This window comes from Hyperolius riggenbachi, chromosome 4, assembly GCF_040937935.1.
Source record: "Hyperolius riggenbachi isolate aHypRig1 chromosome 4, aHypRig1.pri, whole genome shotgun sequence".
NCBI lineage: Eukaryota > Metazoa > Chordata > Amphibia > Anura > Hyperoliidae > Hyperolius > Hyperolius riggenbachi.
Window position 1 is genome coordinate 251,382,451 of NC_090649.1, and position 144,179 is coordinate 251,526,629.

The 144,179-nt window shown below is 42.9% G+C and overlaps 4 protein-coding genes across 8 annotated transcripts in view; 1 reads left to right on the top strand and 3 right to left on the bottom strand.

The window, feature by feature from the left end:
• Window positions 1–2,331: 2,331 nt before the first annotated feature.
• CGA (glycoprotein hormones, alpha polypeptide) lies at window positions 2,332–48,025 on the bottom strand. 3 transcript variants are annotated; one of them, XM_068231126.1, is made up of 7 exons: window positions 47,756–48,025; window positions 39,479–39,537; window positions 30,350–30,507; window positions 21,853–21,964; window positions 9,214–9,320; window positions 7,823–8,010; window positions 2,332–2,441 (listed from the first exon to the last, which is right to left on the bottom strand). In XM_068231126.1, exons 5-7 carry the CDS (start codon window positions 9,311–9,313, stop codon window positions 2,364–2,366), a joined length of 366 nt encoding a protein of 121 aa, XP_068087227.1. In that variant the 5' UTR covers window positions 9,314–9,320; window positions 21,853–21,964; window positions 30,350–30,507; window positions 39,479–39,537; window positions 47,756–48,025; the 3' UTR covers window positions 2,332–2,363. The 3 variants fall into 3 exon arrangements, with proteins under 3 accessions (XP_068087227.1, XP_068087224.1, XP_068087226.1); XM_068231123.1 differs by lacking the exon at window positions 30,350–30,507; XM_068231125.1 differs by lacking the exon at window positions 30,350–30,507 and having other exon boundaries at window positions 47,752–48,025.
• On the top strand, window positions 30,117–100,526 carry ZNF292 (zinc finger protein 292). Of its 2 annotated transcripts, none has more exons than XM_068231122.1 (8): window positions 30,117–32,501; window positions 67,175–67,329; window positions 71,432–71,510; window positions 73,956–74,091; window positions 80,589–80,791; window positions 83,123–83,259; window positions 83,664–83,805; window positions 92,228–100,526. In XM_068231122.1, exons 1-8 carry the CDS (start codon window positions 32,427–32,429, stop codon window positions 99,260–99,262), a joined length of 7,962 nt encoding a protein of 2,653 aa, XP_068087223.1. In that variant the 5' UTR covers window positions 30,117–32,426; the 3' UTR covers window positions 99,263–100,526. The 2 variants fall into 2 exon arrangements, with proteins under 2 accessions (XP_068087223.1, XP_068087222.1); XM_068231121.1 differs by lacking the exon at window positions 30,117–32,501 and adding an exon at window positions 48,022–48,300.
• Window positions 100,527–118,839: 18,313 nt separating this feature from the next.
• Window positions 118,840–120,555, bottom strand: LOC137504768 (piggyBac transposable element-derived protein 4-like). The gene has a single exon (XM_068233354.1). It carries the CDS (start codon window positions 120,553–120,555, stop codon window positions 118,840–118,842), a length of 1,716 nt encoding a protein of 571 aa, XP_068089455.1.
• Window positions 120,556–126,659: 6,104 nt separating this feature from the next.
• Window positions 126,660–144,179, bottom strand: part of GJB7 (gap junction protein beta 7) — a 23,334-nt gene continuing 5,814 nt past the window's right edge. For both annotated transcript variants that reach the window (XM_068231127.1, XM_068231128.1), the window contains exon 2: window positions 126,660–130,876. In XM_068231127.1, the coding sequence (XP_068087228.1) occupies window positions 130,110–130,876 (767 nt within the window). In that variant the 3' untranslated portion in view covers window positions 126,660–130,109. The remainder of the gene's footprint in view (window positions 130,877–144,179) is intronic.

Consider the following 144,179-nt stretch of genomic DNA (forward strand, 5'->3'; position numbering starts at 1 on the left):
AATTAAATAACCAATAATTTTGCCACAGATCACTACCAAACCTTTCTTTGTCACTATTGTTGCCCCTTGCACCAGCAACTTCATTTCTTATGATATCTGGTTGGGTCTCTGCTCTTGGGTATTAAGCCACTCCCCTTCAATTTCATTTGCACTACACATAGCTTCTGTTCCTGTTCATAAAACTCATCCATTTTTAAAGAGACTCTGTAACCTTAAAAAACATCCCCTGGGGTTACTCACCTGGGGGAAGCCTCCGGATCCTAATGAGGCTTCCCACGCCGTCCTCTGTCCCACGGGGGTCTCGCTGCAGCCCTCCTAACAGCCGGCGACAGACCCGACTGTAAATTCAATATTTACCTTTGCTGGCTCCAGCGGGGGCGCTGTGGCTGCTTTCGGCTCCGAACTACACGGAAATACCCGATCTCAGTCGGGTCCGCTCTACTGCGCAGGCGCCGGAAACTTGCGCCTGCGCAGTAGAGCAGACCCGACGGCGATCGGGTATTTCCTCCTACTTCGGAGCTGACAGCCGTCAGAGCGCCTGCGCAGGAGCCGGGAAGGTAAATATTGACGTCATCTTTCACAGGGGGCCGCAGCGAGACCCCTGAGGGATGGAGGACGGCGTGGGAAGCCTCATTAGGATCCGGAGGCTTCCCCCACCCGAGGTGAGTACCCCCCAGGGGACGTTTTTAACGTTACAGATCCTCTTTAAAATACATAATTTGTTGGATAAAGCTCTTTCTGCATATGGAACTTTCTGTCAGTTGATATCTCCAAACTATTTTAGAAAACTCAAAATATCCAATAGAAATCCAAGCAAAAAGGTCACCAAGATATCTGGCTCAAGTACTCCTTTTGGCAATTTCACTAAATTGTGTAATTATATTTGGCAGCCTGTATATTTATTTGTCCTAATGATGTCTATGTTGCTGTTTCTACCAGCCCAATTAGTTCTTGTCTTCAAGCTTACACCTGCATAGTCTCTGTGGTGACATAGAGGGTCAACTGCCCATTTAATAATTTTTTAACTTTCATTTTTTGCTTTTAGTGGATTGTTTTGCTTTAAAGTGGACCTGAACTCTTGTACAACACACAATGAAGTCTTTAATACACAAAAAGTTGCTGAAGAAATTAAGGTCTCTGTGTTTGTTTAGGCAGATAAACCTGTCTAATTAGTTCTTATCAGCAACAGTGAACAGATTGTAGAACTCTGCTGATGCAGATCTCTATGTAGGAAATGCTGTGGCTTAACCCTTTTAGTGCTTTTGCAGAAGTGAAACCTAGTAAAACTTCAGGGTTGTTTTTTTTTACGATTTTCATAAATTGTAATGAAGATTTTTTTCCATAAAGGTTATCATGCTGTGGTTAATATTTCAGAGCAGAGAGGAAGTTCTGAGTTTAGTTCCATTTCCACTGCAGGTATGCTGAAACACATGCATGGCAATGGAATAGTTTCCACTGCGTGCATGTTATGCGGAGCGATCCGAGAATCTGCAGCATGCTGCAGATTCTCGCATGGCCGCATCTGCCCGCAGCCGCATCCCATCTCTGCAATTGACTTCCGCATTGGGAGATGCAGAAGTGACGCGGGCGCCGGTGAAAGTGATGCGTGGCTGCATCGCATCACTTTCACCAATGGAAAATGGCCCTTAGGAATAATGCAGTCTCTTTTTTTGGAGTTAGAATCATTAGAGTATTCATTTCACTTGCAATCCAAACTAAAACTTAGAAGTATGATGCAGTTGTGATGAAAAGTGTCAAGAAGTAGTTTTTTGAGTCCCTGCAAATGATTTAAATTTTAGATGCACCTTTACATTATCCAGCTACAAAACAGAGAACTAAATTGTATGCAATTCTTCCTTGAAGAAGGATGAACTAGTAGCATATTTGTTACCTTGTCCAGAGTTGGGCTTTCAATAATTTGAAGCTCAACTAACAATAATAAACGTATCTGAGTTTTTAAACATAAATTTACAATGAGCTTTGCCTTTCTTAAATATAAGCTAAATATTTCACAGGACCTTCAAGCTCAAAGTTTCATCTGACACTGCCTTACAGACAAAACACTAATTTTGTTAGATTTATAAACTTCCTTGATATTATTTCATTTATATAGCAATTCTTGATAAAATACAAGTTAAAACAACAGTGACACATTAATATTAAACAAAAAATATATAGAAAGCTGTAAATCAAATGTTAATTCTAACCAACAAAGGCAAACACATTTTTTTTAAAGTAGTGATAGTTATTGTAATGAGGGGGGAGGCTGCTGATGTTTAGACACTTTCAGTTATTAGTAGTTAGACATCAATAAAAAGGCAGGAGAGCTGCTTAAAATTGTATTTTCATATAATGTATGACAATTATGATTTATGGTACAGGCATGTACTGCAGTGACATGCTGTGTGATTTTCAATCTTCACAGTATCCATTAATGTAACCTGGAAAAACAAATAAAAAACGAATTAAATATGTAAAACTATATACAGTATATTTGTGATAAAGTGCAGACATTTATTAAAACAGGTCTCTAAACTTTAAGATGGCTTTTAACCTACATTTACTATTGGAAAATCATTCTTCAGTTACAACGGTTAAAGAGAATCTGTACTCTAAAATTCTTACAATAAAAAGCATACCATTCTATTCCTTATGTTCTCCTGGGCCCCTCTGTGCTGTTTCTGCCACTCCCTGCTGCAATCCTGGCTTGTAATTGCCATTGTTATGCAGTGTTTACAAACAAAAAACATGGCTTCTAACCAGAGTGAGAACAGCTCACTCTGCGACTCATGCAGAGCTTGGAGAGGGTGTGTATAGCTTCTGCCAATGACAAGCAGTGCTGCACATTCCACACATTCCAGCCTGAGCCCGACAGAGCCAACAGAGGAAAGAAGATAAGATTTATTACAGAGACAGTGCAACTAGAAAAGGCTGCAGTATGCCAGAGCACATTAGAACAGGCATGGGAACTTATAGGATAGAAGAAATAAGGCTCAAAATTTTGTTACAGAGTCTCTTTAAAGAGTGTATTGTTTTTCCAGCTTACCACAATGTGTCACTGGTTATTCACAAGTTTCAGTGTTTGTTTGCATTCTTTTGTTGGGTCTGTAGTCACGGATAACACTATGTAACAGATTATCTCAGCACAAGAGGAAATGAGGAAAGGAGGGCGGGCCAGAGCTGAAAATTTGATTTCTTAATGTTTTTTTGTGTGCAAAGCTGTCCACTAATGATCCAGCATTTTTGTCCAATCTTACTAAATCTATGTAGTAGAAGAGTAAACCGAGTGAATTTACTGAATGGATACTTTAGGTAGTCCCTTATGTTACATAGAAATGGTAAGATTGGACAGAAAAGGCTGGATAATTAGTGGGCAACTTTAGTTATTTACTATGCTCTCATAGAAAATAAAGTAAATTAACTGACTACAGTGCCACTCTGACAGAGAAAAAATCCTTCCCAGACAATTATACACATTGTAAGAATCTTCCAAAACTGCACTGCAGCAAGTGTACTTCTGTCTGTTGCCTTCTAGGTGTCGTGCACTGATAATTGTCGCAGGCCCAGATGAAGAATGGAGGGGGAAGCAGAAACTGGGATGTCTACAAAGAATCAACTAAAAAAAAGTGGTCTAAAACGCTGACATAATGTTCAATAAAAATGTGTTTTTCATACTTTTTATTACTCATACAGTTATCATATTTGCTTTTGTGCACACGTAATATTGTCTGCCTACAAATTACAATTTCCAAAGTGTAGTTTATCTTGCCCTGAATTTTTTTAAAACATTTTTTATATGATTTCACTTGAAATATCTGCCATTTACACATCCATGTGCCATTGCTACAATAAATGGTTACACATGTATTACATTTACAGGGGTTCTTATCCTTTTTGAGCTAGTCTGCCACATACCTCACTTCCACAGCTTTCCGATCACTGTGTAGACTCAAAAACACTGTAAACTGTTTTCATCTGTGTTGGTAAAGTACGAGACAGAGATAACCTAGTACTATATGGGTCTACTTTAAATGAAGACATGGCAGAATCACCTGGTCATTCATGCAAAGTAGATAAGCAATGGAGATATCCCCAACGTTAACAAAAAATTTCCAGGCGGGTGAATATTTTTAACTTAGCGCAATTGCTGTATGCCTGTTATGGGAACGTGATGTTTGGTTAGTAACTTTATGTGTATTTACAACCCTTTTAATGTTTTTTTTTTTTTTTTTTTTTTTTTACATATACCATGACATAGTATGTGCTTTGTTTGTTCTCATATGGACAATATTATTTCATGGAAATTAACCACTTCGGGACCCGGGAACAGTATATTTATGCCCCTCCAAACTCCATGCCTGCGAAGTAGATATACGTATCCCCGCCGTCGTCTTCCAAAACTGCTCATGCGAGCGCTCCTACGCTTGTTCACGTCACCGACCACTTGCCCGGAGACAATGAAGGGGAACACATTTCCCATTCATTAACCACTTGCTGACCGCCCACAGCCAATTGGCGGCGGCGGCAAAGTGGCACCCCCAGGACCGCGTAACGCCAATTGGCGGCGGAACCAGGGGGACTAATTATCCGGGGATCGCATCCGCCGGCATTAGGCTCTGCCCACCCGCCGGCTGTTTAGAAGCACCGGCGGGTTGTTAACCCCTCGATCGCCGCATTGAAAGTGTATAATACACTTTGTAATGTATACAAAGTGTATTATACACCTGCCCTGGTGGTCCCAGTGATCGAGGGACCACCGGGGCAGGTTGCAGCCCCCCTAGTAAGCACACATAAACACTGATCCTGCCACCCCTGCCCCCTGATCGCCCACAGCACCCCTCAGACCCCCACCTGATCATCCCCTCAGACCACAGTTTGCACCCAATCACCCCCCTAATCACCCATCAATCACCCCGTCACTATCTGTCCATGCTACATTTTAGATCAGGTCCTAAACTGCCCCCTTTGCGGCTCCTGATCACCCCCCACGCCCTCAGATCCTCCCCAGACCCCCCCCCCCGTGTACTGTATACATCTATTCTCCCCTGTAATCATCCACTGATCACCTGTCAATCACCCCGTCACTGCCACCCATCAGATCAGACCCTAACCTGCCCCTTGCGGACACCTGATCACCCGCCCACACCCTCAGATCGCCCGCAGACCCGCCCTCAGATAACCTTCCAAGTGCATTGTTTACATCTGTTTTTCCCCTTTAATCACCCATCATTCACCCCCTGTCACTGCTATCCATCACATCAGACCCTAATCTGCCCCTTGCAGGCACCCAAACACCCACCCACACCCTCAGATTGCCCTCAGTCCCCCCCCCGCCTTATCACCTCCTCAGTGCATTATTTACATTATTTCTCCCCTCCAATCACCCATCAATCATCCCCTGTCACTGCTACCCATCAGATCAGACCCTAATCTGCCCCCTGCGGGTACCCAATTACCCGCCCACACCCTCAAATTGCCCGCAGACCCCTCCTGATCACCTCCCCAGTGCATTACTTGCATATATTCCCCCCTCTAATCACACCCTGGGGACTACCTGTAATTTAAAAAGAAATGTCAATAAAAAAAATACATAAATAGTTACCTTAGGGACTGAACTTTTTTTTAATATGTATGTCAAGAGAGTATATTACTGTTATTTTTTAAATTAGGGGCTTGTAAATAGTGATGGACACAAAACTGAAAAAATGCACCTTTATTTCCAAATAAAATATTGGCACCACACATTGTGATAGGGGCATCATTGAAATGGTGTAATAACCAGTACAAATGGGCAAATAAAATATGTGGAGTTTAACCACCTTACGACCACCTAACCCCAATCGGTGGACGCAAAGTGGCTCTCCCAGGACCGCCTAACACCGAAAGGCGTCAAGTCCTGGGGGAGGAGATTGCAGAGGATTGCGCACGCTAATGCGTGCACATCCCAGCTGAGTTACGTAAACAACCTGCCAGCCGTGATCGCGTGAAGAAAGAACCCAGAAAATGCTTGTACAACGCTGTGATCTAGTGCAGTGCTGTACGAGGGACAGCTCTGTCACTGAGCTGTCCCCAGGAGAGGCTCACAAATGATCGTCTCTCAAAGGCTAATGCCTATGAGAGGCGATCACAGGGATTGGCTGTCGGGGGAGGGATAAAATGAAGAGAAAATATGCTTTTTTATTAACAAAATAGAAAATTAATTTTTAAAAAAGCAGATCACAGCAGCAATCACATGCCACCAGCAAAATGTTCAGTTGGTGGCAACAAAAGGGTGGCAGATTAATTTGTGTGCTAAGTTGTATGGCTCTGCAGTGAGCTGTTAAAGCTGCAGAGCAAAGAATTGTAAAAAATCGCCTGATCACTAGGAGGGTGTAAGCCTGTGGTCCTTAAGTGGTTAATTATGGTAGCATGTATTATTTAAAAACTATAATGGCCGAAAACAGAGAAATAATTATTTTTTTCAAAAAAAAAATTCTAATTTACATTTAGAATAAAATAATTCTTGGCATAATGTACCATCCACAGAAAGCGTAATTGGTGGCAAAAAAACAAACAAACCAAGATATAGTTCATTTAATTGTAATTAGTAGTGATAAAGTTATTGGTGAATGAATGGAAGGAGCGCTAAAAGGTGAAACTTGCTCTGGTTGCTCAAGGGTTACAACCCTCTTAGTGGTGAAGTGGTTAATCTGCATACAGTGAAATATAAGACCAACAATCAACTTTTTGATCTTGCCAAGTAATCACTCCAGTAGGGTCTGTTCTTTAGATGGTTTGGGACAATTACTTCTAAAGAAGATTTTATTTGTTTCAATATTTTGTTTACAGTACATATCCGTCTATAATACACAATATGAATAGGGCACTCAAATGGTCTTAAAACATATATTATAAAAAATAAACTGGTAAAATAACACTTAGAGATGGAGAGTGAGAAGCCCACCTGTCTACTGTGATATATGTGTTACCTGAAGAAATGGAAGCCTCTATGGCCAGCAGTGGCCTCTTGCTTGTTTAGCACCAACTCATCCCTGTACTGGTGTTGACTTGGAGCATGCAACTTTCACAGCAGTAAGACTATCTACTTGGAATGACAAGCGAGTGAGGCTTCATGATGCTGCAGGTCACCAATGCCATCAATTGAGTTCAGGGTTCCATCTCTTCATCAAGATGGCTGTCAGTTGACTGGAGGAGGAGGAAATTTCCGAGTGTAGGGTTGGAAATAACGCACCACATACATAATGTTTTGGTTGAGGGCCCATATGCAATCCACTTATTCTCCTACGTTTTCTCCTAGGTGATATTTTCAGACCTTCTTAATAAAATGCCTTTTAAACCACCAGCAAGCAAGAAAATGCTCAAAATAATTTTCATAGTACTTTTTGGTACTAATTGCAAAGTGCTGAAAAGTTATTTTAAAAAAATAAAGTTGAGAAATGTTCTAATAGGAGAAAACGCAAGAGAAAAAAGTTAATTGCATATGGGCCCAGGAATTGAATCCTGGCTGAAGCTGGTACCTATTGAGTAAGGAGTTTTGGGCAAGACTCTCTAACACTGCAAGGTGGCCTATTGAACACGTCCTTAGTTACTACAGCAACCAAGCACTTTGAGTCTAAAAGGAAAAAATCAATATACGAATGTTAGCATTATTATTATACATTTACTTTTGTGCATGTGCAGCATTTGAAAACTTATTTGTTGAAAATTATATAAAAAAATCCCATAATGAATAAATGGATCTGAAATGAATAGTATATGTCTCTTTATTGTAAAAACACCATTAGAGGTTGGCGAGAGGGATCACTCAGTCTGTAATACTTACTCTGTATTGTGTCTTTGCCACACAGCACTTAGCTTCAGATGTAATGTTCTTTGGCACCAACATTGTCTTCTTTGATCTCATCGGTGTAGGGTATGCCCTAGAAAAGCAGCATCCACTGCATTGGTATATTGAACCTATCCCCATCTTAGAAAACATTGCGTTTTCCTTTAGCTTGCAGCCAAAGCAACCTGTTTAAAATATATACATATAAAAAAACAACATTAAAGTGGACCCAAATTAAAAATACAAGATTTCAGAAATAAAATCTATTTCCTAAATTATAATAATAAATAGCAGCCATTTTTCAGCTGCATGATGACAAATATAAAATATTTTACATTTATTGGAGGAACCCCTCCCTTCCTTTCATATTGCCGGGACAGAATCCGGCAAACTGGTGGAGTAGATGGTGTCTGGCAATGGAGGAATTGCTAATGGCTGCCCCCTCTAACCCTAGTTATGAAAAGAGAAGGGTGAAAAGCATGCACTGAAATGCTCATAGGCCTGAAGGAGTGTTTATTTATCTTTGTATGTGTCAGAGTGGTGCAACTAAATATTTTGAATTAAAAACATCTTTGGTTTGGATCCGCTTTAACTGGTGGTCATGGATGCAAAACTTACCTACACACAAATTAAAAAACAAGCAAACAGAAAAAATAGTTCAGCATTGCCCTTTTATATGTATCACTTCCTACTGCTGTGCTCTGCAGGTAGTGGAGTGTGCAATCCCCTCCCCCTCCCAGGTCCGATCACTGTCTTCAGGCTATAATCTATCTAGTTCCAATGTTCCCAATTACCACAGCGTGGCACTCCACAAATAAGTGATGTCAGGGAGACTGAAGTAAAAAAGGCACCCATCACACTTGTAAATAGTCCAAAACAACAAACAAGGTCTGGATCCCAAACAGTAAGGAGAATCCCTTATGCTTTAAAACCATGTACTTTAGAAAGGGCTACCTGGCCTGAAACACTGTGTTATCCAGGTAAAGTACAATACATTTTGTCTAATAAAGCATGCGATGAGGGATTCTCATTGCAAATTGAGGTCCAGACCTTATTTTTGTGTTGGGAAGCAATGTTTGATCCCTCTGTTCAAGTGCATCTTGAACCTTAAAAACTGCTTAGACGCGTTTATCTTGTTAATGTTGTTGTTATTTATTTATTGCTATGGGGTTAGAGGTTTTATTATTTTTATTTTGTCTCAAGGAGCAGAAAATCTAGAATCAACACAAGTGGTCCTCCTAGACCATCTCTATACGGGCAGAGGGGATAGATGGTACAGCTGGCAGTGTATAGCTGTGTGCCACGAGAGGTCAGGTTTAAAATGTAATTTAGTTTGGAATCATTTAGAATTGGAGTTAAAAATCTTACTGACTAGATAACATCCTTACCTGACTCAGAATAATGTTCATCAGGAAAGGAATAAAAGACATGAATACAGACTGACAGTAAGACCAGAGCGAGAGCTAAGAATTTTCCATAGCAATTCATAGTGTTTCTGAAATAAAAGACAAACAATGGTTATAACACTGCAGTACATAAACAAGAGATACATTAATTGTTCAAAAATAAAATAATTTCATGAACAGTGCCTGGAATATGTGATGATGTATTCAAAATGATGCTGCTCTTCACACAATCCCGCTCTTATCATAATGTCCCTAAGTGAGCAAAGACGGTTCTCTACAATTAGCATAGGAAGCGTACTGACTTCCCCATTATTTGTTTACAATTGTTAGACTGGCTTATTCCATGATAATGTCATCCTTGCCATACCTAATGAGGAACAACAATATATGTCACAAAAGACATAATAATCTCAAAAAATATTGATTTGCTAAGGAGTCAAAATATACAGTATATGCTTTGCTGGTTTTGTAAATGCATATTGCCAACTACAGGAGCATACTAATGTATGTACTGTATTCACCATCATGCAACTGGAAAGAAACATTGCTGTTCAGTGATAATATAGACCTGTTTCTTTCTGTGCCTATGATATTGGATGTTTGGGGACCACTGTTACATAATTTAAGTATAACTAAACAGGCAAGGCAGGGCCAAGGGGAGCAACATTGTGATTATGTATATATACACAAAATACATATATTCTGTCTTCCTGCAGTTATTTTATAATTAATTGTTACTTGAATTATTTAACATTGTTACAAAAACACTGCTGGATTTTAAATTTAAAGCAGAATTAAAAGCAGGAAAGTGTATAGATTTAATATATCAACTGCTGTATACCGATCAAGCAGGACATAAATCCAATGACAGGTGACGGGAAAAACATGGATGATCTCATTACAATTGGAACTGTCAAAGGGTACATACTAGGCTGCAAGTGAACAATTCGTTTTTAAAGGTCATGTGTCGAAAGCAGGAAAAATGGTCATGAATTAGAATCTAAAAGGTGGCCACTAACGATCCAATTTCTGTCAAAAAAAATCAGTCGAGCAATCAGATAATTCTGATCGGAAGAAAAATCGTTCATTATACCACCGATGAACCAATCTATTCTTCCTATCACAATCAACTAGAAAATTCAAATTTTGGTTTGACCAAAATCCATTCGGACGACTATTTTTATAATCGTTCCTCATCGATTGTGCCCATCAATAGAGATTATTTACAGCCAATCTCAAACAATGTTTCGCTAGAAATTGGACCGTTAGTAGCCACCTTAAGCGGCCTTCACCAGAGCCAAAATGTGATGGACAGACAATTTGGTTAGAGGATATGCAAATTGGCAGTACTGGTAGAATGTTCCCAGAATGCAGTAGTGGTTAGTATCTAACCTGGAAAAGTCTGAACCCATGATTTTCCCACGCCATTTATCAAGCCCTCTTAGTCTCCATGACATTTCTATTGCTATTTACAATACGTCCATTCTGTTTTAGAACATACACTATAAAGCAAGTAGCGAAGCACGTCCTAAAATTCCACTTTATTTATCCATCTTAAAATACCGCAAAGAGAAAGTAGCCCCAATCAACCAAGTCATCAATTCACAATGCAGGCAATGGCAATGGCAGAGGAGGGAGTACAGAGAAGTCAACAGCTGTTTCATGCAACAGCGTTTCGTCAGGACATCTGCCCCCTCCACTCCTCAGCCTTATATACAGTAGGGAAAAGCCGCCTACTCTAATTTCCTACCAAACCATACATAAAATACAATCTATTAGCTTGTTTTTAAGATGGATTAACAAAATGGAATTTTTAGAAAGTGCTCCTCAATTTTCTTGGTATTGTGATGAGTAGGTGTCTACTCATCTATTGCTATTAACAACATTTCCATCCGTCTAGTCCTTCAAGCCTCCTGCCTGGGTGCCACCCTCGACTCATCACTCTCCTTCAACCCCACATCCAGAACATTTCCGGGTCCTGCCAATTTTATCTCCACAACATTCCCAAAATTCACCCGTACCTAACCTCTGCAACCACCAAATGCCTGGTCCATTCTCTGGTTATCCGGACTACTGCAAAGCCCTCGCTGGAATTCCTGACTCCCAATATGAATGCAGCTACCAGGCTCGTTCAGTTCTCCCACAGCTCCTCTTCAGCTGTGCCTCTTCACAAGTCCCTTCATTGGCTCCATGCCAACCTCAGAATTAAATGTACACTGCTCCGCCATGCATACAAATCCATCCAGAATACCTTCCCTTCATACATCTTTGATCGCATTCAAAGACACTCTGCAATCTGCTCTCTTTGTACCACAAAAACTCTACAGATGCCACCCCTTGCATCACTTGCAAGGTTCTAGGACTTTTCTAAAGCAGCCGCCACTCTGTGGAGCTCCCTCCCTCCATCAGGCTTGCTCCCACCTTTCACTCATTCACGCAGGCCTTAAAAACCTGTTCACCATTGTTTAACTGCTTTCTTCATAGCTCTAACTCCTTCACTTGGACTAACAACCCACCTCCTTATGTGTCCCTTTCTCCTACCCCTTAGATTGTAAGCCTATTTGCTAGGTCCCTAATCCCCCCTGTGCTCTTCTCCCCCAGCATATGAACTCAGTGATGTAACAATGTAGGGATAAATAAAGCAGATGAGTCACTATTTTCTGTACCCTTGTTGAACACTATAATATCCCTGTGTAACATTGTTTAATGTTGTAATGTCTCCTATATCTGTTGTCTGGTTTAATGTATGTTAGTCATTAGTATTCTTTAAAAAGAAGGTAGCGCTTACACAACCCTCCTAAAAAGACTACATGACACATAAAATTGTGACTACAATCATAAGTCCCAGTTCTAATGAATTTCTCCGTGACACATAGGCAGTAACTACAATCATAAGTCCCAGTCTTACGGAAGTGAGAGCTGAAAAAAGGGCACGGAAGTGAGAGCTGAATTACGTCCACCCATGGGGTAGCCGAGCGGCGTCCTGATCTGAGGCAGTGGAGGTAGCGCACACGAACACCGGACACAGAGGTAACATACACAGGCAGCCGGAGCCCAACTTAACGGGGAAGAGCCCGTATAAAAACCTCTATGCCCTATGAATCAAGTCTTCATACTGTGAGTGCAATAGTATTTTAAAGTAAAATAAAGTTTTTACAGTTTTACACTAGAGAGAGCTTTCTCCGTTTTGAGGATATATCTTGTGAAGCAAGAAGGTGTATACATAAGGATTGCATCTGAGTCCGGGCAGAAGGTTCTGTGGAGTTGGGGGACGGCCCTAAGTGTCCCGATGCGTTATTAGGCCTTTCCTGGGTCTTACAATTTGGTGAGTCTGTTTCCATATGGTGTGGTGGTGGAACACAAGTTGAAAACGCAGCAGACGGCATATCTTGTACACAGAATCACGGAGAAATTCATTAGAACTGGGACTTATGATTGTAGTCACAATTTTATGTTTCATATAGTCTTTTTATGAGGGTTGTGTAAGCGCTACCTTCTTTTTAAAGAATTTGGTATTTGTTTTAGAAGGAGCAGCTCCAGATAAATGTACAGGATTTTTTTGGTGGTACCTAGATTGTGGCGCTTTTCTCTATTGTGATATAAGTTAGTCATTAGTATGTTGATTGAGGCATACCGGAATTAGCACTTTCTACATGTAAAACATAGATCTGCCAAATAAGACAGTATCAACTTGTCCCAGCTGACTATAAACATGGCTCAAGTGAAAAGTCAATAGTCAATATTACAGTATAATGGAGTCCTGACCCGGAAGCTTTTACAGGGTCATCACCATTTTTAACCACTTCACCACTGAGGGAATTTTCACCTTGTGGACCATAGCAATTTTTACCTTTCAGCGCTCCTCCTGTTCATTCACCAATAACTTTATCACTACTAATCACAACAAAAAGATGTATATCTTGTTCTTTTTCGCCACCAATCAAGCTTTCTTTGGTTAGTATGTTTTGCTAAGAATTCTTTTATGCTAAATGTATTTTAATGGGAATAAAAATGAAAAAAAATCATGTCTCAGTTTTTAGCCATTATAGTTTTAAAATAATACATGCTACTGTAATTCAAGCCCACCTATTTTATTTGCCCATTTGTCACGATTACAATGTTTAAAACATTTCCCTAGTACAAAGTATTACAAAAATAGTTTATTTGGAAATAGAGGTGTGTTTTTTTTCCAGTTTTGCATCCCTCACTAATTACAAGCCCCTATTTGAATAAATAACAGTATTATACCCTCAAGACGTACAGTACATATTAAAAAGTTTAGTCCCTATGTTAACTATTTATGTATTTTTTTAATATATATGTATGCAAATGTTTTATTTTGGTAACTATGGGTGAGTGGGGGAGGTAAAGGGTTAATTTTAATAAGGTATATGTATGGATTTTTATGTAAAAAGTGTATGTAGGTGTAATTTTACTATTTGGCCACAAGAGGTGTACCCACTATATCTTACTGTGCATACTGTTTGTATACAAACAGGAAGTAATGCATGTAAATAGAACTTTCATTTTATCAATGACCACTGCATTTCATTGATGCCGGTGGTCATTGATCACTGGCAGTTAAAGTGATGAATGGGAACTGTGTTCCCATTCACTGATCGGTGTACTAATACACAGCAATGGAGAGGGGCGGGGGGTTGGGCACACGCTGTACATTGAAATCAATAGACTAGTATCGACGTCCCTGGAACAGGAACAGTCTTCCCGCAAGGTGCAGATATACTGCAGCAAACGTGGCTAGTGGTTAATATGGAGAACGGAGAATTCCATTAATTACAGTGGACAAACAAGACACGGGAGAGGAGAAGGGGGTTGATGAGAAGACTACACAGGAAGCAAGTATAATGTGTGTATGTTTCTTTTGACTTAAAGAGGAACTTTAGCGAAAAGGGGAAAAAATAAATAAATATAGGATAGGCTTAAAGGGACATACTGGTTGCTTAAGCAGTTGGAAACAGCTATTATTTTCCATAATGAAACAAAGTTTACAGACAGGAAACTGTCAAGACCTAGGTCCTGACACCACACTGTGGGAGAGGTTTCGCCACATTATCAGCCATACAGACCCACCTGATGATCTATTCAAAAAAAGGTAAAGATTTCTCATGGGAAAGGGGGCATCAGCTACTGATTGGGATAAAGTTCAGGCAGGGGACATACTTGTCTTTGAGTTTTCTGCGTGCGTTTTTCTGCATACATTTTCTGCACATCAAGAGGTTTATTCACTAAAGCGTGATAACTGCTATCACAGCAGTTATCACGCGTTCTGTCGCACACGGAGCTTTGCGTGCGCAAAGCATTACTCCGCGTGATAAATGAAGGTTTGCGCGTGATCATGCGCTTGTTTCACACGCGTGATCACACGCAAACTTTCGTTTATCACCAGGGCCGGTTCTAGCTAAAATGGGGCCCCGAGGCAAAAGTATTCTGGGGCCTCCGACACCAATACCCCAACACCCCCCCGCCCGCGGCTGCTCCTGCCAGCCAGACCCCCCCCCCCTCGCTTCTCCACCGCGCTGCCCCACTGCAGTGTAATAAAGTAAGTGGGAGAGAGACACACTCACCTCCTGAACGATCCAGGTGAAACGGCTCCCGTCTGTCTGCCCTGTAGTGATTGTCCATCCCTTCCTGCTAATCTGTTTGGGCTCTAGTGCCTGCACGAAGTAGCAGGAAGTGAAGGACAATCACTACAGGGCAGCAGACAGAAGGGAGCTGTACCGCCTGGATCGCTCGGGAGGTGAGTGTGTCTCTCTCCCACTGCAGTGGGGCAGCGCACGGGGGTGAAGCAAGCGAGTGGGGGAGATCTGGCTGGCGGCAGTCGCAGGGAGTGCGCAGGGGTATCCCGGCATATGAACCATATGCTTTGAGGCAAAGGGGGACACTTGGGGGCCCCTATGGATGCGTGGAACTACAGGCAATTGCCCTCTTTGCCTCTATGGAAGCATCGGCCCTGTTGATCACACTGAGTAATGCTTTGCGCGTGCAAAGCGTCGCGCGCGGCAGATTACGTGATAACTGCTGTGATAGCAGTTATCAAGCTTTTAGTGAATCATCCTCCAAGAGTGTTTCTATGAAGAAAATGTGCATGTTTTTTCACAGCAGCTAATGTAATTGATACAAAAAACTGACAAAACGTGCAGAATCATGATGCAGAATGTCAGGTTTTTTTCTGCGCATGAAAAACACATAAGTGTGAACTAGCATGAGTTTCAGTTTTTCTCTGCAGAAAACGTGTATGAAAACAGTCAAGTGTGTTCCCTGCCTCAATCCTTGGTTATAGTGCCTCTTATGTAGCTAGACTTTTTAACAGTTTAACTGTTTTTAACTGTTGCAGCTGTGATTCTATACATAATAACTGACCAAACTTAACAGTATACAGTGTCTGTATTTTACAATATATTGATATGTTGCTAATTTTATCAACATTAATATAGGCTACTGTATGTTTTTGTTTTTTTTTAAATATGACTCCTATAAACCCAACCTCTGGTTCCTTGATTGTAATGTAGTGTAGGGACAACTCAGAGAAAACCATCATGAGAAGGTTAGCCAACCAAAGCAAAATACTAAAGTTTTTTGTGAACTGAGATTTCCCACTTTGAACAATACCAGCAACTCTTTTATTGCTGCCTGGAAAAAAAATAATCTATTATGTGTATGAGTTTCAGTGTGCACAAAGTTAACATGATTATGCATTATTTGACTGAGCCACACTCTGTAAGCACTTCCTTCAAGTCAGTCTATTTCATGTTGCTAAGGGAAGGAGTGTAGTTTTCTATGTGACTGCCATGTGAAGTGGTAAAGGAAAATAATAAGGGACAAAGATATTAGCTAAAACATTTCACCACGTCCAACTGGTAGTCACCCAAAACAAGCACAGAAGACAGAAAATGCCAGCAGAGACATCAGACTGTCAGCCAAAAATAGCTTCAGATGTCAAATGTCTAAGTTTTCATAAGGCTTTAGGCCTCATTCACACTTGTGCGCTTCTGTCTCCTTTTTTCAGCACATCAATGTTACAGATACATGTTGTTGAAAAAAAGCGGACAGAAGCACACTGGTGTGAATGAGCCCTTAGAATGTAGTGTTCCTCTGATATTTGTTTTCAGAACTTACTCTAAAACTTCATGATACTTGGTCCATGCATCATCTGCATTATATCTGCAGTCACTTAAATGGGACACTTATAGATAGCTAGTGCTTACTAATAAAGTTATAGAGTATTTTTTCTTATATTATTTAGGGGTAAAGGTTTCACAGAACTATTTTATACCTACATTGCTTAGAAACCCAGTGAGTTTAGTAATAGGTTTATACTGGTGTTAAACACTGACATTTCCCAGGGAAAATAACAGGGAACACAGACACAAATTACAGTGTTTACAATTATATTTGCATAGTCTTCCAGATATTTCCTGGACCTACACTGAGACAACATGGTAAATTCCACTATAGGACATTAACATACTGACACCACACTAAAGTCAGTTTAATGTGTAATAACATAATACACCATGCGTTTATTTATTTTTTTTAGCGAGGCTCTCCTTCACTAGTGTGGTTCTAGCCTAATGCAGATAAAAAAATAAGCTAGTTGGAAATATTACAAACTTCCAGTCTGTCAAAAATTCTTTGGATATTTATCATGAGAAAGGGTTGGGTGCCACCTAGTGTATGAAAAAAGTATAGGATTCACTTGTATGTTTCACTGAGAAGGATAAAGAAAAAGAAACCACTTCCTAGTCATAAAACTTAAATATAGACAAATTCTGAAGAATGCTCTGCAAAGTGAGAATCCAGCTATTAACGTGATGTTTTGTAGAGAAATTAAGAAATCGATCATTGCTGACTTCTCTATAAAATAATAACTTTCCTCTTTTCCTCAAAGCTTTTTTGTTTTACTAGTCTACAGAAAGCATGTAGTCACAGATCTACTTTACCCCACGCATGGAGTTACTGGAGGAAGCGTTAGTCTGGCCACACACAATACAATAAAATGTTCACATTTCCTGCTTTTTGTCTATATTTTTCTATCTGCTGTGGTGCAATAGTAATTGTGTGACTGCACTCTCCGTTAGTAGCTTCAAATCGACGTGCCCGGCCAGCGACCCAGCAGCACTCTGGATCAGTCAGCAATACAGTAAAGGAGAAGCCGGCACCATCTATTTCTTCTGCTCTTTTATTGCTTTAAAGCATAAATATATTCCAGCAACAAGTGCGACGTTTCAAGGCTACACGCCTCTTTATCAAGCTTAGCTGGGTATGACAATAACATAGCAAACATGCCAAGTATTTATACACATCATGGATGGCAGCAGCCAATAGCATTCAAACATACTCACACCAATCATAGTAGTCCTAAAGTCACGGACCTGATGGGAAACTTCACTGCTGCTCGCCTGATAGAACATAGTATCCTGGACCTCCCATCTGGTGTGTCCGTCATGGCCAACGGCTCGAAACCTCCTTTGTCCGCCCCTTGATGCACGGGAGCCACCTCCTCCGCATACTGCGGACCTGATGGGAGCCCTGCATGACGTCACGCTCCTATGCCAAAGACGTCCCCACTGTTTCCGCCTCTGCACGCTACGGCGGCGCCATCCGGCGCCGCCCATTGCGTGACGTCATGCAGGGCTCCCATCAGGTCCGCAGTATGCGGAGGAGGTGGCTCCCGTGCATCAAGGGGCGGACAAAGGAGGTTTCGAGCCGTTGGCCATGACGGACACACCAGATGGGAGGTCCAGGATACTATGTCCTATCAGGCGAGCAGCAATGAAGTTTCCCATCAGGTCCGTGACTTTAGGACTACTATGATTGGTGTGAGTATGTTTGAATGCTATTGGCTGCTGCCATCCATGATGTGTATAAATACTTGGCATGTTTGCTATGTTATTGTCATACCCAGCTAAGCTTGATAAAGAGGCGTGTAGCCTTGAAACGTCGCACTTGTTGCTGGAATATATTTATGCTTTAAAGCAATAAAAGAGCAAAAGAAATAGATGGTGCCGGCTTCTCCTTTACTCTATCTGCTGTGGTGGAAACTTCTGATCAATTTTTCACAAAATGTAATGGTATAAGAAATACTGTAAATTTCTTGATTTATAGACGCCAGAGTTTTCAATCACATACAGTGGCTTGTAAAAGTATTCGGCCCCCTTGAAGTTTTCCACATTTTGTCATATTACTGCCACAAACATGAATCAATTTTATTGAAATTCCACGCAAAAGACCAATACAAAGTGGTGAACATGTGAGAAGTGGATTGAAAATCATACATGATTCCAAACATTTTTTACAAATCAATAACTGCAAAGTGGGGTGTGCGTAATTATTCAGCCCCCTGAGTCAATACTTTGTAGAACCACCTTTTGCTGCAATTACAGCTGCCAGTCTTTTAGGGTATATCTCTACCAGCTTTGCACATCTAGAGACTGAAATCCTTGCCCATTCTTCTTTGCAAAACAACTCAAGCTCAGTCAGATTAGATGGACAGCGTTTGTGAACAGCAGTTTTCACGATCTTGCCACAGATTCTCGATTGGATTTAGATCTGGATGGATCTTTGACTGAGCCATTCTAACACATAGATATGTTTTGTTTTAAACCATTCCATTGTTGCTCTGGCTTTAGGTTTAGGGTCGTTGTCCTGCTGGAAAGTGAACCCCCGCCCCAGTCTCAAGTCTTTTGCAAACTCCAAGCAGGGACGGATCAAGACCAAGTTGCGCCTGGGGCAAGGTCAGGTTTTGGCGCCTAAAGGTCAGGTTTTGGCGCCTAAACTGCCATTCATTTTGCCGCCTTTTTAAGAATTCAACAAACTGCGCCTGGGGGCAAGATACCCGCTTGCCTCCCCCCCCCCCCCCTAGATCAGTCCCTGACTCCAAGAGGTTTTCTTTCAAGATTGCCCTGTATTTGGCTCCATACATCTTCCCATCAACTCTGACCAGCTTCCCTGTTTCTGCTGAAGAGAAGCACCCCCAAAGCATGATGCTGCCACCACCATATTTGACAATGGGGATGGTGTGTTCTTAATGATGAGCAGTGTTAGTTTACCGCCACACATAGCGTTTTGCATTTTGGCCAAAAAGTTCCATTTTGGTCTCATCTGACCAGAGCACCTTCTTCCACGTGTTTGCTGTGTCCCCCACATGGCTTGTGGCAAACTGAAAATGGGATTTCCTATGCTTTTCTGTTCACAATTGCTTTCTTCTTGCCACTCTTCCATTAAGGCCAACTTTGTGCAGTGCACGACTAATAGTTATCCTATGGACAGATTCCCCCACCTGAGCTGTAGATCTCTGCAGCTCATGCAGAGTCACCATGGGCCTCTTGACTGCATTTCTGATCAGCGCTTTTCTTGTTCGGCCTGTGAGTTTAGGTGGACGGCCTTGTCTTGATAGGTTTACAGTTGTGCCATACTCCTTCCATTTCTGAATGATCGCTTGAACAGTGCTCCGTGGTATGTTCAAGGCTTTGGAAATCTTTTTGTAGCCTAAGCCTGCTTTAAATTTCTCAATAACTTTATCCCTGACCTGTCTGGTGTGTTCTTTGGACTTCATGGTGTTGTTTCAAGATTCTCTTATACAACCTCTGAGGCCGTCACAGAACAGCTGTATTTGTACTGACATTAGATTACCCACAGGTGCACTCTATTTAGTCATTAGCACTCATCAGGCAATGTCTATGGGCAACTGACTGCACTCAGACCACAGGGGGCAGAATAATTACGCACACTCCAATTTGCAGTTATTGATTTGTAAAAAATGTTTGGAATCTTGTATGATTTTTGTTCCACTTATCACGTGTACACCACTTTGTATTGGTCTTTCACGTGCAATTCCAATAAAATTGATGCATGTTTGTGGCAGTTATGTGACAAAATGTGGAAAACTTCAAGGGGGCTGAATACTTTTGCCAGCCACTGTAATTGGGGAAAAAGTAAACATGGGTGTGACATATTGGTTAGTTTTTCAAGTTATCAATAGTAATTAAATAAAACAAAAAATGTATTGTGTGTAAATATATTTGCTACAGGAAGATTATCTGTGGAAGTAAGGACTACAGTCATTTGGTAAGTGATTTGTCTTTGGTGTGCCTGACTGGGGTGGAGGTGTGATGAAGGTTTAACTGGAGAAGTGGTTGGTAGTGTCTTCTGCCCACTAAAAAGTGTCCATGCCCCTTATTCAATTCACTTTTTCTCCTAAGTTTTCTCCTATTAGATCATTTTTCATCTTCTGTTTAAAATAAACTTTTGAGCACTCTGCAATTGAGAAAGTACCAAAAAAATAGGTGAATAAATACTGACAAAATTATTTTGAGTAATTTCTTGTTTGCTGGTGGTAGGAAAAGGCATTTTATTGAAGTGTGATTATATCACCTAGGGGAAAACTCAAGAGATAAAGTGAATTGAATAAGGGCCCATCTCTCTCATTGGTAGATATGTTACAAAGATGTTTGGAGATCACATTTATCTGCATTCTCCATATTCAGGGCCCATTCGCACTTGAGCGATTAGCGCTTTTTAAAGCATAGAAAGTATATGGCAGTGATCTCACTGCCACGATTGGCGGCAATCGTGGGCGATTTGCAATTAGCGCCAATTACAAAACACGTGACATACAGCATTTTACTGCGATTCTGGAGCGATCGCGGTACAGTGCTTAATAAAGCGCTGATCGCAATCGCTCTGAATCGCAGAAGTGTGAGCAGTGATTTTACCACACTGATTGCCCTAAAATCACCCGCGCAAAACTGTTTTGCGATTTATAGTGTCAATGGACACACAGCTCTTAACTTTAGAAGACAACAGTAAAAATGTCATTATATTTTGAATAGAAGGCAAACAAAAGGAATGGATGGAGTTGTCTTTCTGAAAATAATTCTCCCATTGCATTTGTTTACAAAAGTATCCCTCAGTGGAACTAAATGTTAAACTGTTATATTTGATCTTTGTTTTTCAGTTATTTTTTTGATTTTTTTGTGTGTGAAACCAACAGATGGATAGTTAATCAAAGATACTACCTGAACTAAAGAGAACAACTTATCATATTTATTATGTAGCTAAACATAATAATATGCCATATAAGTAGGCAGCTGTGAAAATGTACTGTGCACATTGCAGTCAACAAATAAACTACATCTCCTTGTACAAAATATATTTTTCAGATGATCTGTCTAAAAATTATCACCTTTGATATAATCAAATCTTCTTTAGTGCCTTATCCACAACTGACTTTACCTGATGAGCTTTTTGTCTGTTGACCATCCAAGCCAATTTATGTCATGTCACAGTGAAGCTGCATCACTGCTCCATAACTAGTATTCCACTTGGGGCTTGGAGGGGGACATTTTCTGAGGCAATGTGCAACTGATTCATTCAATCCTAAAATTAATCTGGTCCATAAAGTACAGTTTCATTATAGGCCTGCTTAAAACAATTAAAAGGTAACTCCAATTACAACAAAACTAAAGATAATACTGTAGTGAAAGATTCCACAACTTAATTCAACATACCCTTCAATGATGACACTAAAATTGGGATAATTTTTGAAGCCCAACAATTTAGTATGCATTCTACAAAAAAGCATAGGACAGTGACTATTACCTTTATCCTATGGAAGAGACGATGACAGAGCGATATGATGTTCTCTTGATGCCCGGCTGAGCGTCTCTGGTAGTTACCAACTTTTCACTTTGTCCTTTTATAACACCCACATCTGTAATACAGGATTTAGCAGCTAAGTCAGGGATCAACTCTGCGTCTGCTGGCTACAGAGAAGCTCTTGATGTAATTACTTTTCTATCCACTTAATCGTCCTATGTTTTTTAAAATTAATTTTAGATGTACCTCTTGCCGTATTACCGGTGTCAAGTTATCATAAATGAGCCAAAACCCTGATCTAATTTCTGATTTTATAGCTGACCGCCTGCATATTTAAATGCTTCTCTTCCTGGAAACTTTTTCACTTTTGATGGGTTTAGAGGATCTCTATTTAAAGTGGAATATAACCCAGTATTTCTTCTTTGCTCTAAAAGATTATTTACAGATTATTTACAGCATATAATATACGAACATAATGTGTTTTTTTTTAGTAAAACAGCATTTAAAGGGTTACATCACAGGACTGACTTTTTCTCCTGCTGGGGCTGTGGCATCCGAACTGGTGATTAGCTTATCTTCTGTATGCATTCTTTACTTGATACAATTAAGTAAACATTATCTAGCTGTGCAGAAACTTATGCTAATGAGTCCTGGAGTGAAACACAGGTCAGAAATCACTGATGGCTGCATTTAAAACAGAATTACAACAGTTATGAATAAAATGCACCAGCAGCTTTCAAAGTAAATAAACTGAACTTTGGGAAGTTATAATTTATAAATGAATTATAATACTTGTGCACAAAAGCAAATATGATAATTGTATGGGTTATAAAAAGTAGGAAAACACATTTTTGTTGAATATTGTGTCAGAGTTTTAAACCGCTTTAAGCACTTGCCTCGAAAAACACAATTTTGTATGAGACATAGATCTGTGCTATCATAGAAACAGTAACTGTGATAGAATCTGCTAGGAGAATTAGAAATTACTACTCTCATCCGTTTCTGATCTTAACAATTATACTTAGAAGAAATAGAGTTTACAGGTGCCTTATGGGCAATTAAGGCCTTACACCGGCGGCTGGTCAGATGTTAACTACCATTTTGTTATGTCCACCACCGCTATTCACCCTTCTAACTTTTGATCTCCGCATTCATCCAGGATGCAGAGCTATACCACCACAAGTGTCCTCAATGCTTTTTATGGCTCGCTGAGTCCAACTGTACAGTGAGCCATTCTGTGTCGGGGGAGACCCCTAACTGTTCCTGTCTGGCACTTTTTGAAAGTACAAGCGAAGAAAGAGTGATTTAACTGGCTGCAGATTAGGAATTTGAAATCTGTGTTTCTTTACAGCACATGTTGATTTTTGACTGACACAGGCTTATATTTTGAGCGCAATAGCTTGGCCATTTGGCCCTAGAGACATTTTAAGAATTGGGGAGAACACCCTAAGACTTTATTGCGATCCACGGTGTGTGTGCTACTGAATGGCAGTGAATCGCTACTCTGCACATTGTATAATCTATCTGTGATTGTTTTTTATTGGTTGTGAAAAGGAAGTTTTTTGTTCTAGAACTTTTTTTATGGCAGTGTGGACCCAGCCTTTGCCTGGAGAGTAGATTTCCTTTTTTTTTTTCCCTAAACTCGCTTTTTTGTTTTTTAACATAAAATAAAGGATACTACACAGCAAACAAACCATACATTCATACCTCGCTGGTGCATGTTAGAATGTAAATAAAGCAAATTACTATGACCTACCTCCGTCTCCCTGCCGGTTGACCCGCCTCTGCTATCTCCTAGCTCACCAACTTAAAAAATATCAACATCTCAGCCACCCAATCCTAAAGTGTTGGCGGTGAAGCAAGTGGGCACTTACCATTTTAACAATTTCCTGCATACTGGCTTTAAAATCTCATTTGCAGAGGTTTATGTCTAGATATTTAATGGATTATTCAACCCATGAAAATTTACAGTATTCTTTTATTCTCTCCACAGCGCCCTGTGTACACCCCCGGCCCAGAACAACAATAAGGGTTTTCCTTTCATTCATTTTTACTATTGCAGAATGTGGTAAAGTTTTTTTTTATAATACTCTCCTGATTGATTCTAGAAATTATAATATTATTGGTGTAAGCTAATAATTTTATGCCTTCTCCCACAATATCAAGGCCTTGACATTTGGATCATCCTGAAAAGTTTTGTTAAGTGCCTTTAGGTAAAGATTAAATGAGAGGGGGAAGTGGTCATCCTTGTCTAATCCCCTTACTCATAATAAAATCCTTAGAAATGTGGACATTAACCTTGACACTTGCCATTTGAGTCGCAAAACCTCTTATTCTGTTAAAGAAGGAATTGCCAACATCATACTTGGCTAGAAACAAGTTTCCCAATTGCGGATCAAATGCTTTTTCCACATCTAAAGTAACAAGAATTGCCTCTTCTAAATTGTTGTGGCAACTGTGAAAAAAAAAGTTTATAGCCAAGAAGATATTATCTTGAATGAGTCTTTTTTTTTTATCTCGTTGTTTATCCAGGATGGATTTCATAACACTATCCATTTTTGTTGCTAAAATTATGGAATAGGTTTTTACATCCATGTTAATTAAACTGTGCGGTAATGGGAGCATTCTTGAAGGTCCTTCCCTTCTTCAGTAATACTGTGATAACTGCTGTGTTTGTATCTTTTGAAGAAGAAAAAATTCACTGTCTTCCCTTGCATTAACCAATGTACAAAAGTGGGGCTCAATCATTTTCTGGAAGATTCAATAGACATCCATTCTAAATCCACTAAGCCCACGTCTTTTACCCTTTGTAGAGCAGGGGACTACTTTCTCAAATTCTGTTCCACAAAATGGAAATCCAATTGTTTCTTCATCATTCATATATGGTAAACTAGGAGCCTTCAGATAACCAATAAGAGATGCCCGTGGGGGGGGAGGTGTATAACAGAAGTTACCTACTTTATCCTCAATTTTACCAATAAGGCTAGAATCTGTTTCCCTCTTTAATGATTCTGCCAGTATCTTCCCTGACCTCACCTAATTGCACTTGTTACTTGGAGCCTGCTTAGTCGTTTGTACTCTTTGATACACTTCTTATTTAATAGAATATTGAGATCAGATCCATTTTCATTAAAAGCCATCAACACTTCTAGAGATGGTTTTGCTTTGTGGCATGTACATTTTTTAAGGCTTAATAGGATTTAACCCACATCTTCTAGCTATCCCTTTCCAAAATCACAAATCAATTCCAAATCTATGAAGCTGCCAGCAGATCGGGGCTGTCTTCCTTTGCAAAGAACTATTACCTGCTCACGTCCACCTCCTGCCTCTGCTTCCTCCTGGGCAGCAAAGGGATGAGGCAGGCAGGTACAAACATGGATGGTGTTCCCTACCAGGCTCTTAGCCAGGAACTGGGATCATCCTTAATCAAAACTGTCTGCTTCAATCAATTGCTATCTTGATATAATACTCTACTCCTCTATATGTATAAAAAAGTCATAAATGCAGACATCAAACCAACAAACGTTGATTCCGGTGAGATCTTTAATGGATTATTGCAAGCTTTCAAAACTAAGTGTACACAGTTACAGTTAGTAATTAAAGGTATTACCGGAATCAACGTTTGTTGGTTTGATGTCTGCATTTCTGCACCTCGACTAACACCAGACCACACTTCACTTGCTTCACCAAAAAAAAGTCATACAAATTAAAAATGGTGAATAAAATGTAAATAATTGCAGTGTGCATGCAAATTTAATGCAAACTGTATGTAGCTTATAAATGGACTAACCAAAACTAAGAGGAAGTGCTTTTGATTGCCTAAATTCACAGTGGCAAACAATTCGCCATAAATGTGCATGCAAGTCGGAATTATTTCCATCTTATTGACAATCTCCAATATTCACAATGATTTACAGTAATATTTTCATATTACTAATAATTTTACTAATTTAATATTATCCTTTATTATTATTGGAAATATTGATGTGCACCATGTTCCCCCTTTGCGTCTCCCTTAGTGTCTCCATACTGGGTAGGGATGGTCAATGAGATACAAATAATTCTAAGTTGATGCAGGATAATGCAAACTTTGTAAGAAAATAAATGCAACTTAAAAATGGACCAATGAAATTCTGCTGGGATGGGATTCAATTTATCGATTTTCAAGTTGCATACATTTGTATAAAAAATTTGCATAATCCTGCATCAACTTAGAATTATTAGCACTGCCCACTTTATCATCAGGCTCAACACCTTACACTGCTGGCAAACAGAGCTCAAGGTAACCTTTGCTATTTAATATAGGAACACTTTGGGGCCTTTCACACTGGGGCGGTGCGGTATTGCAGCTCACCCCAGGGCAATGAAAGGCTATGGGGACTTTCATACAGACGGGGTGTGATACGATGGAAGTGTCGTTTTCGCCGCATCCCCGTCTCAAGGGCTAATCTAGGTCACTGCGCTGTTCTATGGCGACGTATGGTGGGCCAGTCATGTAAGTCTATGGCGACACATGTGGCCGCCACAAGTTTAATGCATCACGCATGCGCAGAAGGGTATTTTAGCAATACGCTTCCGCGCATGTGAATGTCACTTCTTGCTTTACCTGTTGCCAGATGGGGATTATTGTGTATTAATTAATTTCCCGGACCGCACTGCTGACGCCAATCCGCAGTCTGAAACTGACCTAAGTAGGGTCATGGTGCACAGTGAAATTTCTACCCGGGTGAAACACCACTTTAATGGCATCTTAGTAGAAAATCCAACATGGCGAGAGTTATACATCCTACAGACACTAGATGGTAGTGGGACCGAGAGGTGAAGGAAAACAGAAGTCTCTACTGTCCTGAGAAAAGAAGCATTTAGCTAAGATAATCCTGAACTGATCTTTCTAACCCAAGCAAAGCTGATTGAGGAGGTGGCTATAGACATTGTTTCTCCAATCCAGCTGTAAAAAGCTAAATTAGGAGATAATTGCTTGATATCTGCTGGTAGCTTTTGTGATAATCACACATATCCCAATTATTTTTCAGATTTGATTTGCTCTTCAGATCAATCAAATTTCCCAGTGACTGTAGAGTGAGGGCACAGACTGGCCACAGTTTGTATGGCTTGGCCTTCACAGTTCTTTGTGAATGTAAGTAAACAATAGATTTACAAAGATTAAGCATTAGATTCAATAAAAAAAAAATTTATCTACTGAAAATATACTCAAACCTATTAAAAAATCTATACTCAATCAATTTTAATTGGTGAACATTATGAAATCAATATAATTGTACATTGATCAATAACATAATTGCATATAAATCATTTTATAAACTGTATCAATAAAAAAATCAATTGATAAAGGCAGGTCTTAATCTAATTGATATGGCTGGAGTCCAGGGGCCGCGGGCAAAGCACTACGTGAGTGACAGCTGCATTCGCTTTTTACCACATCAGGAGGAGATACTAGAGGTGCCCAAATATTATAAAATTCCATAAGAACCATTTAAAATAAGGAAAGTGGTGATACCTTACAGATGACTGCTTGAAGATTTTCAATTTATTTTTATTGAATATAAGCACAAAAATCAGACACCATGGTTCACGGTAGACACTGCTTCTTCAGTTCAATAAAAATGCATCTCCACATAGAGCAGTATACAGCATTAGCGCTCATGCAGCATACTGCTCTCTTTGAAGGCACATTTTTATTGACCTGAAGAAGTAGAGTCTACCACGAAATGCGTTGTTTTTGTGCTTCTATCAAATAAAAGTGATTAAAATGCTGCAAGCAGCCTTCTAATTTATTTTAAACAGCTCTTAGTGTATTTTATGATTTTTGGGCACCTCTAGATTCTGATTCTACTGATCTCTCCAGTTGGGGGTTTGATTTTTCATGTTCTTTTGCATAAAATATTTTACTTGGGCAGAGCGGCTGCCATCTGTGTTTAACCGAGTGAGGGCCGTCATTCCCCACATGTGCAACCTTCCTCCAAGAGCATTCCTACATCAACAGTTATAATTCAATTATTCAATGCTATGTATGCACTACACAAGATTGGCCTCCCATCTTTTTTGTGTTTTTTTGTTTTTCTTTTGAGCATCCAGCTCACTTGTACAACAGCAGGCAATATAAAACTGGTGCTGACAGATCACAACTCTACTGAGATCTGATATGATATTGATTAGTGCAAGGCATCAAACAGGTAAACAATCCATATCAAGTACATATCAATGATTTACCTAAACTAATAATGTATGCCCAGTTTATGTTTGGTTTATCTGACAGATCAAATCTGAAGCAAAATGTGGCTTTGTGTTAGAAAATAAAATTACATATAATTATAACAGGGCTGCTTGGCTGCAGTCTTCTTAGGATGCACACAATGCACACATCTGGGGTCAATATATTTGTTGTGCATGTTAAAGGGGAACTGAAGTGAGAGACGTATGGGGGATGACATTTAATTTTAAACAATACCAGTTACCTTAAATATAACCTACTACCTTGTGCTTCACACAACCAATTACTGAAATAACATTGATCTCTGAGGTTTTTGTTATTTCAATACCAGTTACCTGCCTGTTCTGGTGATCCTCTGCTTCTAATACTTTAGCCATAGATCCTGGACAAGCATGCAGATAAGATGTTTTAGAAAAACATCTCACAAGATTAGCTGCATGCTTGTTTCAAGTGTGATTCAGAAACTACTGCAACCATATTGATCAGCATATGTAAAAAGATATATTGATCAGCATGGTTGCCAGGCAACTGGTATTGTTTAAAAGGAAATACATATGGCAACCTCTATATACTTCTTGCTTCAGGTTCTCTTTAAGCTATGATTGTCTGGTCATACTAAATATAAGGGAAATAACACAGCCTTAAGGACTTGGACACCATCCTTGATCTGCTGCAGTGTGGCAGAAACATATATTTATGTAATGTACATTAAAACTAACATGTCCGAAGTTATGAAAGCAGTTATGCTGAGAACTAGTGAAAGCAGGAGGAGCCTTTCCTCTCCACTGCTGCATGTCACCACAGGAGTGTTTCAGCTCTTATGAACACTGCCATAGTCTTAGCTGAAGCACAGCGTACATGTGCAGCAGAGAATTACACTGTGCTAGCTAGCTACTGTCACAAAGGAAATACGTGTGCTGCTAGTCTGCATTACAAATGACCCAGAAGAATGCATGAAAACAGACACATATCATGTCTCTTGAAAATCCAATGGATTTCCATGCATTGATGTCCATTGGCAGACGAGTAAATTAGCTATAACCCTTTGAGAGCCATGCTACATTAAACTAAGTTTTACCAGTGTTAGTTGTGTCATGTTCACACATAAATAAAACAAAACATGTATACACAATTAACTTAAGAGGACACCAATGATTCACAACCTCACTGCCTTGATTTAAGGGACAACTGTAGTGAGAGGGATATGGAGGCTGCCATATTAAGCAATACCAGTTATCTGGCTGTCTTGCTGATCCTCTGCTTCCAATACGTTTAGCCATAGCCCCTGAACAAACATGCAGATCAGGTGTTCCTGACATTATTGTCAGATCTTACAAGATTAGCTGCATGCTTGTTTCTGGTGTTATTCAGACACTGCTGCAGCCAAATAGATTGCAGGGCTGCCAGGCAACTGGTATTGTTTAAAAGGAAATAAATAAAGGTGTCCTTTAAAAATGTTCCATGTATAATAATTATTAAGGTAAGAGTTATTATGGTCAATGCTGATAGAAACAAAAGCATTACCATTGATGCTGGTCATATCTAACGTGCATTAAACTTCAAATGTAAAGTATAACCATTCCAGCCCAAGACCTGACCCCATTATGTTTCCACTGACAGTTCAGCAATGAAAGTAAGGATGTGACAAGTTCTTATGGCCAAAGTAAAATGTTAGATTTAATGTAGGTTTATGTGTATTTGTGACCATGTGCTCACTTGTGTCTTGCACAAAACCTGCAGCCTGCCCCTGTCAGCCATTATGAAATGATCAACTAGCCCTAAATGAATGATCGCTTTATCCAACAGCATTCAGTTGTTCTCCCATATATAAACAATACTATTTCAGAGTAGCACAAGGCAATGCAATCATCTTGCTATCTGTATGGACCAGTACTTTCCTTGTGCACCAGATAAGTCAAACATGTTTATCCATTTTGTAGTGCAGCCCCTCCTTTGTGTTCCTCCTTCTCTACTGTAAAGTCACTCCTCCCCTTCCAGCTCAGCTCTTTCACTTCATTACTCCCTCTCTGCCTACTCTGTAGTCCCACCGTCTCTGCTCTCCAGCCTAAAAATAACTCCTTCACAAATAGTGTTTTCACCTTCTAGCCATTTTCCTGGGCACTGCAAAGCAAGCTTGTGAAGAGCTGACACTGTAATATGGAAATGCAGCACTGCACTCTTTTGACCAACTCAAACTCATTCAGTGTTTCACTGCACTCTTTCATCATATTTCTTAGTCTTTCCCTTGGTTGTATTCTCCCCATTTACCCTTTTTTTCTGCCCTGCAGGTCATCCTTCCTTTTCTGTGTGGATTGAAACAACTGAAGACCAGCAATGTGTGGCCCCACCTTCCTGTGACACGGTATCAGGAGATCAGGAAACAGAAGAGGACAGACCAGCGTGCTTCATACGTTTCATGCCTGCTCCTAGGAAGTAATTGGAGAGGAGGGAAAAGTATGGATTTTTTACATACATCCAGCAATAATGGACAATCTGTTAACATTTCACTACCATCAGACTGATGAGAGGCAACTCTGGATGCTGCGATTCCTCTGGCTTGGAAATTACAAAAAAATATACCAAGGATAAATTAAACCAATTACACAGAAAAAATACTGGCTTAGCACAAGGACATCTGTGGAGGAAACGTTCAAGGAAAGGAAAATGTTGGAAAAACAGAATATTTCTGCACTGCCTGCATCACACTGCTGTTAAGGGAAGGTATGCTGCCCTGTGCAGTTGTTTATGTGGAAGGAAATGTCTGCCTGGAAACAGATGATTGCTAAGCCACACTGTGAATAATGGACTTGCAGCACATGGCATCTGTGGCCTACCTCAACAAGACGCACCAAAGGGCAGGCTCCTGTCCCACAAAGTGCAGAAAGAAAACACACCTTGGAAATGGATGAGGCGAAAAAAACAATTACAAAACAGCATTTTACGAAAAGCTATTTTTGTGCTGTCAGATGGTGCCCCTCCAGTGTACAGCATGTGTGAGAACAGCTAAACACTCTTCATGGACGCTGCACTATATGCAAAGAGCAAAAGCTTATCTCAGCGTTTTAATAGACACACAAGCAGCTTCTGAAGCAAGCTAAGAAGAAGGAACAAGCGCAGCTACCTCAGAACTATTCCACACAGGCTTTAGTTTAATCACTACTACTACTACTGTACAGGTTCAACTTGATGGGATTTTATTTACATCTAAACAGCTTCTAAAGTCACTAGAAGAATAGAGATGCACCAAAAGGAATGTTGATAGTATTGCAAAAGAAAGCGGCCAGTTGTACCATGACATATTCTAAGCACGTAAATGTAAAATGCAGATCTTCACAGAGCTGACCTTTGCAACATCAGAATACTCCTGGACAGTATGGCCTACGCTCCATAAAGATATTACCAGCCAATGGTTTTGTTGGACCCTTGAAGATCCACTTCTTAACTGTTGTAGTTAGAGGAGGGCTACCGCTAAAAACATGTTGGGAATATAACTGGTAACTTCCTGAATGAATAACATGAAAACCTCCCCACACTCTGGAGACTCAGTTCTACAACTCATGCCTCCATCTCTTCATGTAACTTCCACCTTAATGCAAGGTTCCCGCAAGGTTTCTGCCATGAAGTGGAAATAAACCTTGCACTACAGCAACACTCTGGCCCATAATACACATGGAAGAGTGGTGCTTAAGTAAAAATTGAAAGTCCTCATATTTAGCTATGTCACACTGTAACATAAAATATGATTAAAATGCAGGATTTCCTTTTCACAGTCTTGACTAAATTGGTGGTTGACAGGAAGTGCCTTCTCCCGTATGCAGCATAGCCTAAAGAAAGAGGAAGTACTTCACAGTGGGAAAGCTATGTGCTTGAAGCCTTGAGCTAGGACTTTCTTTGAGACCTTCATATTGGAAAAAATCTGTGATTACAAAATCTTTTCAGGATGCAGATTTAAAGCACTTCTTTTTTCTTCACCTTAGGTTGATACAGAATTACGTACAATTTCAAGCAAACCAACCCTTTGCTAAATCCGATTTTTATTTGCACCGTAGTATGATGCAGCTGAAGATGACGATTTTGTGTTCACTTCAGTTGCTTTGCATTTTTAAAGGAATAACAACTGATATTAACTGATAGGATTGGATGATTAGTGAAATGGAAGATATTTATCCAGGCCCCACAGTTCTATCTGGATAAGAGTGAATAGTAGGAATGATATCTCTAGTAATGACAAGCAACTCTTCCATCTTGACTCCAGCCTATGGGATTTTTGTGTGAAATTACAGCCAGCCCACTCTCTTCCATACAAGGAAAACAGACTCCATGGTGAACTACAAAATATCCGCCAATGAGATTGATATGCACAATAGCTTATGGAGATGATCCAGAGACACACGAAAGGACAGAAAAGCCAACGCCACATGTGAGTAACACATCTTGTACAGTCTTTAGTTTATGTGTGTAAAATATTACTGTAATAGTGACTTGGGGGATTTGTGGATGATTCTGTGAATTTACTTCAACTCTTACATGAATTGGGGTAATCTATTTTGAATTTTAAAAAAAAGTTTATCCATTTAGTGCATAATATTACCGTAAACACCTTTTTAATGGCTTTACTTATGTCCTTCGCAATCATGCATTAATAGTATTGACAAAATATTTGAGGCCTTGGCCTATTGGCAGGCGTTTCTTGTAGACACGGCTAGCCCACCCTCACTATATATGAGGGGATAAGGCCCATTAATAGGGAGGTGTTTTTTACACTCCTTGGTAGTGCTCTCAGGTATTTCTAATTTACTTTTTTTTAGGCCTGGAACCCACTAGCAGCGCTTTTCTGAGCGTTTAGTGATTTGAAAAGCTCTTGCTAATGTAATGTTATGGGTTTGATCCCACTAGAGCGATGCGATTTTATAAAAATCCCACATAGCATTGCATTAGCAAGAGATTTTTCAAATCACTAGCACTTAGAAAAAGCTTCTAGTGGGTTTCAGCCCTTACTGGGCCCTACAGCATCTAAAAAACTAACCCATTTGCCAGGGACTAGATAAACACACTGAAGCAGTTCTGTTTACAATTCACAAAATCACCTAGACTGATGCAATATTGGGTCCGATCCAATAAACTTTTTCTCCTACGTTTTCTCTGAAATAATATTTTCACATCTTATCAATAAAATGCCTTTTATGCCAGCAGCAACAAAGCAAATAATTCTGACAGTACTTTTTCACCTACTTTTTGGCACCTTTCCAAATGCAGTGCTGAAAATGTATTTTAAACAGAAGATAAAAAAGTATTTCCTGGGACAAAACTTAGGAGAAAAAGTGACTTGGATTGGGCCCATTATTAATCCTGGCACATACGGTGAAAAGGTAGCCATACATCTAGCGATGATGGGCAGATTCAACCAAGAGACAAATCTCTCTGTTATGGTGGCCATACATGGTACAATTTTTTCATACAATCTTACCATTTCTATGTAATATAAGGGAACTGCCTAAATTATCCTTTCAGTATATTCACTTAATTTACCCTTATACTACATAGAAATGGCAAAGGAAAAGATGCACGTAGGGTGGCACTAGATGCTCTGATTGGCAGCTCCAAGGGGGTAGCAGGGGTTATACGCCGTGCCTCCGGAGTAACCAGGTACAATTGTAGCAAAGGAAGGCAAACAGAGTCCGGGCACCAGCTAGCAAAGGTCATGCATAAACTCCTTTATTCCTTCCCCAAGATCCCTGACAGAAATTTGCAAGGCCTAACAGCCGTTTCACAGATAAATCTGCTTCTTCAGAGGCAACAAATATGTTGTTGCCTCTGAAGAAGCAGATTTATCTGTGAAACGGCTGTTAGGCCTTGCAAATTTCTGTCAGGGATCTTGGGGAAGGAATAAAGGAGTTTATGCATGACCTTTGCTAGCTGGTGCCCGGACTCTGTTTGCCTTCCTTTGCTACTACATAGAAATGGTAAGATTGTATGAAAAAAATTGTACCATGTATGGCCACCATTAATCAAATCTGATTAGATAGAGATCTGTCAGCTGCCCATACACCGCAGGCCGATTCCCAATCAATTTCAGCATGAAATCTCTCGGGAATCGGCCGAGCATGCCGCATTCGACGCCTCGTTGCTGTTCCCCAATGTATAAATGTATGTGCATTTACACATTACCACATAAGTATGGGCCAGAGGTGCTGCAGCAATGCCACCTGAATTCTCCCGGCATTACACCTCAATAACACCGCTGCCACAGCTGGACAAATCCTGGTATCCAATCAGTTATGCATCAAAGTATGCTACAGCGCTGGTGATAAGGGGTGTCAGAAGCACAAGCATAATTCACTTCAGAAATCCCTCTGTAGAGCTGTCACAATGCTTCTGACAACCCTGATCACCAGCGCTGTGGCATACTTTGATGCATTTATACATTACCATACTGTGTCCGTCTTCAGTGCCTGTCCATCTTCAAATTGGCCATTTTTCCCTATACACTTCAGTCATCGTGGCACGCATGTGTATGCTATACCGGCATGCTATGCGTCAGCAGCGTGTATGGGAAAAGCAGTGGATTCGGAAGAGGATGGGCACCGCGACACAGGACAGGTAATATATAAATGCACATACATAAACATGCACATACATTTATACATACATAAATAGCACCAGCAGTTTTGTCACTCGTCCTGATATTGCTCGCTGTTACCATCACGCACCCGACCGACCACGATGGCCCGACATCTTGCAGCATGTGCAATCAAATAATGCGAGCAATTGTGGCATGAAATTGGTTGCATTGTCGATCGGGCATGCACTTTGTTTGCAGCACCGATTTTCATCCAATTCGATTATAATAATCGGAATTGGATGGTCGACCGGCCGCCAAGTCGCCTGGTGTATGGCCACCTTAAATGAAAACTTACAATAGAGAGACGGAAAACACCAGAGAATTGTGACACCTTGAGGCCACTCTATGTAAATAATGTAGTACAAACGGATCAAATGAGTATAGCACACATGGTTATTAAGGTGCCCATGGCATACATGATTATTAAGGTATTATTAAGGTGCCCATACATCTAGCGATGATGGGCAGATCGACCAAGAGACAGATCTCTCTGATCGAATCTGCTCAGTGAAAGATCTGTTGGCTGCCCATACACCACAGGCCTATTTCCTTTCGTTTTTAGCATGAATTTTTTCAGGAATCAGCTTAGTGATGTCACCCACACGCCCCACGTGCTATGCGCCGGCAGCCACGTGCAGTGCTAATGCAGAATCTGGGGGGCTGGACATGCCCGGTGGCAGTGGACAGGGAAGATATTCTAATGCACGGGGGCACATGAACCTTTGGGGAGACAGTGGCAGGGGGTTCCATCCCGTTCATCACTTCTCCCAATATCGCATGCCATTACCGCTGCACACCCGATTGACCAGTTGGCCAGAGATTTTCCAGCATGCTCAATCAATACATTCAAACGATTTCGGTTCGAAATCGGTCAAATTGTCAATTGGGCATGCTAGTTTGCAGCAATTTTCATCCCATTCGATTGTAATTATCAAATTGGATGGTCGATTGGCCGCAAAATTGCCAGATATATGGCCCCCCTTAAGCCCAATTTACACAATACGCTTCTCTGTGCGATTCTATTTACGATCCAATTAAATTCGACATGTCCGATCGAGATTCGATTCAATTCAATTCGCCACTGCAAAACAATGGCAAATCGAATTAAATCGAATGCTGATCGGACATGTCGGACTTAATTGGATCGTAAATTGAATCGTAATCGAATCGCACAAAGAATCGTATCGTGTAGATGGGGCTTTCGGGTGGTTAGAAATGCATTGTGAGATGAGGTGTAGCAATCAGATATCAGTGATAAAGCTCCAATTGAGTCAGTCAACACCATGAAACTCTGGGGCTCCAGCCCATGGCCTTCTTAATCAACCAGAGACCAATGCAATTTGGCCATACAAACAAAGGCTACCACAGCGAACATGTCCATTTTCTGTGTGTTGTCTGGAAAGTTGTGAAGGACAGGACTTTGCATTCTTCTACCCTAACGGACACAATTGATATGTTCAAATGTAAATGTCTGAATTAATCCTACAGATAACATAGGATTAGTCAACATGTCCAATTATCAATCATTTTTCAGTCCAGGAAAATGGTCTGATTTGGTGTCTGGTGTGAAACCAGCCTTAAAGAGACTCTGTAACTTTAAAAAGTGCCCCGGGGGGGGGGGGGGGTACTTACCTCCGGAGGCTTCCCCCATTTTCCTTCGTCCCACGGTGGTCTCGCTGTGCCCCTTGTAAGCCACAGCCGACAATTTGTCAGGCTGTGGCTGGCTGTGGCAGTAGCGCCTGCAATATTTACCTTCCCTGGCTCCAGTGCAGGCACAGTAGCGGCTCTTGGCTCAGGATCAGGCGGAAAAAGCCATTCCCAGTCGGAATGCGGACCGCTCTACTGCGCAGGCGTAAGTCAAATGGGGATTCAGGGGTCCCAGGCAGTGGCAGAGCTCAGGGCCTCTGCCATGTACACCAGTGTTTGTGTTTTTACATTTCTTTTTTGCAGCTTCCAGTATGCAGTATTGGGTAAGTGGTTAGGGAGGGGTGCAAAGTGAGAGGCTACCTGCACGTGTTGCACCCTGCTTGTGACCTAATCTTCGATGTTGCTGAATTTATGCAATTCCTGCTGGATTTGGTACTGCAGACATGGGTGTATACCATTTCACTTGATTAGCTGACGGGCTGTCTGTGGACCATATAAAATGGCGGATTGCTGACTGGGAGGGAGCATTTGCTTATCGTGTGTTTTGGAACACGTAAGTGCTTCAGTTAGCCAATCCTGGACACTTCATGTAGCATCCAGGATGAAACGAGACGATGGAAAACAACGGGATTGTGTGCGGCGTTTGTGCAAACAACAGTAAACCAGCATACCAATGGTTGTCCATTCATTTGCTTAGATGATGGGTGCCGCAATTGTCGTTTAACGCCTGTTCAATCTAGTACAATCTCCAATTCCAAACAACTGTTTATCAATGGGCTCAGCTGTCTCTGTGGCGTGCTGAGTTCCATCTAGCATGTATGTGTATATATATATATATATATATATATATATATATATATATATATATATATATATATATATATATATATATATATATATATATATATATATATATATATATATATATATATATATATATATATATATATATCTTTGCTGAATCCAAGCTATTAATTGAGGTGTCAGGAAACCAGACTCAGAGGTCTGACCCCCTATCAGCACATCGAAAATTTTCATAAACTTGCATTCAGAATTTTTTCTTGATCATTCAGTTTGAAAATTAACTTTGAGCACAGGCATTTTTACATCTCACATGATATGGGTCTGATTAACAGAAATGTTAGCTCACTGTGTTGCCCCTATAATTGCTATGGATTTTAAAGCAGTGATGGTTTATTCTTGTGTGCATATTCTATCCTATCATAGATACCTCCAGAAAGGCATTTTGTGCAAAGTACCATGTACATAATACAGTATTAGACAATGCATAGAAATGGTCTGGCGTAATATCGTATTGCAATGAATTTGGTATTTGTTTTCAGCTTGTGGACAAAATATATAGTCAGATCTCACACCCTCTGCTGTTGAAGGAAAACATGCCTTGAATTCCTGGCTTACTTAATGCACTTCTGATAATCGTTTGTCTGAAAGAAAGGTAAATCAGGGAAAATCTCCATAATGTGTCTGTTTACAAAGTATTGGTGGTAGATCATTGGATATCTTTCCTCAGTAAATTAGGAAGGGCAAGGGGCTCAAGCCCAAGGAGAATGCTCCTTCATGTGGTGATAGCCCTTGGCCAGTGACTTGTAGAGATAGAATGAATACAGAGGTATGTTAGTATCCCATCCCCTACCCACAAAGAGTTAAATCAAAAAATACCGGATACCGTAAAAAGGACAGGTAAGCCTCAAGTATAAACGTACAGAGACATTAAGGCTGCATCTGGCTAGCCTTCTCATCCCTCAAGCACTTGCGCATTCGCAAGCCATGACATCATGCATGCCAAACTGTCCTCCTTCCAGCCCGCCCATTGCACAAAACAGTGTGGGGGGGGGGGGGGGGAGGGTGCTGGGCAATACTTCCAAGTGGGGGAGCGTATTTAACCCCTGGTTCAAAGCGCCTCACATCAAGGACCACTTATTTGCTGATGTCATTCAGACAGCAAAGCCCCACTGTGGCCAAATCAGCCATACCAGCCTGCATAAGGGTCAGTAGACTAAAAAGGTTTGGGTGAGAAGCTGATTAAAAAAATAATAATACATAAAACAATAAAATATATAAAATATGCTAGTGCTAAGCGGCAACCTAAGGCTGGGTTAACACTAACTGCATTGTGCAACATATGCGTTATAATGTGTGTGTACTGCAATACACTGTGTGTGTTATAAGAAACGGCTTATTTCAGAACCTGGTCAACATCCATGCAAAAAGTACATTCTCCTCCACATTGTCCAGAAACAGTAACATGTTGTGTCGCTATGGGGGGGCGAGGAGGGCCAAGGTGTGTGAGGGCCAGGATGTGTGGGGAGAAAAATGCTGTCAGCCAGCGCTCGGCTGTATTAATCTGCCAGGCTGATCGCTGGCCGAGGCGTAGGGGGCCGCTGCACAAACGCTATCCTCAGCAGAGAGTTATTGCCCACATTTCTTCCAGCGTGTGTACGAGACTCAAGTTAGTGAATTAGAAAGTATTTAAAGGTAGAGAATCAGCACAACAGCTAGGCTAGTAGCATTTTATGAAAGTCCTCCACATTCCTGGCTCTAGGGCTCCTTTAGGCCTTGTTCACATCTAAAATGGAAATCGCCAACGCAAGCGATTTTTGATTTTTTGCGCGTTTTCCCCCCTCAAGGCACTCCACTGCGCGCTACGATTTTGTGCAAAGTGCTTTTGTAAGCGCTTTTGCAGAGCAATTTCCGTTTTGTCACTTCCTGGCGTTAGTCAGGAAGTGAACTCTTTGACCCAGAAAAGAATAAACACAATGTATTTATTATTAAAAACGTGAACGCAATCGCTGCATAAAGCGGTTTTGTGAGCGTTTAGTGTTCTTCCTATACCTTCCATTAGAGCAAAATCGCCCCAAAAATGGTACAGGCACCACTTTGCGGAGCGCAAAACGGACGAAACGCACTGATATGAACCTTCTCATAGAGAATCATTGCACAAGGGTTTTGTGGGTGATTTTGAAAATCGTTTGCGCTTGAAAAAAGGCAGAAAACGCTCTAGATGTGAACAAGCAAACCTTCCTGAGCATTCCTTCACTTCATCTCTTCTCTGTCAGGATTTCCATATCTAAATAGCATCACTTTGCTAATGCATAGTATCATCTCACCTTGTAGGCCAGAGCTGCTGAATGCGCTGTCTCTGTGATGTGGGCTGCCATTTTGCTCTCTGTAAATTCAGAAAAAAAGCATTATTTTCTAAAAATGGCATTATGTGTAGAGAAAAGGTATGTGTGGAATTATCGTTGTGAGAAGAACACTTCCATAGCTGTTGTTTGCAACAAATAGGGCCAATTTCTTTTAAATATACAGTATATATATTTTTTTTACCTCAGATATCTACACATGCCACCCATTATTATTATTATTGATTTATATAGCCATCTTCCGTGGTGCTGTACCACAGCATACAGGGTATAACAATACAAAATAAACAATGCAACAGTTAATACAAGACAATGGTGCAGTACAGCTGATGCAGTGAACAAATCAACTACATATTTTTACACAGGAGTGTGAAATGCACACACATACAGCATTGTGAGAGAAAAGGGGAAGAGGGCCCTGGCCAAAAGGCCTTACAGTCTAATGCTGGATACACACGTTGAGATTTCCCGTTCAATTCCCGGGATGCATACTTAACATGCAAATCGACGGCAGAAACGATCGAAATCCGAATCGAGCATGTTGGAAATAATCGATCCGATCCATTCGATCCCGGGAATCGAACGGGAAATCTTAACGTGTGTATCCAGCATAAGGCCTGGAACCCACTAGAGCGATTTTGTGAAAATTTAGTGAGCGATTCAAACCGCTAGCGATTTCCCTAAATGCTCAGCTAATGTTAATGGATGGGCCAAATTCCACTGGAGCGATTGCAATTACCAAAACGCAGGCCATGCAGCATTTTTAGTGTTTAGTGTTAGCGTTTCTGCAATGTAAAGTATATATACACTGGCATAATCGCTCATCAAAACCTACACAGAGCAATTTTGCTAGCGTTTTGAAGTTACTGCACACTGTAAAGAAATTAAAATTCATTGAAAGGACCAATCAGAATTAAAACCGCTAATCGCTACACAACCGCTGGCAAAAACGTTGCACTTTTTAAAATCGCTGCCAAAAACGCTCATGAAATCTCTTACAAAATGCTCACACAAAACGCTAGCGATTGCGTTTTGTAGTGGGTTCCAGGCCTAAGGGCTGATTCAAACTACAAGAGCTTTTTAAACGCCAGAGGTTTTAAAAGCTCTTGCTAATGCATTGTTATGGGGGATTTTTACAAAATTACATCACTCCAGTGTGAACAGAATAATAGGATAACGTTAGCAAGAGCTTTAAGAAAAGCTCTTGTAAAGCAGATAACATTAGCAAGAGCTTTTAGAAAAGCTCTTGTAAAGAGCTTAGAAAAGCTCTTGTAGTGTGAACGAGCCCTTAAAGGTTTAGGCTGCTTTCACAGTGGGACGTTACAGGCGCACGTTAGTGCAGCCTGTAACGCTCCCCCAACGCACAGCAATGTAACACAAGTGGGCTGTTCACAGTGCCCACGTTGCATTACATGTAACGCTGCACGATGTAGTGAAAGTGCAGCATGCTGTGTGTTCAGCGGCATCCCCCCCACCCACTCCGATCGCATCCGGCGATCAGAGTAAGCAGGAAATCCCGTTGAGAACGGGATTTCCTGCTGGGCTTCTCCGGGCGTCATGGTGACGGGGCGGGATGACGTCAGCGGGAATCCCGATCCACCCCTCAGCGCTGCCTGGCACTGATTGGCCAGGCTGCGCAAGGGGTCTGGAGGGGGGGGGGCGGCGAATCGGCGACGAGCGGTGGCGATCGAATGTTACAAGCAGCTAGCAAAGTGCTAGCTGCATGTAACAAAAAAAAATTATGCAAATCGGCCCAGCGGGGCCTGAGAAATCCTCCTACGCAGATTACCTCGAGCTGAGCTCAGGATAACCGGCAAGGAGGTTAAGGGATAGGACAGTAGGTAAAGGGAAGCTGTGTATGGGGTGGCAGAAATGGTGGTCAGTGGACAAAGTGTCCTAGGTAGGAGAGTATGCTTGCCTGAAGAGGTGAGTTTTTAGATTGCGCCTAAAAACAGTGGGTGAGTGATGGTTGTGTTGAGGGAGAGTGTTCCAGAGGTGGGGAGAGGATGTAGAGAAGTCTTATAAGCGGGAGTGAGAAGAGGCGACCAGAGAAGAAGATAGGAGAATATTGTTAGTAAAGCGGAGATTGGTATCTGGAAATACATTGATTTAGATAGGAAGGATCTAGGTTGTGGAGAGGTTTGTAGGCGAGATTAAGGATTTTAAATTGTATCCTTTGTGTAACTGGCAGCCAGTGAAGGTACAGACAGAGGGGCATTGGGCTGGAGAAGTGGGAGAAGAGGTGGATGAGTCGTGCAGCAGAGTTCATAATGGACTGTAGCGGGGCTAAACGGTTGGCAGGGAGGCCGCAGAGCAGAGAGTTGCAATAGTCTAGTTGTGAAAGAATTGGCATGCCCCGGAAGTTTGGTAGTGTCCTGTGTAAGAAAAGGGCGGATGCAGGAGATGTTCTTTAGGTGGAAGCGACAAGAGGAGGATAGTTTGTCAATGTGTGGTTTGAATAAGAGACTTGAGTCCAGTATTAAACCTAGACAGCCAGTCTGGGGTACAGGTGTTATAGAAGTGGCATCAACAGAAAGTGATGTAAGGCAGGGGCATTGAATTGTGAGGTGAGAAGATTACCATTTCAGTCTTGTCCATATTGAGTTTTAGAAAACCCAACGCTTCTGGGGAGCTCGCTGATCGATGAATATACAATGTAACCCTATGAAGGTAATCCTACTGCGGCATTGCGATTTGTATTAAATCGCAATTGTCCTGCATAAAGCATTTTCTGAGCGATTGCGCTTGAGGGAATAAATCGCTTGGAAAATAGCAATCGTTTTCCGATTTGCAGTTTGAACTAAGTCTAACTTGGTTGATTGTTTCGCACGCCATCTGCGCCGCTGATCCCATCCATTGACAGTGATGGGATCAGCTCTGCGCTTGCGAGCAAAATGCAGGCAGCAGTACGCAAGCGCTTCCCAGCACATCGTACTGCTGCGCAGCGCAGTAGATGTGAACGGTAGAAGGGCAGTCTCAGCACATCATACGCGCTTCCATATGCGCACGGAAGCGCATATGATGTGAACGAGGCCTTAAAGGGGCACTACAGCGAAAAACTGTAAAATTTAAAATATGTGCAAACATATACAAATAAGAAGTACATTTTTTCCAGAGTAAAATGAGCCATAAATTACTTTTCTCCTATATTGCTGTCAGTTACAGTAGGTAGTAGAAATCTGACAGGTTTTGGACTAGTCCATCTCTTTATAGGGGATTCTCAGGGATATATTTATTTTCAAAAGCACTTAGTGAATGGCAGTTGCTCTGTCCAACTGCCAAAAACTGTGTAGCAAGCAGGGAGGCTGGCCAGCATCACTGTTTAAAGAAGAACTCCAACCAAGAATTTAACTTTATCCCAATCAGTAGCTGATACCCCCTTTTACATGAGAAATATATTGCTTTTCACAAACAGACCATCAGGGGACGCTGTATGACTGATATTGTGGTAAAACCCCTCCCACAAGAAGCTCTGAGGACCGCAGTGCTCCTGGCAAACTGCCACAATGTAACAATGTTCACAGACAGGAAATAGCTGCTTACAGCTGTCTCTAACGGCCAAAACAACTAGTAGCAGCTACATAACCTGCCCACAGTAAAAATGTCACCATGTGATAAATGTCAGAATGTAAATCAGGGAGAGGAAAGATGTTACAATGAGCAAACACTGACTAAATCATTTATACATAATTATTGTAAAAATGAAGCACTTTTTTAATTACATTATTTTCACTGGAGTTCCTCTTTAAATCATTTTTTGGGAATATCTTTATAAAGAGTAAAAGCCTTGCTGAGAATCCCCTATGAAGAGATGGACTAGTCCAAAACCTGTCACTTCTGTCAGATTTCTACTGAAGAGAAGTAATATATGGTTATTTTACTCTGGAAAAAAATGTACGTCTTATTTGTATATGTTTGCACATATTTTAAATTTTACAGTTTTTCGCTGTAGTGCCCCTTTAAAGTTTATTAAGATACTGTCCATTCAATCAATTTCCCTATGAAGGTTCCTGCTGCATCCCCAAGATGCCGAGATGGCCTGGTAATTTTATGGACGCAAGTCTGCTTTAGGCCTCTTTTCCTCGGGAAAATGCAGCAGCAAGCAGTTCTGAGAATTTGAGAGGCTTTTCACAGCCAATCAATTGCTTCTGGAAAAGGGGCCTTTAAGGGTGGCCAAACACTGGTCGATTTGCCATCAGATCGACCAACAGATAGATCCCTCTCTGATCGAATCTGATCAAAGAGGGATCGTATGGCTGCCTTTACTGCAAACAGATTGTGAATCGATTTCAGCATGAAATCGATTCACCATCTGTGAAGCTGCCGCTGCCCCCCCTGCATACATTACCTGATCCGGCCGGCACGAGTCCCCGTCTCCTTCTCCGTTCTGGGCTCCAGCTTCACTGTACTTCCTGTCCGGGGAAGCTTAAACAATAGAGGGCGCTCTACTGTTTAAACCTCCTGTCAGGACAGGTAGAAGTGAAGCCTGCCGGAGCCCAGCGGAGAAGGAGCAGCAGTGACAGCGGGGATACGCGCCGGCCGGATCAGGTAATGTATTGCCGGTAGCGTCGGTCAAACGCCGCGATCGACGCACTCCCGACCCGCCGGTGATCGAGCGAAATTTTCCGCACGGACAGATCAATGGGAACGATCGATTCGGACCGAAATCGATCGTTCAGTCAGCATTTGCGCAACGATTTCACAGCAGATTCGATCACAGTGATCGAATGTGCTGTATATCGGCGGGAAAACCGTTAAGTGTATGGGCCCCTTTATGCTGGAAATACACCATACAAATTTCTGTTAGATTTTCTGTAGAGACTAGTCATTGTCTCTGTGTGATGTCTTATGCTGGGGATACACGGTACGACCTGGAGGCTCGATTAGCTGCCGGATCGACTCCCGCTGCGTCCCCTTATCTTCCGCTCGACTCCCCGCTATTGATCGAGCGGACGGGGATTGAGAAGGGTCATCGGACCTGTCAAAAATTATCAATTGAGTTATCAGCGGCTCGATTGATAAGGGGGAAAACATACCGTGTATCCCCAGCTTTATGGTTATCCCCTGCTGAGTAGAACAATGCCTAATTGCTAGGCAGATAGATGGTTAGATAATTTCCAACATGTTGGAAATTATCTATCTGGCAGGTAAATCTAATGCTGGGAATAGACGGTGCATTTCTGCCTTATCAATCGAGCCGCTGATGGCTCGACTGATAATTTCCGACGTGTCCGATCACGCGGCGTATCGATTCCGCGTGCGGGAATCGATCCGGGCGCCCGCGGGGACATGGTGGGAGTCGATCCGGCGGCTAATCGGGCCGGTGGGTCGACTCGTGTATTCCCAGCATAACAAAAAATCTAAAGGCTGCCATACACTGGTCGATTGCCATCAGATCGACCAGCAGATAGATCCCTCTGTGATCGAATCGGATCAAAGAGGGATCTATTGGCTGCCTACACTGCAAACAGACTTTGAATAGATTTCACCATGGAACCGATTCACAAACTGTGGAGCTGCCACCGCGTCCCCCCCCCATACATTACCTGATCCGGCCGGCGCAAGTCCCCCGGTCTCCCCTGCCTCTTCTCCGCTCTCGGCTCCAGCTTCACTTTACTTCCTGCCGGGGGAAGTTTAAACAGTAGAGGGCGCTCTACTATTTAATGAAACTTCCCCCGACAGGAAGTGAAGCCAGCCAGAGCCCTGGAGCCCAGTGCGGAGAAGAGACAGCGGGTACACGCGCCATCGGAACAGGTAATGCATTACCGCTAGCGTCAGTCGACAGACATTCGAACGCCGCTATCGACGCACTCCCGACCCACCGGCGATCGAGCAAAACCTTCTGCGCGGACAGATCGACGAGAACAATCGGTTTCGGACGGAAATAGATCGTTCGGTCAGCGTTTGCGCAACGATTTCACAGCAGAATCAATCACAGTGATCGAATCTGCTGTATATCGGCGGGAAATAGTATAAGTGTATGGGCCCCTTAATAGAAAATTGTATGGTGTATTCCCAGCATTAGGGGACATACCAGGAAACATCATCGGGAAATTCAGCTACCGTAATTAAATGGATGGCACTCTCAAACTACTAGGTTTCCAGTAGGTTGTAGTAAACTATGCCCACACTATTTGGCCAATCACAATGCTTTGTGCTGTAAGAGGATACTGTGATTGGAGAGCTGTTCCCTATTAAAGAGACTCTGTAACAAAAAAAAGTTCCCCTGGCTCCAGTGGGGGCACTGGTGCGGCTTTTAGCACAGAGATAGGCGAAATTAGCAGATCTCTGTGGGGTCCGCACTACTACGCAGGAGACTTGCGCCTGCGCAGTAGAGCAGCCCAACAGTGATTGGCTATTTCCGCCTGCGCTGGAGCCGGCAAGGAAAATATTTACATCCCAGCCGTTCCTGGAGCTTTTTCGCCATGGTCAGTTAAAGGGGGTGCTCAGCAAGCAATTGCCAAGCAGCAGTGCGTAGTTACCAGGCAGCAGCAAGAGGTTGTTAGAGTTTGAGAGGCATTTCAGTGCCTATCAACTAGGCCTCTTTTCCACAGACAGTCGATAGGCAGTGAAGTGCCTTTCAAACTCTCATAACTGCTCACTGCTACCTGGTAACTGCTTGTTGCTCCCTGGTAACTGCAACTGGTAACTGAGCACACAATTCAACTGCTCATGGACAAGAGGCCAACACCATGTTAGGCAAGGTTCACATTTGCGTTAGCAGTCAGGATTTTCCGGACCGGATCCGGAACGTATACTGTACAAACAGAACGGACGTTTGGCAATCCAATGATAGTCTATGGATGCGTACATACTCGTCCGTTCCACGCAGACCGGATACGGACTCCGGACACTTTTCCAACTTGCTCTATTTTTCACGTACGTCGGATCCGGCCGCCGCACCTGGGACCGGATCCTGACTGCACCGTCCGCACAGCTGAAACCAATGAGAAACAGAAAGGAGGCAACACACTGGCTAGCAAATCTGGACGTTCTACCCACTTCCTATGCGTTTTCTATGGTTATAGCAGCCATTTTGGATGGTACATGGGCCTAGCGTTTGAGGAGTGGAGCAGCAGTGACTTGTGGCTGGAGATATTTGGCAGCATGTCGGACGAAGGGGTGAGGCCCTACACACCTGAGGACCTGATTCTACAGGTGCAGCAGCTACCTGCCTGGTGCACCCCCCATCTCCTGCGAGGAGCACGCCTTCTTCCCACATAGTAATAGGTAAAAATCAAAAAGGAGACAATTCCCAGGTAAAATGAGTACAAAAACACTGGATCCATGGTCCAAACTGCAGTCTCTATATCCAAGGATGGTCTCCACACGTCAGGCTGTCTCCAACAATGACCCCAGGGCTTCTGCAGACCTCCCAGACCCAAAGAATTTATATAGTCTGTTATCTCTTTAAAACACGGATTCGGATATCAACCGGATCCGTAACTGATGAAAAAACAGATGCAAACGGAACGGATCCGTAACGGATCCGGAGTGCAACCTTACACATCCGGTCCGGATGCGCCCGGAACGGATCCGGACATCCGTTCCGTTTTTTGCAAAAACACAAGTGTGAACGGAGCCCTATGCTAACTATGCAGTGAAATGTGTGCATGGAATTAAACTAATCAAAATCATGAGCTACTGGATTTGATTGATCCAGTTCTAAGCTAAGCCCTATTCTACTCGAGGTGACCCAGCAGGACACTTCATGGGGAAATTCTGCTAACAAGATTGGGTGCGTAGCACCCTCTAGATAGAACTAATAGGTTGTATAAAATAAGTACGCCCAAACTATTTGGCCAATCACAACACTTCGTACTGTAAAGGGGGCTGTGATTGGAAAACTGTTCCCTATGAGGTTTCCTGCTGGGTCACCTCAATAATGCCTCTTTTCCACGGACTGTTGATAGGCAGTGAAATGCCTCTCAAACTCTCACAACTGCCTGGTAACTGCTCGCTGAGCACAGTTGAACAGTCCGTGGAAAAGAGGCCTCAGACTTGCTACCCGAGCTGGTTTAAAATTAAAAGAACATACAATTTGTATCAACTCAAAATTACTAGCATCTCCCTAACCATTTTTCAGACAGGTAATAGAAATTGATGCAAAAATGCAACACGCATCTGCGTGCATTAAAACTTATGACCTATTCCACACAATATAAAACACTATCGACATATAATATACATTATAATTTTATTATCTCTAATCTGTAATATTACTAATTTATTGTTACCAACGTTGTATTGCTTCTGTGAAGTGGCAATATAAACAAGTATTTTCTGATGTATTCCCTTGGTGGGGTTACAATAGTGCTCCCTGACTGCAGACATAAGCCCCCATGCCCGGGTGGAGGGCAGCAGCTGCAGGAAGGCGACCAGGCTCTCTGGTGTCTCTGCCCAGAAGAGCTGCTAGAGAGAGAGGCAGCAGTAGTAGTCAGAGTGATCTGAGCTCTATGCGAGCAGCAGCTACACAGCGTGACCCTCCCCATCGCGACGTGCACGCTACAACGTCGGAACGTGGCATTGTGGACGGTGACGCTGAGCGGCGGCGGCGGTGTGAGAGGGAGAGAGTTTGTGTGTACGAGACCGAGCGGGGTGTGAAGATGGCGGACGGGGAGGCCGAGCCGGAGAGCGGCCCCTGCCCGGACCTGGCCGCCGAGATCCCCCGTTTGGAGGAGAGGCTGCAGGAGCTGGAGAATGACGTGCGGGCGGCGCGGGCTGGCGGAGAGGAGGACGAGGCCGTGCAGGCGGCCAGCAGCGATTACTGCCAGCGCTTCTGTCAGGTGAGGAGAGCTGTGCGGGGGACGCTGTGCCCGGTACTGCGAGCGGCGGTGCAGGCTGCTGAGGAGGACAGTCGCTGCCTGTAATGGTGGAGAGTGCGCTGGGCGGGATCTGTCGCTCCATTGTGTGTGTGTGTGTGTGTAACTGTGTATACATGTTACATACATGTAAAGAGGCCGGGACACAGCGCACTGCTGCATGCATGCTACCATCCTCCTCCGGGGACCCCCCTGTAGCAGCCAGCATAGGAGTGTATGCATGTAGTGTGTCCCCCCTCTCCCCCCGTGCAGCAGATCAGGGAGGCAGCGCTCTGCTGCTGCTGTCTCCATGTTGTTACATGGCTGCCCACCATCTCATACACTTCCAGGCTGGGCTCTTGTGTCTGCCCGGGGTGCCCATTGTGCTGGGTGCATGACCTGCAGGGCCCTTGCCTGACAGACCACCTTCTCCATACAACTGCCCGCCCCTTCTGCTCTGATCTGCAGCCGTCTGTCTGATCCTCTCGCTGCCATGGATTGGTGGCTTTTGTGCGTCCAGCCATGACACTTCTGCTCTAGCATTTCTACTGTGGAGGATGTTATTTTATTGATTTTGTTTTCTTCCCATCGTTTGGATTTGAGATATGAAGTCTCCTCCTACTTGGTTACACTGAATGTCTGCTGTTGAGAAGGCTTGTGTATTGTAAAGGGGAAATGGGATTGCTCACGCCCCCTCCTTTCTCCATTCAAGTTTCATCCAGTTCCTCCTGCAGCATAGCCACTAAGGGGATTATCTATTAACCTCCCTCTTTAGTCTGTAATATTCTTCATGACATTCTGATATGCCAACTGCATAGTGTTTTCCTTTGAATTCAGGAAGCTTTTTCTTTTAAGATTTGTTTGTCCTTTCATCTTACTGCTGTGATTCCCTTTGTGGCCTATTTACTTACCCCAAGCAAGTACTTGTACTTTTCTTTTCCAAAATAAAAACTTGTTTCAGTTTTGGAAGGCAGATGTGTCTGAATATTCAATCCTTGCACTTTGAGGCATGCCAATGGAACCACTCTACTGCAATTACAGAAATCAAACAAACAGAGAACATTCATATTCTGCTTTTCTCCTGGCAGACTCAAAGCGCCAGAGCTGCAGCCACTAAGACGCGCTCTATAGGCAGTAGGAGCATTAGAAACTTGCCCAAGGACTCCTACTGAATAGGTGTTGGCTTACTGTACAGGCAGAGCCGAGAATTGAACCCTGGTCGCCTGTGTCAGAGTCAGAGCCCTTAACCATTACACTTTCCTGCTGTGCTTACATTCCACAGATGGGTCACACAGTAAAGGTGCCCATACACTCGTCAGATTGGCAGCAGATAGATAAGAAATGCATCTGATGATCTATCTGATGCATTTTTAGAACATTTTTTTTACCAGGATAGAATTCCAATAGATTTCAGTTTGAAATCTATTGAAATTCGATCTGATGGCATTTTTTTGCCATCGGATTTCCATTAAGGCCAATGCAAACTGATAAGCAATCTCATCAGATCGACCTAAATTTTCCACCCTGCCAGTTCGATGGAAATCCATCGAAATCGGCCATCGATCGGTCGATTGGCCAACCGATTTGCGATCGATCGGTCGGCCAGAAAATCGGCTGAGTGTACTATGGCCCCCTTTATTTTTGTGAAGACCGCCTTTATGTATACTTTATTCTAAAGACTATCCCATTTGTTTTAGAAATGAAAATGAAGCTGTAGTGCGCCTGTACAGTAGGTCCTGGGGATAGAATGAGCTTTTTTTTTTTTATGCACCACTATTGCTAAACAAGTTCAATGATACATTGGATGAGATAGACATGTGTATGTACATTACTGAGCATACAAATAACTGGGCTGGGTGCCTTTTTATTTTTTTTATTTTTCTTTGCCCCTTCCTCTGTCAACGTTCAGCAAATGGCCCCAGGTAGAAGGTCGTCTGACATTCTACCTGGGGCCATTTGCTGAACAGTGACAGTCCTATATTAGGGCATAATACACTGTGGTCCTTTGCTGACCAGGTGATGATGATGAACTTCAAACTCGGGTGGCTATTAATACACTGCGTACACTCTTCATTGGTTTACATTTGCATAAGTGTGGGCTACGGGGAATAGCTACACCCCACTGTGATTCTATAGTGTGGGGAGATGAGCTAAATTCTCCTCTAGATTTATACAATAACATTTGTAATGCACTTTTCTCCCAAAGACTCAAAGCGCTTAGTTACATCTCAAATTAATACAATGTTGCAGACTGGACTGTTATAGAGGAAATCAGGAAGTCAGGTGTTTATAAATGGGTGACTTTTCAGTTTGGACTGCTTCCAGGGATGGAGATGTCCTGATAAGTTGTGGCAGGGAGTTCCAAAGTGCAGAGGCAGCATGACAGCTCTGTCTCCAAAGGTTTTGAGGTGGACTTGGCGGGTGACACTAGCCCCGTTCAAACATTGCTGACTAGTGAGCCACTATTTTTTTTCTTGTTGTTTTGTTTTTTAGCTTATTAAAACTATAGCATCAGTGCATTTCTATTTTTAATAAGACAGTTGACGCTCACTGTCTATTATATACAAGTGTCTGTCTATCTGTCTATCTATATCTATCTATGTGTACTTGAGGGTCCTTGTGGGCACAGTGTTGATTTATATAATTATGCATAGACATGAACTTGATTCACAATTTTGGTCAGTTGTCTTGATTGCAGCCATTGAATGTTCACACTGATCCATCCATTTGGATGGATTATTTCAGATAAATATTGTATATACAGTATATGATAAAGTTTCTGGTATAGATTTTCTGCATTACCTAACGTTTGTTAGCTGATTGTTGCTATAACTACTTTGGAGCTCAGTGTACCATTCACTGTGCGATGCAGCCATGACTCGTTCTCACTTGGGCGATCAGCGGGTGATTCGCAATACAAACGTAATGGGAGGGATCTCACTGCTGTGTATGCTCCGGTCACGGGCGATTCACGATTAGTGGCAATAGCAAAACATGTAGCATTTTGCCGCAATTCCAGAGCGATCATGATACAGTGCTTAAAAAAGCGTTGGTCGCAACCGCTTGGGAAACGCGAGAGTGTACAGTGATTTTTACCACACTAATCACGGTAAAATCATCCACGCAAGATGCTGGCACTAAGTGCTAGCGCTTTGCGGTTGCTAATGTGAATGAGCCCTTAGTGTCTTAGGCTGGTTTCACACTAGAACACAGTCACAATGTTGACTGCCACAGTGATCCTTTGTACAATCCAATGTGACCGTCCATAGTTCAAATTGTGTCTGTTGTAATGGACCTCTCACAGATTGCATGCTTTCTATGACCTACCCAATTTCTTTCTGCTGTTCAGAAGTCATGCAGGAAGAGACACTGTTCCTGCACTGCAATAGACAGTTGGACATGACTGACCGGATCCTATAATTCATGTAGGATCTGCTGAAATATCTGTTGCGGTCTGTACCTGGGGCTTCCTCCAGCCCCCTCTGCTTGATCGCTTCCTTGGCGCTGTCATCCGCCGCCTTCTGTATCCTCCGTAAATGTGGCCACTAATGATACAATTTGCTGAACAATCGATTACGAACAATATTTTGTATGAACGATCGTAAATGATCGTTTGGGACTACTAATGGACAGAAATCTCCTAATCAATCCGATCAGATTGATGTGATCGAGCCGAAATTCAGATTAATTTTATTAATCTGATTGGATTGGTTAGGAGATTTTAGTCAGTTAGTGGTCACAAACGATAATTTACGATCGTTCATACGAAGAATCCTTCGTAATTGATTTATCAGCAAATTATATCATTAGTGGCCACCTTAAGGTCTCCCAGTATCTTGGCCAGTTAGTGCATGCGCATGGTGGCTGTGCGCACTCCCCTGTCTCGCTCCCATGGACAGGAGAGTTCTGCGCAGTAGTACTGTGCAGGCGCAGAGAGCTCCCGGCGATGCGGGCGTGAAAAGCTGAGCCACGCATGCACAGTAAGTTACCGAGAGCCCTTACGGAGGATACAGAAGGCGGAGGACAGGTTCGAGGGAGCGATCAGGCCGGGGGTGGCGGGAGGAAGCCCCAGGTATGTATTATTTTTTTTTTTTTGTTTTCTTTTAATCTCAGGTGTCCTTTCAGTGTGCTTAAACTTCCAAGTGCTTGCTTTACTGCATCACGCAAAATGCTCCAGTGTTTCGTGGGGAGAAGTAACATCAGCCATGTGACTGTTAAGCTGTTGGTAAAATCCTTGATTTTAGAAGTGGAACTGGGGATATTTACGGAAATCTTTTGCTCCACTCAGTTAAGGCCCTAGTTTAGCTTCTCATTTTCTTCATGCATGTAACAGTAAATTTGTTTTAATCTCCTTGGCGGTAATCCCGAGTTACGCTCAGGCTAGCCCGCCGGGAGCTCTATGCAGAGTATTGCGCGCAGCGGGCGCTTTTACTCATCTCCCGGGGGATCCAGACTTTGATAGCCGTTCTCATTCCTGTTCTCCGAAGCTCTGAATCACTCTGGTGAGATTGTGGTCATCGATCTCACCACAGAGTTACAGCGCCACCCAGAAGACGGAGGTTAAATTGCAGTGCTGGAGCCCAGGGAGGTGAATGAGAGCAGGGGCTGCTGCAGGCATTCTGGCCGCATGAGTTTTTTTCTGATTTTTTAGGGTCTGAAACGTTTTAAAAGACCCTAAATTCCAGAAATAATCATACTGCCAGGGGGGGGTTAACGTGTGATGTTTTGTTATTTGTACTTTATGCAGTAAATCTATTGAAAGTAACCTTTTATTGCCTGGATAATTAGTTCCTTCCCCAACACAGTAGATCATGTGACCCAGGCCACCACCTCCTGCTGGGAGAGGTTAACTCTTTGCAGCCAGCACTGCAACTATAGTTCAACAGTTTGTCCTTGCTCAGTTTGTAATAAAGCATTTGTCCCCTCCCACACTCTTAGGCCTCGTTCACATCATTTAGCGCAAATGGCTGTGCGATCGGAACGCAGCGCGTCCGATCGCACGCCATCTGCGCTCCTATGCGCTGCGCTGCAGATCCCATTCATTACAATGAATGGGATGTGCGCTGCGATTAACAAAAATGCGTGCAGTACGCGATAGCGCAATCGCGTTGCCACGCAGCGCATATGATGGGAACGGTAGAAGGGCTGTCTATGCCCTTCTACCGTTCTTGCGTGTCGCACACTATACGCGCTGCTAAAATGCGCACGGCAGTGCGTATAGTCTGAACGAGGCCTTACTTGTGTCCTTTTTATAAAGCTATGTGCACCTCTCTGTCCAATTTGTCACCTATATTTTTGTTTGTTTGTTTGTTTTTTAAATAAACTCACCAGGGAGGGTGTGCGAAAGGTAAATGCTTCATTACACACTGAGCAGGGAGGAATTGGTTGGGTTTGGTGACCGTTTGACTACAGAGTTACAGTAATCTTCTCACCAACAGAGCAGGTTAGAGAGGTCAAGTAATCAGCTCTATGTGAAAGGTAACCTGAGGTGCTATGGAGGCTGATATTATTTCCTTTTAAACCATACTGGTTTCCAGGCTGCACTGCTCATCCTCTGCCTCCAACACTTTTAGCTGTAAACCCTGAACAAGCATGGAGATCAGGTGCTCTGACTGAAGTCTGGCTGAAATAGCCACATGTTTGTTTTAGATGTGTGATTCAGGCACTATTGAAACCAGAAAGATCAGCAGGATGCCAGGCAACTGAATTGTTGAAAAGGAAATAAATATGGCAGCCACCGTATCCCACTCACCTCAGACTCCATTTATCACAGAGCTGATAACGTGACACTTCCCATCTATGCATTCAAACCCCACATTCATTATCTTGCCAGCCTCCTTGTTCTTTTTGAAGGATACGCGCAACATTCTGTAGCTTACTTTATTTTTTACATTCTTTGCCTCCTTTAATAGACACAGCAAGTAATTCTTCATTTACTGTTTGGTTCTTCTGAAGTTTAACTTTAAAGCGGTATCGTCACCATAAAAATCAAATTTCAACAGCAACTGGTCTGAGTGTATTAAGTGATAAAGATGCTAATCCTGCATTCAAAACTTTCAAAACGTTTTCTGGTGTTATGATTTGGAGTTATCATATACCTTAGGAGCACTGGCCCTTTAGTAGTCGGTGCCAAAGAATTGCATGCTGGGGGTTCTTTTTATCTATAATATATTCCTCCTCTTCCCTTTATTTCCCTGCCTGCTGCTTATCTGAAACCTGATCCCCTAATCACTTGTGTTTACAAGCAAGACTGAGGTGACTCAGCGATTGGAGGAGACAAGAAAAAAAAGTAAAGGGCAGAAATGGCATCATGAGTTAGCCTTTACTGTGGGCAAAAGACATGGCCCCCACCAGGAACAGAATTCTCGTCATTTATTATATAACATTCACTGAAATCAAAACGTGGACAGTACAATACATGTGTTATGTAAGTAGATCAAGTATGTATCTACTTATATATGTGTTTTTTTTCCCCCCTGGAATAGTATGGCTGATCCTACTGCTTTAACAATACCATCTTCACTTGAAAAAAATAAACTTTCTTTCTCACTTTTGGGTCTTGATTTTGATGAGCCACTTGAAAATTATCAAAATATCACTCAAAATACTCTAGTGAAACAGCAACTGGACCACCATATTCTTCATTGTGCTGTCACAGCAGGTGGAAGCACCTTGCATGTGTCGTCATGGCAGGTACGAGAGCCCTAGTCAAACGATAGCAAGGATTTCCTCCTCAAATACAATTTGCATTGTATTCTTGTGGCAGTCAAGCTAAAATGTTAAAGCATACCATATTTTTTGGGGGGTGAGGGGAGGTGAGTGTAAAATATATACGTATTTTAGTAGTTCAAAGCTTCTGGATTGTCCGAAAGCCCTGTACACATGCTAGATTAAAGGAGGCTGATAACAACCGCTTCAGCTGAAAATCCGGCGTGTGTACAGCATCCCCTGATTGCTGCCCAGCCAGCGATCCACCACTGGAGAGGGAAGGCTCTGTACTTTACAGAGCCTTCCATGTCTCCTCCTGATCCCCTTGTTCCAGCGCTGTCACCACTTTTGCATGTATTCAACCAACTGGTTGAATGCGCCTTTGGGTACCCTCTTGAGAAGACTAGTGCTTCTCAAGACAAGCGGCAATACGGACCCATTCATCCTCAGGAGCACTCAGATACAGTATGTGATTAGGGGAGGCAGCTGGAAGAAACGGGCCACTCAGATGCAGTCTTGCTGTTTCTCCAGGGGTTGTAGGGCTGCACTTGAGAAGCTTTAAAATACATACACACTCACTGAGCACAGACTGTCAGGATCCAGCATGATCCTTCGGGCAACACTGTGGTGTACATACACATCCCATAACTTTAGCCAAGGGACATGTCTGATTATATGTAGAAGGGGAGGAAAGACAACGATGGGCGATGGATTGGCTTAACAGGGGCAAGTTGAAATGGGGAACAGTGCATTTGGGCATTGTTGCTAAATATCCGTCATGCCGGATCTTCATGAAACCTCGGGAACATCTGTACAGGTTATGTTCTCGACCAAGATGGTCCTTAAAGTCAATGGGAACAGTCTGTGTAAACAAAAACAGATACTTATTCTAGGTCCTATAGAGCCTTCCCTCTTCTTTCCTGGTGCCCTCAGTGCAGCCCTGTCCCTGGGAGCAGTATTTGACCAATTTGGTCAAATACTGCTCGCTCCTCTACCAAAGGAGGCTGAGAAGTATGGCACCCTCTCTCGCTCACTCACATGCGCAGTATGGAGCCACCTGTCTTTGGGAGGACTCGGCTCCTGAAGACTTCCAAAGTCCCCCGCGGCAGCGGATTAAAAAACGGGAGCCAGTACCGAGGGCAGCGGGAGAGTAGAGAGAAGGCTCTGTAGGACCCAGAGCTTCCCCTCTCCTCAGATAAGTATCTGTTTTTTTTGTTTGTTACAGATGGCCCCCATTGACTTTAACCATCCTGGCGTTCTATTAAGATCGCCAGGGCGGCTGCGGGTTTTTTTTTTAAATTAAAAAAAACTATTCCATGCAGCCAACTGAAAGTTGGCTGCATGAAAGCCCACTAGAGGGTGCTCCGGTCGCGTCATTCTGATCGCCTCCGGTGATCAGAATTAACAAGGAAGACCGCAATGAGCGGCCTTCCTTGTTTTGCTTACCTCGTCGCCATGGCGACGAGCGGAGTGACGTCATGGACGTCAGCCAACGTCCTGACGCCAGCCGCCTCCGATCCAGCCCTTAGCGCTGGCCGGAACTGTTTGCTGGGGGGGCCCTCTTTCGTTGCCCGCGCTGCGGCGGCGATCAGGTAGCACACGCAGCTGGCAAAGTGCCGGCTGCGTGTGCTGCTTTTTATTTCATTAAAATCGGCCCAGCAGGGCCTGAGCGGCAGCCTCCGGCGGTAATGGACGAGCTGAGCTCGTCCATACCGCCCGGCTGGTTAATGGCTGCCTCGGTCATGTGTTATCTAGGCTATGTATGTAGCTTTGCTTGCCCTAAAGCTGTCTACGGAACTTGTAAAGGGTCGGCTCTGTCCCGTGACCTGTACGTGTGCAGCCACTCACTAATCCTCTGGTCCCCCGCTGCCAGCTAGTTTTGTTTTTGCAGACAGGACTGGCCACGCGTACCTTTCTCCGCATTCCCGATTGTAATTAGCGCTATTGCGGGCCGCAACGCGTACAAAAATACGCATTGCCGCATATCTATGTGTAGGTAATGCGGCAACGCGTATCTTTGTTCGGCCCGCAATAGCGCTAATTACAGTAGGGAATGCGGAGAAAGCTACGCTTGGCCGGGCCTGTCGGCAATAACGAAACTAGCTGGCAGCGGGGGACCAGAGGATTAGTGAGTGGCTGCGAGGGCACAGGACTGCTGCAGGGGGCTGGTAGAAGCCTCAGGTGGGTAAAACTCATTTTTTTTTTTCTGGCTTAAGTGTCCCTTTAACACACACATTCGTACTGCTCCCTGTTAAACAGTGATAAAAAAAAAACCCACTAGAGCTTTGTATACACGTACAAGGACTGTTACTTTGCGGGTACAGGACTCGATCCCCTGGGCAACAGTTTCGGTCAAGGACACATCACAGTCCTGGAGGCTATTGACGCGTCTACTACTATGGAAGGTGAAGAAGTGGCGGCACGTAATGCCCAATGGAATGGCTTCCAGCGGGTGGGTTAAGTAGGAGAAAAAATGTGATCCTGGCATCTGCATATGCTTGTTCAGGGTCTGTGGCTAAAAGTATGAGGCAGAGGATAAGCAAGACAGCCATGAAACCGATATTGCTTAAAAGGAAATAAATATGGCAGCCTCCAAATCACTCACTTCAGTTGTCCTTTAAGGCAATGTCTGGGGACTCCTATATACACACATTAGATGCTTTCCCAAGGTGGTCTTTATCACCTGTCTCGACTGAGTTTTAATTTAGCATGTGTATGTACCTTAAAGCACACCTGGAGTGAGCAGGATATGTAGACTGACATATTTAGTTTCTTTTAAAGAGTCACTGACGCGAAAAAACATTATGATATAATGAATTGGTTGTGTAGTACAGATAATTACTAGAAGATTAGTAGCAAAGAAAATATTCTCATTTTTATTTTCAGGTTTTTTTTTTTTTTTTTATAACATTGCATCATTCTCTATTATTTGCAGTTTACACACTACTCAGCATTCTAAATGATTTTACAGAGCACGGCAGTTAAGTATTGACATGTACTCTGCAGAGAAAAAGAAAATACAATGACTGACAGTTGAGATAACAAGCTTAAGAAGGCAGAGCTCTCTGCGACTTTGAGGGTACGTTTCCACTTGTGCGGCGCGATTTGCTTGCGGAAAATGCGTCATCTAATCCGCATACGGTTGCGGATTCGTTTACGTTTCCATGCGGATTTTCACGCGGAAGCATTCGCGATTTTAATCCTGTCAATAACGGCAAGCATTGACATGGGTTTTTAAACGAAATCGCATGCGGAAACGCCGGTAAACCGCAAGACTCAAGTGCTTGCGGTTTTCCTATTTAGTTTCATGACCGACGATTCGCTTGCGGGTGTGCGGCGGGCGAATTCTGACGGCTCTGCTGTGCAGATTTTTTTCTGCATAGCGAGCCGCACAGAATTTCTGACATTTGGAAACGGCGCCATCCACTTGTATTGGTTGAGCGAATCTGCATGCAGGAAACGCATGCAGATTCTCTCTAGTGGAAACGAGCCCTGAAAGTTGTGAAGCTCAAGGGCTCTTTGCATAGATAACTGGAGTTTCTTAACTCTTCCTGTACTGGAAACAATACAGGGAGTGAAGAATTATTAGGCAAATTAGTATTTTGACCACATCATCCTCTTTATGCATGTTGTCTTACTCCAAGCTGTATAGGCTCGAAAGCCTACTACCAATTAAGCATATTAGGTGATGTGCATCTCTGTAATGAGAAGGGGTGTGGTCTAATGACATCAACACCCTATATCAGGTGTGCATAATTATTAGGCAACTTCCTTTCCTTTGGCAAAATGGGTCAAAAGAAGGACTTGACAGGCTCAGAAAAGTCAAAAATAGTGAGATATCTTGCAAAGGGATGCAGCACTCTTAAAATTGCAAAGCTTCTGAAGCGTGATCATCGAACAATCAAGCGTTTCATTCAAAATAGTCAACAGGGTCACAAGAAGCGTGTGGAAAAACCAAGGCGCAAAATAACTGCCCATGAACTGAGAGAAGTCAAGCGTGCAGCTGCAAAGATGCCACTTGCCACCAGTTTGGCCATATTTCAGAGCTGCAACATCACTGGAGTGCCCAAAAGCACAAGGTGTGCAATACTCAGAGACATGGCCAAGGTAAGTAAGGCTGAAAGACGACCACCACTGAACAAGAACAAGCTGAAACGTCAAGACTGGGCCAAGAAATCTCTCAAGACTGATTTTTCTAAGGTTTTATGGACTGATGAAATGAGAGTGAGTCTTGATGGGCCAGATGGATGGGCCCGTGGCTGGATTGGTAAAGGGCAGAGAGCTCCAGTCCGACTCAGACGCCAGCAAGGTGGAGGTGGAGTACTGGTTTGGGCTGGTATCATCAAAGATGAGCTTGTGGGCCCTTTTCGGGTTGAGGATGGAGTCAAGCTCAACTCCCAGTCCTACTGCCAGTTTCTGGAAGACACCTTCTTCAAGCAGTGGTACAGGAAGAAGTCTGCATCCTGCAAGAAAAACATGATTTTCATGCAGGACAATGCTCCATCACACGCGTCCAAGTACTCCACAGCGTGGCTGGCAAGAAAGGGTATAAAAGAAGAAAAACTTTATGACATGGCCTCCTTGTTCACCAGATCTGAACCCCATTGAGAACCTGTGGTCCATCATAAAATGTGAGATTTACAAGGAGGGAAAACAGTACACCTCTCTGAACAGTGTCTGGGAGGTTGTGGTTGCTGCTGCACGCAATGTTGATGGTGAACAGATCAAAACACTGACAATCCGTGGATGGCAGGCTTTTGAGTGTCCTTGCAAAGAAAGGTGGCTATATTGGTCACTGATTTGTTTTTGTTTTGTTTTTGAATGTTGAGATGTTATATTGGTTTCACTGGTAAAAATAAATAATTGAAATGGGTATATATTTGTTTCTTGTTAAGTTGCCTAGTAATTATGCACAGTAATAGTCACCTGCACACACAGATATCCCCCTAAAATAGCTAAAACTAAAAACTACTTTTAAAAATATTCAGCTTTGATATTAATGAGTTTGTTGGGTTCATTGAGAACATGATTGTTGTTCAATAATAAAATTATTCCTCAAAAATACAACTTGCCTAATAATTTGCACTCCCTGTATTAGACTTGTCTCTGCTCCTGATGTTTTATTTCTTAGCTGTACTACACATACAAATCATTATATCATATTTTTTTTTCTTCAGTGTCTCTTAAACAATGCATATTCTCTGGTTGTCCTGCTGAATCACTGCTTCTAATACTCCTAGCCATAGACTCTGAACAAGCATGCAGAACATTTACTGTGACTGATGTGACTGGACTAGCTACATGCTTGTTTCAGGTGTGCATTTCAGACACTACTGCAGCCAAATAGATCAGCAGGACTGCCAGGCAACTGGTATTGTTGAAAATATAGCACCCTACATATCATTTTTCAGTTAGGCGTTCTTTAATTAATTAAAAACAAATCTGCAGTATTTTGACTTGTCAAACCTGATCGGCATGGTATGGTTTCTACTAGTTCGTACTTAGACCCTTGCCATGCAGCATAAAAACAGGCATTTAAAGGGAACCTGAAGTGATAAGGCTATGGAGGCAACCATATTTATTTCCTTTCAAACAATACTAGTTGCCTGGCTGTCCTGCTGATCCTCTGCCTCTAATACTTTTAGCCATAGAACCAGTACAAGCATGCAAATCAAATGTTTCTAACTAAAATATCAATATTTTCCAAATGCTTGTTTCAGTCATGGGATTCAGACACTACTGACGCCAAAGATCAGCAGGACTGCAAGACAACCAGTATAGTTTAAAAAGGAAATATATATGGCAACCTCCATATAGCTCTCACTTCAGGTTCCCTTTAAAGCAAATCTGTAGAAAAGAGATAATGTATTGTATGTGTAGGACAGGTAGCAAAGAAAGTTTGGTGTTTTCCTGTACAGGAAGAGATAAAACACTCAAGTTTTTATATAGGCAAATGAGCTTCTCTAAAGTATTTGACCAACTTGGTCAACTCAAGGCACCCATACATCACATAATTTTGGCGGCCGCTCGACCAATAGACAGATCTCTCTGTAAATTGGGGTGAGAGAGAGATCTGTTGGCCGCCATAAACCACAGACCGATTCCCAACCGATTTCAGCAAGATATTTCTTCAGTCGGCCTTGTGATGCCATCTCGTCACTCCAGGCCACTGTCCTCTCAGTGCACATGTACCGCCGCCTCCACATTGTTATAGCTCGTGTAGCACGTGTGGCGTCACACGTTCCCCATGTGCTATAGCGCAACGCACCAGCGACCACGCCGGGCGCAAATCTGGAAGACCAGTGTGGACACAGTGCATGACAGGAAAATTATTAGGGGGGCTGGAACGTGTACACTAGGGAGGGGCGTTTCCTTTGCGTTTGGCCAGGATTATCACACGCTGTTACCGCTGTGCACCCAATTGACCATGTCAGCCTGAAATTATCCAGCATGTCCGAACCATACATGCAACCTATTTTGGCTCAAAATTAGTTGATTGGTCGATTGGGCATGCTTTTAGCGGCATAGATTTTCATGCGATTCAATAATAATTATAGAATTGGATGGTCGATTGTCCGTCAAATCTATAGATGTATGGCCACCTTCAGTCCTGTTTTCTGAAGAGCTTAAACAGTCAAGTAACAGAGACAGCTTGCGATAAGGTTTTACTGCAGGAATGTTCAGAGAGTCATTAGCTCTGCTCCCTTTTACAGCTTAAAATAAAGTGTAGTTTCTAAACTGCAAGTGTGACAGAATGATGCAATGTTATAAATAAAGCTATATAACTAACAGGTTTCCTCTGGTGCTGTGGATGAGCGCACCCCAACTAGGCATGCCAAAGTAAGGTCCGTGCATGCCCTGTAATAATGAAGTGCTCGTGCACAGAGGGAAAAACAGCCAGACGTTTAGAAAGAAATAACTTTCAAATGTTATGTATACCGTGTGAAACTGCTCAGGGCTCCATGATAAGATTAGGCACAGGGCAGGGCTGGAGAAATATACAAAGAATTTCAGCTGGTAAATGGCACTTGGCAAGTCTGTTAGCTTCCACTGAGCACACTGTATGCATTGCTCACAACTATCTAATTCCTTTTATGCTGGGCATACACGGGCCGATGTACCCTTATCAATCGAGCCGCTGATGGCTTGATTAATAATTTCCGACAGGTCCGATGACCCGCCGGATCGAAACCCCGCTCGATCCCCGCGGGTGGACATTAGTGGGGAATCGAGCAGAAGATAAAGAGCGCCCGCGGGGACGAGCGGGAATCGGTCCGGCTGCCCGCGGGGACGTGGCAGGAGTCGATCCAGCGGCTAATCGAGCCGTCGGGTCGACTCGTGTATGCTCAGCATTAAGCAGCATTTTACCCTAAAGGCCTGTGACAACGGCTATTGGAAAGCTGTAATTAATCAAGAAAGCTGCCAGCCAGCAAGAGGGAAGTGTAAAGTCAGGAGGATGGGTCAACACACAGAGAGCAGGTCATCAGAGTTCCTGCAGCCACTGAGAGATTTGTAACTCTGAAGAAAGATGTTATGTAAAGGCTCATATACACATTACAATTTTTACAAGGTCAGGTAGATGCGATATAACTTGTTTACCTGAATTACTGCTATGCAACACTAGACATTTGATACATTTCAGCAGAAATCAATGAGAACAAAGCTATGCTGTTTTTAGCTGCACACCTCTCCTCCTTAAATGCTTCTCATATCTCTAGGCACTATCTGCTGTATGAAAGATTTCTGCAAGTGACATTACTTGCTGTGTGTGTCTTTTTTTACTTTAACAAGCTACCAGTGATTTACACAAGCTGTCAGCTGCATGTCACACTGGTGGTCTCAATAAGTAGGCCCCAGGGGTCCTGCGCTGTAGGAAACCGAGATGAGAGCCGATCTACATTTGTCTAGGTGTTGTTTAGAAACGTCACATTGCACGTTTACGGGCCGGTGCGACCATACGAGGTATAAGATATCATGAAAGTATGCTTCGCTTTCAATGTAAATGCACGTTATTCTGTAAACGCAGCGCATTCACTGCATTATCCCAACAGAACATGTCACATCGCAACGCGATCAATGTGATAGCGTGATAAGTAGTCCATTTTCACTTTTTCCCCCTCTTACCCTATTAGACTGGGTTTACACTGGCATCTGATAACTGTTACGTTTTAAAGTGTACTTGAGGTGACATGATGAGATAAACGTGTATGTACAGTGCAAAACATTAATAACCAAACTATCTTACTTGTTTTATTTTGCTGCCTGAAAGAGTTCATTTCTAGGCATGGAAGTGACAGCTTCTGTCTTGTGGGGAATATAGTAAACACCACTGATAAGCAAATTACAGCCATAAGTTTTCCTGGCAGAATACATCTTCCGAAAGCAGTAGGAGATAGAAAAAGGTTCATTTAGTGACAGTTAATAGGCTGTCACTGAGCAGAGACAACAAAACACTCATTCTACTTTGTAAATGTTTATATCTAAAATAAAACCATGGGATATCTAAAAAAGAAAAAAAGTAATTTATAGGAGTATAAATGCAATTGTTTATCTCGTCAGTTTTTCACTTCGTGCTCATTTTAAAGAGGCGATGTAGTGACATATAGTAGAATGCAGTAAATTATTCAAGATATCAACTTTTACGGTGCTTTTCTTAGTTGCAGGAAACACTTCCTATATCTTTATAGTGCTGTATATTGGTATGTAAACAACCAGGGCTGTGGAGTCGGTCCAAAAATCCACAGACTCCGACTCCTCAGTTTAGGATTCCACCGACTCGGACTCCTCGAGTATTACAATTTTGTTGATTAAAAGTATGTAACATGAAATTCGTCTCTTAACTGCCAACGCTTAGGAATTTTACAAGACAACTGAAGTGAGAAGGATATGTAGACTACTATATTTATTCCCTTTAGACTAAAACTAGTCCTTGGTAAGAGTACTTGTAAAAGGTACAAACCGGGAACAAAGAACATCTATCAGGCCCTAGGCATTGTAAGTGTGGGTACATGTAAGAATGATGTGCAGGTACTCTGCAGGGGAATGAGGAGATTCTTCCTCTATTACACATTCTTCATGCACAATCTGAACAAGGTTTATGGGTGACAGACAACACCTCTGTGTTCAATGTGCACAGCATTCTCAGTGGATTCCCTGCATCTCTGTGGGGAGTGCATATGTAGAGTATAGTACTACTGTGTAACAAAGTAAACCTGAGACAGATGAAATTAAAGTTTTATACATACCTGGGGCTTCCTCCAGCCGCCTTCAAGATAATCAGTCCCTCGTTGTCCTCCTCCACCACCTGGATCTTCTGCTATGAGTCCAGGTACTTGAGCCAGTCTGGCGTAGTGCGCATGCACACACTCCGCTGCCAGGAGCATACTACACCTGTGCAGCACTATTGCGCAGGTGCAGAATGTTCCTGGCTGTGGGAGCGGCATGCGGCCGGACAGCGCTGACTGGCTGAATTACCAGGACTCATAGCAGAAGATCCGGGTGGTAGAGGACAGCGAGGGACTGATTAGCCTGAAGGGGGCTGGAGGAAGCCCCAGGTATGTATAAAACTTTACTCTTCATCCGTCTCAGGTACCCTTTAATTTGTAGTCACCAAACCAAATTTTAACAACATATCAAATTATTTGATTTCATCAGCAAAGGGAGTGCATACATTTACATAAATCAGCATCAGTGCAGAATTATTTCCATCTCATTGACCATCTCTATTAGTGACACAGCTACACATCAGGCTTTATTCTTACAGGATAGATGTTATTTAGTATATATAAGAGATTCCTGTGTACACATTATATATACAGTCACAATCAGATATGTATATCTGACCTTAAAAATACAGGGACTGCTTTATTGAAGCAGCACAAGTAACTAATTTTGATTGGTTTATTTCATTTTTGTGGACTAAACACAGCTATTACTGTATATATACATTATTTTTAATGACTATTTGAGAAATAGAACATTTTATCATATTTTCTATTTTAATTACAGTTACAAATTCATTAGGAGTCGGAGTCGGTGCATTTTTTCCCGACTCCGACTCCAGGCACCCAAAATTGCACGACTCCGACTCCACGACTCCGACTCCACAGCCCTGTAAACAACAAGTGTCAGCGCCAAGGCAGAAGGCGACCGCAGCCGAGAAGGACAATGTCCAAAAGTCCACACAAGCAATGAATATATAAAGTCAGCGCAGGTCTATAGTAATACAGCTTTCTTCATTTTCTGGTATACAGGATCTTCGAACAAAAAGGTAAAGAAGCAAGGCTTACCAGATTCCAACAACCCACATTATAAGGTTGTAAACGAGTTTGATAGATGGTCCGCAGAACTTTCAAATGGTGTCGTTTCACCAGCGATATTGCACACCACAGATTCCTCCGGAATATAGTAGATATCCTGAGGTCGCAGAGACTCGCCAAAGGGGAGTCCAATAGGATAGTGACATGAAAGAGATGTACGGCACATCTAAGTGTAAACCATCTTTATTACATAACAAGTAAAACAATTTAAAAACTAGGATTAAAGAAAAACTCGCATACGGGGCCCGTGCACTGGGAACCCCGAAAAAGTAGCGTGCATAAAATGGTCAATAGAAGACCTCAAATAAAATGGTGCTGTCTGTCGCCTTCCCCCTCAAATCAATAAAATGGTGCCGCCTGTCGCCTTCCCTTATATTGGTATGTAGCCGCACTTTCCCAGCGAGCCTAGGCTGTTTAACTGTGTGCATTTTTCTTCCCAGAGCATTCTGGGAGACTAGCCATTATTTTCACTGGCTTTGAAATTCTCAGGAATAAACATTCTGCAGAGCAGCACCTTTCAGGCCTAAAGATTTCACCACCTGTGATAAATTGCAGAACATAAATCAGAGAAGACATTTTTTTTTTTTCCCCCAACTGGCAAACACTGACTAAATTTATCAATTAATATTGTAAGAGAAAAAAACAATTCCATTCATTGTTATCTTCGCTAAAGTTCCTATAGCTTCGCTGGCGGGATTGATGAGCTTGACTTGTCCAGGGAAAAATAGCTGAAAATGGTATAGCTGAGTCGGCCTCCTCCAGCAGTTGTAAGGCATGGTTCATGCGTTCTTATGCAAATTTTCACATGCTCTGAAAACTGATTTTTCTTGTAGACCTCTTAAAGCAGTAGGATTAGTCATACTATGTCAGGGGAAAAAAACTCATAAGTAGATAAATACTTACATAACACATTTATTGTACTGTCAATGTTTTGAATTCAGTGACTTTTATATAGTAAATGAAGAGAATTCTGTTCCTGCTGGGGTCCATGTCTTTTTTCCCACAGTTTGAAGCTAAATCCTGATGTAATTTCCTCCCCTTACTTTTTTTTTCTATTCTCTTCTAATCGTTGAATCACCTCAGCCTTGCTTGTAAACACTGTGAGCAGAGGATAATGTTTCAGTCATGCAGCAGTCTGTTCAGCCAATCAGTGAGAGGCAGGAAGGTGGGAGGGTCATTGGCAATGGCACAGAAAAGAGTCTGGGGGACTTAGAAAATATAATAGCGAGATTGCTGAATAGATTGGAGAGCTTGTGCTCGCAGAGAGAGATTTCTGGCAGCATTTTATACACTCTGCAGTGTTAAAATAGAATTTGGTTTTGTGGCCGGCAATCCCGCTTTAAGGCTCTTGGTCGGCTGAGGCTGTCGTTATCAGCCGCCCCAGCCGACTTTAGTTGTGTATGGAGGTATGGATGATCTTGACTCATCCAGACAACCCCCAGCAATCCAACTGGCGGATCTACTCACCCCAGCAATGGACGATTCTTTTGTCCATGCCGTTCCCCTGCCCGCAGTGCGATGCCACGTATGTGCCCCTCCATTGTCCCTCCGCATGGCAACAGAGCGCATGGACAGCTGACGCGTATCTGTGCTGCCAGGTCCAGCGATGTCGCCCAAGGAGATTGGGTTCTGATCCACAACAGGTGGCAGCCATCAAAGGTGTGTATGCACCTTTTACAAAATAGGTTGTTCGTATAAATGGCCTAATTATCACAGTTCCCAAAAAAATGTGTATATAGTGTGTTTTAGAATTTAGTGTTTTAAATGTATAATTTTCTTTTTCATTTCTACCAACATTTGTTCATATTGTCTTTATTTTTTTCCTTGAACAGACTCTTCTAGAATTTGCGGAGAAGTGGAAAGCCTCAGAAGATTCTCTGCCATTGTTAGAAGTGTACATGGTGGCCATTCAAAGTTATTCAAAAGCACGAACCTACCTTACCTCTCAGTGTGAAAATGTAGGCTTGGTACTTGAGCGGCTAGCTTTGTAAGTATGTTTCTGTAACAGTTGTTAAACTCATTGGATACAGAATTTTACCTGTGCTCTGAACGATTAGCCTCACCATACACCCCGATAAGGACACTTTAATTTCGTAACGTGAAAAATTATATGCTTCAAAAGCTCATGGTTGTACACATGCTAGATGTGTCTTGGTTTTATACACACTAGATGGTTCTCGGCTAATCAGGTCACCGCTGTCGAGAATCTGTGTGTGTATGGCAGCCCCGATACATTTCCTATGGGTCCGTAGTGCCTCAGCTAATTGCCTGCAGCTCAGTCATTCCTCTGCCTATTTCCATAGCAACACAACGTGTTGCTAGCCTAGTCTAGGTGGTCAACGCATTTGTGTAACACTTGGCACCAAACTATTGCATGAGGGATTAACCTCCAGTGACCATATATCTTTAGACTTGGTGGCCAATTGTCCGAATCTGATTAAAATCTGTGCTGCCAAGAGCATTTTCGGGTGGAAATTGGTCGCATGTATGTATCTAACATGCTGGAAAATCTTGAGCCTACACGCTTGATTGGGTGCATGGCGAAAATTGTGAACAACAAATGCGATGATGACCCCAGCCATTGTCGTCTCCCCGCCCCATTGGTTTATGTCTTATATCCGTGCCCTATTTCTTTATTCATGCCCCACGTGCTAGAACGCTGGCAGCCAGGGATGCTTTCTGGATGAATTCCGAATGGGTATTATTCGGAATTCATCCAGATAAATAAAGCACCTGTGCAGGTGGGTGAGGGAGGGTTAAACTTACCCAGCAGCCGTCTTCTTCTTTAATCTGCCCCGCGCTGCGTTCTTGGCTGCGTCACGTGACTACCACGCTTTCTTCTTCAACCCGGAAGTAGGAAGGGCAGCAGCCACGTGAACACGGCTTGGAACGCAACGCGGGATGCGCCGTGGGATGGATTAAAATGAGACGACTGCTGGGTAAGTTTAACCCTCCCTCACCCACCTACTCAGGTGCTCTAATTATCTGAATGAATTCTGAATTAAACCCATTTGAAATTCATCCGGAGAGCATCCCTGCTGGCAACCACGTGTAGGAGGGGGGCACAAATGCGGAAGTATAAGGAGGATGGTGGACAGGTGAAGTATAAACTGTGTGGGCATCGGCGGGGGGCATAAAACAATAGGGCGCCAGCATCACAAGGCTGATTCCCAAAAGATTTTATGCTGAAATTGATCGGCAGCCCTTCTGTTTGTGGCGGCCAACAGATCTCTCTCCCATCAGATTTGATCAAAGCAATGTGTCTTGGTCGATCAGCTGCCAAAATCGTTAGATGTATGGCTATCCTTAGTCCTGAGGCGACAGTAATTGTGTGTGTACACTTTGGAAAATATATCAGTAGCGTGAACAAGTTTTCACCATTTTTAACCACTTAAGGGAAGATCTGTGCTGGGTGGGCTATTCAGCCCACAGCATAGATCGTGTAATAGCCAGGGCGACCAGACTCCCCCCCCCCCCCCCCCCTTTTTTCCCCACTAGGGGGATGTCCAGCTGGGGGAGTCTGGTCGCTGCCGGCTACCTGCGTGCAGCAGAGGGGCTCCTCAAAGCCCGCCTCCGCAGCGATTTCAGGCCTCGCTCCCTTTCCCTCCCTCCCCTCCTTCCCCTGGGCGGAGCAGGACGGCGATTCGTCCTGCACCGCCTCTGATAGGCTTCAGCCTATCAGATGCCGGCGATCCCCGGCCAATCAGAGGCCGGGGATCGCCGATCTCCTTTACGACGCTGCTGCGCAGCAGCGCCGTATGATGTAAACACCGGGGATTTCTTCCCCGCGTGTTTACAATTAGGAGACACCCTCCATGTACTGACATGGAAATCCATGTAATTCCACTTACGACCTGCCGCCGCCTATCGGCGTTAGGCGGTCGTTAAGTGGTTAAACAGTTGGAAATATGTAAATAAAAACTGTTGGAAATATGTAAATAAAATCAAAGTGCAAGGAACTCCTTACCTCTGCAGTTCAGGACAGCTCCATCTCTGCACGTGTTTAAATCCAGACTGAACCCAACCCACCTGTTCATTTTGGCATTTGCAGAAATATAATTTTAGTTGTGTTAATACTTCATCCTACTGTCAGTTACTGAATCTGAGAGAGCCTAAGCGCTTTGAGTCCTATGGGAGAAAAAGGCTATAAAAATGTTGTTGTTATTGCAAGAGGAGCTTTTCCATAGCTTTTGCTGGTAAATTGCTCCTGAATTTAGGTATACTTGTAAAGCATACTACCTGTTCAGCTTTCCGCACAGGCTTAGGATATCTATTATCTGGCTACTTTCATGTTAAGGCTCGTACACACGCCTGACTGCAGCCAACGATGGGTCCGTCGGCACCTCCCGCCGGGCGGGTTTTCAGCAGACAGTACAGCGTGTGTACAGTCTGTAAGTGACTGATAAGGCTGTTTCTGAACGATCCGCCCTGAAAACCCGCCCAGCGGGAGGTGCCGACGGACCCGTCGTTGGCTGCAGTCAGGCGTGTGTACGAGCCTTAACCCTCCTGGCGGTCTAATAAATTCCGCCAGGAGGCAGCGCAGCAGTTTTTTTTTGTTTTTTTAAATCGTGTAGCGAGCCCAGGGCTCGCTACATGATAGCCACTGCTCAGCGGCACCCCCCCGCCCGCTTCGATCGCCTTTGGCGATCTCCGATCAGGAAATCCCGTTCAAAGATGCGTCACCATGCGACGGGGCGGGATGACGTCAGCGACGTCGTGACGTCATTGGGAGTCCCGATCCACCCCTCAGCGCTGCCTGGCACTAATTGGCCAGGCAGCGCACGGGGGGGGGGGGGGGGGGAGTCGACGGATAGCGGCGATCGAACACGGGGCGGCGGCGATCGGTGTGCTGACACAGCTAGCAAAGTGCTAGCTGCGTGCAGCAAAAAAAAAATTAAGCAAATCGGCCCAGCAGGGCCTGAGAAAACCTCCTGCACGGCTTACCCCGAACTACGTTTGGGGTTACCGCTAGGAAGGTTAAGCAGATTGAAATCTTGCTAATGCTCACCGCCTACTTCCCAAAATCCAGACTCCTCATGTAGATTCATGGCCCCTTATTCAATTTACTTTTCTCCTAGGTAACATTGGCCTCAATTCACTAAGCTTTATCAAACACTTTATCAAACGTTTGATAATTTACCTCATGGGTAAAATCTAATTTTGAATTCACAAAGGTGTTATAGATATATTGAACGTTTTATCAATAAAGCATTCGATAAATATATAACACCTTATTGAATTCAAAATTAGATTTTACCCATGAGGTAAATTATCAAACGTTTGATAAAGTGTTTGATAAAGCTTAGTGAATTGAGGCCATTGTCACACTTTATCTATAAAATGTTTTTTAAGTTAGCAGCAAGCAAGAAAATACTTGAAACATATTTGATAGTACATTTACACCTACTTTGTGGTACTTTTTCAATTGCAGAGTGCTGAATAGTTTAAACGGAAGCTGAAAAGTTAGCTCCTAGGAGAAAAAGTGAATTGAATAAGGGGCCAGGGTTTGTATTGCAATCCGGAGATGCTGGGAAATCTACTCTGGTGTGTATTTTTCCCACTTTTGGCACCACAGTAGTACCTATGAACTTCCAACCAGCTTAATCCAAGGTGCAAAGGAAGCAAGTTGTAGTGCAATGGCAAGCTCATTAAAACTATGAAATGGTTGTTTTTGCCCATTGCCTTTGCTTCTACAATGGGCATGATTCACAAAGCTTTTTCACCTGTCTTCACCTTATCTATGTTACATTTTTAAATCAACTGTGTGAAAATGTTCCCGGGGGGGGGGGGGTCGGGGGGTACTCACCTCGGTAGGGGAAAGCCTCTGGATCCTTTACGAGGCTTCTTCCGTCCCACGGTGGTCTCGCTGCAGCCCACAGAATGCACAGCTGACAATTTGTCAGGCTGTGCAATTTTTACCTTCCGTGGCTCCCCGCTCGGAAATGGGTGGAAAAGCCGGTCTCGGGCGGATCCGCTTGGCTAACCTTACTCTGTGTTGTATTTATCACTATGAGCCTATGATAATGGGTAGTTCCCTTTAAATACCATCTTTTTCAGCTTTGCTGTATATATTTTCTTTTTTGCTACAGAAGCTGTGTTGAACTCCTATTATGTTTGCCGCAAGAGTTACCAGGTGATCACTGGCAGAAATTTCAAAGCTCAATTAAGGTATCCTATTCATCATGAAGATAACATGCATTTATAGACAGTTTGTTTTTTGGAAAAAAAAATGTTAGTACAGAATATTAGTTTGGGTTTAATGGTCTGTAAAATTAAACATGAAGTCTGAACGCACATTCTCCTTTTATTCATGAGTTCTCAATAGTATTAAAACCATTCCAACCTTCCTGACCGCTTTTCTAGCTTAATCAAGGAGCATTTACATAGATTTGTTATGTCTGTGAGTGGGGCCATATTGCGTTCCACAGGCTTTCCCTAAATAGCCGTGACCTGAGCATTCGATAGCCAATGTTACATGAAATACGTTATTTCTGGGATTCCTGCAGCTTCATGAAACATTCTTAATCTGTGGATTATCCTCCCTGGCGGTATGATTCCTTCCTAATGTTAAGGTCTAAGAGTGGCACAAATTTTTTCATTAGCTTTTAGACCCTAAAACACAGGTGTCAAACTCGGTCTTAGAGGGCCAAATCCATGCCAGGGTTTAGGATGGACTGATAAATAAAATGTGTTCTACATGATGAGCCACACCTTTTCCTATTAAGTCTCATCAATTAGTTTGATCTGTGCCAAAAAATGCATGAGGTCCTCAGCCCTCAAGGACTGGAGTTCATCACCTGTGCCCTAAAAGCAAGAAAACAATCATACCACGAGAGTCTACAGCAGCCCCAGCACTTACTCACCACGATGGGACCCAGCGCTACAGTTCTCCCTCCATCCTCTGGGTTGCGCCATAACCCTATGGTGAGATCGCTGGCTGTGGTCATGACGACAGACTGCGATCTCACCAGAGGGATTCAGAGCCTCTGACAGCAAGGAGAATGGCTGCGGCGTCTCCTTGTAAGGTTGATTGACAGGAATAACCAGTACAAACTGATTAGAATGCGGAAATATACAGCTTCCAGGATTTCCAAATGCTTAGCAGCTATTTAGAGCAGATCTGCCAGAAACCTATTTCATGGAAACAAATCATGCAATAGAAAAACACATTACTTGTAGTAGAGCTGGTTCACACGGGCTTCTGCCCTACTTCCAGCAGTGTCTCGTTTGACAGGGTCCTTTTTTGGGGGGGCCGCATGTAGCATCCAGGGTCACCTGAAATTACGGGAAAAAATCAGGAAAGCACTTTACAAGTGCATTGTAAAATCGATATTCACATAAGTGCATGGAAAACATTCTTCTTTGAACAAATAATAGATAAAACATACTTCAACTGTCAGACTGGCAGTGGTCTTTGTTCCAAATAAATGATTTCAGTGCCCATCTCAAGTTATGAAGAATTGTTACAAAAGCTGGTTCCTAGATTGCAGTCACTTAGGGCTCGTTTCCACTATAGCGAATCCGCATGCGGGCACTGCACGCGGATTCGCATAGGCAATGTAAGTGGATGGGGCTGTTTCCACTTGTGCGGCTGCGGCAGCGTTTTCTGGTGCGGCAGAAATCTGCACGGCAGGGCCGTCAGATTTTGCGTGCAGAAGGAATGTGCGCGAATCGCCGCTAATGTAACTAATAGGGAAATCGCATGTGGGGTGACCATGCGTTTTTTGCCGCGAAATCGCATGCGATTTCGCATAGGTATTGATGTTAATTTACTCAGGCAGTAACATGGTTAAATTCGCATACAGCCTTACCTATGCGGAATCGCATGCGAAATCGCGGCAAAAACGCATGCGAAATCGCACCCGCATGCGATTTTGTCCGCGGTGGAATGCAGGCGATTCCGCAACGCTATGGTGGAAACGGGCCCTTACAGTAGGTAGTGAAAATGTTTTTTTGGGGTTTTTTTTTACGGTGTTCCTTAAAAATTTTTTTATCCGTGTTAGCCCATTGTAAAAATATTTCTTTGCCTTGATTTACATTCTGAAATTTATCACAGGTTGGCAACATCTTTAGTCCGGTCAGGTGCAGCTCCGCGGAATGTTTGTTTCTGAGAATTCCAAAGCCAGTGAAAATATTGACTGGTTTTCCAGAATGCTCTGGGAGGAGAATTCCGCATAGCTAAACAGCCTAGGCTAAGCTTTTTTACTAATATATAGAAAAACTCCCTGGAGAGGATCTATACAATATTGTCAACTTCCCTACTCATTTACACACTATTCTCACAGTTGAGCTGAGCAACTGCTGTTCAGAAAATGCTTTTGCAAGTAAAGTAATAACTGAGAATCCCTCATAAGGAGATGGACTAGTCCAAAACCGGACAGATCTGTCAGATTTTCACCACCTACTGTAAGTGACAGCAACATAAGAAAAACAACTTTTTTATATTAAATAAGATATATATCGTAACAAACTGTCTGAAAACCAAGGCAGGCAGTTTTGGCATCAAATACAAGATATCAAGTGTTGGGGTCTATATCTACAAAAGTGTCAATTTTTTATGAGCTTACAGTGCCAATAACTAAAAAGCAATTCATTTTCCATATGTTTATTTAGGCTGCTCATGAGCAATTAACTGAAAATGGCAGCCATGAACTTTCACTCTTGTACAACATGTCTCAAGAAGCTGGCGTGTGGGCAGATCCAAGTCTGGTGGGCATCCTGACCAATCAAATTGAGGATTGTTGCCAAGGTAACTTCAGCTATTCCTTGTTAAGGAATACAGGAGTAATTATATACACTGTTGATATCTGTGAAGAGATGAACAGAGAGGCAAGCATCCAGTTTTCTTACCTGGTTTGAAATGGTTCATAGATACCAGTCCTTCTACATCTGACATTGTGGAATACCAAGGTCATAAACACAGCAGAGCAAGCTTAATTTCAATTAAGATAATTGCTTTGACAGACACAGAATGCCAAGGCTTCCTTTCCTGTAATTATACTGTATTGGGTTTCATGTGACTGGCTCAAGGCTGAAATATAGTACTGCATATTCACAGAAATTGTAAGGTTACTGGCAGCGATAAAGAACTCTTATGTGTTATGCAGGTTAAATGATAACACTAGTTTAAAAAATTACTTGCTTATGGAGAAGAAGAATTGACCAGCTTTTTGAATGTTACATGTGAAAAACTGTTACACTTTGTACTTTGTTTGATTAGTCACCATTTGGCAGTTTTTCAGCACAACGTTCTATTGGTCAGAAACTAGGGAAGTGATTGTTGGAAGATCAGGTATGAGTTATATGTTACAGTAGCAAATATAATTTAATAAAAGATCAAGAAGTTCCTTAAAATGCACTGTGCCACTAAATGAATCATTAATTAACCTTAGTTTATCATTTTGAGTTAAGTGTTTTAAATGTTTTTATCATGTGAATTTTTTTGTACGGCAGATATATAATAAAGTGATGTTAGTTGATGTGGTGCAGTCTATTTTGAGGAACCTCTTGCGGTTTTCTCAAATTGTCTGGTAGGAAAGCATGGAGTACCTGCCAGTCTCCACCACGCCCTGTCAAGATGCATGAGGGGGATTATGGCTGACAGGTCACTCACCCCCTCTCTATGGAGTGGGGTAGGGCAGTCAGAAAGGAGGGGGAGGAGTTTACATAGCTGTTTATCATGTTTCTGCTTCTGGTCCTTAAAAATGAAGATGTTTAATAGCATTTTAAAAGCAGTCCTGAAGTAAATTTGACTACAAAAGGTTGACACTTACCTCGTTAGTGAGGGCTCCTTCTACATGCCACCAATCCCGCACTGGGTCCCTTTTTTATATTGCTCATTCAGGTCTAGTAGAGGGAAGCGCTCATGCACAGAGTAAAAATCCTCCAAGTATGAGTGCTTCCCTCTACTCTACACGCGAGTGCTTACTCGATACTCGCCATTTATTGTGTGTGATATAGTGAATAAACTTAAAAGGACACTTATGCCAGGAATAAAAAATCAGTTTTACTTTCCTGTGGCTTCTAACAGCCCCCTACTGCCTTCCCGTGCCCTCCCAGTCACTCATGGAGCCTCCGGTCCCCTGCCACCAGCTAGCTTCGTTTTCGCTGACAGGCCCGACGGTCCTGGCCACGCATATTTTTCTTTGCATTCCTGTCCGCAATGGCGTTCTGCGCCTGTGCAGGACGCTATTGAGGATGGGAACATGAAGAAGGATACGTGTGGCCAGGCCTGTGCAGGCGCAAAAAGCCTGCCGACTCCCTGGCGCTCAGTATGGTTTTGATGCTGTTAAGCTGTATGCTCCTTTTTGATTGGCCTGATGAAGCGGGATTGAGCCCGTGAAACGCGTTGCCTAATTTTACTGTGGAGTATAAATAAATTGTTGTTTGACTGTTGATGCCACAGTCCTTCCTTTGTTTGCTTTGTCTGCATGGATGGGATAGGCCCACCACTGCCCCATCGGTTTTAAGCTCGTTTAAGTGACTTTTATTCTATTGGCGCCTCTGGAAAGCTTCTACATATTGCTAAGTCCACCCTTGGTGGAGGGTTGTACCCATCTTCTTCCCATCTACAGAGAGCGACTTTTAATCCTGAGTGGGGTCAGGTTAATCTCCCCACCTGCCTTCACAGTGGTTGCCTAATGGTAACCCTGGTTTGTGAGTATTAAATTGTTATATTACTCATTATTAATTATCATCTATACAATATCACACTATTAGGCTCTTGGTGTCCCCCCTCCCTTTACCCTGTCTGGGCCTGTCAGCGAAACAAAACTAATTTGCGGCGGGGGACCGGAGGCTCTTTCAGTGACTGCAAGGGCACAGGACAGCTTGCAGGGGCCGGGCAAGTAAAACTTTTTTTTTTTTATTCCTGACTTAGGTGTCCCTTTAAAGGGCAACTGTAATGAGAGGGATATTGAAGCTGCCGTATTTATTTCCTTTTAAACAATATTAGTTGCCTGGCAGCCCTGCTGATCTGTTTGGCTGCAGTTTTATCTGAATTCCACCAGAAACAAGTATGCAGCTCATCTTGTCAGATCTGACAATGTCAGACACACCTGATCTGCTGCATGCTTGTTCAGGTTAAATGGCTATTAGAAGCAGAGTATCAGCAGGATAGCCAGGCAACTAGTATTGTTTAACCTCCGATGCATTTCTGTCTGGATTTATGGGTCTGAAAGCGGTACATTTTTTTTTTTTCAAAGAATTTTAGGCCTCCAATTCTTAAGTCAAAACCCACCAAAATATGTCAGAATAATGGTCTTGTAGACAACCCGCATATTATAAAACACTAGAACACAAAATTGTTGAAGTAATTAAATTTTTGAATAAATGTAATAAATGTAAAAAATAGTTAAACTGTGCAAATAAGGCACCAGACTACAGTATACACCTCCTGCGTGAGGTATTTTTTTAAATTGCATCATAATTGGGGCAGTAGAAGCGTGATTCCTTTCAGACTTTTTTCCCTTTGCTATCAGTCTAAGGTGGCAGGCAGAGAGTAGTCAAAATCCAGGCAGAGGTTGCTACAAGTGGCAGACAGAGAGTAGTCAAAATCCAGGCAGAGGTTGGTACAGGTGGCATGCAGAGAGGTCAGTGCAGGCAGAGAGTAGTCAAAATCCAGGCAAAAACCGGTAACTGCAAAATTGCGTCATGGGTACATAGCTTTACTGACTCTTTTTGAGCACTGAACAGTCGTTTCCGCGATATCACAACGTGGATACAGGCGTACAACCACGCGAACATTGTGCCGCAATAACGACCGTCACCGTGGTTCAGATCGCTAATATCCTCAAGGACTCCCGCGCAAAGTACAGTGATTGCTTGAAGTCTCGTTCACTGCCAACGCGTAATATCGCGCGGCGTCGCACATACCTGCCGGCAGGAAGAGGCGTCTGACGACCGTCGTCAAAGGGACATCGCAGGACCTGTCGGGTGGTGAGAATGGAAAAGGTAAAGGTAGCCATACATCTAGTGATTCTGATTCCATCAACAAACCGATCAAATTTATTGGGGAATCTTACTTCAGTATAGTTGATCAAAAGTCGATCGACTGGTGGCCCACACATTACAAATGATTCCTATGCGATTCACCTTCACTAATCGATCTGACCAGTGTTTTGTCTCCATGCTCTGAATGCAAAATTCAATCAAATGACATGTGAACAGTAGCAGATTCCTGTGCGATCGGCCGATATCTTGCATCCTGCTCGATCGAGTAAGCTGGTCGATTCGACATATCAGCCACTTTTCGTCAATTGTGAATTCTGGAATACACTAAATTCTCTCTCAATTCCTTCTCGATTCGATAAAATTATCGAATCGAATGGTCGATCGTACTGCAAAATCGCTAGATGTATGGGCATCTTAAAGTGAACCTCCGGGCTAAAAATCGACTCAGCAGCACTGAAAAGGCTTGGTGTTTCTTTAACAGTTTCACAGCATCAGAACTGTTTCTCTTATACAAGCCTCATTTTTAGCTGCACAGAAGAAAACTGCCCGGGCTTTTTTCCCCTGATGCTGTGCAAAGCATGATGGGATTTCTAATGTTGTTGTTCTCATTCTGCTGTTTTGGTGCAATTTTTTTTTTTTACATTTTGAATTTAACATTTGAAGCCTAGCGTGTGCAGCTGGGAGGGGTAATCAGGACACAGGACAGTTGGAACTGTGTCTCCTGCTCCTTGTCACCTCCTTTCAACCAAAAAGATGGCTGCCCCCATGACAAAGATGGCAGCCCCCATGAATCACAAACATTTGCCTGTTATTTTAAAACAGGGTGGGTAAGAGATTATATTACCTATCTATTCTAATTAACATAACTAATGTAACTTGATGACAGTATGTTTGTTTAGGCTGAAGTTCCCCTTTAATGCAGATCAGCAGAAGCATTTGGGAACCAAATGGCTATATTGTTAACATCCTGTACTTTTAAATGAGCTTATCTGTCATCTCCCCCCGGATGATGTCACACTGCTGATTGGCCACTGGGATCCAGGAAGCAGAGAGGAGATGGGAATTCTGGTGGCCGGCAAGAGAGCCCTGGGGTCCTGCTGGGCAGCGCGGGTCGCGTGCTGGACCCAGGTAAGCACCAGGAGCTGCTATTTTAGCTAGTCCGAGCATAGCTCGGGCTTACCGCTCCCAGCATCTTATCCTTAGCCTAAGCTACGCTCGGGATTACCGCCAGAAGGGTTAAAAGTAAATAAATATGACAGCCTCCATATCCCTCTTCTTAAGGTGCCCATACACTCGTCAGATTGGCAGCAGATAGATAAGAAATGCATCTGATGATCTATCTGATGCGTTTTTAGAACATTTTTTACCAGGATAGAATTCCAATAGATTTCAGTTTGAAATCTATTGAAATTCGATCTGATGGCATTTTTTTGCCATCAGATTTCCATTAAGGCCAATGCAAACTGATAAGCAATCTCATCAGATCGACCTAAATTTTCCACCCTGCAAGTTCGATGGAAATCCATCGAAATCGATGGAAATCGGCCGTCGATCGGTCGATTGGCCAACCGATTTGCAATCGATTGATCGATCGATCGGGATCGATCGGTCGGCCAGAAAATCGGCTGAGTGTATGGGCTGCTTTACAGTTGTCCTTTAAATGCTAGTAACATTGGTATACCGCTGATCTCTTGTAAGCTGCAGTAGGAATATGTGCATATTTCTGACGCATATTTTTACCCTTTTTATTAGATTCACTAAGGTCCATCTGAGCTGGAGAACGAAGGGCAACAGAAAAAATATACTTAGAGGAAAAAAAGCAAAATCTGTGTGGCCACTAAATTGCAGACCAGGGAGTATATGCAATTCGCTGTCTTTCCCACGTTTTCTTATACATCATTTTTTCATTTTCTGTTTTCTAGCGCTGTTTTTTAGAAAAAGTACTGAAAAGTAGGTGATAAACTACTACAAAATTATTCTGCACATTTTCTTGCTTGCTGGTGGATTAGAAGGCATTTTATTGCTAAGGTGAGAAACTATCACCTAGGAGAAAACCTATGAGAAAAATTGAATTGCATATGTTCTCAGGTCTATAACATTTTATGAACTCCACTGATTAAAGTCAGAAAGCATTAGCTTGTCAGGCCATTTGTAAAAAAAAAAAAAAAAAAAATCAGTGTCACAAACTTGAGCATAGGACTTAAAGAAAAAAAATCACACAGCATGACAGTCACTGGAGCAAGTGGGTCTTGTTGGTGTTTTGAGTTTAATGAGAACCTGTACTGAGTAAAAATATTTAAAATATACACATGAGGTAACTTCAAATGAACATTACATAGTTACCTTGCCATCAGTTCCTCTCAGATGCTCACCATTTTCTTCTGACAATAATCCCTTCCAGTTCTGACAATATTTTGTCAGATCTAAAATATATCAGTTGCTGTCAGTAAAATATCAGTTGCTGTCAGTTATAGCTGAGAGGAAAACTGATGTACCAGGTAATGTCCATGTTTCCCTATGGCTCAAGTGGACGATGTTACAGTTTAACTGTGTGCTGACCAGAAAGCTGTTATGGGTAATGGCAATTTTCAAAATGGAGGACGGAAAATTCCCTTGATCACAGTGAACAAACAGGACGCGGGACAGGAGAAAGACAATGAGGAGTAGACTACATGGAAGGTAAGTATGACTTGTGTATGCTTATTTTGACTTTTCATTTTCAGTTCAGGTTTTCTTTAAGGTTTAACTACCTGCTTAATGTTAAAGTGGGACAATAGGGATGTACTTGGCAGGAAAAAAACAAAACACATTCAGATAAGCTTTAAAGTGACCATTTGAATGAGAAGAAGCCATATTTATTTCCTGTTAACACCAGTAGTCAGGCTGTCCTGTTGATCTTTTTGGCTTCAGTAGTGATTGAATCACAAACCAGAAGCAAGCATAGTTTGTGTAGTCAGACATTAGTTTGAGCATCTGACCTGCTTATTCAATTAGTGTCCAGTGGTTAAAGTGTTAGACATACAGGATCTGGTATCCTAAATATAACAGCCTTGTTACTCCTCCCACTTCAGGGTCACTAAGAAGTAGATGGGAAGGACCAATGTTGAATTTGCTTATTACTTCAGCAAGGATGCATGTCTGAAAATAGCATTTTGATCCAAAGCTGTTAGCAGATGGCAACCCTTTCATATACTTATATGCTGGGCCAAGTTTGTGACAGTCTTGCTTTATTGTTAAAAATTGTTGGACATTGTATCGTTCAGATTTCTAAAGCTGGACTACATCTTTCCACAGTGGAAGATTTTCTATTTTTGGAAGGCCCGTTACTATTGGAGATGCGAATTAAAAGACTTCTTAAACTTTCCAGAGTGGCTGAGGCAACTTTCCTGGCAAAAATTTGTTCTGACCACACAGAGATGAACACGAAAGGGCATTTCAAACAACTGTACCTGAAATGCCTCTGCGCAGCCTCGCCAAATATAAAACTGATTGAAGAGGTATGTGAGTATTTTTCTGTCCTCTCTGATGCATTTATGTGGAAAGCATAACCACCACATAACATAACCACATTAGGACCGACATAGTTTGGATCTACGTCCAGCAGGCGGTGCTGCTCCCCGCCCCGATTGTGCGCACTCGAGAGGGGAGATTAAAGAGACACTGAAGCGGAAAAAAAATATGATATAGTGAATTGGTTGTGTACTATGAATAATTACTAGAAGATTAGCAGCAAAGAAAATATTCTCATATTTTTATTTTCAGGTATATAGTGTTTTTTCTAACATTGCATCATTCTATAATATGTGCAGATTACACAACACTCAGCATTCAAAATGATTCTTTCAGAGCAGACTATCAACTAATGACCTCTCCTCTGGCAGAGAAAAAAGTAAATAGTTCAGGAACAGTTGAGATAATGAAAGTCAGAAAACAGCCCACTTTACAACTAAAAGTCATAGAGCTTAATAGTTTTATTGCATAGAGATAACAACTGGAGTTTCTTAACTCTTCCTGTACTGGAAACAATTAGACTGATGTATCTGATCTTAATGTTTTATTTCTTAGCTGTACTACACATACAAATCATAATATCATCATTTTTTTTTTCGCTTCAGTGTCTCTTTAAGCTGTCATATGACAGCTGACATCTCCCTTCAGTGATCAGAAGCCATTGCGTATGGCTTCTTATCACTATGATCGCTGGCAGATCATAGGGATCACTAGTAAGAGCTGCGGCGGTAGGGGGAGAAAGAAGAGGATCCACTCTCCTTCCTGCCTTTCCCCCAGCGATCGGCTCTCCCCTCCGCTCTGGCCGGCATCCCCGCTTGCTCGGACATAAGTGCTGGGTCCCGGCTTCATGATGTCATTAAGCCGCGACCCGGAACTAAGCAGCTGTATGAGCTGGGATGCAGGCCAGAGCGGAGGGGTCCACATCGGCTCATTGCTGGAGCCTGGAAGGTGAGTAAAGGCTGAAGGCATCCGGGAGTTTCAACTAACCGGCATACCTGAGGGGGATAACGGGGGCGGAAATAGGATTTTTAAGAGCAGAAACTACTTACCGATCATTCCGGATCTGTCTGCTACACATCCTGTAGCTCCCAGTGTTTTCCCGACATCCATGCACGGCTGTTGCGGGTCAGGTGACACGCCGGGACACGTACACAGAGGAGACCGGAAAGCCGCTGGGAGCTGTAGGATGTGTAGCAGGTCCACCCGGAGGATTGGTAAGATGTTTCTGCTGCTCAGGGAGGGAGGTTAATGGTGTTAGCGCCCATTCAAGCAACTGGCAAGCACATGTTTCCGCCATCAGGCAATCCCTGCCATTATCGGATACCAGGCACTCTGCAGTTTAACAGATAAATTGAAGAAGCTTTTTACCATTTTGGTACCCGTTTTTCTTGACTTCACATACAAAGTTGTCAAAGTACGTCTGTACTGAGCTTTAATTTAAAGTCTATAAAGACGTCCATCAGTGATACAATCTTTGAGTGTACAATCTTATGTTATATGAGGGACTACTAGAAGTATCCACGCAAAGTATATTAACTCAATTTTTATCCTTATACTACATGTATAGTAAGATTATATTGTGCAACGTGTAGTATAGTATTACTGACCCTTAGGCTAGGCTCTCACTTGTGATCCTCACCAGGCTCAGTTGTGCAAACCACACATCATTGCCTGTATAAGGCCTTAGCCAGTGCCTATTTAAGGGTAAGGCAGAATTTTTTGAAGCCTTTTTTTTTTGTTTTGTTTTTAACCCTTTTCTATAGGGACAGTAAAATAATTTTGAGTTGATGCTACGTTATGCAAATATATGCAGCTTGAAAATGAAATCCTGCTGAGGTAAAATTCGATTGGTCCATTTTCAAGCTGCATACATTTGCATACAATATTTGCATAATCCTGCATCAACTCAATTATTTGTATCGCAATGACCATCCGTGGACCTGACATTACCATAAATCTACCTCTGCATTGGAGCAAGAGGCTGGCTTACATTCAAGTGAATGGGCAGTGAGGTGTGGCAACACAACCTCCCTTCTGTTCACTCTCTTGCTCCGGTGTATATCTTTGTCAAATGCAATAATAGTTGCCCAAGCCATTTGTCTCAATAGCAGACAGGAGTTACAAATACACTTGTGTTCTGCCAGAAAAACAGATCAAACCTTAGGTCTAACTGTAAGGCACCATTGTAGAGGGTAGCTGTTGTTTCTGTACTATCACTCTTTATATTAATATGAGTAATTAACAAGTAACAGTATCAATATAAGTAATTAAGTAAGTAACAAATTATACATTTTATTTCCCTTTATCTTTCTTCTTAGATCGCTAGAGTAGACTGCAAGGATGCTCTGGAAATGATCTGTAATTTGGAATCCGAAGGGGATGAGAAGACCTCCCTGATACTGTGTGCTGCATTTCTGTCTCGCCAGCTACAGTTTGGGGAAATGTATTGTGCATGGTAAGATTTGTAAGAATGACCTGAGGAAAGATCATGTTTTCTGTGAAGACATTCTAGGCTCTACTTTTGTAATTTGCAGGCTTTAATATTGGTCTTTTTTATGTGATGGCTGGCCATACAGAACAATCTCAGGTGGTTGCCCACTTTACTTTCACAAAACACCAATCTGGATTGTTTGCATCGCTTAATGTTTTTTAATGCTGTGTTTACTGAAAGCAAGGCTGTTTTTTTTTATTATATGCTTAGATTTTACTACCCATTTTTTTGGACAAGGTTTGTTGTACATAACTATTAGGCATTATTTTCATTTTCATAATTACGTCTGGCATTGTCTTGAAGGTATTTGATAGAAACAAGTCTTTATGGGGTTTTTTGTCCTAACAATTTGCTTTTTTCTCCCGCAGGGAACTGACTCTGTTTTGGAGCAAACTACAAAGACGGGTTGAGCCCTCTATACAAGTATATCTGGAAATATGCCGCCAGTTGTCTCAGTTAACAAAAACCGTGTACCACATCTTCTTCCTCATCAAAGTTATTCAGTCAGAGGTAAGCTTTGTAACAGATTTCTCATTTGTTTAGGGCTGACGTTATGCATAGTTCTCTAGCTTGTTGTTTGGGGGTCCATTCATCACGCTGGCCCAAGCTCATACGGCAACTCCTGGAGGACGATTCCCTTGTGCAATTTACCTCTCCACTGGTAAATGAAGCTACAGACCATGAATGATTTTCAACGTGTGTGTGTGTGTGTGTGTGTGTGTGTGTGTGTGTGTGTGTGTGTGTGTGTGTGTGTGTGTGTGTGTGTGTGTGTGTGTGTGTGTGTGTGTGTGTGTGTGTGTGTGTGTGTGTGTGTGTGTAGAGAGAGTGTTGCGCTTTAATGCGTTTTAGCTCACCAGCTGTGCCAAAGTGTCCCCAATCTGGTGAGTCCTACTCTAACCAGGCAAAGATGCTATTTTTTTTAATCAACGTTTTAGTGCGAGCCATGCCAAAAGCCCAATGGTCAACTAAATGGGAGAAAGGAAATTACTGCCACAAACATGAATCAATTTTATTGGAATTCCACGGGAAAGACATACAAAGTGGTGTACACGTGAGAAGTGGAACGAAAATCATACATGATTCCAAACATTTTTTACAAATCCAATAACTGCAAAGTGGGGTGTGCGTAATTATTCAGCCCCCTGAGTCAATACTTTGTAGAACCACCTTTTGCTGCAATTACAGCTGCCAGTCTTTTAGGGTATGTCTCTACCAGCTTTGCACATCTAGAGACTGAAATCCTTGCCCATTCTTCTTTGTAAAACAGCTCCAGCTCTGTCAGATTAGATGAGTAGAAGAGATCAGCAGCACCACGTAGATGTATTTAAGCTCTTTATTGCATAAAGATAAAGCCCAGGGCACAATGGCTTTCTTATTGCCACTTTTCTATAAAGGTCAACTTTGTGCAGTGCACGACTAATAGTTGTCCTATGGACAGATACCCCCACCTGAGCTGTAGATCTCTGCAGCTCGTCCAGAGTCACCATGGGCCTCTTGACTGCATTTCTGATCAGCGCTCTCCTTGTTCAACCTGTGAGTTTAGGTGGACAGCCTTGTCTTGGTAGGTTTACAGTTGTGCCATACTCCTTCCATTTCTGAATGATCGCTTGAACAGTGCTCCGTGGGATGTTCAAGGCTTTGGAAATCTTTTTGTAGCCTAAGCCTGCTTTAAATTTCTCAATAACTTTATCCCTGACCTGTCTGGTGTGTTCTTTGGACTTCATGGTGTTGTTGCTCCCAATATTCTCTTAGACAACCTCTGAGGCCATCGCAGAACAGCTGTATTTGTACTGACATTAGATTACACACAGGCAGGTGCACTCTATTTAGTCATTAGCACTCATCAGGCATCTATGGGCAACTGACTGCACTCAGACCAAAGGGGGCTGAATAATTACGCACACCCCACTTTGCAGTAATTGATTTGTAAAAAATGTTTGGAATCATGTATGGTTGTCGTTCCACTTCTCACGTGTACACCACTTTGTATTAGTCTTTCACGTGGAATTCCAATACAATTGATTCATGTTTGTGTCAGTAATATGACAAAATGTGGAAACCGTCAAGGGGGCCGAATACTTTTGCAAACCACTGTATAAATATACAATGCACAGTATAATCTCGTTATAGTAAACGCGGATATAGTAAACTAAATGTCCAGGTCCTATCACAGATGGTCACCAACTAAAATCCTTCTCTTCCCTTAAATGGGATGCTAATTTGGGCAGTAGTATGCATTTTAGGTATTTGCAATTACAGCACGCCTTTGGGGTACAATTCTTAAAGGGAAATAGAACACTGCTGGTGCAGACCCATACCACTGAGGGGGAACTCATCAAAAAAGATTTAGAGCATGTGGTTTTCATCATATACAAAACATTTCCTTCTAAAGGACAGGCCAAAATGAACAAATTACTCCTGGCATGGCAGACAGACATCCCAGACTTGACACCTGAAATGTGGAATACCGTTTTGGGCTATTTTGTCACAGTAAGTGTTGCAGCACGGGACCGCCTTATTGCACTTACATTTTTACAGAGAAGCTACCTCTCTCCAGCTACATTATGTAAAATTGACCCTGCTGCATCGGGAAGATGTGGCAGATGTCAGCAACCGGGCGCAGACTTTTTTTTCACATGGTATGGCTATGCCCACGTATCTGCTCTTACTGGTCACAGATACACTTAGAACTTCAGCGGTATTTGGAACCGCGTTTGATCCAAAACCTGAACAACTTCTGCTGGGATGTATGGCTGAAAATGCACTTTCCAGCCATGCAGGCCTACAGGTCCCTTATAGCATATGCTAGAAAAATGATCATACTCCGATGGAAACAACCCTCACCTCCCACCAAAAAGGACTGGTCCTCATATGTTCATAAGGATCTAGCTATTATTAAACCTATATATCTTAAAAGAAAATGCCCTAAAAAATTTAGGGAAAATATGGTCCTGCTGGATCTCACACTACAAGCTCAAATTTGACGACTGAAGTTAATGTGATACCACGATTTTCACTGGAGTCTTGCGGGGAGATGCACTCGAGTCAGGTCTTACTTCTTCTGGCACAACTGTTTGTTATCTTCTGTTAGGATGTTTCTTATTGGAATTTTGGGCCAAGTAGGAAGATATCATGTTATTACCTATGCACTTTATCGGAATGGAGAATAACTATGTCAACAGTTATGTTATAATTGTTTTAGTGCTGCCACGGTTGGCAGGCACACCTGTTTTTGTTTTTCTATGAAAAATCTTCAATAAAAAATATACTTTCAAAAAATGTCCAGGTCCTCGCCAAGCACAATTATCAGTGTATGGGAGTATGGGCTGGTATAGTAAACCCTGATATAATATAACTTATGTTATAGGCTGTTTTTGGCCCCTGGGGTATTCTGTATCTGGCTATAGTGGAAAGTGGGTCGTCTTATGCGTCACACGTCAGTAGCAGACCTATGAGACGTGGTCAGTGGGCATGCTGCAAGCCACTTGCTATCTGCTCACTTCTGTGGGCCTGCATGGATTACCTCAAAAGCACCAGCTGGTGAGAACTATGCCTCCTGTGTAAGGAGCTTGCCTGATTACTGAGGGAGTTGCCTGTCATCTGTGACTTGCATGGCTGCAACGCTACAGCATCATCCAGGCTGCATAGACAGAGGAGCACACTATCAGTACTGTATCTGCATTAACTGGTGGGACCTATGCTTCCTGTGCAAGCTGTTGTCTGATTATCAGATGCAAATCCCTGCATATTGAGCACTGTATTTTGAGCTTAAACATTGTCTGCTTCCTTACTGAAGCATTGAAAAGATAAAATGACTACCAATTGACTGAAAGTGTGTGTGTGTGTGTGTGTGTGTGTGTGTGTGTGTGTGTGTGTGTGTGTGTGTGTGTGTGTGTGTGTGTGTGTGTGTGTGTGTGTGTGTGTGTGTGTGTGTGTGTGTGTGTGTGTGTGTGCGCATTTATTCTAAATTGAGCTACTTGAAAGCTTACAAAATTTTAAAGCAAACCTGAACTTTCAATTACATTTATGAGACCATTAATTGTATGTGTTTTACTAATGGTAAGTAGAATGGTAATGCACCATGATCCTTTAGTGCAGAGGACCGGTGCACTTGAGCTCTATTATTGCCGCATCTTTATATTGTGATCACTAGAGCTAAGGAATGCATGTGTGGGTTGTTTGTAAGATGTGGGTGTCTGTATGAGGGGGTGGCCATCTCAGTATATTTTTTAAACAAACATTTTTATCCTTATATGCAATTAATAAAGTAATTTTGTTATACTCTTCATATAGTGTATTATGAGCAATTTCTTGAGATTACCCGTAGCCCATCTTTTCCTCTCCTCCTAGTACAGATAATATAAAGTAGAATGGTAACACAGAACATAGTCTCATATATTTTTATTTTCAGGTTGAGAGTTTAATTTTAAAGACTGAACAGCATCCTTCACAGTGTGATATAAAATGTGATTCATTTATTTACAAAGCAAACAGAAATAAACACCCTTTCAACTTTTCAACTAAATCCTATCATAAGACTCAGATGTCTATGACAAATCTGACAAGTTTAGCTGCATGCTTGTTTCAGGTGTGTTTAGACCCTACTGACCAGAAAGATCAGCAGGACTGCCAGGCAACTAGTATTGTTTAAAAGGAAATACATATGGCAGATTCCATAGGTCTGGCACCTTTGGGCTCCTTTTAACTTTTCAGCAAACTTGGCAGTATTCCAGGAGCAATTACAGAAGCCCGCAGCACACTACCTAGAGATGAAATCCAGGATTCTTTACTGGTACATCCAGAAGACGGCTGACAGCCGGAGTGTTCCAGACACGCAGGTCCTTAATCATAGCTATATTCCACAAGCTTATTTGTATTTTTCTTTCCTATCTGGGCCCAGTTAGTGTCCCATAATATCTCTGATGTCACCTGAAAATAAAGATAATGGCCTCAATTCACTAAGCTTATCTCCTGTCTTTAATAACGTTTCTAGAGTGGTCACCATGGTGATGAGGCATGTCAACATTTTACCTCAGACAAACCTAAAGTTAACGCCCTCTGTCTTTAAGTGAACTCTCCAATCCTTAAAATAACTCCAGAGTTAAAGACAGGCTGTTAAAGCGGAATATAACCCTGCATTTCAACTTTGCTCTAAAACATTATTTACAGTATATGATATGCAACCAGCATTTTTTTTTTTATTAGACCAGCATTGGAAGGGTTACACAGGGCTTTAAAGTCCCTGGAGATTTCTGCAGACGCATCCGAACTTGAGTTAGATACTTTTTGTTTACATAAATGTATCTAAGTGTTGAATGTGACTCATCTCTCTCACTGAGGAGTTGGAGGACAGCCAAAGTGTGTAACATTTCTAAATATATACATATATCTAAATAGAATGTAACTATCTGAACGTCTGCACGGAACTTAAAACCTCTGTGTTTAACCCTTCCAATGCTGGTCTAGTAAAAAAAAAAATGCTTTTTGCATATAATATGCTGTAAATAATGTTTTAGAGCAAAGTTGAAATGCAGGGTTATATTCCGCTTTAATTAACTGCGTGTAAAATAACTACAGAGGAGGTAAATTAACTACAGAGGAGGTAACTTAAAGAGAACCCGAGGTGGGTTTGAAGAATGTGACCTGCTTACAGAGGCTGGATCTGCCTATACAGCCCAGCCTCTGTTGGTATCCCAAACCCCCTTAAGGTCCCCCTGCACTATGCAATACCTCATAAATCACAGCCGTGCTGTCGACACACAGCGTGTCGCAGCGTGCTGTTTTTCTCTATAGTGTCAGTCTGCTGCTCTCCCTGCCTCTTGCAGTACTCCGGTCCCTGCCTTCTTCCCTTCCCTCCCCGCTGATTAGAGGGAAGGGAGTGGGGCAGGAGGCGGGGGAGCAGCCGAGACTGACACTACAGATGTAAAAACAGTACGCACAGGGCGGCTGTGATCTATGTCTGATTGCAGAGTGCAGGGGGACATTAGGGGGGTTTGGAATACCAACAGGGGCTGGGCTGTATAGGCAGATCCAGCCTCTGTATGCAGATCACATTCTTCAAACACGCCTCGGGTTCTCTTTAACCACCCTGGCGTTCTATTAAGATCACCAGGGAGGCTGCGGGAGGGGTTTTTTTTTAATTAAAAAAAAACTTTCATGCAGCCAACTGAAAGTTGGCTGCATGAAAGCCCACTAGAGGGCGCTCCGGATGCGTTCTTCTGATCGCCTCCGGCGGCCAGAAGTAACACGGAAGGCCGCAATGAGCGGCCTTCCGTGTTTCGCTTACCTCGTCGCCATGGCGACGAGCGGAGTGACGTCATGGACGTCAGCCGACGTCCTGACGTCAGCCGCCTCCGATCCAGCCCTTAGCGCTGGCCGGAACTTTTTGTTCCGGCTACGCTGGGCTCAGGCGGCTGGGGGGACCCTCTTTCGCCGCTGCATGCGGCGGATCGCCGCGCTGCAGCGGCGATCGGGTAACACTCGCGGCTGGCAAAGTGCCGGCTGCGTGTGCTGCTTTTTATTTGAGCCAAATCGGCCCAGCAGGGCCTGAGCGGCAGGCTCCGGCGGTACTGGACGAGCTGAGCTCGTCCAGACCGCTCAGCAGGTTAAGGAATGAAGAGATAAGAGAACTCTCTCGCTGTGTGGACGTAAGTTTCCTCTTGCCTTATTATCTCCAGCGTGATCTTAGTGAATTGAGGCCAATGTACTTTACCTGGCAGGTGACTCCTCTCTGGTCCTCCCGATGATCATTACACCTTTGATTCCACTTCAGTGATGTGATTTTATAAAAATCCCCCATAGCATTGCATTAGCAAGAGATTTTTCAAATCAGTAGCGTTTAAAAAAGGCTGCTAGTGGGTTTGAGCCCTAAGGCAGGTTACATATAATGTAATACAACACAATGACTTGCAGTAATTGACATAGTTAAGAGCTTTTTTAAAACATCCAGGAGCTTAATTCTAAAAAAATGAAATCTAATAGAGTAATATAGGTAAGTATTACATATAGCTTTGATCAAAATTTCACTACTAAAGCAGATGTTTGATTTTTAGTTCTAAATAAAAGCTAGGGTTAAATACTATATCTATAATATACTATAGTTAATTTACCCAACTTTTTCTTTGTATCCATCTGTGTTGCTTTGCTTGAGTTGAGCTTTTTAACCACTTTCCCTGGAGGAAATGTGCTTTGTAACATTAGAACAGTATAAAATCTAATTTTGTATTTAATATACTTAAGTACAGCTTAATGTTATTCATTGTTTAAAAAAGTCAATCTCTTCAACAATTTACCCTCACATAAATGGATCCAGATAAAAACAATACAGGTGGCAATCATGAATGCTAAGATTTGAAGATTTTATTACATTTTCTAAGCTATACTGAATAATTGTATGGTACTTCTTGTACCTTTTTTATTTCTCAGAATTTATTCAGTTTTGCCACTTTACCGGTGCCCTATCTGAGACAGACATTATTGTGGACCTTTTATACACGTGTATTGCATACGCAGTAAGACTTTAAAAAAAAATAATTCTCACATACGGTAATTGAAGCATATATTCGAACAGACCTGTAGCATGATGAGATAAACATGGGAACATCTAATGCTAAGCCTACATAGAGCTTATGTGTGTTCACTATCTTTCATTGCGTAGATTGAAAAAATGTACAACTTTATATATGGGAATGAGGCAGTCCAATGTGTATCTCTGCTGTAGTGATTGAGCTGCCATATTTTAGGCCCAAACTTAAAGGATACCAAAGCCGAAAGGCGCTGGTAAAAAGTAAAGCTGTACTGGGTAGGGGGGCATAATCAAATACGCACCGTGCCTCCCGTTCCCCTCCGTCTCCGCCATTCTCCTCCAGTCAGTCCCGTTCTGTTGTGTGACTCCAAACTCGGACATAATGCACAGTATGTTTGTTCTGCTCCCATGTAGCCGCGCGGAGTGATTTCACAGGACAGGAGACACAGGAACGAGCGCGCTCCTGTCCTGTAACATCACTACGCATTCACAGGGGAACAGAAAGGAGGGCATGTGTGGCACAGTAGGTCTGGGTTTGAGGTCGCCCAGGAGAATGGAACTGACCAAAGTAAATCGTCATGGGACGGAGGAGAATGGGAGATGTGATGAATTTTTTGATTATGCCCCCCTACCCATTACAGCTTCACTTTCGACTCTGGTATCTTTTAAAGAGAACCCGAGGTGGGTTTGAAGAACCCTATTAGGACACAGAGGCTGGTTTTGCATACAATCGCCAGCCTCTGTGTCTGTACAGTGTCCCTCCAGGCATCCCCCCTGCGCTCTGCTTTCCCTTATTAAAAAAAAACCGCCATGCTAGCGGCTTCTTCCAACCTGCTTACAGAGGCGGGAAGAGAAGGGACGCAGGCGGGGAGCTGCGATATAGAGGAGGCGGGGGAGCGGCGGTGACAGACAGCATTCAGGTAAACAGCCAGCTAGCGACAAGCTGTGTGTCGCTAGCATGGCTGGTTTTTTTATGGGGGACAGCAGAGTGGGGGGGGGGGGGGGGCTGGAGGGACTCTGTACAGACACTGGTGATTGTATGTAGAACCAGCCTCTGTTTCCTAATAGGATTCTTAAAACCCACCTCAGGTTCTCTTTAAGCAGTATTCTCATTCATGTTGCCAGTGAAGGAATTGAATGGCCAGTGGGTTAGTGTGCCAGCATCCTAGCCAGTAATAGATTTTTTTTTTCTTCTCTGAAGCAGACCTTATTGCCATATATTTTTATAATGCCAATCTTTTGCAGTGATTAAAGCTCCATGTTTATTGTGTTTTTGGTTTTGGATTTTAAATTAACATAGAAGCAATAATAATTATTAAGGTTAGCTTTAAAGCAGGCTTGACATGTAATTAGGCAATACTACTGTTTTTATAATCTGCTAATTGTGAATATTTTTTTACATTCCAGACTGAGGCTGCTGGACTTCCAACTTGCATTGAGCTATGTGTTCGAGCCCTACGCTTGGAGTCAAGTGAAAATGCCAAGGTTAAAATTTCCATCTGCAAGACAATCTCTTGTTTATTGCCTGAGGATCTGGAAGTTAAGAGAGCTTGTCAGCTCACAGAGTTTCTCCTGGAGCCCACTGTGGATGCATACTACGCTGTTGAGATGTTATATAATCAACCAGACCAAAAATATGATGAGGAAAGTCTTCCTGTACCTAACTCTCTTCGCTGTGAGCTGTTGTTGGTTCTAAAAACTCGGTGGCCTTTTGATCCAGAGTTTTGGGACTGGAAAACCTTGAAGCGTCAGTGTCTTGCTTTAATGGGAGAACAGGCTTCTATTGTGTCTTCTATCGATGAACTAAATGACAATGAGGCATATGATCAAATGGAGGATTACCAAGAATTGGCCAAGGATGCTACAATAAATGGACTTGATAGCTTTATGGATTCTTCACCTGTCCATGAATTCAAATATGAAAAGCAAAAAAAGAAAGACATTAAGAAAATGAGAGAACCTGGATATGTGTCGGCAAGATTTAGAAATTGGCAAGCTTATATGCAGTACTGTGTGTTGTGCGACAAGGAGTTCTTGGGTCACAGGATAATTCGTCATGCTCAAAAACATTGCATAGATGGCATCTACAGCTGTCCAATATGTGCGAAGCAGTATACCACTAAAGAAAGCTTTGTTCCCCACGTAACACTGCATGTTAAACAGTCCTGCAAAGAAAGATTGGAAACCATGAAACCTGTAAAGAGATTGCCAAAGTTACCTAAAAAAGAACCTTCTTGTAAGCCTAAAAAAACAGAAACAGTTACAAAACAAGAGCGTCAAGTGAAAAAGAATACCCTGTATTCAGAGGATTTTATAGTGTTCAATGATAATGACAATTCTGATGAAAATGACGACAAAGATCCCTCTGGGAATTTTCAACCAGGAAAACCTGTTAATGAGTTCCCATGTCCTGTTCAGTTTTGCAACAAAGGATTTAAATATTTTAAAAATTTAATTGCACATGTGAGAGGACACAAGGACAGTGAAGAAGCTACCCGTTTTCTTGAGATACAGAGTAAGAAGGTTATTTGTCAGTATTGTAGAAGACAGTTTGTTAGCCTAACTCATTTAAATGATCATTTACAAATGCACTGTGGGAGCCAACCATACATTTGCATACAGATGAAATGCAAGGCAAGCTTTGAGTCTTATACGGACTTGCTAGCACATCGTAAGGAACATCGTCATTTTAAAGCAAGGTGCATGTTTCCCAACTGTGGGAGAGTGTTTTCTGCGGCTTACATGCTTTTTGACCATGAAGCACAACACTACAATACATTCACATGCAAGCGTCCTGGCTGTGGAAAGATCTTTCATTCTCAGCTTCAATTAGAACAGCACTTAAGTGAACACTCTACAGAAAATGAATTGCCAGAATCCCCTAAAAGCAAAATGATAAACGAAGTAAAGATAAAAGAAGAAGATACTCAGTTTGAAGAAAGTTTTCTGCCAGTTGCTAATATGAACAACACAATCAAGGAAGAGTCATTACAGTCAGCAAGTATTCAATGTTCTATGGTGAGTAAAGATCCTGTTGTGCCTGAAACATCGTTACTGTCTCAGAAAATGTCAGCCATCGCTTCCTGCGATATGCCAGACTCCAAGAATTTGTTGGACCAACTTATCTCAGCTCCTGCTAATGTTCCACCTTCTCAAAATTTGCTGAACCAGGTTTTGGGATCCCCAGCTATTGAACGGAATATATTATCTAAGGCTGATATGCTGGCGCCCAGTGCTTTTCCAGGGAATTCAGGAAATGGCAGAGTGTCATCTTTAGGTGAAGGCTTCCATGATATGTTAAGCCAGAACAATCTTCTTCCTGCTGAAAACAAGGAGAATGCCAGTGAAGCACAAAGAATGGCACACACAGGTTTTGAAGTCCAAAGTTTGGGGCTGTTTCAGGATGGAAAAAAGTGCCAAGATAATACAAGTAAAGATCAAATTGGTGCTGTAAATATTACTGAATGTAAAACAGAAGTTCAAGAAGCAGTAAGTAGTATGCCATTTAATGTACACCACCAAACAGGTCATTTATGTGGTAATAATCTAGTTGTGCCTCCATTTGAAGAAAGTTCTAAAACTGGAAACCTTTTACCATTGTCTCTTGAAACCAGTAATGCTCTGGCAAGTGCTTTGCCATCTGTCTGCAAAGCCTCAGCTACCCCGCTTACACCAGGGCCACCTGAAAGATTCAAATGTAATGTTGATGGATGCACTCGCATATACAACTCTGTTCAGAGCATTGGAAAACACATGAAGAGTACTCACCCAGATCATTATCCTAGTTTTAAAACAGAGCGCAAGAACAGAAAGAAATTAAAACCTGGAGCATCACTACCACCTTCTAATGAGAAAAGTACTTATACCATGATCCTGGGACCAGATGTCCCAAATACCTTTCCCTTACAGTCACACATTCAGAGCACTCCAAGCCACAGCTTTTGCAATCAGCTGCAGCATCTTCCTAATTCTGTCTTCCCGACACATCTTGAAAACCTTGTCAATCCATTGCTGAATCCAGTAGAAACGGTTTTGTCTCGAGGATTATCCAAAAATGTGGCAGAAACACTCTTGACCTCAGATGTTGGAAGTTTGAACAATGCAACCATGTCATCACAGATAGAGGATTTGGCTAAAGTCTTGCCCATGAAATTTGAAAATGGTTCTGATCCGTTTCTTCCAATGCCAACTGAAAATGACCCTTTGCCGGTTATGTCTTCACTCAGTGGAAATACCATGTTTGCACAGTTGGGAAGTAATACAGACCATGCTCTAACTGGAAGCGATGCTGCAAATTCAGTGTTCATAAAAGATGTAGACGCATTTTCCAAAGCTGACGGTGCAGACATGGATGCAAGTTTTAATTTGGAAAAATCTTCTAGTATGCTTTCAAATTCCGGAGACAAAAATACTACCCCTGGCAGGCCAGCAAGAAATAAAGAGAAAAAAGTAAAGCACAGTCCTCGTGCAAAGTTTCCTGCAATCATCAGAGATGGCAAATTTATCTGTAGTCGATGCTTCAGAGCTTTTGATAACCCCCGATCGTTAGGTGGACATTTGTCAAAGCGAACGGTTTGTAAACCCCATAATGATTATGGAATTTCTCCACTTATTCCAGAGAGAGAGAGACAATCTTCTGTTTTGGCAAGCATGATCATGTCATCCAGTCCAGAGAAAAAGATACAGTCACCGCTTCCAGGACCACAGACTTTTAATACTGAAATAACTGTTAAGCAGGAATATTTTGATCCATGTACACACCCAGAAAGAGAAACTACTGAGTATATGAATGCTGGATTCTCACATCCTACTATCTCCAGTTTAGGTCCTAGTAAGAAAAAGGCTGAGCGTTTTGTAAAACAAAGGTATGAAGATACAGAAAATGTTAGTAACAGACAACTACCGCATACTGTTGACTGTGTGCCTAGCACCCTACCTTTAGATTTATCAGACCCATCAAATATTGCCCAAATGCATGCCATGAAAGCCAGCTCCAGTTTAACAGACATTCAAGGTTTAAGAGCCATTAGTGTGGATTGCAGTACTAGAATACCTATTTCAGGCGAGGGGCACTTAAAGACTGCTAATGATTTGTGCCCAAATTCTATGCTTAATTCCGTTTCAGAAAGCAATGCACCCAAGCCAGTGAGCAGCACAAGAGTATCAGTAATTAGCGGACCCCGCAGTTCTTGCATAACAACAACTAAGAAAAAGAGCAGCAGTTCTAAGAAGAAGAAAAAAGCTGATATGCCTGTATCCACAGAAGCTACACATGATCTCGCAAAAAATATATTGGCAGCTGTGGGAGGAAATCTACAAATGTCAATGAATATGCAACCAAATCTGATGACCTATGGCTCTGAGCTATTGGAAAATATAGCAAAGCATTTGAGCAATGCTGACAAAGAACTTTTTATGGCTTGTATAAATGAGAGCATCAAGGCTAGCCCAGAAACACAAGAATTAAATCAACTTGGTGTAAAGGAAGAAAAAAGCCAGCCACCTATCCTGCCACCTATCCAGCCTCCTTACATGCCTGATAACAAAGACACTGACCCGCTTGATGTGCAACAGGATCTCAGAGAAAAGACATTTAATAATTTTAGTCCTGATGCTTCTGAAGTCTGTTGCATAAACAGTAATTCTTTGCCCCAGAATAAAGCTACTGTGAATGAAAGTCTAGATGATGAGATACCTGGGATTGCTCACAGCGTAATGTCAGCCAGCACCTCTTCCAGCCCACTTAACAAAATGAACATACCTGTCTGTTCAGTCTCTCCAACCCAGGAGTCCACTGTCACCTATGATGACCAGGTTTCAGAAATTATGGACTTAGTAGAGAAACTTCAAATTGTGGATATTGTAATACCTGAAAGCTTACCTACAGAAGAGAAGTGCACTCAAAGTGAACCTGTGTCCATAATGTCCAGTGTAATTGTCCCAAATCCAAGTCACAGTCTTGTGCCTGAACAACCTCCTGAAGTAGCTTCACCGGTGGCTGATAAAAACACTGCAAAGCCTTTCATTTGTCAGGAGGATGGTTGTACTTACTGTGCAATGACTAAAGATGCTTTGCTAAAGCACTATACTAAAGTACATTACTACACAGAAGAAAAACTAGGAGAGATAAAAAAGCATCAGCTAAAGTTTGCCCCTTTCAAATGTGTTGTTCCTTCATGTACAAAAACATTCACCAGAAATTCAAATCTCCGAGCGCACTGTCAATCCATGCATAATTTTACATCTGAGCAAATGGTCAAATTAAAAATTAAAAGACCTTATGGTAAAAAATCTACAGGCGAATGTAATGACTTCCTTCCTCCTGAAATTCCAAATGGAAACCCAGAAAGTAAAAAGTGTTCTGAACCATATGAGACTGTCCCAAGAATAAAGAAAGAAGAAACTGAAGTGTATCATGAATTTACACCTGGGAAACTTGTAGCATCCCCTAAAGTTGAGGAATTAAGAAAACCTGCAGTTTTGTCCACAGAGAAACTAAAGCTGCTATCAGTTGATCAGAAAGGCAAGAGGGGCCCAAAAATAAAAAAAAAACGGAAGGAAAAGGAAATTAAACGCAAGAGGGTGGCACAAAAAGAAGTGAAGGTTCCCAAAGGGCCAACTTCCTATAAACCCTATCAGTGTGTTCACAAGGGCTGCACAGCTGCTTTTACTATACAGCAAAACTTAATGCTTCATTACCAAGCTGTTCATAAATCTGAGTCTTCTAAATTCTCAGTAGATGAGGAACTAAAAAATGAACAAAAGGATGGAGACAATGGTATGGGTCTTAACGAGTTCAGGTGTACTGAGACTGATTGCTCTCGCATATTTGCTAGCTTTGCTAATTTAATTCAGCATTATGTCAAACTTCATGAGATGATAGCAGAGGAAATTGAAAATATACTTTCTTCTGTAAGTGTGGGAAAATTTGACTGTGATCAGAACCAGTGTGAAACTACTTTTACAACTTGTTCCAGTTACATTGAGCACTTGGAAGAAGTCCATGGCCTGAAAATGAAGCAGACAAAAGTTGAAGGTGAAGAAATGTACCAGTGTGATATTGACGACTGTGACCGTGTCTATGCTACAAGGTCAAATTTGCTTAGGCACATTTATCACAAGCACAAAGATAAACATAAGGAGCGTTTAATCAGACCAAGAAAGCTAACTGTGGGTGATCAAGACAGCACAGACGAGAAAGCTCAAAAAGAAAAATCCAAAATAATAAAACAAAAATGCGACCCACTACGTAAAATAATGATGATAAAGCGACCTAAAGGCACAAAGTTGGGCAAAATTATTAAGGGAAAACCTGGGAAAATAAAAGCAGGACCAGCAGTTATCAAATATGGTAGACATACTTTTCCTTTAAAAGAGAAAGCCGCTGCCTTAGCAGAATGCCCTGACAGCAACATAAGACAATATCCATGTTTGATATGTGGCTGCACAGCAATTGTCAATAGTGAACACAATATCGTTAGGCATTATAAAACCCACAAAATGTCAAAGGCATTCATTTTAAGACACAAAAAAGTTTTGGTAGTCTGTAAGCGGCGTGGACGTGTCAAAGTCAGAGTACCATCATCTCCTGGCGTAGAGCCAGCAGTAGCCCATACCAAGCCGGACATTATAGAAACCCCAGTTTTACCCACTGAAACCCAGCAAAAGCAATCCAATCTCTGTTCTTTTGAAAGTGGAGATGAATCCACAATTTCAACATCCCAGCAGAGTGAAAATGAGAAAGATGAAATGGATGAGCTCACTGAACTGTTTATTTCAAAACTAAGTAATGAAGACAGCACAAGCTCAGAGAGCCATGCGAGGACATTGTCCTGCGTAAGTAGTGACTTCCAGGAAACTAGTTCGTGTCAGTCTGAGCCACAGAGGATTGCTGGTGTTAAAAGAACCAATAAACAAAAGCATACCACACCAAATAGAAAGAAGAAAGTTGCTACACCAGATACACTGTCAGCTGAATCTAGCAGCACACTCAGTTGTGATGAGAACATAGTTCCTGATCCTTCCACTGACAACACACCCGCATTTGACTTGAGTTCTTTTAAACCTATGGGATTTGAAATGTCCTTCCTTAAATTCATTGAGGAATCCGTTGTAAAGGAAAAGACCACTGTAGAGAAAAGTCATACTAATATAAATACAAAAGCAGAAGAGCAGCAGCCAAGTGAGAAGAGACCACGACTGTCTGAAGATGAGGACTCTGATATTTATTTACTCTTTGCTAACCCTTCACAGCTACCGAATTCAGACAATATTAAGATCGTTCTAGATGAGGCATTCAATGACTACATTGAAAATGTTGTAAAGCAACTTAATGAACTGAAACCTGTTGTGCTTCTTAAAAAGCATAGGATTCTCAGAAGTGAACCTGCTTGCATTGAGACAGAACAAAATATAGACGTAGATAGTAAAGCTACATTATAGGTGGTCCTAGAATATTCAGAACATTTGTTCATTTTTATTGTGAACGGGAAATCATCAAGCATGCAAATGTATTTTTATGAGATTTTTTTATTTGCTGAAGTGACTTAACCTGGCCAAAACGTTAAAAAAGAAAAAAAATGCCATGGCAGAAGTCATGCAGTGTTTTTATTCCATTTTATCCCTATGGGACTAGATGATTTAAATTGTTTATTCAGTTCTTGTAAATTATAAGAAAAGCTCAATATTTCTGCTGATAATTTGTCCTTTCCACAAATTAACAGTTTGTGTATTGTGTGTGAGATTTGGTATATTTGCCAAGTTCTCTACTCCTGTATAACAAGTTACTTGTATATAATGTTTTGGGGGGGTTATCGGTTTTCCCTTTTCATTGTTTTTTTTTTTTCTTTTGTAAATATCACAGTAACACATTTGCTGCCTACGTGTAAACTATTAAATGACACATTTATATTCTGGATTTTAATTTGTAATCAAGTGGTCACTTTTTTTTTAAAAAAGAGAATTTGTATTGGAGTTATCTTGGGTTGCACATTTATTTGTAAATACTTTTACAGAGCTTATATTGAAAGTTTTAAATTGTAAATATTTGAAACACTAGTACTTTACAGTGTACAGTGAGTGTGCTTGTGGCTTAAAATAAGTCTGTGTGGAATTAAAGGGGTTCTCCAAATTAAGCTAGATGTGGACCCTTGCTTTAAGACCTCTCCGTATAACCACTTTATTCACATGGACTCTCGCCATAAATTTAGATTTACGTATTAGTTTTCTTCCGTTCTAATGTTTCTGAATACCAGCATGAGTTACCAGAGCAGTTCTCTGCTACAACATTTCAGTGGAAATAAGGAATCTCAACTTTGTTTTCCTAAAGGAGAGCTGACTAGTCTTGAAGAACGGAGGTTGTGTATATCCCTTTAAACACAATCAATTAGATCCAATCTTATCTTTGCTATTGGTTGGAGTCCAAAATTTCTGTTTATTGTAAATCCCTAGTTATGAGCGGTCTAGATCAAAACAGACCGCATTACGTGCTGGTTCTTAGAAATACCATACTACGCCATATAAACATACCAACTTCTTGCCATTTTGAGATACATAGCAACTGCATAGTAACAATGCAAATTATATTTAAAGTAAATTCCACTTTTCTTGGTCGAAAAAAGTGCTTCCCAGGTTAGCTACATGCAATGATTTAAATAAAAATTACTATAATATGCTATGACTTTCACAAACGGAAGTCTGCAGGAAGGAAGAAGAAAGGCATTTTGCTTTGCCTAACTTTAAGACTAAATTCATGGCTACTTTCACACTGCGGTGTAACGTTCTCTGTATAACCCGCAGAGAAAGGAGGGGAAAAGTCGCATTGCATGTTACATGTGTAATGTGACACTTTGCACCATATGCAATTAACTGTTTCGCCTTAGTTTTCATCTAGGTGACTTGTTTACCCCCAGAAAGCAAGAAAATACTCATAATGTTGCCAATACTTTTTCACCTTCTTTTGGTACTTTTTCAGTTTAGTAAGGTGCTAAAGTTATTTTAGACAGAAGATGAAAGTTATCTCCTAGGAGAAAAAGTGAAGTGCATATAGGCCATACAGTAAATACAAAGTATGTTCCACTGCTAACATGCACATTATGTGGTACCATACTGCATGCATCACGTTATTCCAACAAATCAGTCGCACCGCAGTGTTAATGTGCTGATATGAACGTACCATTACAATATAATCTCACCCTGTTAGCTATACAATTATATTGATTGATGCAACACACTAGTGTGAAAGTAGCCTTACGTCCTCTACACCTGGTCAGCTGCTGATTCATTGAACTATCCTTAGTAATTATTTTGGATTCCAGCTTTGCAAACGTGCCCCGTACAAACACGCTGCTAGTCTTCAGCAGAGTGGCCTGGTTTGTTTTGTGAAGGGTTAGGGGCCATTGAGCAGTGCAAGAAATAACAAAACAAAATGATAGCTTGACTTTAGTATGACTAAATCACTGAACGGTTTGTGGGGCTGCACTGATAGATTTCAGCTCTTCCTGTTCAGTAAGCCAGCACCTAATCGGTAGGAGACCTTGCGCAAGACTCCCTAATTCCTATAGAGCGCAACCTAGTGGCTGCAGCTTTGGCGCTTTGAGTCCGCTAGGAGAAAAGCGTGATATAAATGTTTTGTCTTGTGTCTACATTTTCACCAGAGATGATCAGACAATCGTCTAATAAGTCTACTATATGTATGAGGGTGAAGTTTGATGCCAAGGACCGCGGAGCTGGAAATTTGTGGCTGTGCACAATTGAAAGCAGACTGTTTCTGACAATTTTAGATGACTTGCTGAGAAGTAGCATACATCTATACATATTTATTTACTTGCAAAAAGTGGAGCTTCACTTTTAAATGTATGCTACCTTCCAATGGAGATTATCAGTAGTTTTAATGCTCGAGGATGTTAAAGTTGAATATTTTTTTCCACATCATGGTTTAAGCAAAGCTATAGAGTCCTGAAAATTTCAGGTATGTATTGAAACCGGTTACTTCCACACAACACAACTCTAAAAATAGTTGTTTGGTAGAATTTGCTATTACAAATACCGTATTTTTCGGACTATAAGACGCACTTTTTCTCCCCCAGAAGTTGGGGGGAAAAGTCAGTGCGTCTTATAGTCCGAAGGTGTCCCCCACAAATGCATACTGCAGCCGCAGATCACAGCCCCTGCTGCTCTGTATGTTAACTGTTGTTTAAAACACTGAATAAAGCTCTCCCACTGCTCTGTGTGTTAATGGGAGCCCGATGGTCTTGAGGGTGGGACCAGAGCTCCTTCATTGGGCCAATCACTGCCCTCATTCAGTAGCAGTGACCTATCAGATGCCAGTGATATGAAACGTCACTGCTACTGAGTCAGCGCAGTGATTGGTCCAAAGAAGGAGCCGTCTTTCTGCTCTCTAGACCATCCCTAAACAATCAGAGCAGTGGGAGAGCTTTAATCTGCTGTGCTGCGGTCCTGTGTTATTCCTCCCTACCATTGTTTATTCCATGCTTGCTGTGGTCATCATCTTCAGTTAAAGCTTTAGACCGAGGCAAATGGCATGTGAGTCATCCTCAGTTAAAGCTTCAGATCCAGGCAGACAGCATGTGAGTAATCTGATCCCTGCACAGCTGGACATCGTGTCTCTCTCGCTCTGCTGTCTGTTGTCCAGCGCTGCGATCCTACTTTGTCCCCGTGTCTCTCAGCCTTGTCTTACTTCCTGCATGTCATCATTGTCATGTGATCCCACAGTCAGGAAGACTGGGGCTGAGAGACACGGGGAGGATCGCAGCGCTGGACAACAGACAGCAGAGAGACGATGTCCAGCTGTGCAGGGATCAGATTACTCACATGCTGTCTGCCTGGATCTGAAGCTTTAACCGAGGATGACCACAGTGCACAAGGAATAGAGGATGGTAGGGAGGCATACCAGCACAATACACAAAATTACACAGTAGAAAGTAAATATTAGTATTGATCTATATAAATAGTACCTCATGCCAATGTGCTCTTGCCTTGAAAAGCTCCCAGCCAGCATTTCATGTATAAGGTAGCATTAGCAGTAGGTGTAAGAGACAGGAGTGAGTCTAATTCTAATTGCAGTGTGGTGTCTAACTGCTATATCAACAAATGGTAAAGAACACACACACACACACACACACACACACACACACACACACACACACACACACACACACACACACACACACACACACACACACACACACACACACACACACACACACACACACACACACACACACACACACACACACACACACACACACACACACACACACACACACACACACACACACACACACACACACACACACACTGTGTCTATCTGACTATCTATATCTATAATAGGAGGTGCTCAACATCCACACTGTCTTCTGGTGGTTGGATGTGCTGCCTGGCTTAGTGACAGCTTATGATGCAACGCTGCAGCATTCCACTTACAGGGCCCTATCCATTACTTGAGAGACTCTGCCACCCATTTCACTACCATAATTGCTGTTCCTCCTGATTGCAGCAGCTCCTACATTGTCCAGGCAGCACATATATGTCCACACAGCCATTGCTGTAGCTGGGAGAAACTTTATAAGATGCCCGTGGACCATAGACGCACCAAGTTTAGTGTATTTTTTTTTCCCCTGGTTTTTGCCCTCTAAGCCTGGGTGCGTCTTATAGTCCGAAAAATACGGTATGTTTAACATCTAGTTTGTGTATTGAGATAACCTGCTAGCACAGGTTCCTCATCGGCCCCTTTTAGTCTGTTGATCTTTTGAGAACATACTTCAAAATAAACCTGCCATGAAGGGGATAGAGAAGCTTTTTGTTTACAGAATATTAAGACAACTGTAGTGAGAAGAATATGGAGGCTGCCATATTTGTTTCCTATTAAACAATGCCAGTTGCCTGGCAGCCCTGCTGATCTATTTTGCTACAGTAGTATCTGAATAACACACCAGAAACAAGCATGCAGCTAATTTTGTCATCTGACAAAAATGTCAGAAACCCCTGATCTGCCTATTGTTGTTCAGGGCCTATGGCTAAAAGTATTAGAGGCAGGGGATCAGCAGGACAGCCAAGCAACTAGTATTGCTAAGAAGGAAATAAATATGGCAGCCTCCATATCCCTCTCGCTTTAGTTGCCCTTTAAGTGGCAGTCTGTTGTACTGATCATCAACCTCTAAAACATATCCAAAACATAAGTCGGTTAGCTGGAATTTTTAAAGCGATATGAAGATGGCAGGCATAATGTTACCGCTGCAGGTTTTCTTTTTTTTTCAGCCATTTTAAGACCATTTTTAATTGTTTTTTTTTTATTATGTATTTCACATAAACCAGATGACCAGTTGATCAGAGGAAGCTGTGCCATAAACATTTTCAGTTGAGATCCTTCATTAGCACTTCTTATTCCATAAATCAGTCGCGTCTCTGCAAAATTAGTCAAGTGAAGAATCAATAAAATTGTGTTTTGTTTTATCAAATGTGGTCATTTTTATCAAATAGAAGTTGTTAATCATCTATCAAATCAGATGTTCTTAATTTGTAGATATTGCTTTAAATGTAGTGTGATTGCTTTAAAATCAGTTGCTAAAGATGGTGTCATTAAAATCCATGTGGCGAAGATAAGTCTCACTATGCAAGACAATACTGAATACTACATTTAATCTCATACTTTGAAACAGGTTAATGATGACTTTATTTTACAATGTTCGTTACTGACCAAAGAACAAAATGAAAGTCCCCAGATTAAGTAATTTATCTAGGCTTGTTTTTTTTGTGTTTTTTTTTTTTTTTTTTTTTTTTTTTTACACCATATATTTCAGGTTTGGTTATAAACTCACTATTTTACTGATCTTTTTAATCCATAACTATAAGGTTGATGTCTGATTTGCATTGAATCGAATTGCAGCATTTTAAATGTCACAACAATGACTTTACCCAGATTAATCTGCCAGCTTGTAATCATATGTGTGCTAATGGGTTTTTCCTTGAGCAAGATTTCAAAGTTATTATTGTCAAGCACAGTAGTGGATGTTGTCTAACCTCAACCTAAGGAAGGAAGAAGTAACAGACAAAGGCCGAATAAATCACCCTTCATGAGCCTGCGCGTGTGCCAATATTTGAAAACTAGTTAGTGTGTACCTGCTAGTTAATCGCATGACTTGGTCAGTTAAATAGGTAAACCTCGTACACACACTAGAAGGAACTTCATCTCTGAGAAGAATTTAGTGTATGTACAAGTCTTCCTTGAGCTCATGTAAAGAACTGGCATGTGATAACCTAGCACTTTGTTCCCCTCCTTACCTTACCCACCAGAAGCCACTCCATTGCGTGCTGTGCTGTTGGCTTTTCTCCAATCTTCATAGAAGCAACATGTCTGCACTGCGTTAGTTCACAATAGTGTCACCTGTGGGATCAGGCTCGAGCCTGACTGGTGACACTTAAATAGTTTGTGTGTTCAGCCCTTAGTCTTCAAAGGTCTATTGATCGTGCACACATCACACAATATCTATTTAACCCAGAGATAATGGCAGCTTCCACCAAGAACAGCGGTGTGGAACTTATCTGCCGCATGACTACCAATGAAATTGTCTGTTATAACAGTGATTGAGGACGGTTATCCTCTGTCAGTATTTTTTGTTAACCTACCCCTGAACTGAGAGTTTGGTTTGCATGCTATTAATAACATCACAACAACTATCCTCATGGGACAGTGCCCCCAGGGATCTCCGCACTACTCAGCCGAAATCTTCTACTGGGATGAATGGCGAATATGGACGGGGAGGAAGTGGTTCTCCCCTGCGGTTGACCCTAGAAATGCCCTTTTCTGTCCCGATCATGTCAACTTGCCGGTTTACTTTCCACCCCTCATGCCCGCTTCATGCCAGAATAAATTATCTATTTAACAAAAACAAAAAGCAGAGCATAACTTGCCTACTCCGGTTTCTCCTCGTTTTCGGCCCTGTTAGCTCTCCTGTTTTTTCGTTTGTTTTCACACCAAGGGTCCTGACCCAGAAGTACTTCCAGGTCACCGCCACTGCTGTGAAAATGCTGGCATTTATGAATAAACACTGCGGCATAATGGGAGGGCTGGCAGGACAGAAAAGACGGTGAGGGGAACCCAGAGTATGTGAGTTATGTTGTTTTTTGTTTGTTTAACAGGTATTCAACAGTTCAGGAGTACTTTAAGGGTACTTTAGAGTACTGTGCCCATAAAAATGGGTTGGTTAAATTTCCAGATCAGATAGTAATTTTATGTCTGAGTGACTGCATGCATTATTCCCACTGATGTTAAATAAGTATGATGTGAAAGCTGTGTTTAGTGGCTGTTTCCCAAGAGATAAGGCAACACCAGGAAATGTCTAGCCCTTTTATTCTCCCTTACAAAGTTTAATGTGTGGCCATGCGTACAGAAGTATACAAGAACTGATGGATCTTCTTGTTTTAGAGTAGATAGATCAATACAGTCTTAGAATACGTTACCTTGTTTTTCCAGGTTAAACAAATCACTTGTTTATATTGCTAATATTTCCTATTTAACCATGCCCAGTTGTAACAAACACAGTATAGTTTGTATGCTATGCTATATTAAATATTTTTATGTAAATATTAAATGTACAGTTAATGTGAAGCAATGTACATATTAAAGGTGGTTATTTGTGAAGTAGCCCAGTATTGCCTTAAATAAAATCACTTTTTTTAGTATTTGTTTTTGTTTATCCTGCCTTGTATACATTTTCCTTCTTTTTTTGTCTGATGTGAATGCATGCTGTGCATTTTTTCTGTATTTCTTTAGCTTGTGCAATGGCACACAATACTCACTTGTAAATAAAAGAAACGTACCCGGGGGGGGGGTTATTAAATGAAAAAAAAGTGGAGTACTCCTTAGGTCGCCCACTTGTGTTCTTTCTTTCTCAGGGTAATTTTATAAGATGGCATTTACACCGTCATTAAAGAAGTAACCTTTTTCCCCAAAATTAAGACCTCCCACTAAAGGGAGCCCAAGCAAGAATTTCGAGCATGTTTAAAATATAGACCCTACCATGAAAGTTAGCCCTAGTGGCAGTAAGGGGAAAAAGTATGGCAACCTGTGTTATTACTGGAGCCCAGAAACACACGTTGCTGTACTTCTTTCCCATAGGCTGAAGCTCGGGGACACAGTGGCATGGAGCTGGGGGAAAGAAGATTATGCAGAGGGAGAGTGGTGGGCATAGGAGGACAGGTTAGAGGGGGACACCAGGAGAACACTAAAGGTACAAGGGGGAACACTGGGGCACACAAGAAGTGGATCCAGCAGAGGAAGAGGCGGCACAGTGGGGAAGGCAGAACACACAGCACAGGAACCTGTGTGTTCATAGAAATATGACATTCACTGAAAATAAACCATAAAATCTTTTGGTGCAAAATTAATAAAATACACGATCTTATTTCAGGTAAACGTGGTATGTTGGCTACAATACTACAGTTGTGTTCAAAATTATTCAACCCCCACTGAAATTGAGTGTTTTGGCCAGTTTAACATTGATTTTGATCATTTCAGTCATCTTGTTTACAATTAAATCAAAGAGGCACTTGTAAGTCAGACAAATATAACATTTATAATGACAACCACAAATGTCTTTTCTGTGCTCACATCATTATTAGTTTTATTCAACCCCCAAGTGACATTTATTCTTAGTACAACATCCTTTTCCAGTTATAGCCGCTTTTAAACGTGAAGCATAGCTTGACACAAGTGTCTTTCAGCGATCTACGGGTATCTTAGCCCATTCTTCATGGGCAAAAGCCTCCAGTTCAGTCACATTCTTAGGCTTGCGCACTGCAACTGCTTTCTTTAAGTCCCACCAGAGGTTCTCAATCGGATTTAAGTCTGGTGACTGCGATGGCCACTCCAAAATGTTCCAGCCTTTAGGCTACTTACACACTAAGACGTTGCGTTTTAGGGGACGTTATGGTCGCATAACGTGCCCCTAACGCAACGCATGGTGGTGCGGGAGAGGACGTTAGAGTGAGCCGCGTTAGGCGGCTCTATTCGCATAAGGTCTCCCAGAGTGGCGCTGATTGGCCGGCGGGACCACGTGATGCGGAGTGTCTCGCTCCGCATCACGTGGTCCCGCCGGCCAATCAGCGGCCGCCAGTGCAGTGCATATTAAGTAGCCATGTGCGCGGCTACTGTAGCTGCATCTCCCCGCCTCCTCTCCGCCCCCCACTGAGCATGTGCAAACAGTCTAACACAGCTAAAGCCGCGTAGAAAGCACAGCATGCTGCACTTTCACTACAACGTGCAGCGTTACATGTAACGCAACGTGGGCACTGTGAACAGCCCACTTGTGTTACATTGCTGTGCATTGGGGGAGCGTTACAGGCTGCACTAACGTGCACCTGTAACGTCCCACTGTGAAAGCAGCCTTAATCTGCAACCATGCTCTAGTGGACTTGGAGGTATGCTTGGGATCATTGTCCTGTTGAAAGGTCCAACGTCTCCCAAGCCTCAGGTTTGTGATGGACTGCATCACATTTTCATCCAATATCTCCTGGTACTGAAGAGAATTCATGGTACCTTGCACACGCTGAAGCTTCCCTGTACCTGAAGAAGCAAAACAGCCCCAAAGCATGATTGCCCCCCCTTCCATGCTTCACAGTAGGCAAGGAGTTCTTTTCTTCATAGGCCTTGTTCTTCCTCCTCCAAACATAGCGTTGATCCATGGGCCCAAACAGTACTAATTTTGTTTCATCAGTCCACAGAACACTACCACAAAAGTTTTGGGATAGTGTTCTGTGGACTGATGAAACAAAATTAGAACTCTTTGGGCCCATGGATCAACGCCATGTTTTGAGGAGGAAGAACAAGGCCTATGAAGCAAAGAACACCTTGCCTACTGTGAAGCATGGCAGAGGGTCAATCATGCGTTGGGGCTGCTTTGCTTCTACAGGTGCAGGGAAGCTTCAGTGTGTGCAAGGTACCACAAGTTCTCTTCAGTACCAGGAGATATTGGATGAAAATGTGATGCAGTCCGTCACAAACCTGAGGCTTTGGAGACGTTAGACTTTTCAACAAGACAATGATCCCAAGCATACCTCCAAGTCCACTAGAGCAGGGCTTTTCGACCTGTGGTACGCATACCACCAGTGGTACTTTGCTGTTGGCCAGGTGGTACACCTCAGGTTTGCCTGCCACTTGTCCTGGGCCCATCTTGCCTCCACAAAGTTCAGCTCCCCATGCTTGCTCCTCGCTGTGCTGCCCTGTGGCATACTTCAGACCTCAGATCAGTGGTGAAGAGACAGCCAGGCGAATGGTGCATAGTGTCAGTCGGATTACTGCTGATCTGAGGTCTGAACTATTCTGCAGGGCAGCACAGAGAGGACCTCGGGCTTCCCCATTCCTCCACAGTAGAGGGGATCCAGTGATGGGACACCCAAAGATCTCCTTGTCAGCATACCCGCATACGCAGTAGCAGCTCTCCGCTTGAATTCTGGTGGAAACAGCCGAGCATGATCGGGTGCGCTACTGTGCAGGCACACGGGTGATACTTGTACATTTTCAGGTGATAAAAGTGGTACAATTAGTGAAAAGATTGAAAAGCCCTGCACTAGAGCATGGTTGCAGATTAAAGGCTGGAACATTTTGGAGTGGCCGTCGCAGTCACCAAACTTAAATCCGATTGAGAACCTCTGGTGGGACTTAAAGAAAGCAGTTGCAGTGTGCAAGCCTAAGAATGTGACTGAACTGGAGGCTTTTGCCCATGAAGAATGGGATAAGATACCTGTAAATCGCTGCAAGACACTTGTGTCGAGCTATGCTTCACGTTTAAAAGATGTTATAACTAGAAAAGGATCTTGTACTATGAATGAATGTCACTTGGGTCTTCACAGGCATCTCACCCACCAGACAGGTATAAATTCTTGCCTAGAGCGGCAGGAGCGCTGCTGCACTGAGTAGTAAGAGAATAAATGCCTCTCAGCTCACTCAGGTATCAGTTTACACTACAGCAGCAGCTAACAGAAGCGCCTAACTCGACTCAACTGATTCACTGACTGATTCATTTAGTTCCTTCAGCTCAATGATTCAAAGAACCACAGTAATGAGTCAGTGAGAGAAGGCTCCGAGTACAGCATCAGCTCCTGAGTCCTGACTCTTCACTCTTTAACTGATTCATTCATTTCCTCTCTCTCTCTGCTACTGGTAACTGGGTGGATGACTACGTGTAGCAGCCAGGCATGGACTGCCCCCCAGGTCGCCTTTCATTCAGTGATTTAGGGCTGGTCTGGTGTATTCAGGTTTGTTGTTGTAAGGCAAAGTGAAATACTAGGCTAGCTGATAAAAGTGCAATTAGAGGGCAGGCAAGCTGGTAAATATACACAGCATGATGCAGAGCTTGTCTGGAGGGTCCATGGGAAAAAAATCTGTCTGGTCTCTCCCCATTGTTATAATGACTGCATGTGCAGATAAGGTGTTAAACAGGTTGAAAAGTTTTAAAAGGCCCTAGACCTCAGGGGGGCTGCTTTCTGACTTGTGTGAGAGACTGGCAGGGACAGCAGTCCTGTTACCGGCAACTAGTCTCTGTGTAATGTGGGACTGCAATACAGATTAGCTCTCTGCTCCATCTCCTGCTATTCTCAGTCTCACTCCACTCCTCTCTCTGGACTAGTGCATGCCAAAATCACAATAGCAATCGCTAGCAATTTGCAAATGCGACTTAATAATTTGGGCTGAGGCTTCCATGATAATGGGCCTCAAGTCTGTTTCGACCCAGGCCAAAAGGTCCCAGTCCTCCCCTGGTAGCAGCATAGTGTGTGTGTATAGTGTATGTCTACTGTGTGCTGTGTGTGTATAGTGTGCGTGTGTATATTGTGTGTACTGTGTGCATGTGTATATTGTATGTGTGTGAGTGCATGCCGCAATAAGTATATTTTATGGTAAAACGCTCTGCTGCATTACAACTATTTTCTGGTGAACCCATGCCGCAATAAGTGTATTTTCTGGTGAAAGGCTGCTGTATTATGATTTTCGGGGGTCTTGGGGGTGGGGTTCACCACAGGGGTAGTGTTCACCATGGGGGTGGGGGGTCTGGGTCTGGGGGGCAATCATGGGGGGTGGGGGGCGCCACAGGATTTCTTGCCTGGAGTGACAAAATGGCTAGAGACGCCCCTGTGGGGGTTGAATAAAACTGATAATAATGTGAGCACAGAAAAGACAGTTGTGGTTATTTCATTATAAATGTTATGTTTTATTTGTCTGACTTACAAGTGCCTTTTTGATTTTATTGTAAACAAGATGACTGAAATGAGGTGGGGGGGGGGGGGGGTTAAATAATTTTTAACACAACTGTAACTTTTTTTTTTAAATGCTGCTTTTCTAACTGTAAAGTAATCCTTAGGGGGGAAAAGTGCCTTAAGGGGGTACTAACCTTGGAGAGGGGAAGCCTCTGGATCCTGAAGAAGCTTCCTTGTCATCCCCAACAGAGCTGATCAAGTGGTGGGACCCCCGAAAGTCCGCTTGTCACCGCTGCGTGCAGGTGCACTAGCTGCTTACCGCTCGGGCTCCAGCGGAAATGTGAACCTGTGCAGTCAAGCCAATGTTGTTATAAAAAAAGTTAGGAGGTGCCAGCACTGGATTGGGCTGGCTGAGGAGGACAGGGAAAGCCTAATTGGGATCCACATGCTTCCCCCTCTCGAAGTATCAGTTTCTAATTTGTTTTTATTTTCTTAAATCACAAATTCTCTTTAATGCTGAACCACCGTATGTAATGCTTTGTGAAGGAATGCCCTGAAATAAGTACAGATCAGGTGTTTGAACTGCCTTGACTTGAAGACTTGTTCCAGGGAAGTGATTCAAAAATCCTAGCCAAATGCATTATAGCCATGAACCAAGAATGTTCTTTTAGGGCTGGTGCACACCAAAACCCGCTAGCAGATCCGCAAAATGCTAGCAGATTTTTAAACGCTTTTTTTTATTTTTATGAGGCGTTTTGCTAGCGTTTTGCGGATTGCTGCTGCGGTTTTCAGTATAGTAGATTTCATATATTGTTACAGTAAAGCTGTTACTGAACAGCTTCTGTAACAAAAACGCCTGCAAAACCGCTCTGAAGTGCCGTTTTTCAGAGCGGTTTGCGTTTTTCCTATACTTAACATTGAGGCAGAAACGCACCCGCAATCCAAAAAATGCCTCACCCAGGCATTTTTCGTTTCTGCAAAACGCCCCCCGCTCTGGTGTGCACCACCCCATTGAGATACATTGACCAAGCAGATCCGCAGCCGCAAGCGGATCTGAAAACGCCCAAAAAGCCGCTCGGTGTGCACCAGCCCTAACAAGGTCTTGTTGAGGGATGAGAGGAAAACAGAATCCTGGTTAAAGGTAACAGGATGCAGAATCTGTTTGAACATAAGACTATTTTACTTGAAGTTGCTATTTAACATTTGGCAATTCAAATGTTGTACTTTACAGTGTTTTGAATCATCTAGAAATGTTAGTTTGTTGAGACACAGTAAATTACCCTTGAAATTGTTTACTAACCCTCTTGTTAGTTAGAATGAGTGTGGTGTATTTGTATATCCACCATTTTGTGATATTTATTTCATTATTTATCACCATTTTAATATTAACCTAGTATAATTTCTTGATGAACACAAGATGGCAGTATGACTCCAACAAATAAAGTACAAGGTTAAATTGGCATTTCTCATTACTTGGAAATCATGGAACAAATTCGACTGCATTTTACGTTGTGCTATTTTTAATTTTTTTATTATTATTAGGGTTGTTTTTTTGTTTGTTTGCTTTTTTAATAATTAACTGCTAAACTTCTCCAGGAACATTTTCAATAGCTGAAGAGGTTGTGGGGGCATTTATAAATTGAAGACCATGAAAGTAACTTTTGACCTTTTTCTTGCCCCTTTTCTTATTCATGCTGCGGTGAGCTGCAATTTCTGAAATAGAATTATACTTCAGCGATTTTGGCAGAACTGTTCCCTACCATTGGTGACCCAGCAGCCATTAGGGCCTCAGCAATCACATCTGCGCCCTACAGCCACTAAAGGCTTAATTTACAAATGACTGATTTTGTATTATAGTGAGTTAGATCCATACATACCGGTACATTATGTTTTGGGGATTGTGACACAATTGCTAACTGAGATAAATGTGTATATACAGTATATGTGTGTCTGTGTATGTGTATATATATATATATATATATATATATATATATATATATATATATACACACACACCTATTCCTAGTAAGCAGTGTAAGTTTTTGGAGGGTATGTGTGATTAGACGCATTTTCTTAAACTAGTGTGTGTAGTGTATAAATTACAATTCCCAGCAGTATTAAAGTGTACCTGTCAGGATAAGTGTTAACAAGCTTTTGGCTGTATAGCCTTCGTTGAAGCCCAACGAAGGCTATACAGCCGAAAGCTTGCTTACTCTTATTCTTTTAAGTTAGCCAATAAATGGTATCATTCTGATTCAAAACTTCTTGCTTTTACTGATGGCTAACACTGTACAATACCCTATTGTTACTACTATGCTGTCAGGATAGGACACACAGTAAGAGCTTGTCGTACTCTAGCAGCGTCCTTGTGTGTAAGCTCTCGGTGCACTCAGAGCTGCTAAGGAGAGTGACAAGAGTGAGCATGGATGGTCAAGTACTGGGCAGAAAGGGGGCAGATACTAGGTGGGAAAGGAGTGAAAACTAGGAGTGACTTGGCACAGACAGATGAAAAGGGTCAGCCCTTCGACAATGTTTGGGCAGCCCTGTAAAATTCAAAGCAGGATTGTAGAGGGCTGAAAGGTTTGAAGAAGTTTAGATCCGTTTCATTTAATATACAGTACCATCCTTGATTCGGGTACTTTAAAACCTCATGCACATACTCAATTACTGTTGCCTTTATGATAGTTGCATGTACCGTTCCTTGGAGGAAAGTAATAACCGCATGTAATCAAAGGAATACAATGTGCTTGTTTCCAGTCATTCTACATGACAGCCACCAGGAGACTGGTCCTCCTTTCTATGGCACAGAAAGCACAATAAGATTTTAAAAGCCACAACCCATTATCCCCCTTCAGTGCTTTCCTCTCCCTTGAGATAGCAGGAAGTGTTCATCCTGCTGGCCTTTCAAAGAGCCCAAAGGTAAGTGCAGCCTTCTACTTATCTGACCAGTGGCAGCTTAGTTGGTGGCTTCGTTGTTTGCACTCAGTAGTCACAACAGAGGCCTCCGTTGTTTGCGTCTTTCAGGAAGTACCTAAAAAAGCAGGAAGTACCTAAAAAGTAAAAAGAAGCCTTTATCTTATGATAAGCCTCTTTGTCATGGTTGTACAGCAACTGTTGTTAAAGGGGCACTATGGCGAAAAGTTATAAAATTCAAAATATGTGCAAACATATACAAATAAGAAGTTTATTTCTTCCAGATTAAAATGAGCCATACATTACTTTTCTCCTATGTTGCTGTCACTTATGTAGTAGAAATCTGACAGAAGCGACAGGTTTTGAACTAGTCCATCTATTCATAGGGGATTCTCAGGGATTTATTTATTTTCAAAAGCACTTAGTAAATGGCAGTTGCTCTGTCCAACTGCCAAAAAACTGTAGCGAGCAGGGAAGCTGGCCAGCATCATTGTTTAAATCCTTTTTAGGTAATATCTTTATAAAGAATAAAAGCCTTGCTGAGAATCCCCTATGAAGAGATGGACTAGTCCAAAACCTGTGCCTTCTGTCTGATTTCTACTACCTACCGTAAGTGACTGCAAAATAGGAGAAAATCAATTTATGGCTCATTTTACTCTGGAAAAAAACGTACTTCTTTGTTTGCACATATTTTATGTTTTACAATTTTTCACCATAGTGCCCCTTTAATGATAAAATTGTGGCATCCTTTAAGCAGCTGTTTTCTGCATTGCAAAAGGAACTAGGGTTGCCTTAAAAGATTAGTATACCAGGCCTTGGCCTTAAAACCTCCATCTCAGACTCAACCTCAAAATTTACCTCAATCTGAACTGACTATCTCAGCAGGCGGCCAAAATACTTAGGGAGAGGAGTCATTCTGAGGACATGGAGGGAGTGGAGGCTTTCTAGGCCCGGGAGGAGAAGATTCCTAAAGTTATAATTAACCCCTTGCTGCACCCCGTGCAGTATATTTACGGCCTGGGAAAACTTCACTTGAAGTCCCAGGGCCATGAATACACGTCTTCAGCGGCAGGTAGCCCCCGCTCGCTCCTGCGTGCGCTCCCATCGCCGCCCATTAATCGGGAGATGAATAAATGGTAACGCAGTTCCCATTTATTACTCTTACTTTCCCCGTGTAAAAGAACGCCGGTATCTATTAGATGCCTGCGTCATTTTATCTTTCTGGAGTTACAATGCTACTCATTACTTTCCGATTCATGTACTTATGTACATGAATCAGAAATAATGTATGAGGACATTTTGTGGCCAAATGATAAAATTACATGTAAATACATTTTATTTAATAAAAATTCCAAAACTTGCTTTTAAAATTAACTTATTCCCTCCCATGTTACACTAATTATTTTTTATCATAAAAAAAGACATTAAAAAATACAAATACACCATAGGGACTGCATTTTTTTAAAATATGTATGTAAAGAGGGTATATTATTATTTTTTTTAATTTATGGGCTTGTAATTAGTGATGGACACAAAACTGAAAAAATGCACTTTTATTTCCAAATAAAATATTGGCGCCATACATTGTACTAGGGAAAAATTTTAAACTTTGCAACAACTGGCACAATTGGGCAAATAAAATGTGTGGGTTTTATCCACAGTAGAACATCTTATTTGAAAACAATAATGGCTGAAATCTGAGAAATGATTTTTTAAAAATTTTTTCTGGTGTTGGTGTTTCTGGTGTTATTCAGACACTATTGCAGCCAAATAGATAAGCAGGGCTGCAAGGCAACTAGTATCGTTTGCAAGGAAATAGATATGGCTGCCGCCATATACATCTCACTTTAGTTGTATTTTAGCCAGAGCATCCTTCAGGTAATAATCAGCAGTCAGAACAATGACTATTATCAAGTCGGGGGTTTTTGAAAAAAAATAAGGCAGAACAAGTTCAGTTTGGTGGTGATCAAAAGAGGAGTTTGATGAAGAGAGTGACCAAAAGAAGAGTTTGAGTCCCATCCCGTATTTTTGTTCAAAATAAAACCTCTCCAGTCTCCAGTTGAGCAAACCGCTCTAGAAAAAGTCATGTTACTTTTCCAAAAAGGAGTAAATGAGCAAGGTCCAGTTCTAGAAGAAAGGAGAGCGTTTTTTCCTCTCATTTCTTATCCCAAATGACGACGGGGACGTAAACTCCTTTCTTCAGTACAAACACTTCAAAATAGTCAGTTTGCTTGACCGTTCCTTAATGGGGAATAACTTTTTCCTAGCATCAATCAATCTCATGGGTGCATATTACCATGTACCAAATAAACTTTGCAAATTTCTTAGAGCTGCATCCAAAACCGACTGATTCATTTACATTTTAAAGCACTTCCATTCAGGCTATGCACAGCACCTCGCATATTTACAAATATAATGGTGGAAATGGCCACTTCACTGAAAAGTCTTCACCCTTTTATTTAGACTACAATCTAATTGCAGATCAAAGCAGGGATAGTCTTCTATCCAGTTTCAGTGTATACTATTGCTGACAACTGAACTGCAGCGGGACAGCATGTACGTGGCCGAGTAGTTATAACATAGCTATAACTGCTCCCTGGTCTGGCGCTGCGTGGAGGGGCAGCGACCGTTCAAGTGACCGGCTTCGTTTGAGCCTCAAGGGTTTTAAATATTCTTTTCTCTCTTTTTTTTTTTTTCCCTTATAGCTGTCCTGCTGATTTTGCTCTTTTGCTCTCTGACCAAGAAATGACCAGCCTTTAAATGTAATGGTAGGTTTGCTGTAGCTGTCATGGACATAATAACAATAAAAAAACCCTCATAAACGTATCTTGATGTTCATTGTAATGAATGTAAAAAAATATTTAATCCCCTATCAACCAACAAGATTTCAAGCTCCAGGCATGTGTAAGAGACAACTGTCTATAGAAGCAATCAATCAGATTCCAAACTAGCCACCAAGGTGCATACACTCCTTTGACGAATGTCACCCATCGGGGATCAGGACCTGATCTCCTTGGGTGACATCACTGGCACTGGCTGCACGCACACATGTCAGCTGTGTAGCTGACAATGTGCTATGTTGCTATGTGGGGGGGACGGAGGGCCCACAAGCAACATGTGCGTGATGTAATGCTGTGGGTGGGGTATCGGTGTCACGGGTTGAGTAGATCAGCCTGCTGGATTGCTTGGGGGTTGCCAGCTGCTGTACACATGCCTAAATGTGAACTGAGACAGTCGTTATCGGCTTAAAACCAAAGAGCAGACCAAGGAGGAACAAGATTGTGGACCCGTGCAAGGCTGGACGGGGCTACACAACTATTGCCAAGCAGATTGGTAAGAAGGTGACAATGGATAAACGCTGTAAACAGCGCAGGAGATTTGGGCACAGCTAGTGTCGTAATAGGAATTACGACTATAGCAGCGCTCAGTGAATGTTTTGGGCGCCGTCAAAAGACATGGTACGGGTCACCTGACCCTTCCTCAAGTGCTGGGACCGTAGTTGCTAAGAAAACAATTGGTAACACACTACACGCAGGACCGGTTTGTACTGTCAGCAGCTGCCCCCCTTCACTATAGGTAGCCAGATGACCCCTCCCCACCTCCAGTAGAGATAACCTGTTGACCCTTCCTTCTAGTATAAAGAAGCTAGATAATTCCCCCTCCTCCTATTTAAATAGCTAAGGAACCCTTCCCTTAGTATAGGTAGCCTGATGACCCCTCCCCCCCCCCTTCCTTCAGTATAAAATTCGAGATGACCCTCCTTATAGATATCCTGATGACCCCCACCATCCAGTATAGGTAGCCAGGTGACCCTCCCCCCCCCTTTCCCAGTATAGCTTGCCATGCACCCACCCTTGATCCTATGGTGCCCTAGGCCATGGCCTATTTGGCCTTGGCTTAAATCCGTCCCTGACTACACACTGAAGGACAGAGCCTGCAAGGTCCCTCTGCATAAGACAGCACATGTACAGGCCTGTCTGCAATAAAGTAGTGACTCAAGAAGAAGCATATGGAGCTCCTGGAGTGGCCTAGCCAGTCTCCAGACCTTATGCTGGGTACACACAGGGTACCGCTGTAGCTTGTCTCTAGCAAACCGGGGACGTGTGCGCGACAGCTCGGCGCCAGGTCCCTCTGTGCAGCAGCCATATACACGGCGCACAGAGGGACAGAGATGCGGCGGAAGCTGTCGCCGAAGGTTCCTCCCTCCCACCGGAAGCTCTGTCCATGGTCTATTGGTTGCTGTCGCTAGTCCGCATACACACGCAGTACGCGTGGTGGACTAGCGACAGTTGCGGCGAAGTTGCGGCGACAGCTTTGACTAGCGACGGTTTGTGGCGCGCGTGTTATACACACAGGGGACCTGTCGCCGCAACATGTGCGTGACACGTGGTTGCGGCAACAGTTGTAACCCGTGTGTATGAGCCAACCACTTAGGACTGCGGTGTTAGACGTCTAATAGCCGCACAGAGACTGAAGGTGGGGCAGAGCTCCGCCCCCCGAGCAGGAGATGCACGCGCAGCGTACGCTCAATCTCCTGCTAGCCCCATAGAAGACCGTTTACGCCAATGGGCGTGGAGCTGTCTTGGGGCTGCCGCACTGCTCACGCCAATTGGCGTGGAGCAGTCGGCAAGAGGTTAACCTCCTGGGCGTTTCAATTCTCCCCTAATTTCTGCCCAAAAAAGTCTATGGAATTTTCCATTGAATTTTTTTTTTAATATTTCAGGCCTGTAACTTACCAAATCATTAGCAAACAAGGTTCTAGTGCTTATCCTAAGCATAATAAAATAATAAAACATGAAAATCATGGCAAAAAAAACATTTAATAGTAACAATACGTAAACAAAACATCTTAATTCAGATCAAGCAGCAGTTGCAGCACAAAAAGTATTGAAACATCAATACACTTCCTGAGTATGAAATATTTTAAAGCAAGGGACAGCACAAAGTCCTACATCACATTCAGGGCAGTAAAAGCGCGTCTCCTTGCGCACCTTTTTTCCATTCGGCCCCCTCTTAGAGCAGCACACAACGCACATGCGGGTAGGTGTTGCTTTGCGCTCAGTGGGTGGCACATGCTCTACAAAATGACGTCCTGTTAGTCGCACTGGATTTACGACATAGGAGGCACGACGTCCTGGTCTATTCGCCTCAGTTTGTGGTTGCTGATGTTGTAAGCAGATTTCCTCACAAACCTTCAAAATGTAGTCAAAGTGAGGAAGAGGCCTGTCATTTTGTTTCTTGTAGAGGACATAAGAATTCCAAAGACACTGCTCCACCAGATGTCTAAAGATTTTCTTGTAATATTTGCGCTGCTGTTTGCGCACAACGGGGTAGAATGTTATGCACTGGTCAGCACGGTCCACCCCACCCATTGTCTGATTATAATCCAGAATGACCTGGGGTTTCTGGATTGTCTTCCCAGCACGATTCTTGGCTGCAGCAGTGTCAGTGTTATGGACTGTTGACAAAACGGAAACATCTTTCTTGTCCTTCCAGCGGAGGGCCATCAGTTTACCCTTCTGCCATGCCACAATTTCCCCTGGCTTCAGCTTCTGAGCAGAAAAGGCTGATGGCAGATTGCGACGGTTAGGCCGGACAGTGCCATATGAATCAGTCTTGTGTCTGATGAGGTATTCATATAGTTCAGGGGAGGTATAGTAATTATCTGTGGTCAGGCAATATCCCTGACCAAGAAGCGGTGAAATGAGGGAGAGGACAGAGGCGGATGCAAGGCCAAACTGGCTGTAGCTGGGGTCGAATTGTGTGCCTTTGCCAGTGTATATAATGGCATTCCAAATATATCCGGAATTAGATTCGCACAATAGGAACGATTTTATCCCAAATCTGGCACGCTTGGAAGAGATATACTGTTTCCAGGCAAGTCTCCCTTTATACGCCATTAGGCTTTCATCCACGCTAACGTCTTTTTCTGGAACATACACGGACTGAAATTTGCGTATGACCATTTGAAATAGGTCGTAGATCTTCCACAGTTTGGGGGCAGGATGGGTGGCCTCATCAAAGGTCTCATTATTCATGAAATGCAGGTTTTTCATGATGAGGCTAAATCTGTTTTCTGACATGACAGTCCCAAAAAAAGGTGTAGCAATCAGTCGGTTGGTGCTCCAATATGATGTCTGGCGGGGTTTCCCCACAACCCCCTGGAGGATGAGGATGGCCAGGAATAGCCATATCTCATCCTGGGTGACTGGTTCCCACCTTTTTCCCCTAGCAAACCTCCTGAATGGACCAGGCTGCTGTTCCGCATAGCGGTTGGTCTCCTCCACTATAATTTGGATTACGGCCTCGTCCAAAAAAAGTTTCAAATAGGCCAGGGGGTTAGGATCACAGGGAACTTTTTGGCCGGGTTCGCCTGTAAAGGGGAATCGTGGGGGGGCAGGATTATTCTGGGTAGTGTCTTTAGCGATCCATGTGCGGATGCTCTCGACCTCTTCGGTGAAGTCATCGCTGTCAGACTCTGAGTCAGACGATGACATGTTCGCCACATAGCTGTCACTTGAGTCTGAGAAAAACATCTGCTCATCCTCGCTGTCCTCAAACTCCTGCATCAGGGTTCGCGGGGAGAGGCGTCTACGGGAGCTGGAAGCCATAGCAGGGCAGGTGGCAGAAAAAACGTGGTCGTTATTCGGAGCAAGGGTCAAATCCAGGCAGCAATCAAAGCGTCGTCGTTATCCAAAAGCAAGGGTCAAATCCAGGCGGCAATCAAATCAAAGCGTCGTCGTTATCCAAAAGCAAGGGTCAAATCCAGGCGGCAATCAATAGAATAGTCGATAGTCCAAAGCAGAAAATCAGCAGAAATATATCAGTGCAAGTGTCAGCAATCTCAAATAGCAAATGGTGTTTTTTTTTTTCTTTTGTCTTTAGGTTTCAAATTTGTTTCTTTTTACTGTGTATTGGATTGGATACAGGTGCATTCAATCCAATACAAATTCAAATTTACCGCCGCGCCCCCTAGCGTCGACCTCACAACGTCATTACGTGGACGCGGAAGGAGACGCGAAAGGAGGCGGAAGAACACGCGAAAGGAGGCGGAAGGACCGGAGGACGGGATCGGAAGGCCCAGAGGACGGGATCGGGGTCGGAAGGCCACGATGACGGGATCGGAAGGCCACGAGGATGGGATCGGAGGCCCAGAGGCGGGATCGGAATGCCCAGAGGCGGAATCGGAAGGCCCGGGACGATCGCGGAAGGAGACGCGACGAAGGTGACGCCATGGAGAGACCGGAGGGGACCAGAGGACGGGCTCAGGAGGACCGGAGACCTACCGGAGGACGATCACAGCAATCCCTGTACCCGGCGCACTCGGCAACACATGGTACAGTCTGGGGAACTTTTTTTTTTTTTACCCCGACACTGTATCGGGATTATCTAAATGGGCATCTTTTTTCACCCCGATACAGTGTCGGGATTATCTGCCAGAGGGTTAAAGGACACCTGAAGTGAGAGTGATATGGAGGCTGCCATATTTATTTCCTTTTAAGTAATACCAGTTGCCTGGCTATCTTGCTGATCCCCTGCCTTTAATAGTTTTAGACGCGTACGTTAAAAAGGGGCGCTGGGAAAAAAGGGCGCCGGGTTTTTAACGATAAGCATGGATAACGTTTAAAAATGTATTGCACTGTATTTCGTTTAAAATTAATGTTTTTAAAGTTATAAATCATTAAATAATGTGCATTAAATCGGCAATTGTAAAAACATTAATCTTTCGTTTAAATAGTGAAACGTATAATAACGTTTAAAAAAAAAATTACTAAGTAACCCTCCCTGTACCTACCCCTAACCCCTAGACCCCCCTGTTGATGCCTAAACCTAAGACCCCCCACTGTTGGTGCCTAAGTAACCCTCCCTGTACCTACCCCTAACCCCTAGACCCCCCTGTTGGTGCCTAAACCTAAGACCCCCCTGTTGGTGCCTAAACCTAAGACCCCCCTGTTGGTGCCTAAACCTAAGACCCCCCTGTTGGTGCCTAAACCTAAGACCCCCCTGTTGGTGCCTAAACCTAAGACCCCCCTGTTGGTGCCTAAACCTAAGACCCCCCTGTTGGTGCCTAAACCTAAGACCCCCCTGTTGGTGCCTAAACCTAAGACCCCCCTTTTAGTGCCTAAACCTAAGACCCCCTGTTGGTGCCTAAACCTAAGACCCCCCTGTTGGTGCCTAAACCTAAGACCCCCCTGTTGGTGCCTAAACCTAAGACCCCCCTGTTGGTGCCTAAACCTAAGACCCCCCTGTTGGTTTTTTCGTTTAAAAATAATGTTAAAAAAAAAAGTACTGTTTTTCGTTTAAAAATAATGTTTGGAAAAAATATTGTACTGTTTTTCGTTTAAAAATAATATTTAAAAATGTATAAATCATTAAATAATGTGTAATCATGAGAAACAGTAATAAAACATTAAGTCTCCGGGCGCCGCTTTTAAAACGTTAGTTTTCTCCGGCGCCCTTTTTTCCTATCGGGCGCCCATTAAACGATATTTATTATAGGAGTGAATGGCGGCGCCCGATTTGTCCACTAGCCTCAGGCGCCCGAATTTACTGTTACCGTTTTAGACATAGACCATGAAAAAGCATGCAGCAGATCAGGTGCTTCTGACATTTTTTGTCAAATCTTACCAGATTAACTGCATGCATGTTTCTGGGTTGATTCAGACACTACTACAGCCAAATAGATCAGCAGGTCTACCATGCAACTGGTATGCATACATATGTAATCGCCGCCGGGAGACTTGGGTGCAGGATACATCAAGTATATGGCTTATCCTGCTGCTGCACAAGTCCCGGCGACATTAATTACTATTCCCCCTCCAGGTCCACGTGGATGGTGGGAAATGATATAATTCGGCTTCCAGCTATTGCTGGAGGCCGAATTATAGTGTTTTAAAATGTAACTTCTGCTCCGTCTGCTGACGGCGCCGAAGTTACTCAGTGTGCGCCCAAATCTACAGCGCTCGACTGGTATTGTTTAAAAGGAAATAAATATGGCAGCCTCCATATACTTCTCGCTTCAGGTTCCTTTTAATTGAATAGAAAATCTGTACAGGGAGCTAAAGGTTCGAGTTGCCAAACATCAGCCTCAAAATTTTAAACATTTGGAGATGATCTGCTCAAAGAATAATAAATAATACTTCCTGAGATGTGTGAAAACCTAGTGGCCACCTACAAGAAACGTCTGACCTCTGTAGTTGCCAACAAGGGTTTTGCCACCAAGTATGAAGTCATCTTTTGATAGGGGATCAAATGCTTATTTTACTCATTACAATGCACATCAAGCTCTGACTTTTGGGCATTGGGTGTTTGAGAGTTCTTTTGCTGTTCTGTCTCTCACAGCTACAATAAACCTACCATTACAATTAAGTATAGTCTGGTCATTTCTTGGTCATCGGGCAAACAAACAAAATCAAAAGGGATCAAATACTATTTCCCCTCACTGTATATGTGTACATGTATCAGTAAGTGCTTTTGAAAATAAATACACTGAGAATCCCCAACGGAGATGATCTAGCCAAAAGCCTGTTGGTAATAGGTCAGACGCAACAGATTAAAAACATTTACTGTAAGTGACAGCTACGTAGAAAGTAAGTAGTTTACAGTTTTTCTCCCTGGGACAAATGTGCATCTTGGTGCCTTTTTAAAGAGGCACTGTAACAATATATACAGTAGTAGAATGCACTGCAGTAAATTATTCAGGATTAGAGATGTCGCGAACCTCCGATTTTCGGTTCGCGAACTTTCGCGAACCGCATGAGACTTCAATGGGGTGGCAAACTTAAACATTTTGAAAAATTTCTGCTGACTAGAAAAATTATAGAAAAGATGTTTCAAGGGGTCTGATACCTGGAGGAAGACATGGTTGAGTGAAATACAAATCAAAAGTCCCAGAAAAAATTCTGGATTTGACACAAAGCAGTGTTTTAAGGTCACAAATCTCATTGAATGTTCAATTGCAGTCCTACACTGCTTTACAACTTACGGCAGTGTATTCCTTCCCTCCTCCCGGAGGGAGGATGGTCTGGGTCTTGTCTTCCAGGGAATTGTAGTACTTCAAAAGCCAGCTTACATACCTTGGCCGGGAATTGAACCCAGGTCTGAGTGCGTGGTAGGTAGCTCTCTTCACCACTATACCACCACCAACACTACATGCTGAAGCCAGCCCAGCAGGTACCATTATGATATATCCAAGAGAAAAATGAGCTTGCTTAAGGATTTGTAGTATGTCAAAAGCCAACTCACATTTGCCAGGAATAGAACCCAGGCCTACCGCTCTGTAGGCTGCTATCCTAACCATTATACCACCAACACAACACACTACAATGCTACATGCTGAAGCCAGCCTAGCATGTACTATTGTGATATATCCAAGAGAAAAAAGAACTTGCTTAGTGAAATGTAGGATTTCAAAAGCCAGCTTACATACATTGGCTGGGAATCGAACCCAGGTCTAGTGCTCAGTAGGCTGCTATCCTAATCATTATACCACCAACACAACACACTACAATGCTACATGCTGAAGCCAGCCTAGCATGTACCATTATGATATATTGAAGAGAACATGGTGACCCAGAACTCATTGGAGTGTGTAAGGGACTACAATGGTCCTAAAAGCCCCCTTACTAAGATGTTAAGAAAAACAAAAATTTGCTTTCCTAAAACAGAAAGAATTTGCGATAATTCAGGTTGGAGTGAGCTCGAGATGTCTCCCAGGCACCACTGCTGAATATATGCAAATTAACCATTGTACCCTTAGAAGCTAAACACACCTCCAGAACCGCTGGAATGCAATGATGTGTCAGCTTGTTAAATTGTACAGAGCCATAATAATCCAACATGCATACAGACTGTTTCGGATTGTTTGATCCTCATCAGTGCATGGCATGGATTAATTTGGCTCTATGGAGTAGGGCTTGTAAACCGAGAGGTACAGACTAACCAGCAAGCTCATGGTGACCCAGAACTCATTGGAGTGTGTAAGGGACTACAATGGTCCTAAAAGCCCCCTTACTAAGATGTTAAGAAAAACAAAAATTTGCTTTCCTAAAACAGAAAGAATTTGCGATAATTCAGGTTGGAGTGAGCTCGAGATGTCTCCCAGGCACCACTGCTGAATATATGCAAATTAACCATTGTACCCTTAGAAGCTAAACACACCTCCAGAACCGCTGGAATGCAATGATGTGTCAGCTTGTTAAATTGTACAGAGCCATAATAATCCAACATGCATACAGACTGTTTCGGATTGTTTGATCCTCATCAGTGCATGGCATGGATTAATTTGGCTCTATGGAGTAGGAGTAGTCCCTTACACACTCCAATGAGTTCTGGGTCACCATGAGCTTGCTGGTTAGTCTGTACCTCTCGGTTTACAAGCCCTACTCCATAGAGCCAAATTAATCCATGCCATGCACTGATGAGGATCAAACAATCCGAAACAGTCTGTATGCATGTTGGATTATTATGGCTCTGTACAATTTAACAAGCTGACACATCATTGCATTCCAGCGGTTCTGGAGGTGTGTTTAGCTTCTAAGGGTACAATGGTTAATTTGCATATATTCAGCAGTGGTGCCTGGGAGACATCTCGAGCTCACTCCAACCTGAATTATCGCAAATTCTTTCTGTTTTAGGAAAGCAAATTTTTGTTTTTCTTAACATCTTAGTAAGGGGGCTTTTAGGACCATTGTAGTCCCTTACACACTCCAATGAGTTCTGGGTCACCATGAGCTTGCTGGTTAGTCTGTACCTCTCGGTTTACAAGCCCTACTCCATAGAGCCAAATTAATCCATGCCATGCACTGATGAGGATCAAACAATCCGAAACAGTCTGTATGCATGTTGGATTATTATGGCTCTGTACAATTTAACAAGCTGACACATCATTGCATTCCAGCGGTTCTGGAGGTGTGTTTAGCTTCTAAGGGTACAATGGTTAATTTGCATATATTCAGCAGTGGTGCCTGGGAGACATCTCGAGCTCACTCCAACCTGAATTATCGCAAATTCTTTCTGTTTTAGGAAAGCAAATTTTTGTTTATATTGAAGAGAAAAATTAGCTTGCTTAAGGATTTGTAGTATGTCAAAAGCCAACTCACATTGGCCAGGAATAGAACCCAGGCCTACCGCTCTGTAGGCTGCTATCCACACCATAATACCACCAACACTACATGCTGAAACTTCTTGGAGCAGTGTGTTGTGTTGGTGGTATAATGGTTAGGGTAGCAGCCTACCGAGCACTAGACCTGGGTTCGATTCCCAGCCAATGTATGTAAAAAGGGTCAAAGTTTTGCTCAATAGAGCATTATGGGGGCGAATCGAACTTCCGCAAAAGTTCGCCTTTGCCGGCGAACGCGAACCACCTAAAGTTCGCCTTGAACCGTTCGGGCCATCTCTATTCAGGATGCCCACTTTTATGTAATTTACCTGGTTTTAACCAGCAATACTTATATCTATATATTGGTGTGTAGCCCCACCCTCCCAGTGCTGTCACAGCCTATGCACCCTTCTCCCAGTGCACTCTGGGAAACCACATTTTCAAACCAGTAGGTGGCCTATCTTTATTCTTCCATGAAGAACCTCCTTGTGCTTTCCCTCCAGCTTTTTTATAGCAGCCTCTTGGCTTATATACAAGTATACTGTAGATGATGAATTTTGCTGGTGTTGCACAGTAGAAATACAGAGAACATCATAGAAGTATTTTTTTGTTGTTTTATCACAAAAGTGCATTTATTCCTTCATTTCTGGAAATGTATCATAATTCATAGTACAGTACAGGCAATGTTACTAAATAATTATGCATGCAAACTGCCAATACAGAAACACACTTGTCTGGCTTTCATTTCTGACTTCAACAGGCCTTGTAAAATGATAAAAAGCCATTTAATAAATATATAATACAAATATTTAGTGTCCTTACACATGAACTTTATCTCACTTAAACGCCAGGGTGATTTACCAGTGTTCCTCATGATCATATCACTATAATTGTAGTTTTAGACTTTAAAAAAAAATGTCTATTACAGGAAAACACTGCAGCCTCTGCGGCAGTGTCCTCTGCAGTGTTTAGAATTTTTGATTAAAGTGGATCCGAGATAAACTTTTACTCATTGCATAATTGTGTTCCTTTCATATAGTTTATAGGGCATTCCTCAAGCCAAATAATTTTTTTTGTTTTAATACTCTGATTCCCTATAAACTAAACAAGCCTCACCCACAGCTTCTCCAGAGCGCCTTGGCACTCGGAGCCTTAGTAGCAAGGGCTTATGGGAGCTCAGTCTGGGCAGGAGGAGGAGTAGGTTGCTAGCCAGAGATTTCAGAGGCAGAGTGGAGGAGGGAGGAGGCGAGGGGAGTGAAATTTTCACAGGCTGAGGGCTGGAGATACAGATCAGCTTGCCTGTGTGTACTGTGACAAACAGAACATGGCTGCTCTCGTATCACAGGAAGAAATAATCATATACTATTGAAGCAGTTTGCAGCTAGATTTGCTGTGTAAACTATCTAAACTTTAGATAAGATATATAGACAAGTTACTTGTTATAGTTAGTTTTTCATCTTGGATCCGCTTTAACTACTGCTTAATGTTATCACTGGCAAGCTGTTCTTACAGAAGAAGGTTGGTTGGGTCATGTAACCATTTAATCTGTACCAGTTTCCATTCTTTTCAGTGCAGGTAACATAAGACCTGCTCCTGTGAGAACTGCTCATGCAAACTCTGCATCACTCATTCTTACATTTTTATTGGCTGCGAAGCAGGGAGCTCCATAGAATGCAATGAAAGTTCATGGTGGAGCGGCACTTTAAGGGCTTTCTCATATTGGCAGCTGAAGGCAGTAAATTCACCGCCTGTCAGCTGCTCTCTTGCAGCAGCCGGGTGCTTGTCACTGCTCAGTACGAGAGGTGTACGGGTGCCCCATGGAGTCACATGGGCTCAGACATGGCATATTCCAGTTCCCTGACGCTGGATAACACTGCCGCATGTCAATCGCTGCCATCCGTGGTGTTATAAATGCTGCCATTCAGCTGCAATTTAAATGCACCTAAATGGTGCTTGTGGGTGGCAGACGGGACTATGAAGTGCAAGTAGATATTGGCTGTTTAATTATGAAACTTTGAGAAGTAAGGCAAACATTGTTATTTATAACTGTACAATCTTTATCCTCTTTGGGTTTGTTTTTAAAAGTTACAAAACCTAGACTATAGTTCCTATTTGCCTACGAGCCATCTTTTGAACTACAATATTAGACAATGTATATCTGATGTATTTTACATAATTTCTTGTATGTTTGAGATCATATTAACTATGTTGATATTTTTCTTTATCAATAAATAAGCCTTTGAAAGCAGAGATGAAAAATAGATATTGATATAATAATATATGGTGCCCTTTAGACTGAAAGGGCCTGCATCTAGTTTTTGGAGCTAAAATTGAGGTTTATGTAACTACCTGTTAGATTGAGGCTAGTTTCACATATGCGGCAATGCATTGCAGAGTTTGCAACGGGCTTGCAGTGATTTTGATACTTCCATTGCACAGCATCGCAATAGCGTATAAGTCTTCATCAGGGCCAGACTTACCATAAGGCATTGTAGGCATGTTCCTACAGGCGCCTGAAGATGGAAAGGAGGATCACTCCTCTCCCCTAGTTCCTCCCTTCCTCCTTCCCTATGCAGAGTCCCGAGCATAGGGAAGGAGAGGGAGCTCTCTGCATTCCACTGATGAGATCTGCCTTCAGTCAGGGGCACTCCTTAATACTGAGGGTACCTCTGGCTACCTAATACTAAAACGCACCTGTAGCTACCTATGACTAGCAAGGGAAGTAAGGTAGAAGCAATGATGGCAGGTGGTTTGTAGGTTAATGGAGGGTGGAGTCTAGGGTGCTAGGACATCTGTGCCTATAGGCTCCTGTGAGGTAAATCTTCGCTTGGTCTTCATAGACTTACATTGCCCTCTCAACAAGCTGCGGTGGGGGAGGAGTAGTGCAACTCATGTAGTGTGAAATTATACTTAGTATTACATAGATTTCAATATATCTATATGATAACTTTTTTTTTTTATAAACACTTTGATGAAAACAGACATATCTATGCATTTTTTCTGTTCAAATATAACGTTTTTGTTAAAACTTGTATAAAATCTGTATACTAGAATAATGCAGTTGGGAGCTTTGACTGCGGTAATTGGAGAAAAGTTACACACGGTTGTATCCCAGAAAATGTTCCCCACAAGATATAATGAGAATGCTAAAGGAACCATATACAGTATATGGTTTCAAACAGTCACTGTGTAAGTGATAAATAATAAAGGTGTACTTCAAATTCATGATCAACCCACTCTAAATAAAATAAATACATAAAACAGGCATAATAATTTTAGCTTCTGAAAGCCATGAAGGCACGACTCCATCAAAAAATTTTACGACTCCTAAATACAAAGTTAAAGTCTAATCTAACTATAAAGCCGCGTCTACACGAGGCGATCTGGTGGCTCGATTAGCCGCCGGATCACCTCTTCCGCATCCCCGCGCGTACCCGCCGCGTCCCCGCTCGCCCGAGCGTGCGTCGGATTCGATCCGCCCTCGTCCCTGTGCCGCTTATCTTCCGCTCGATTCCCTGCCATTGTCCCCTCGTGGGGAACGAGCAGGGAATCGGCGGCGGCAACATCGGACCTGACGGATCTTATCAATCGAGCTGCATCAGCGGCTCGATTGATAAGAAACATCGTTCCGTGTAGACGGAGCTTAAGAACCTAACTTCCAACTCCTTTTCGCTCATATGATTATTCCATCTGCCCTTCTGTCAAAGTAATTGCAGTTGAATAAACCCAGGTGACAATACAACATGAAATGGGAACAATTGCGTTACATGGTGACATCACATTCACTACAGACATCTTGAACATGAAGAAAAGCATTCTGCTGCTTACAGTCAATGAAGCTGAACAAATTCCTCAAAGCAAGAAGTCAGTGTGGCACAGTTTCTGTGGGCTCAGGGAAGGGTGGAGTAAAAGATAGTTAACCATTTCAGACACTGTTATAAAGCAGGAATCCTTTCTCTTGTTTATATTACTCATATAGGTGTAACAAATGTATTGAATAGTGGAACTTCTGCTTTAAGGAAAAAAAGGCACTACAGTCTTCTTCCAATCACATAAAATTGCAAGCTATTCTGGAGAATCAGTAGAGCTCGGCTGTAAGCGAGTTGCACCTTCCTGATCGCTGACATGATGGTTTTTGCAGTCGCACTTTGATGAGTTCAGTTTTTGTGCATATTTCTTTAGACAGAATTTTGAAAAGTATTTAAAGATAAGGTACACCAGTTCACACATATTTAGTAGGATACAGAGTGCTGAAGTAAGTACTACAAAATACAGGAAAATCTTTTTCTCAGTAGGCTTGGAGATGTAACAATCCACAAGATTTGGACAAGGCTCCATATCACACTTCACTAGCCTTGGAACACTAAAGCCACCATATAGCTTATAGAAAAGAATAAGGAAGCCAAATTCGAATGCGGTTTTAAAAACAAGGCTGATAATGTAAGTACACCACAAGCCACCGTCCATGCTTCCTGTGTTGTCATACAGTTTCTTGTTATGCCTCTTCTCTCTGTTTTCCCGATATGCTACATGGAGCACCACCAGAAGAGAAGGGGTAGAAACCATTATCAGCTGTAGAGCCCAAAGTCGTACTTGAGAAATAGGAAAGAAATGATCAAAGCAAACGTTCTCGCATCCCGGTTGTCTGATGTTGCACTCAAACTCCTTTTGCTCATCTTTCCAGACATTTTCTGCAGCAACCACATAGACCAAAAGTCGGAATATGAAGACAACTGACAGCCAGATCCTTCCAATGCCAGTTGAGTACTTGTTAACACCACTTAAAATGTCTCTTAAGAAAGACCAACTCATGTCTTTGCGAGAAAGTTTTTCTGTGAATAACATAACAAAGGTTATTTTTACTTGAGGGAAAAATTACAAGACACAGCAGAAACCTTGACTAATTTTAACATATAAGTTTCACAAAAGTGGAATTTCCCTTAACTATAATGGTCCTAAGTAGTACATTATAGGTGACCCCACGTTGATGGAGGAAGGTACTTACAGTTCGTGAGATTAGGAGATCCTTGCTTCCATGTGCTTTAATATTGTCTCAGTATCTGGCAATATGCACTTCGAGCCAGAGCTAATCCAGGTGTAGTACTGGCCTGTTTTCTAGAGTGAAGGAGATGTCACCCACCTTTATCTGAATGGCCTGTGACATCATGTGGCAAGAAAAAGTGGGTGGGATGTATGTCACTTGAGGGGAGGAGGCTAGCTTTACATCTAGATTAGCTCTTTTCAACCAGCCAGGTGGTTTAAATAAGAGCTGAAGTCAAAGCTGGGACAAGGTCCTCCAGCTCCCAAGGCTGAGACACCAAAGTGTGCCCCCCATACCACCCACCCCAGCCGTCACACACTGATTGCTATTAGACTAGGAGGCACTCCCCCCCCCCCCCCCTCCCCACACACACACACACAAACACACTAGGTACATGGCTTGCAGTCACTGCCATGTATGCCCTTTTCTTATTTCTCTCTGCTTCAAACACAATAGGGGAATGATAGCTGAGTGAGTTGTGTGCCCCCTCCTACACTACGCCCTGAGGCTAGTGCCTCTCTCGCCTCTGCCTCAGCCCAGCCCTGGCTGAAGTAATACCTATACAATACTAACAAGGAGATAAGGATAACATAAACCACAATCACCTTCCTTCCTCCCCTACCTGAGGCAACTAAAATGTTACCACTTTTTTGGTCACTACAGGGTCCTTTTAAAGCACACCTAAAGTGAGAGGAATATGAAGGCTTTCATACATATTTCCTTTTAAACAATGCAAATTGTCTGACTGTCCTGCTGATCCACTGATTCTAATACCTTTAGCCATAGACCCTGAACAAGCATGCAGATCAGGTGTTTCTAATTGGAGTCTAAGTGGATTAGCCGCTTGTTTTAGGTGTGTGAATCAGACACTACTGATGCCAAAAAGATCAGCAGGACCGCCACACCTGTATTGTTTGAAAGGAAATACATGTAGCAGCCTCCTCATCCCTTTCACTTCAGGTGTCCTTTAAGAATTTCTTTCTCATGTTTTGAAAACCTTGTTTTATTACCACCTGCCTCTGGCATTTCACATGTCTGCTTTATTGTGAGGTGCTGTGTTTATATTTAAAACAATACAACAGAAAAGGTCATCCTCTATTTGACAATGTCAATGCAAAACTACAAGTTATTTTAGAATATAGCAAAATCACAGTACTGTAATATAATTTTGAATAAACTTCATAATGAATGTTATACAGGCTGCCATTGCTGACTTGTTAAAGGGAACCTGCGTTGAGAGGGATATGGAGGGTGCCATATTTATTTCCTTTTAAACAATACCAGTTTCCTTACAGTCCTGCTGATCCTCTGCCTCTAATACTTTTAGCCATAGACCCTAAACAAGCATGCAGCAGGTCAGATACTCACACTCAGGTTTCAATGGATTAGCCGTATGCTTGTTCCAGGGTTTTGACTCAGACACTTCTTATGCCAGAAGATAAACAGGGCTGCCAGGCAAATGGAATTGCTTACAAGGAAATAAATATGGCAGCCTCCATTTCCCTCTCACTTTGTGTTCCCTTTCATGCCTCTTGTCTAACTGTCATCCCTGCTTACCATTATCTAAGTGTGCAAGCTATGTATACTGATTCTATCGCCCATGTTCTTAATGCCTGAGTGTAAGTCCAAATTGCATGGAACCAAAATGTCAGCATGACAGCCATGTGGTTTTGTCATTTTTTTTTGTAGAAGGAAACAAAAGCAGTACTAACTTATTACAGCTGGCTGTAGACATTAGGTCGCAGTTTGATTTGTAGGTGAGGTGTGACTGTAGAAATATCTTTTATTTCCATAGACAAGGGTGTTAACTCACACTGTTAGTTTGTGTTTTTGTGTACATCTATGGGAACAACAATGTCAACACATTTGGCACCACTCCAATCCCAAATTACACAGTAGCAGGCCCCAAAACACAAGACTGAAAACTAGTTTCTACAAGGATGGTCAGGTGACCGCTCAAATTTATTAGTGCTTTAGAATGGGACTTAAAGGGAACTTAAACTGAGAAGGATATGGTTTTTTCCTCTAAAAATAATACCAGTTTCCTGACTCTCCTGCTGTTCCTGTGTCTCTACTACTTTTAGCCACAGCCCCGCAACAAGCATGCAGATCAGGTGCTCTGACTCAAGTCAGACTGGATTAGCTGCATGCTTGTTTCAGGTCTGTGATTCAGCTACTTCTTTGGTCAATGAGATCAGCAGGACTGCCAAGCATCTGGTATTGTTTATAAGGAAACATCCATATCCCTCTCAGTTAAGGTTCCCTTTAAGGCAACAAAAAAAGTTTTAGTTTTGAAGAAAGGCAATAGGCTTCTGGACCTCTTGCAGGTTTGTTACTCTCTCTGTATTCCTGTTGGATGGCTTAACCTTAAAGGAGTTATCAGGGATTTGTATGTAAAATAAGGGCTACTTACCCGGGGCTTCGTCCAGCCCCAAGCTCCTAGCATGTCCCTCGCCGCAGCTCTGCCGTTCGCCGCCGATGCCTCTCGGTCCCCGGCGATGACGTCAGGCCGTCCTGGAGGTCGGCCTGTATGCGCCTGCGAGAGTGGTGCTGTCAATCACCGCCACGTGGACCGGAGCGTACAGTGCAGGCACAGAATTACTGCACCTGTGCAGTAGTTCTGTGCAGAACTACTGCGCCTGTGCAGTACGCTCCGGTCCATGTGGCGGTGATTGACATCGCCACTCGCACAGGCCGACCTCCAGGACGGCCTGACGTCATCGCCGGGGACCGCAGAGCTGCGGCGAGGGACATGCTGGGAGCTTGTGGCTGGACGAAGCCCGGGTAAGTAGCCCTTATTTTACATACAAATCCATGATAACTCCTTTAAAAAAAATCTGTAACTAAAAAAAGTTCCCCTGGAGGGTACTCACCTTGGGTGGGGGAAGCCTCCAGATCCTATGGTGGCTTCCCCCTTCCTCCTCCAGCTTTTTAAGCTCTACCTGTAACACCTAGTTACAGTTCTGTACAGTGTTGCGTAATATACTGTATTATTGCTTCATAAATAGAAAGTAATTATTCATCTGTACTTCCTGCTGAGGGGATCGTAGTCATCTGGATAAGCCAAAGTGAAGAAATTAGGAAAGGAAAGACTCTGGATGCTATAGAGCTTTGGGAATTTGTATAAACGATTCATCCAACACCAATCCACTCCCAACTACACAAACATACATTCAAATTATGGCTCAGAGTGACCTGGGTTAAAATTAGTAGGAAGAGGAAGCAGAACCTGGCTGCACCCGAGTCCAAACTCAATGAGCCAAATAGTAATACACAAAATGATATAAAAATATAAATTCATTTATTGATATACTTTTAAAACATGTTTGTAAAACATACAAGTGAGGTCTGAGTATCTGGGCAGCTGAGGGGGAAAGAACAAATGTTATAACATATGACTGCTTAACATAAGCTATCAGCATATGAATCACCACTAATTCGACAAGCATAAACCGTGGAGGAAAAAGAAGAGTCCTTGATGACCTTATGAAAAAGCAAAATGGTGGCATGTAAAGATGAAGCCAGATAGTCTGATGTTAGCATTCCAGGTTCCTGTCCATAAGCAGGCAACCATAATACAGAAGTGAGTTCAAAAGAGTTGTATTTATGTACACCGTTCAAGTATAATGGACACCATCAATAACAAACTGGCTTGTCCCGTGTTGTATTCATGTCTGGCGCTTAGCCTGGCAGGGGGGCGGGCAGAGCCGAACGTGTTCTCCGGCTCTTTTGTCCCTTCCCCTCTGACGCCAGGCTACCACCCGGAACAGCGCGGGGCGCATTGGGCATGCGCGCTGGCGTCAGTTCCGGGCGGACGGACCACGCTGAGGCGCAGAAGCCGCGCCCACGGCAGTGATGCGGGCTGGGCCTCGGCGTAGACGCCATTTAAGGCGCATGGAGACAGCTTCTGGCATACCTACCTGAGGGTCTGTGTCCTGATGAGCCGAATAATTCGGCGAAACCGGTAGACAAGGTCTGGGCAGCTGAGAGGTTGGTTTGCTACTGCCAATAACTGGTCACCATTCCGCTCTACATCTACCTCATGGAGGACATTCACTACCTAAGAGAGGAAACGTAACCATACCTTCAATGCACATTGAGGCCTTGGTTTTGCCTCATATTGGGACTGCATATCTCTTACTCATATTGAGCCCTGCTGACTATCTTGATCCTATGGATGCAACTACTCTTTCATGATGCAAGGAGATCCTGCTATATATGTTGTGAAGCACCACGTGGATATTGTTGTATCATTATTCTGTCACTGCCGCCTACCATCACTACTGTACAGTTGCCTGCTTCTGGACAGGAACGACAAGCCAGTTTGTTATTGATGGTGTCCATTATACTTGAACGGTGTACATAAATACAACTCTTTTGAACTCACTTCTGTATTATGGTTGCCTGCTTATGGACAGGAACCTGGAATGCTAACATCAGACTATCTGGCTTCATCTTTACATGCCGCGCTTTGGTCACCTACATGCTCATTATGTTTAGCCTGTGAATAGGAATTTTGAAAGCTAGTATTATATCAAGCTGCATCACTGATCTTCTTGCATTCTGTGGACTTGCAGTTGCCTGCTGGAAGACAGGAACTGTCATCTAATCAAAAATTATCCTTTGCATCTCTACACTTTTTTGGAAAATCTCAGTGTGGTTGCCTGCTTGCAGACAGGAACTATAAGATAGTTGCACACCATTTTGCTTTTTCATAAGGTCATCAAGGACTCTTCTTTTTCCTCCACGGTTTATGCTTGTCGAATTAGTGGTGATTCATATGCTGATAGCTTATGTTAAGCAGTCATATGTTATAACATTTGTTCTTTCCCCCTCAGCTGCCCAGATACTCAGACCTCACTTGTATGTTTTACAAACATGTTTTAAAAGTATATCAATAAATGAATTTATATTTTTATATCATTTTGTGTATTACTATTTGGCTCATTGAGTTTGGACTCGGGTGCAGCCAGGTTCTGCTTCCTCTTCCTGCTATAGAGCTTTCCCAGTCCTCTCATGGTGTGCTTTTTCCTGCACTGACAACCCTGGAGCAGGTTTTCAACCAATTAGTCATACGCCTTCTGAGCATGCTCTTGGATCCTTCTGGATCCTTCCGAGGGCTCCTGGAGGTGGCAAGTTTTGACTGGAGACAGACGAGGGCATCATGAAAGGCCTGGGAATCTCTAGAATCCAGCGCCACAGAGAACTTTTTTTTCCTCTTTTTTAATTCACTTCACATTTGCCTTAATTCTCTCCTACTGTAACCAAATATTTGGGCTCAGTTCCAATAATCTTCTCAAATCATCCTATGGCATATACTGTTATTTGCAGCTAAGTACAAAAATACATTTATTTTTAGTTTAGCAAAAAAGTGAGCTTTCTACAAACCTATATAAGTATATAGTATTTTTTTTGCAACATATTATAGTGCCATAAGACAATCTATTTTAACTGTTTTAATGTACATATAGCAGCGGCGTCGCTAGCCCTATTTTAGGGGGGCCTGTGCCCCCAACATGTCCGCGGGTGCCCTCAACCTTTGCAGGGGTGCCCGCTGCTCCCCTCGGCTGCTGCTGCCCCCCACCCCCGCTGGCCGCCGCTGACAGCATCAGACCTCAATCAGCCGGCGACCACTAGTGTGGGCGCTAGGACCTAGCAGACACCGCACTGATATGTGGAAGTGATATCACTTCCGCATATAGAGCGTGGTGCGTTTGTGCGCCCGCTCTAACTGGTCGGGTCGCCGGCTGATGCTGAGGTCTGATGCTGCTGCTGGGAGGTGCGAGGCACCTGTCACTACCTAACTTGGGGTCCCTGTCACTACCTAACCTTGGGGGTGCCTGTCACTGACTACCTAAACTGGGGGTCGCCTGTCACTCACTACCTAACCTGGGGGGCACCTGTCACTCACTACCTAACCTGGGGGTCCCTGTCACTCACTACCTAACCTGAGGGTCCCTGTCACTCACTACCTAACCTGGGGGGTCCCTGTCACTCACTACCTAACCTGGGGGTCGCCTGTCACTCACTACCTAACCTGGGGGGTCCCTGTCACTCACTACCTAACCTGGGGGTCCCTGTCACTCACTACCTAACCTGGGGGGTGCCTGTCACTCACTACCTAATCTGGGGTCGCCTGTCACTCACTACCTAACCTGGGGGGCGCCTGTCACTCACTACCTAACCTGGGGGTCACCTGTCACTCACTACCTAACCTGGCGGTCACCTGTCACTCACTACCTAACCTGTGGGTCCCTGTCACTCACTACCTAACCTGGGGGTCCTAACCTGGGGGTCCCTGTCACTCAATACCTAACCTGGGGAGTCCCTGTCACTCACTACCTAACCTGGGGGTCGCCTGTCACTCACTACCTAACCTGGGGGGCGTCTGTCACTCACTACCTAACCTGGGGGTCCCTGTCACTCACTACCTAACCTGGGGGTCCCTGTCACTCACTACCTAAACTGGGGGACACCTGGCGTAGTAACAGGGGGCACCTGTTACTACCTAAACTATCCAGGCCAGGCAGGCCAGCATCACCACCAGCCAACCAGCCCACAATCACTGTCAAAAAGGCCACAGCATCACCACCAGTCAGGCCAGTATTTACTTCAACCAGCCAAGCACAGCCCAGCATTACCGCCAGCCAGGTCACAGCATCACCGCCAGCCAACCCAGCCACAGCATCGGCCACAGCATCACCGCCAGCCAACCCGGCCACAGCATCACCACCAGCCAACCCAGCCACAGCATCTGCCGCAGCATCACCACCAGCCAACCCGGCCACAGCATCACCGCCAGCCAGGCGACAGCATCACTGCCAGGCCTTTTAGCCCACACATCATCCCCAATCCAGCCAAAAACAGTATTGCCAGGCACAGCAGCCAGAGAATTCAGAAGCCAGAAGAGAGGTGCCTACTATAGTAAGGGGGCATTCTGCCTAGCTATGTGAAGTGCTGTTTATGTGCCTCATGATTGCTGAATTTGTCTTGTTGGGGGCCTCATGATTTGTTGGGGGCCTCAAGATTGCTGAATTTGTCTTGTTGGGGGCCTCATGATTTGTTGGGGGCCTCAAGATTTTTGAATCTGTCTTGTTGGGGGCCTTACGATTGCTGAATTTGTCATGTTGAGGGCCTCATGATTGCTGAATTTGTCTTGTTGGGGGGCCTCATGATTACTGAATTTGTGTTGATAGGGGGCCTCATGATTGCTGAATTTGTCTTGTTGGGGGTCACATGATTGCTAACTGCGAGACTATTGGAAAAGCTGAATCATGATCATATGAGACATTAGCATTAAACCTACTTTTTTAGCTTTTTAAAACAGAAAATAAAACTGGGAGGTTCTAAAAATGGATGAAATTGTTTATCTTCACAGTTTATTTTCAACTTGGATTTTCCATAATGTTCATGTATGAGTTAAAACGTTTGTACAGTATTTAGTTTAAATTGCTGTTGCCACTTTGCGATAGATAAGTGACTTTTGGGTTGCAGTTTGGGCACTCGGCCTCCAAAAAATTCGCCACCACTGTCCGAATCTAATCCTAATCTAATGCCCCACCATTGCTAAATTCATGTAAATTTGTCTCCACCCGTGACTACACCCACATTCTGGTCCATGGCCGCACAATGTAACCCTCATATTTTTCGGTGCACTAGCTGCAGTGTGCTGATCTCTGCTGCCTACAGTATGTACAGTATAAGCTGTTCTCTAGTACCTGCACTGTGTGCTGATCTACCTCCAGTGTGTACAGTATAAAGTGTTACTCTGTGCCTTTACTGATTGTAAACCAGCTGTATTGTATGCTGATCCCTGCTACTTTCAGTATGTACAGTATTATGCTGGGTACACACTATGAGATTTTATGGTCGATTTACTGTCAGATCGATTATTTCCAACATGTTTGATTTGCTTTCCGATCGATTTCCGAGAATTTTCCAATCGATTTCCGATAACTTTAATAGGAAATATATTGGAAAATGCTCGGAAATCGATCGGAAAGCAAATCGAACATGTTGGAAATAATCGATCTGACAGTAAATCGACCATAAAATCTCATTGTGTGTACCCAGCATTAGCTGTAAAGCCTGGTACACACATACAATTTAGATTAGCCAATTTTAGCTCTGTTCATTAAATTCATTGTCTGTTGGTCCACTTACTGCATGGGGAAGGTACAATTGGTCAGTGATTGACCAATCAAAATTGTATGTGCGTATACATCTTTGATCTATGCTTATACTGATTGTAAATTATCTAAATAAAGGACAGGGGGCTCCATCCCATATTTCGATGGGCAGGCCCGTTATCTGTAGCTTACACCGCTGCTAAGTTCATGTACATTTGGCCCCACCCAAGGCCACGCCCACTCACTGCATGGCCACCCCCATTTTTTTTGCCACGGCGCACACACCCCACCTAGTGCCCACAGGTGCCCCCGATCTCCAAGGACCCTAGGAACGCCCCTGACATACAGGAATTGATGCTTGCTATAAAATTTTACTATCAGATTGATCCCTCTCACATCAAATATGATCTGCGAGGGATAGAATCATTCCACACACTGTACACAAGTTTTCAATGGATTTCAGCTTCAAAACTATTGAAAATCTGTGGAACTGTAAAATGCCTGCTGGGCCCATCAGGTCTCCCCATGTGACGTTTACCTCCCAGGACTGAGCAGCGTGTTGGGAGCGGAAGTAACTCTCACCTGTCCGCCAGAATGCCTCCCCCCTTTGTCTACTCTCCTACCTGTGTCTTCTCTCCAGGGTGCCTGTGCACTAAAGGCTGAGAACTAGAGGTCCGGCATGTCAAAGCACGTGGTTTTGGCTCAGAGCACCGAAGCTGGGCACTGCACTGTGATTCGGCTCACCCTGAGCCCAACTCACCAGTGGCATACCTATATGTACGCCAGCATGTATCCCGCCAGGCCTCTAGTATTTGGTCTCTAGCAATTGGTCCATGAGACAGGTGTCCTAGAAGAGAAAACACAGGCATGAAGAGAAGACACCGGACACGGAGGCATGCCGGCAGGCAGGTGAGGGTTAGCTCTGCTACCAATACTGCACATCAGTTGTCCCTAAATCCAATGCAGATACTGCTATGCTACATACCCGCCACCTATCAACCAATATCTTCTGTCCTGTGCAAACAACTGATTTGATAGATTTCTGCCAAAAAGTAATTTACATCATTGCTATCTGCTGGATATCGATGGGAAAAATTGATAAGTGTATGGCTACTTGTACAGTAGGAATGGGCAATGAGAGACTGATAATTGTGAGCTGATGCAACTTGTATGGTTATTTTATGCAAATTAATTCAGTTTGAAAATGCACCAACCAAATGCTGCACAAGTTTGATTGGTAGGAATGGTCCATGAGATGCAAATATTTAGTTGATGCAGATTTTATGCTTACTTTTATACAAATGTAAGCAGCTTGATAATGGACTAATGGAATAAAGCTGTTGGGGGATTTGATTGGTCCAATTGTAAGCTAGGGATCACCAGTTGCGTGTGGTCATGGAGAGAATCCAAAGACATAACAACAAAAGTTCTTTAGGTGGTACCTTTAATGACTAACTGTATACGTTTTTCTGCAAACTTTTAAAACTTTGTTTCTTCTTCAGCCATATTTCAGAACTGGTTCAGAACCATAACTGTATGGTTCTGAACCAGTTCTGAAACATGCCTAAAGAAGAATTTTAAAGTTTCGAAAGCTTGCAGAAAAATCTTAGTGGTTAGCGCTCTCGTCTTGCAGCGCTGGGTCCCTGGTTCGAATCCCAGCCACGTCAACCACTGTAAGGAGTTTGTATGTTCTCCCCGTGTCTGGTGGGTTTCCTCCAGGCACTCTGGTTTCCTCCCACATATCAAAAACATACCGATAAGTTAATTGGCTTCTCCATAAATTGGCCCTAGACTATGATACATGCACTACACGATACATACATAGACATATGACTATGGTAGGGACTAGATTGTGAGCTCCTCTGAGGGACAGTTAGTGACAAGACAATATATACTCTGTACAGCACTGCGTAATATGTCGGCGCTATATAAATACCTTAAATAAATCAATGTCTTCGGTAGAGATGGCCCGAACGGTTCGCCTACGAACTTCGGTGGTTCGCGTTTGCTGTAAACCGCGAACTATATACGATTTCGACCCACCCCCTATACTACATCATTAGGGTCAACTTTGACCCTTTACATCACAGTCAGCAGACACAGGGAAGCCAATCAGGCTACACTCCCTCCTGGAGCCCCCCCCCCCCCCCCCCCTTATAAAACGCAGGCAGAGTCAGCCATTTCACTCACTCGTGTGGCTGCAGTAATTAGAGAAGGGAGAGAACCTGGCTGCTGACATAGGGAAAGCTTAGTTAAGCTCTTGTGTTAGGCTTGTTAGGTTGCTCCTTCTTGCTGATCTTATTGCTAAAAAGCACTCATCCTCAACAGCTCTTTTGAGAACTAATGTTGTTCTTGTGATCTATTTTTTTTTGTGTGTGTGTCCCACAGACACTTGTGTTGCATATACAGCCCTGTCAGTCAGTCGCAGCTGCTGGTGGGACCTTGGCCCCTTGGTAATTCTACTGTGCCACTGCCAGGCCCAACACATTCAGTGACTACCTGTGTGTGTGATAGCTGCACATTTGTAATACCAGTCACTGCATACCCACCTGTTCAGTGCACCTACCTACCTACGTGACCGCAAGCAGTGTTATATACCAGTCACTGCACCTGCTGACGGTACCTGTGTGTGTGACAGCTGCACATTTGTAATACAAATCACTGCATACCCACCTGTTCAGTGCACCTACGTACCTAAGTGAGCGCACGCAGTGTTATATACTTGTCAGTCACTGCACCTGTTCACGGTACCTGTGTGTGTGACAGCTGCAAATTTGCAATACTAGTCATTGCATAATTGTTCACAGTACCTGTCTGACCACACGCTGTGTAATATACCAGTCCGTGCATACCTGTTAACTGCACCTGTGTGACAGCTGCACATTGTATTGTAATACCAGTCACTGCATACCTTTTACTGCACCTGTGTGACTGCACATTGTATTAGTCAAGCCAGTGAATACCTTTCACTTCACCCCCCCCCCCGATATGGACAAAACAACAGGCAAAGGCAGAGCCAGAGGCAGACCCAGAGGCAGGCCACCCGACAGGTCTGTTCGAGGTCGTGCTGACGTGATTTCGTGCGGCCCTGACCCAAAGTTTAGTGCTCAGAAGAAGGCACCTCCCATCAACTCCCAAGATTGTCAGGGCGTGGTTGACTATTTAACACAGAACACCTCATCTTCCGCAGCCACCAGCGCTATTACAAGCACCACATCCGCTGCATTTGACACTTCGCAGGAGTTATTTGGAGGGGAATTAACTGATTCACAGACATTATTGTTACAACAAGATGAAGGCGCTAAGCAAGTTACACCACCTCATATGTCTGAGTTAGGCGACACTATGGACGTTACGTGTGAGGAGGATGATGAAGTACCTGCTGTTGGTGCAGTTTATGAGGTGTCTGAGGCAAGCGAAGCTGAGGTGGATGAATATGATGATACAGATGCCACGTGGGATCCTAAGAGACAAGATGACCAAGGGGACAGTTTAGAGGGGGAGTCAGAGACGAATAGGAGGAGACAAGTTGCTGAAAGAAGCAGAGGGAGCTCGTCTTCAGAAACAGCTGGTGGCAGTGTCCAGCGCCTGGTATCGCCACCTATGGAAGGCCAGCCAACATGCCCTTTAATGTCATCTGTTCTCTCTGCCGCCAAAAATTGAGCCGTGGAAAAGCCAACAGCCGCGTAGGGACAACTGCCTTACAAAGGCACATGGAGAAAAGGCACAAACTGCAATGGGAATAGCACCAGAGGAAAAGCAGCACACAAAAGCAAAGCCACCCTCCTTCAGGTGCATCATCTTCAGCCACTTTTTCCCTTGCACCTTCACAATCACAGCCGCCTTCCTCCACTCCGCCTTTCACCTTGAGCAGTTCCTGCTCCGCTGCACACAGCAGCAGCCAGGTGTCCATGAGGGAAATCTTTGAGCGGAAGAAGCCGATGTCTGCCAGTCACCCCCTTGCCCGGCGTCTGACAGCTGGCTTGGTGGAACTGTTAGCTTGCCAGCTGTTACCATACCAGCTGGTGGACTCTGAGGCCTTCCGAAAATTTGTGGCCATTGGGACACCGCAGTGGGAGATACCAGGCCACAATTATTTCTCAAAAAAGGTGATACCCAAACTGTACCGTGAAGTTGAAGGGCAAGTGGTGTCATCTCTGGCACACAGCATTGGGTCAAGGGTCCATCTGACCACGGATGCCTTGTCTGCCAAACACGGTCAGGGCAGGTACATTACTTACACAGTCCATTGGGTCAACCTGGTGACCGCTGGCAAGCAGGGAGTAAAAGGCTGTACAGCGGACCTAGTTGTGACACCTCCACGACTGGCAGGCAGGCCTGCTGCCACCTCCTCTACACCTGCTATATCCTCTTCGCTGTCGTCCTCCTCCTTTGGCTGAGTGGCAGTTCAACTCTACTGGTGCTGCGATCTCCTCTCCAGCTACACAGCCCCAGCTCCCCAGGGCCTATGCTTCATGCCAGGTACGACGGTGTCACGCCATCTTAGACATGTCTTGCCTCAAAGCGGAGAATCACACTGGAGCAACTCTCCTGGTTGCTCTTAACAAACAGGTGGATCAGTGGCTGACCCCACACCAACTGGAGATCGGCAACATGGTGTGTGACAACGGCAGCAATCTCATTTAAGCTTTGTATTTGGGAAAGTTGACACATGTACCCTGCATGGCACATGTGCTGAATCAAATAATTCAGAGATTTGTGTCTAAGTACCCAGGCTTACAGAATGTCCTGAAGCAGTCCAGGAAGGTGTGTGGGCATTTCAGGCGGTCTTACACAGCCATGGCACGCTTTGCTGATATTCAGCGGAGAAACAACTTGCCGGTGAGATGCTTGATTTGCGATAGCCCGACTTGCTGGAATTCAACGCTCCTGATGTTCAACCGCCTGCTACAACAGGAGAAAGCCATCAAACAGTATCTCTACAACTACAGTCAAAGGACATGC

Excerpts from the sequence above, each read along its gene's own strand:
- CGA (XM_068231123.1), bottom strand. The coding sequence starts at position 9,313 with ATGAATTGCTATGGAAAATTCTTAGCTCTCGCTCTGGTCTTACTGTCA. Across the intron at positions 8,011-9,213 it reads TGAACATTATTCTGAGTCAG|GTTGCTTTGGCTGCAAGCTA; the intron begins GTAAGGATGTTA and ends TATTTTAAACAG. Across the intron at positions 2,442-7,822 it reads TGGCAAAGACACAATACAGA|GTTACATTAATGGATACTGT; the intron begins GTAAGTATTACA and ends TTGTTTTTCCAG.
- ZNF292 (XM_068231121.1), top strand. The coding sequence starts at position 48,121 with ATGGCGGACGGGGAGGCCGAGCCGGAGAGCGGCCCCTGCCCGGACCTG. Across the intron at positions 48,301-67,174 it reads ACTGCCAGCGCTTCTGTCAG|ACTCTTCTAGAATTTGCGGA; the intron begins GTGAGGAGAGCT and ends TTCCTTGAACAG. Across the intron at positions 83,260-83,663 it reads GGGGAAATGTATTGTGCATG|GGAACTGACTCTGTTTTGGA; the intron begins GTAAGATTTGTA and ends TTTCTCCCGCAG.
- LOC137504768 (XM_068233354.1), bottom strand. The coding sequence starts at position 120,555 with ATGGCTTCCAGCTCCCGTAGACGCCTCTCCCCGCGAACCCTGATGCAG.